Source organism: Cibotium barometz, chromosome 14 (genome assembly GCF_041138505.1).
Source record: "Cibotium barometz isolate CiBa-2024 chromosome 14, ASM4113850v1, whole genome shotgun sequence".
Taxonomy (NCBI): domain Eukaryota; kingdom Viridiplantae; phylum Streptophyta; class Polypodiopsida; order Cyatheales; family Cibotiaceae; genus Cibotium; species Cibotium barometz.
Genome location: NC_141059.1, coordinates 17212412 through 17356590, shown reverse-complemented (window position 1 = coordinate 17356590; position 144179 = coordinate 17212412). Strand labels below are relative to the sequence as shown.

The 144179-nt window shown below is 43.5% G+C and overlaps 3 protein-coding genes across 5 annotated transcripts; 1 reads left to right on the top strand and 2 right to left on the bottom strand.

Moving 5' to 3' along the window:
• Window positions 1-5565: 5565 nt before the first annotated feature.
• On the bottom strand, window positions 5566-8848 carry LOC147631720 (uncharacterized). 2 transcript variants are annotated; one of them, XM_086808232.1, is made up of 9 exons: window positions 8615-8848; window positions 8294-8463; window positions 8093-8130; window positions 7758-7866; window positions 7577-7600; window positions 7412-7480; window positions 7067-7138; window positions 6887-6971; window positions 5566-6780 (listed from the first exon to the last, which is right to left on the bottom strand). In XM_086808232.1, exons 2-9 carry the CDS (start codon window positions 8444-8446, stop codon window positions 6221-6223), a joined length of 1110 nt encoding a protein of 369 aa, XP_086664358.1. In that variant the 5' UTR covers window positions 8447-8463; window positions 8615-8848; the 3' UTR covers window positions 5566-6220. The 2 variants fall into 2 exon arrangements, with proteins under 2 accessions (XP_086664358.1, XP_086664357.1); XM_086808231.1 differs by having other exon boundaries at window positions 8294-8491; window positions 8615-8775.
• A 35867-nt stretch (window positions 8849-44715) lies between these two features.
• LOC147631718 (DDT domain-containing protein PTM-like) lies at window positions 44716-119061 on the top strand. Of its 2 annotated transcripts, XM_086808230.1 has the most exons (11): window positions 44716-45003; window positions 46055-46166; window positions 46487-47179; window positions 47725-49225; window positions 49317-49611; window positions 49696-49820; window positions 49913-50409; window positions 116326-116354; window positions 116479-117021; window positions 117288-118304; window positions 118452-119061. In XM_086808230.1, the coding sequence occupies exons 1-11, from the start codon at window positions 44979-44981 to the stop codon at window positions 118505-118507; spliced, it is 4893 nt and encodes a 1630-aa protein (XP_086664356.1). In that variant the 5' UTR covers window positions 44716-44978; the 3' UTR covers window positions 118508-119061. The 2 variants fall into 2 exon arrangements, with proteins under 2 accessions (XP_086664356.1, XP_086664355.1); XM_086808229.1 differs by having other exon boundaries at window positions 44716-46166.
• Window positions 78463-82680, bottom strand: LOC147631719 (uncharacterized). Its single transcript, XM_086808926.1, has 3 exons — window positions 81394-82680; window positions 78527-81307; window positions 78463-78480 (listed from the first exon to the last, which is right to left on the bottom strand). Exons 2-3 carry the CDS (start codon window positions 80480-80482, stop codon window positions 78463-78465), a joined length of 1974 nt encoding a protein of 657 aa, XP_086665052.1. The 5' UTR covers window positions 80483-81307; window positions 81394-82680.
• Window positions 119062-144179: the final 25118 nt, after the last annotated feature.

Here is a 144179-nt window from a genome sequence, read left to right as displayed (position 1 = left end):
CTGGCTGGCCACACTGTGTGAACATTAGTTAGGGTTATTTAGTGTGTGAACACAACACATGTAGTGTGTGGTTGTGTAGTCTTCTTCTATTATGCATTATGTGAGTGTGGATATGGCTTCCCTCTATGGTTAGGGTTACATCAATCTATTAGGGTTTGCTCTTGTGTGTGTGCTGTCTCACGATCTATCATTTATCATGGTATCAGAGCATGGTGCTCTCTATTAGGGTTTTGTGAGAGTGAGTGAAGAAGAGGAAAAAATTATGTTTTGAAGCTATCCATTGGAGCTTGGAGCTTGGAGCAAAGAGAAGCTTTGAGCACACACCTACTCAACAGATCTGAAAGCTAAGGACCACGGGTAAGCAAAGCTAAACACCCTTGAGTGGATTGCAAGTGATTTAACACAAGCAAAGCAAGAGTTGAGTTGCCCAAAGCAAGTGGAAATTCTAGTTTTTGCAAGCTTTAATGGAAAGCTTAAGTTCTTGCTCCCTTTGCTCTTTGCTGCCCCCGCAGCTCCTTGTTTACAGTCGGCACCTGTTCACACACTCCCACAAGGCTATATCACACCAGCCCGTCAACAGCAAGGCGGTCCCTTTCTAGGCAGCGCTCCACAGCTTCCTTTTGCCGGGTCCTCCCAACTCTCTCTTACTCGGCGGCTTTTTTTCGAGGCGGCCATCCCCTCCTTCCTTCACGCTCTCGCCAGCTTCTGGATAGCATGCTGGCAGCCCATAATAATCTCCACGTGGCAATTTATAGGGTGGCCACTCCACATTATATTTTATTTATAAAGCTCAATAATAATGGCTACCAATACTAAAAGGGCTCTTCCTTTTCTTGTGTTTTTTCCAGAAGAGACGGCGCCTACACATTTCCAACACAATGCTGCCCACAAGCTCATCATCATCAGCACCCACTTACTAAACCCGATAATTTCCCAGTCGGTGCTCTGCTTTTAGCAACCATTTGCACACCACATTGTTGCCATAAAACTTCCAGATCTTCCGCATCTGCTCCGAAAAAAAAAATGTGCATATACCAGCTTACTGCCAAACCACCCAGCCTGTACACTTGGCAACGCTCTCAAAAGTAAAACCTCACACACGCCATGCACACGTATGTACAAATTACCAACTCCTATTTTGTCCACACATAATTAGCAACCCCCTACTTCTGCTGAGACATTCATGTCCAGCAGCTGTACAAACAGGAATGAAATATTCAGATTTTCCTCTGTACTCTCCACAACCTCCTGACATGCATCACAAGCTTCCTGATCTTCTTCTTTCATGGCTAACATCAATCGAGCAAAATATTTCTTCAGTCGTCGTAAACCATTCACTCTCCTTTTATGCTTCTTTCCATCCAAATCAGCAAGCTGATAACTCCCATTATCAAATTTTCTCTCAACTTTATACGGACCTTCCCACTTTGTCTGGAATGCAGTATGAAAAGTACTATCCAGCTTGCTATTATACCTGGGAACAAATCATATGAAAACCCTAACTTGATTTTGGAGCAAATCTATTCATTGAACAAGAGGGAAAATCATTGTTTTGGAAGCCTCACAAAAACAGAGAGTATATGTCACAAATTGATGCCACTAGAGGTTTTATTGCACAAATCGGAAGCATTGATGTGATTGGAGCATACATGGGTCAATTTCTAAGGTGTATATGCACTCATTGCTTATTGACAAGCTTCCAAATCTCCCCTAGGAGCAAGCAGCGCTGAAACAATAGGTCATTGAAGCAGTTTTTAACCATTTTACACTTGAATAATGGCTCTTGGAGCCATATGATGTGGTTGAATGCATATGAAGTTTAGCAAATGTGTGTATGTGAACTTGGAAAACCTTTCCAAAAGTTCATTTGTGAGAAACAACAAGATTCAATCTAATTAAGAATTGCTTAACAAAGGATTAAGCCTATAATTAGCAAAATAAAGCTCACTAAATCTCTAATTACTCACTCACTACTCAAAATTAGAGTGGTTCTTCTTACACGAAGGTGGAGCAACATCATACGGAGCTAATGAATGCCTGAGCCTTGAATTTGGATCACATTTGAAGTGATTAGAGCGGGATTAGTGACTGTAAATCATTGTTTACAAGTTTACATCAAAACAGAGTACAACATTTGGTGAGTGTTTGGCATGTAATGATCATAGTTGATGTTTATGTGCAACATGGAAGATGTATGGATGTCAATGTATATGGTATACATTTGATTTGATTATTTCCTAGTGATTTGAAGGATTGGAAAGCTCGGCAAAACCTATCACAACAGGGCATAGTGGAATGTTCGTACATAGTTGAGCTCAAATGCTACTTGGACAATCTTGTATGCATGGTACGAGCTAATTGAAGTGTTTTGGAAAGCAAAGGACTATTTCAGATGCATTTCTCAGTTTTTGTGAGCAGCACCAAGTTGTTTTCAGCTTATGCAAATAGTGGTTTTGAGTCCTAGAGTTTGTCGTCGCCAATAAAAATTGTGGGATGTGTGGACAGCATTGGTGCCAAAGTATATGTATGTATGTGTGTGTCTGAATTGAGTGTTGGAAATACTCGATGAACATTGTGCTTAGCAAAATGAGTGGCAATACAAACAAGATTGTTGGTGAAAATCTTGATAGACACTTCTGCATTTTTGAAAGTACCGTATGACAAATTTCCTTAAAGACAAAAGGCTTTGGCATTTGGTGATAGGTGATAGGTGAGGAGATGGAGCCAAGGGTTCCCCCAATGACTGCAACACCTGCCCAACTTACAGCACATCAAAATTGGATAGAGAGGGCCTTCAAAGTGTTGCATTATTTCTCAATTTGTGTGTCAAATACCATGTTATGCCATATTCAGGACACACATAATCCCAAGGATGCATGGGATACTTTGGTGAAGTCGTATGATACAACTACAGCACCAAAGAAGATGCAATCGAAACAAAAGATACATGGTGTGATTGAAAACAACAAGAGCATAAATGATTATGTGCAGGAGATAAAAGAATGTGCTAAACACTAGCATCTATTGGTGCCCCGATGGATGATGATGATTTGGTAGCCATTACATTGAATGGTTTGGATAAGGATTACAAAGCATTTGAAACCTCTATCAGGGTTAGAGGTGGAGACTCCCCAGATTTTGATGAGGTGATTTTATTGCTTATTGTGGAGGAGATGAAGCTTGGTTTAGGTGCTTCATCTAGTACTAGTGAACATGCAAGGGATCAAGCATTTTATACTTATAGAGGTGCTAGAGGTAGGGAGGAATCTAGTCCGAGAGGACATACAGCTAGATGTGGTTAGCAAGATGGGTCACCACAATCTCAATAGAATTTTTAACCATCGTTTGGTGCTAGAGGTGGTCGGTGGTTATATATCTCAAAGAGGTCGAGGTAATGCTCGTAGAAGAGGTCGTTCGGCAAGGCCAACAATAATCATCTATGTAGCATATGGAGTGTCACTATTGTGGAAAGTTTGGTCACATGGCTCGTGACTGTTATCGCAACACAAACAGAATGATTTGAGAGAGGGTAGAGTACACGGTGGTAATTTTACATCTAGCAATCATGATGGTAGTGCAAATCACTTGTTTGCAATGAAGCATGTAGTGGGTTCCATGATGACACATGGAGACAGTGATGATCCATGGTATATGGATTCAGGAGCGTCAAATCACATGACTTGCCATGCTGAGTGGTTTGAGCACGTGAAACTAATGGATGAAAAAGGACTGTTACAATAAGGTGGCCTAGGCTAGTTTCCTAACCTCAACGTACATCATCGGCATTACACAAGTCATCGTCTCGTAAGCTCACTGTTTGACTATCTTTTAGCATTACATAAGTCATAATCTTGCTATTTGACTATCTTTCAGCATTACACAAGTCGTAAGCTTGGGGATTTTCCATAATCATTTTACATGAAGTGCAATGCATGGTACAAAAATATGGCTTGAAGAAGTTGCATACGTGGAGGCATGTTAGAGCCAATGTGATTATCACATGGGTTCTCTACCTAGGTGGTCCCCTAAAATTAATTGTAATAAATGTTATGTGTGTCAGTCTTTCCTTATATGTGTGTGTAATAAGGCTTGAAAAGGCTCCTTTTTGTGCATATCCCTATTTAGATCAAGGAGACTGATGTAGGCTATCATTTGTTATTAAGCTCTTACATTAGACTTGTCATGAGAGTTTGGGTGTTGTGCATATCCCTATTTAGATAATGTCATTTGTGGTTAAGCTCTTATATTAGACTTGACATGAGAGTTCAAGTATTGTGCATATCCCTATATAGATCAAGGGGATTGATATAGGTTGTCATTTGTGGTCAAGCTCTTATATTATACTTTGACATGAGAGTTCGAGTGTTGTACATATCCCTATTTAGTTCAAGGGGACTAATGTAGGTTTTCATTTGTGGTTAAGCTCTTATATTAGACTTGACATGCCATTTGTGTCTTTGTTGAGCACATAATGCAGTCTAGAGTCCAAACCATGATGACTATTGAAGGTTTTTTAGGCATCTCCACCTTTACTCTACGAAGGGGGTTTGTTATGATTTGGAGTTCAGTGTGTGAACAATCTCTTAAGGTGTGAACACCACTTATGAGAAGATAGGATAAGTGTGGAGTGGTCTAGGCAGCTAACATAACAAGGACGTGACAAGATTATATGATGGTTTCTTTGGCATGGGTTCATACGGATAATCAACTTCCTAGCATTGGAGTTGTCTAGGCAGCTAACACAAGGACATGACAAGATTATACGATGGTTTCTTTGGCATGGCTTCATATGGATCTCACATGGTTTGATCCACAACAGCTTCCCACAAAGATGGAGATTTATCAGGATTACTTTCTGTGTATGAAAGGTAATGGCTTGATTCAGCATGCCATGCAAAAAGTGAAGATCACCTGGGGAGCGCAGTGGGCCTTGTGAAGGGAGAATAGGGAATCTGTAGAGTCTGCTCTTTAAAAGTTGAGACAAAGGCCCTACATAGATGCAAGCTTGAAATACAATAATGCTACACACTAATTCAAGATTAATCACCTTGCTGCTTAAGACAGATCCTTTACTTTGGGTTCTCATTTTGAGCATGGCTTACCCAAGTTTGAATAATGCTACACATCAATGCAAGATTAATCACCTCGATGCTTAAGACGGACATCCTTTATTTCGGTTCTGATTTTGAGCATGGCTTACCTAACTTTGAACAGTCTAGACAACTTCCATTTTGCATGACTTGAGTGATCTTTAAATAACCAATTGACTAACGTTAAGGCACAAATGGCACTCAACAATGGCTTTAAGGATTCGTCCTCGTCCTTAAAGGGTCCTTATTGAATCCAATCACTTCCTGTTTGAAAACATGAAGCTGTCCATGCTAATATTGAATTCATCCTCGTCCTCGTCCTTAAAGGGTCCTTATTGAATCCAATCACTTCCTGGATGATCATAACATTTTGAAAACGGGAAGCTGTCCATGCTAATGTTTCCAAACTGTTGAGGCTAGTTTGTGCCATAATGGCTTATTTAATTGCCTTAGCACGTCTAATCATCTCATTTCAGTTTGAACCAGGTGAAGATACCAGGTAATCTTCACCAACCTCAATGGTGGGTCATCATTAGAATGGTGTCATCTCCAATCATGATGCACATTAGAAGAAGCATGCTTACACAAACCAATCATCATGGGAAAACTATTAAATAGTCCTAGAGGGCTACAGCCATGCTTGAGAACCAATGCTAATAATATGGTTTCAAACTCAAGCCATAACATGTGGAGGATAAGCAGTACAGCACATAACAATGGGTTTGAAACCAACCATACTCTACTTACTGCTCACAAAATTATTAAAAAATCAACTCATGAAGGTAAGAAACAGTACCACTTCACAGTTATGCTGTCGATCCCAAACTATCCTTCCAAATCCTGGAGAACTCAATGATCACAGTGCTTGCTGCTGCTGGAATGAGTGATGCCGTATGGACCCAGTAACGATTGTTGTCATCACGAAGATAAGCTCTCTCTCAAATCCGGAGTTGCACTAGGAGTCTCTTAAGAAGATGTGCTAGCAATCACCCAACTGCTATGCAAGGTTCATTGCAACCAAACCACCAATGCACAATTTTGGCATTGAAAAGATAAGATCTGTGAGATACGCATGGCAGCATCAGCCATCAACATCAACATCGAGGAGATGTTACATCAAGTGTTTTTGCTTATGCAGCTCTTCTCATCTTAGTGTTCAATGGAGCTTCCTTATATGAACCAATTGCACTTACAGCCCTCCTAAGGGACCTTCCACATAAATTTCTGGTTGAAACATGGACAGAGCCAGGCATGTGCATGGATTGATCTTTACCCGCATTTGAATTCTCTTCAAGTTGTCCTGAACTAGGGTGTGGAGCCATGATTTGAGCTTCATCTTTCCACGTCAATTTGGCACGAATCGCAGGTAAGGCAATGAACTTCCCATCTGCCTCTGCACCCGAACTAGAGAGTGGAGAAATCACCGCTTCCGTCATTTCAACCTCCAAGTCACAGGTTGTCAAGACAGCAGCAAAGCCAGTGTCTTGGTCTTCACTGACTTTGTGCAATCTTTGAACTGCTGCATTACCGTCATCATGTTGGGTGGTGACAGGCTCCCTTTGCCACACACTACCACCATCTGACTGCCTCATCTTCACCTTCAAGGAAGGCCCCTTGTAGACTTTACTCTCTCTCCCCCTTAAGGTAGGCCTGCAAATGATTGCTGAAGAATCCTCACGAGAAGCCTCACCTGTGCACCAACAAGAAGTGAGGAGTACACTAGTGAAGGCTTTGCTACAACGAAGACCATGAAGAAGGCAATCAATTCTTGTGCGAACATATCAAGTTGAACTTACAAGGATGACCAAGTGTTTTGTGGGCTTTTGAATTGGCTGGTTGAGTAAGTACCCTTGGAGCATTAAAACATTGATCAAACAAGGCCTGTTGTGTAAAGCGAAATGCACAAGGATCATGTGTCTTTCAAGTCCCACGTTAGCACGCATGCACACTTGAGAATTTAAAACAAAAATTACTACCTTTTCAAGTATTGATGCCTCCACTAACCCTTTGAGGCGGTCGACCTGCTCTAGAGCTTCATTGAGTTTTTGCTGCACAGTGGCAAAAATAGCACATGATTAAATCATAGCACTCAGGAGACTCCGTGGCCACCTAAAACTAGGATAAGCAAGGCCACCTAAAACTAGGATAAGTGCACCACACATTGGTTCCATTCAACACTTACAATTCAAGCATGGTCTTATGATTTATCAATGTAGCCTCAATGTGATGCCAGCTCACTTATGGCCTTGGTGGGGACATAACCGAGGGCATGAGAAGCCACTTCTTAAGCTGTATATACCGAGAGAAGTTTAGCATAGTACCTGCATTTCTGACTTGTAGAACTTGTAGAGTGCTGACATCTGGGCATTCTCGTGTTGGAGAACCTTGAGCTGCAGACAACAGCATGCAAGGGTCAGTAATCTAAAGCCAGATGTGCTGGAGAAAACATTCATTGGCAAGATTAGCCCATCAAAGCAGATGCTTACTTTATCACGTGCTTGTATCAGGTCCTGCTCAAACACGGCCAGACACACACCACAACACAGCTTTGTCACAATTGAGATGTAAATTAAAACTCTTAATACTTGATGTCAGAAATGGCCCAAGCAATGTGGGCACTGGAATCACGTGTGTGTTTGCATGCATGTAATTATGAATAGTACTGACTTTGTAGAGCTGTGCATTATGCAGAATGATTTCGTCGTTCTGCTTGGTCTTGCGGCAGTAGTTGATCCACAGCTTCTCCATGTAGCACTTATTTTCCTCAATAACTTCTCTGTTTGAATCTGAGTAAAGGGGGGGATGGTGGGTAGGATTCTGGCTATGGTAATGAATAAAAGCTTAAATAAAGCCAGCGGACTCTAGACCTAGTGGTAACACCCTGGTCCTCAGCAAGCAGGTACAGGGAACCCTGGCATCTAAATATTCTAATTAATCTTTCGAAATAAAATATGCCCATTTGGCATTGCTATACATCAAATTATTCGCAAATATAGGGATACTGTTTCTCCTCCAGCACCTTCTTCAAAGCAATGAGTTCCTGGAGTGGATGAACATAGAGATGAGGGTTAATCTAGTCTAGATCTTCATAATTTGTGTCATCAAGAGGGAAAAAAGTAATGGCCCAGCCTGGAGTGGATAAACATAAGGTTTAATTTAGGCTAATATTTGAGTCATTAAGAGGGCAAAAACGATGGCCATACCTTCTGTAGCTGAGCTGCAGACCCCTTTGAGAGCTGGCGATTTTCATCCTGAATCCTGGATTTTGTAAGAACTGGAGTGTTGGTGATGTCTGAAAGCCTCCTCCTATGCCCTGCCACTCTGGACATCTTTCGCCCCGTATTCTCATTCCCCATCGGTCTCTCTACAAACCCTAACCCGACAAAGCACTTCCACAAACTCTAAATCCAAACAGAGAAATCCTTGAGATTTCTGCGAAACCTAAATCCTGCGCAATCCAGCGAGTATCTAGACCCTAAACTGATAGGGCGGTTTCTGTAAACCGAAAACTGACTGAGAATTACCTGCGGTTTCGTGCACCCCTGAATCGACAGAGAATTCCCGTATTGTCTAGGTAGCAGAAAATGCCCTAGGGTTCCTGAAAACCCAGCCTGTAAAGCCTACATTGAGCAGAGAATGCCATCGGGTATCCTGTAGACACTAAATCGACAGTCCCTACAGCCCTAACTCGAATAAAGACGAGGAGGAGCTTAAATTGGTAGAGTGATTTCTTGTGTTGGAGGGCAGCGTATGGGGCTGCTGTGGGCGCTAGTGTAAAGATGAAACCCCTTTGTTGTAAAGTTTTAAATTTCGAACAACGGCTACGACCATATTCACAGAGTCAGAAATAAACTTTTTATTCGATGACCACCACGCTTAACCAGTTTTTATTGAAGTTAACCGATTTTATAACTAAATTCTTAAATATTTGAATCTATCTTTTATCTATATATAACAGGCGTTGCACCTACATGCCACGTGCGAGAGTTTTAGCCACCTTCGCCCTCTGCACTGTTGCATGCAGCATTTGCAGTCGCCCGCCAGCCCTAGTGCCCTCTGCACTCAAAGCTTCGAATGTTGCAGCGCCCTCTGCCCTGTAGTCGTCGCTTGCCCCAGTGCCCTCTGCACTCAGGTATCGAATGTTGCAGCACCCTCTGCCCTGTTGCATGCAGTATATGCAGTTGCTGCCGGCCCCAGTACCCTCTGCACTCAGGTATGGAATGTTGCAGAACTGCTGCCCTCTGCATGTATTGAGATTACATGCACACCCGCCATAGCCCTCCTCCTCCCTGCTCCTTTGAATTCAAGCAAACTCCTCAGAAGCGCTACAGTCTCCTCATCTTCACGTTTGCGCTTTACAGTCTCCTCTCCTTCACGTTTGCTGCTCCTGGGAGCCTCCACATTGGTAAATTTTCCTTCTCTCACTCCGTCTGGCTACTACTAATTGCAATATATGCAGTCCGCTTGCTAGTGAGCCTCCACGTTCTTCGTCCACTTCCTGGTGAGCCTCCTCCACACACACACACACCTGCCAAGATGCAAGGGGGGGAGGGTATCAGAGGAAGGCTCTCTCTATCTCTCTCTGCCCAATATCAGTCGGAGAGGGGGGGTGTGTGTGTGGGTGCGTGTGTGTGTGTGTGTGTGTGTGTGTGTGTGTGTGTGTGTGTGTGTGAGAGAGAGAGAGAGAGAGAGAGAGAGAGAGAGAGAATGAAAGTATCGTGTGTGTGTGTGTGTGTGTGTGTGTGTGTGTGTGTGTGTGTGTGTGTGAGAGAGAGAGAGAGAGAGAGAGAGTGAAAGTATCATGTGTGTGTGTGTGTGTGTGCGTGTGTGTGTGTGTGTGTGTGTGTGTGTGTGTGAGAGAGAGAGAGAGAGAGTGAGGTTTATTAAAGTTTATTAAAATGTTTTTTTTAATGCCATATTACTAAAGTTTATCAAAATATGGGAGCTTATCAAAGTATGTGTGTTTGTGATGGGGGGGGGGGTGTGTGTGTGTGTGTGTGTGAGAGAGAGAGAGAGAGAGAGAGAGAGTGAGTGAAAGTATTATGTGTGTGTGTGTGTGTGTGTGTGTGTGTGTGTGTGTGAGAGAGAGAGAGAGAGAGTGAAGTTTATTAAAGTTTATTAAAATGTTTTTTTAAATACCATATTATGGAAGTTTGTCAAAATGGGAGCTTATCAAAGTATGTGTGTTTGTGATTGGGTGTGTGTGTGTGTGTGTGTGTGTGTGTGTGTGTGTGTGTGTGAGAGAGAGAGAGAGAGAGAGAGAGAGAGTAAAAGTATTATGTGTGTGTGTGTGTGTGTGTGTGTGTGTGTGTGTGTGTGAGAGAGAGAGAGAGAGAGAGAGAGAGAGAGAGAGAGAGAGTGAAAGTATCATGTGTGTGTGTGTGTGAGAGAGAGAGAGAGAGAGTGAGTGAGAGTGTGTGTGTGTGTGAGAGAGAGAGAGAGAGTGTGTGTGTGTGTGTGTGTGTGTTTGGAAGTATCATGTGTGTGTGTGTGTGTGTGTGTGTGTGTGTGTGTGTGTGTGTGTTTGTAGTATGTTTGTGTTTGTGTTTGTGCTTGGGGTGTGTGTGTGTGTGTGTGTGAGAGAGAGAGAGAGAGAGAGAGATTTTATCTGTGTATGTATTTATATGTGTGTATGTGTATGTATGAATAATATATATGTATATATATATACATACAACACACACATTTATTTACTTACATTATTTTACACACATACACAGACAGAGAATGTCATCAAATACATACACATGTACAACCCTAAATATTATAGTCCATACTTAAATCCCTAAACAATAACATTATAAACTGGAAGTTTATTCAAATGTTATTTTTGTAAAATTCTATATTATGAAAGCTTATCAGAATATGGAAGTTTTTTAAAACAAATATGAATAGCAAGTGTGTGTTTGTGTGTGTGTGTGTGTGTGTGTTTGAGAGAGAGAGAGAGAGAGAGAGAGAGAGTTATTGCATTAATCAAGCCATGTGTGTGATTATGTTTAGGGTGTGTGTGTGTGTGTGTGTGAGCAATGTGTGTGTGTGTGCCGTGTGTGTTTGTTGAGAGAGTCCTCATATTGATGTTGAGAGTGTTTTGAATGTTTGATAATTTGAATAGCAGTAAATATTTGGAAGACGTTAATATTTTAGTTATTCAAATATGTATGTATGATTGACAGAGATGGAAGAAGTTACTTGCATATTTTTTGAGCACATGAGGAGTACTCTTTCCTTTGAGAAGAGGGTGAATTTGGCTGCTAAATTTGAGCATCGTTTTTTTCATAGTCCAACTTGGTATGGGGCCGGTTGAAGCTGTTGGATAGAACGATGTTTATTAAATTAAAATATATTTAGATTTAGACAAATTAGATGAAAATATTGCGCTTATGATTATTAAAGAAAGCTTGGACTTGATTGATCATTATGAAATAGACTCTATTGTCCATGTTGAAAGAGATCAAGTACAACAAGTATTTGATGAAGTTATTAAATGTATCCCAAAGCATAAGCTCCTCCAAAAATAAATTTGGTTGTGTTCTTCTTGAATGCATTTGATTCTAGATTGCTTTTTGTATTTGAATGGATTTTATTTTTTCATTCTTTTCTTATAATCTTCCTTTGTTAAATATAAAAAAGTTCATGATTGTTATTAATGTATAGTTTGATTATGTTTTATGCAGAGACATGTCATTAAATATCTTAAAGTTGACTTATGATAATAATAAATTGTCAGATACTGCCTTCTTTGAGGAGATGCCACGATTAGGCTTTTTTGGATCCCAACCTAGCCCAAAATGGGAAGTCCTGGGATTTGATGGGTGCGTTGATATTAATCCTCGGTATATTTATATAGTCTTGGACCCTTATAGACTAGATGACAATCTCAAGCTCCTCTTAATCAAAGAGGCATTGGGATTACTAGATGGCTTTTACATTGTGGTTAGTAGATGTAGGAGCTCCGAGGAAAAGCGTTTCATTTTTAGTGAAATTCTAAAGTGCATTCCATTAAGGAAGTTGGTAAAGATAATGTAATAAGCTTTTAGATTATTGATGGATGTCTCTTTCTCTCTCTCTCTATCTCTCTCCCTCTCTATTTGTTTGTCTTTCTCTCTCTTTGTCTCATACAATCATGTAATACACAAATAGTTATTGTTACGTTTTATTGTGTATTTGGATATGAAAAATAGAGAGATCATAAGGTTTTTTTTTTTGGGTTTTTCCGTGTGATTGTGTAGAAGGAAGCATAAGGACGATAGCATCAAAGCTGGTGATTCGAATCCAACTATCTGTTCAACTTGAGGTTGGTTTCTTTGTTGGCCTTTTTGTCTTTATTGTATCTATTTGTGTGTTTATTGTATGGTAGATAGAGGGCGAGAGCTAGAGAGAGAGAGAGAGAGAGAGAGAGAGAGAGAGAGAGAGAGAGCACATTAAAACATTCTCTATTTCTCTTTCAATCTCATTTATTGTGTTACCACATTTAACAATTTACAATATTGGTGTGCTTAGCTACATAAGCTAGAAACATTCCATTTATTAGACTATTGCCTTTGAGATTGTAGAGAGAGTTCTAGAGAGAGTAGAATGGGTCTTAGAGAATTTACAAACTATAGTAGCCTAGCAAATAGTTGTTTTAACTTCAGAACGTTCTTAAAAAAGTTTTAAAAATTTATGATTTTGCCAATACATAAAATATAGAGAGACACTTATATGTATCTCTATGATAGTTTTCTAGGAGGAATCTACATTTGTATAGGTAGGTTTCTAGGGTTGGTTATATGTTGGCAAAGATATGAAGAGATATTTGTAGAGCCTTAAGATATTAATTTTGAATTTTAGCAAATGGAGATTCAGAATGAAAACAACCACTCAAGAGATGTACTGGTTGTGAAGGATTCTTCCAATGAAGAAGTAGATTTTTCTACTCCACCGGAGTTGATGAATGTTCGAGCTACAAAACACCTTGCTAGGTCAAGGTCTCCATCCGGACAACCAAACTCTAAACATCTATAAAATATTGTGGACATATGTGAGCGGTATGAGAAAAATCGGGTTGCTTGCAAGGAGTACTTTGAAGCTCTTTAGAATGAGATCCGTGGAAGTGGAAGGCAAAGGGGATATATGCTAAGAGACGAGCTGTCTCATCATCTCCACCGCGTCTTTGACATTAATGGCCAGATGGAGGCTAACAACTAGACATGATTTCTTTCATGGAGAATATTCATGTTGAAATTGGGGAACGTCAAGGAGGATGTAATGGTGGGCAATGTAAAGAATAATGGATTCTCTAAAAGAGCAAGTACATACTTTAGGCTTGGAGGCATTGAGTCTTAAGATATCTATTAATCGACTCAATGCTATTACCTAGGGTTTTTGTGAGAGTAATGATGTTTTTACTCAAGGCACAAATTGTATTGCGACTTGCAGAATTGGCTCTCTCTTTTGGCTATATATATGAATTTCCATTTTCTCAAATTCAATACTTCTCTCTTATTTTGTTCTCTCGCACTTTTTAATTATGTCTCAACTTCTATTTCCTCTCTCTCTCTCTCTCTCTCTCTCTCTCTCTCTCTCTCTCTCTCTCTCTCTCTCTCTCTCTCTCTCTCTCTCTCTCTCTCTCTCTCTCTGTGTATCTATCTACCTCTATGATTGTATATGTTATTATCCTTTATCTTTGTAAGAGATGGATTGTATATGTTATGCTCACTTAATCATCTAGAAAAGGGTTTGTATACGTTATACTCATGTATGTATTAAAAACTTCTCTAAGAATTACATTCTTATTGAGCTTAGTCTATTTGGAGTAGGGTCACATGTGTGATAATGTCTGTTGAAGTAGAATTAATATGTTGGTGTTTGAAGTTAAGAATGTTTTAAAAGGAAGTTAGTATTCCCTATTTTGTGTTTTGAAGGAGATTTGAAGATGGTTACGAGCTGTTTATACTTGAGTTTAAACCAAGTTTGTCGGCTTCGAGTTTTGGATGCAACACGTGTGTCTCGCCGCCGTAACCGTTCAAGGACAAGGGCTTGCATTCGAAAATAAAATGTTGCTAATTTAATGAATTACATTAATGAAAATGAAGTTGGAACATTTGGAAGGATTGAAAATGGAGAGGAACATAGAGGAATCCATGGTGGAATCCACTTACTCACAAGAAACATAGCAATTGCCAATGCTATGGTACTTCAAGAACCTATCAATGAACATCGAAATGCACAGCCATAGAGAGATATAGAGCAAGGCTCTTTTTCATTTGATTTAAATGAGCTGCCTGTGATGATAATTTCCATTCTATTTGTTGTGTCATTGGTGATGTGAAAGATATTAAATCCGAATGTCACTCTATAAGGCATGCGTTTTCATTTCCTCGAAATGTTAAGCACCCAGCAACTATGGTGGTGTATTCTGGAGATTGCACTCTTCACTCATTTTAGGAGCCCTTACTTATAAGTGCCTATCTTTTTGCTACCTTTGGAAAACCCACCTCTTGCATTGGTTGAGTTGCTGCTTGGTAATGATAATACAAGTAAGGAATACAGAAAGAATATCCACTCTTACAATAATGCCTTGGCATTTGTTTCACTTGGTGCTCACTTGGATAATCAGTTCACTAGGGGAGGACGAGTATTTAATTTCTGAATCCATGGTACTACCTATCATCGTGTTGGTTCTGTAATACCTGATGAAACAGCAGCTCCTCAATTTGCCCAACTATATGTGTGATACAGAGCATGAATTAGAGAATAGACTTCATGGGATGCCTTATTTAAATCATAATGTACTTGAGAGGTTGCAAACAATGATGTATGGATATAATTTGTATGCATGTGCTCTTCATACAATGAGAGAAATGTTGCACTCAAGTCTACATGCAAATCTGAGAATGGTCATCACTGAAGCGCGATCAACTTCAAGGCAATACTTGGTTCCTATAGGAAGTGAGGTAGCAGCTATCATGCCAAGTCAAAGGGGATGATTTACATGTGGGGCATATAGATATTCAAATAGTGTCGCACACAGGTGCTATAAAAAAATTATCTAACCTGCACCATTCGTATATGCCTCTATTATATGTTCTTCTATTTCCTTGAGGTGAGGATGGTTGGCATGTTGGAATTCCACTCAATGGTAGGAATAGACAAGGTTCAATGAGGAGACAAAGATCGTTACTCAATGACAATATTATGCATATAGACTACAAATAAGGAAAGACACAAATGCCTGCCTTCTGCGCGGTGGTCGACTATTGCAACAGTACATCATTGATGCATATACTAGCATGGAAGAATGTAGATTAGTATGGATACACAATAATCAGAAAGCATTGCATGCTAAAGTATACCAAAGTCTTACAGATATGGTTAATTCAAGTGATGGGGTCAACAGAGTCTCTGGGGACATTGCTGGCTACCATCTTCATATACCGGGGGGGCTAGATATATGCATCAATTGTACCAAGATTCAATGGCAATTGTTAGGAAGATGGGTAAACCTGACCTGTTTATTGCCTTCACTTGCAATCCTAAGTGGGGGGGCTGATCTTCATATACCAGGGGGGCTAGATATATGCATCAATTGTACCAAGATTCAATGGCAATTGTTAGGAAGATGGGTAAACCTGACCTCTTTATTGCCTTCACTTGCAATCCTAAGTGGGATGAAATAACCAATGCCTTATTGCCTGGTCAGGTTTCCCAAGATCGACCTGACTTGACAGCTCGGTCTTTTATGAGAAACACAAGGGCATTATGCACTTATTGGTGAAAAAAGAAATATTTGGAAAGGTGTCGGGATTTGTTTCTATTATTGAATTTCAAAAAAGAGGCTTGCCACATGCACATATATTATTGATAGTAGAAAGTGGAAGTAAACCGGTTGAGATTGCACACTATGATATGTTGGTATGTAAGCTGAACTTCCTGATAAGGTGATGTTTCCTGGGTTGCACACCATAATTAGTCATTGTAATATCCATGGACCATGTGAGGAACTAAATATGTGCTCTCCTTACATGGTTAATGGGAGGTGCAAACATCGATACCCTCGGAATTTTTTTGAGACTACTAGCATTGATGACAATGGATATCTAACTTACATGTGGAGAGACGATGGTAGTTTCATACAAGTAAAGGATCAAAGGGTGGATAGTTGATGGGTTGTTCCATATAACCCTTTTCTGTCTATGAGGTACAAAGCCCATTTTAACATTGAAGTATACTCTACTATTACTGGTGTAAAGTATTTGTATAAGTATGTATACAAAGGACATGATAGAGCTACTATAGAGTTGCAAGACTCACACGGGGTTATTGATGAGGTTAGTCAATATTTGGATGCACGGTACCTGTCTGCGTCAGAGGCATGCTGGCGCATATACCAATATGATTTGCATGATAAAAAGCCTAGCATATAAAGGTTGCATGTCCAGCTCCCAATGCACAAAAATGTGATATTCAATGATTTGGATGATTCGCATGATGTGATTAGTTGTGATGACAAAAACCAAAGAACATATTTAACTGAATGGTTCAAAGAGCTAATCAATTGTATACGGATGCAAGTAGCCTACTATATGTTGATTTCCCTTGCAAGTGGGTGTGGAATTCAGCTTTGCACTCATGGACTAAAAGGAAAAGGAAAAATGTGATTAGATGTATGTATAATGTTACTCTGAGTGCAGTTGAGCAATATTACGGATGCAAGTAGCCTACTATATGTTGATTTCCCTTGCAAGTGGGTGTGGAATTCAGCTTTGCACTCATGGACTAAAAGGAAAAGGAAAAATGTGATTAGATGTATGTATAATGTTACTCTGAGTGCAGTTGAGCAATATTACTTATGCATGTTACTGTGTGCACTAAACATATATATAGAGAGAGAGAGGGAGAGGGAGACCTTAAAGTGTTATGTAAATTATTAGTGTTGTGAGTGTTATATTTGATATCAGGGGTATATTTCTTAAGATGATGGAGGTGGTAAGGAGATCATTTTCATTTATTTATAGTGATGGCCAAGATATTGAAGGTAATTATTTTTGAGATTGCTATAATTCAGGTATTTTTGTTTTTCATAATCTATGTAATATTCATGGTTGATTTGTAGACCCTCCATGGAAAGGACAAGCAACAGCATCTCTAATTATCGAACTATTAGAGAGCACTGGTGTTTTACGGTATATATAGAAACCTGTTTTTTATGTAGGTTTTGTATTTTTTTAATAAATTTATATTGTTGTTGATACATTCTTTTCACAACAGGGAATATCTTTATTTTTTAGAACCCAAATTATCATTGGGTTTGTATGGGCAAAACCTTTACAACGAGAGCTTTGGGCTCCTTGGAATTTACAGTTTGAGATTATAAAAGATCGCGGATCAACTTCATGTACATGTAATGTTTGTGGACTATGGAAAGCTTGATAGGTTAGATTTTTGAGTCATAGGCACTGGACAATACAAAATTTTTCGGTTTGCTGTCTACAAGCCTGTTCAAACCCCATTCGCCTCCAATATTGATCCACCAAATTAGTTCTGTAAGGTTTTGTTGTTTTCCTTCTTTTTTTCCATGAAACGTTTATCTTGCAATAGCTAATGTTTTTTTCTTTAATGTTTTTTTGCCAAATGGAGGCGAGGAGTATAGGCTTCCAAGGAGAGATAATCCATTGTCAGAGAAGATTGTTTTAAAGCTTTGTTTAGGTGTATTGAGATTGTCAACATTTTTTGGGTTGAAATGATGGTTGTTTATTTATGCCAAGTTTGGTGCTTTATTCAATGAAATTAAGTGCTTTAGGAGTATATATATGGCAATCATGGTGTGTTTATATATAGGTTGGCAAGTTAGGGAGCTTCAAATATAAGGCTTATCTCTACTTACACTTCGAAGATGAGCGTTTCTTTTTTTTTCAATTGTTTCTTTTTTTTCGAAGATGAGCGTTTCTTTTTTTTTCAATTGTTTGGAATTAGAAAGTAAGAACAAAAACACACCCGTGTGTGCCATTGCTTTCGCAAAGAGGGCTTGAACCCATGATCTTGGGACTGTAGAGCAACACCTCTCACTACTACACTGATTTGAGATCGACAAATAAGAATACTCTTGCCCGTCTCAGGGATGGGTCAAGCCACTAGTAAATTCAAGGTTACGGTAAATTACAATCTATTTTTCTCAATTTGAGCTGTGAAAATTACACTAAAGGATGGTTTTTTTCTTACACTGCCTGGGCAGGCCATACACAACCAACAAGCCCTTAAGTGGGTCTAAGGGCATGCTCTCATGCCCTCCAAAACTATCCTTTGGGGGGTGGTGTTACTTTTGTATAGTCCTCCCACCTAGTATTCGAAATATCATCTTGTATTTTCTTCATTGGCATGCATCTTCTCCATACTTATTTTGTGAAGTCTTGCATGTGCTTGTTGGAGTCTTTTTTTCTTCTTTAATTTCTTCCTTCTTCCATAAGTTGTCAACCAAAAACAGCATAAGCATCGTTAGATATCAATGCCCAACCTTGCTCTATTTTTGTAATGGATTTAGTTAACCCGTGTTTTGTAAGCCCTCCATTATGATGGTTGAGCAACTTGACACACAGGCCTTACCTTAGTGGCTGGATTCTATTAGTAGGTGTAGCACATTACCAGCTAAGTAGGTGTAAATTATTAATAACCCGAAAAATGGGCGCACTGAGGTAGGTATACTTTTCTCCTAGATACCATATCTTGACATTGCGAGACGAGGACTAAGATGAGCTTGGATGGCCATTCTTTATGGGCTGAGTCTAGACTATTAATGGTGGTATTGACTATAATCATAGTCCTACACGGTCTAGTTCATGGTGGTCATGGACCTCTATGGATATGCTATGAGTCCTATCTCTACACATTTCATCATCAATCATTGTGTGTTTCCCCCCTTACCTTAAAACCACACCTTAGCAATTCTAACACCCATCTTTGCTCCCTCCTTTGGGAGTGCATGGGTGTAGAACACAAGCATCCTTATATGTTTATTACAATATGCTATATCCCTCTTTGTCACATCATTGTCTTAAGCTGTGTTTTTGAAAAAGATCATGCATTTTGTGTAAGTGTTTCAAGTTCAAAGGTTAGCTCCCATGGTATCAAAGTTTTCAGTTGTTTATGTGCAAGCCTAGTTAATGTTAGATTATGAGAAACGATTGTTTGATAAATCCCACCCATCAACAATGGCTAAGAACACAAAGGTGGATGGCACTAACTACAACATTTGGAAGCTGAAATTGAGGTCGACTGTTGATTCTTATGACCTACTAAATATGGTTTTGGGAACTAACCTAAGGCTAACTACAACAACCAACTAGGAAGGTACTGTAATACCTCTCGACCAAGCTCTTTTAGAGACCTAGAGGCATAGGCAAGCGGATGCATTCTGCGCTCTCATTGATGGCATTTTCAGTAGCATGCTAACTATGGTGTAACATCTATCTCTTACTCTTGGAATTAGGATGATTTAAAAAACTAATATGAGACCATCACTACAACCAGACAGCTTGGAGAATGGGAGATGGCACAACAAGAGATTTTTAGAACACCAAGCGGTGTAGGACCAAGTTGAACCAAGCGAAGGAATACTAAGCGGTAGATAAAAATTACACGACTACCCAATGGGATGTGGACCACTTCCATGCTATGACAAAGATACATCTACCCAAACTTACATGTAGATAGTGGATTTGTGTTCATGAGGCCATTGGTGATCCCACATGGTTATAGTAGATATTAGATTTATGTTCATAAATAAATACATTAGTTGAAAATAAACATAGCACCATTGGTGATCACACAGGATTATAGTAGATATTAGATATTAGAACCATTGGTGATCACACAAGATTATAGTAGATATTAGATATTAGCACCATTGGTGATCCCACAGGATTATAGTAATAATAGATTTATGTTCATAAATAAATACATTAGTTGAAAATAACACATCAACATTCGTATCAAAGTTCCATAAACTTTCATATAAATAGTGGATGAGGTAAAAATATCACTTCAAACTAAACCTGTATGCAAAACTTCTCTTACAAATAAATAGATCACTTGCAAGTGAATACATCATCAATCTACATGAAAGTTTTATAAATACTTAAATATAGATAGTCCATTTTGGAAAATTTATCTCTTCAAAATAAACTTGCATGCAAAACTTCTATTGTAAATAAAGTATTGAATACACCATCATTCTCTCAAAGTTTCATGGATACACCATCATTCTTGCATGAACTACTTATGTCCAACAACCCACATAAGGGCTCCTCACAACCCACATTAATCCTCCTCACACTTACAATCCACAAAAGGACATCATGCAAGTCCTTTCCAATGACATCGTATCTTGTGTGGAATGATATCTTCAATGCCATAGCCTCCATATACAAGGAGACTATATTCCGGCATTATACAAGTCGTAAGCTCAAAAATTTCCCTAATCATTTACATGAAGTGCATCGTGCGCTATAAAAAATATGGCTCGAGAATGTTGCCACGCTTTTAGAGTAATATTAGCCAATGTGGTAAACATATCCCCTCCCTAATCAGAGTTCCGTCCTCAAAATTAGCAATGAAGCTCCATGGAGTCAATGGTAGAAACCGTTGAAGTTTCGTAGAAGTTGAAACGGGTCTTCGTGTACTGGGTGGTGTGGTGAAATACCTTTTAGGATTCCCAAAAGGCAATTTCAAACATATCTTCGAATATGTATATCCTCCAGCCTTGCATCCACTATCCTCGCTTATAGTAGTCGAGTATCTATCATAGAGTAGGGCCTTTGTTGATGTCAAAGACGATGCCCTAGAGACCTTTATCAAATGTATGCCATTCTTATCATAATATTGGATGAACTTATGCATTGTGCAAAGCATCTAGTCTTCATGGAGAAGGAGGATGGTCGAGGTGGAAGTATCTAGGGAAAGTTAAATTGCAACTTTGAATTCTTCTTAGCTCTTTTTTGAAGAGGTCCCAAGCCTATCTTCTTTCAATTAGAAAATAGATTAGGCTAACCCTGAGGTACCTAAGAGCATAGCAATACTCTTTCCAATACTTGGCGTAGAGAAGGTAAGGCTACCACCATACAAGTTGTTCAACCATGAGTTCGTGCATGATTGGGGTAGCTTTGGCTTGTGGTCTCTTGTATTCCCCTCAGTCCCTTCTACGATGAGGTCTTGATTTCTCATCTATATAAACTTTGATCATGCAAATGTCTAGTTGATTAGTGATCGTGTTGAAATTTGGTGTGGGGTCAAGCTGTTGCCTCTGTTCCAGGATTTTAATGGCTCTGTCAATGCTACCATCGAGTGGATCTCACCAGTTTAATAGGTGGTCAGGAAGGGGGGGACATCTATTCTTATTCTCTAATGGGAGGTGTTGGGATGTCGCCCTCTTCTAAGACTCCCAAAGATGAGGTCGCTACATGTGGGGTCATTAGGTCGTCTTGCAAAGCAGAGGCCTTGGTTAGTCTATTTTGGACATCCCCTAAAGAGGTAGGTGGTGGGGGTGGTTTAGGAGACAAAAGGGGGGATGACGGGAATTAAAGAGGTAGGGGGTGTAATCTTGGGTGGAATGGTAAGAGTCGAAGTGGAGGTGACATGAGGCTGATGTTGAGGGTTGGTCATGAAATTATTTGGCCTTGCCTTTGGTGAAAGCACCTAGAGTATCTAAAGAGGGGCCATATGGGGAAGGGTCTTGGGGTTCCGACTTGGGCCACTAGTGTCTGATCCTATTAGGTGGTCCTCCATTGTGATTGATCCTTGCTATTTGATGTATCATATCATCATCCTTGTCCTTGGCAGTCATTGGTGTCCTCCTCCTCTTCCTTCATAGTAGTGGTGGCCTCATTGGTCTCATGGATCGATAAAATTCATGAGCCTCCCTATGTTCATCATCAAAGATGCCCTGGGGGTAGGGGGCCACATGGATAATGTCAAATAAATGGCACTGGATCTACCTCATGAGCTACAGTTGCTTTCAGATCCTGTGATACAATACTAGCATGCTGATGGACTTGTAAACTATGATGCCCTCTGAGAGCTGAGATGCCTATAAGTATCATCCACCACTACCATCCAGCCATATTGTGCATCCACTAAGTGGCTATGCTAATAAGGTCTGTGGTGGAGGCAGGGTATGGGCAAAGATCTTGGGAACAAAGAGTTCAATGTAATCTCCCTCTTCCATGCAACCAGAGAAAGTGAGGATTATGCACCAAGACTGGAAGTTAAGGTAGAGGACATAGTGAGGAAAATAGAAGATGATGGAGGGCTCTATGAAGGAGATGTTCTAGAAGAACATCATGGGTATGGTGGGTTGGGAGGCCCATGGCACCTTGGAGAGGATGGTCAAGAAGGTGGATGTGGTCATTGATGTTGGAATTTATGGTGGATCAAACATGATGATTAAAGTCATGTGGTGAAGGAAACATTAGGCTAAGTAAGAGAGGTTAAGACTAATCACTTAAGATTAAGGTCAATGATAACATAATGACAACATAATCACAATGTGAGAGAGAATGAGAATGTAGAAAGACTTGTGTGCTATGTTGTTTGTGTTGTAAATATTCATTGGATGCCAACCTATACATAGGCTTGGTACAAAGTAATTAAAAAGGTGATTGAGGGATAATCCCATTTGCCTAATCTAAAAGTACATCAATTAAAAAGGCTTGGTACAAAGTAATTAAAAAGGTGATTGAGGGATAATCCCATTTGCCTAATCTAAAAGTACATCAAAAAGAGCACCCATTGCCTAGAATGGAGTGCAGCCTAAGACTCTTTTCCACACATGCTATGGTTGTCTTGGAGGTGTAGTTGTGCCCAGAAACCTTATGCCAAATCAGGACTTTAGACCATAGAACCATATGCCCACATACCTAATGTCACATGATGTTTTGGTGTATTATTTCAACCCCCTCCATGGCTACTATGATGTCAATGCTAGCTCTAGTTTACTGTTTACTCAAGGAGGTTTACAATGTGTAAGAAAGCATTATGGGCCCAAGGCCATGGACAACTAGTAAGTAGGTGTGAACTCTTGGGTGGAGTATAAATACCAATGTAAATGGGATTATGGCTCATTCATGATAATGTTATCTATTCCAAGAATCAATGGTGAGCTTCTCTCGTGAGATGCTAAGTGGTGACTCCTTCATGAGCCACTCCCTTGGTGAGGGACTAACCCACCCCAGTTACTTTCTTTCATTGGTATCAGAGCATGGCTTTTGATCCATGATTAGTAATTTTTCTTTTCTTCTTCTCATTTCATGAAATTTCTGCTTCATTTGATTCATGGGGGAAGGGGATATGGCTAAGGTAGAGTTTGTGGTTCAAATCTGAGCACATGGACCTATTTTTTTTGAATGAGTGGACCAAATTGGGGAAAATTTCTAATCTTGATTAGCAGTTGTTAATCAAAAACGTTTTTTTGTTTGGGAGCTTTGTTGCAAACCCTAGCCATGGAATCTCAACATGAGCAAAGGGCATTGAGTCTCTCATGTATCTAGCAATGTTTTATGAAGTATTTCACCTATTTTCCATGAGCAATGGGGCTCCCAATGTGGCTGAAAATCACTACCAAAGCTGCCCACGTTTTTCACCAAAGTGACCCTAATCTTCATCTCCTTCAACAAATTCAAGCATTAAGGCTTCCCAGGTGACATTGGTGAGTTGCTCCATCACTTCCTTACAATTTTGAAGCATTCTTTCAAGCTATGGAGTGAATTAGGGTTTTATTACACATAAAACCCTAATTTTCAGAAACTGGACTTTAATCATGGCCATTCATGCTGCTCTTTATGCATTATGAATACTTGAATGCTACACATAGCCATTCAATGCTATGCCTTGCATATTGGCATAAGTGAGCATAGCTTTTGGCACATTTGGGGAATTGAATAAAATGTTTTGGGTTGGAAGCCCACTTTTTGGTGACACCGTTTTCCATTGCCGATTGCACATTTTTGGTCATAACTCTCTCATACGAACTCCGTTTTTGGAGTTCTAGTACTCAAAACGACTGGCTCGTCGTCCTCTTCGAGACGAGCTATAGGTCTTGAGGTGCAGAATTCAGCAAGTGCTCTCTGTTTTCACTTTTGTACTGGATTTTCTAGTCCAGAGCAGGAACTCACGCCCAGAACACGACCCGAGATCACCGCTCCGTGACACTTGGATGTTGTTGATGTATGTGGAAATGTATTGACATTTCCATGAGTGGATGTGATGAAGGAAGCACTATGAACCATGTATTATGATATGAATGAGCATGAGTCATGCTATAAATCAATTGTAAGTCAACTCTACTCATTCATTCGAGGTTGTAACTCACGATTTTATTCCTAGAATCTAGAATGAAGTAAGGGTACCTTGGCATTTGGAGGAGAGGCCAAGGGGAGAATGTCTTGAATCTTCCTTGCCGTTAGTGCTGGGTAACGCGGTAAGGAAGAGGATTAGGTACTTGGTGGTAAAGAAATGGCCTCAACCTTCACCTTGGGGATGTAAACTTGGTGAAGGGGTGAGAAGTGCTTGGCCGGGAGATCGGCAAGCATCGACGCGCTTCATCGACCACTTCATTCGACTTGAACAAACAAGCAAATCCTCTACATCGACTTGAGCAAACAAGCAAATCCTCTACATCGACTTCTTATGCAAAAGGACAAAATTGATGCCATAAGGTCACATGCTCAGATGGAAAAATGATTGAGGATTGAATTGCTTACAGTGGTCAAATGCATAAGGATTTTAATACTTGATTGAGATGCTTTGATTTGATTGAGATTTGGTGCAAAAAGAGGGGAGACCATGGCAAAATTTTTGCAAAATTTGCCTACTTGCAGAGCCAGGACAAATCCTTGAATTTCTAGGGTTTTTCAAAAGCTTTTCAAATCTGTCCTAAAAGCTCTTCAATCTACCCGAAAACCTCTTTCAAACAAGCTAAAGATCACTCAAATCGGAGTAGTATTGAGCGGTCAAAGTTAAGAATTGACTTTCAGCTAGAACAGTTGATTGGTCAAAGGTTGTTGACTTTTTCAAATCTGTTCTTGGGGATCCTTACTCGTCTCGTCAAGAGCTTCGCATCGATATAAAGATCACCCAAATCGGATAAGAATTGAGCGGTTAACATCAAGAGTTGACTTTCAGACGGTACAGTTGACTGGTCAAAGGCTGTTGACTTTTTTAGATCTATTTTTGGGGATTCTTATTCGTCTCGTCAAGAGCTTCGCATCGATATAAAGATCACCCAAATCGGATACCGTTTGAATAGAGAAAAAAAATCAAGTAAGTGGTCTTTGCAAGGAGGGATCAATTACGCGCATGGAAATGACTAGAGGAGGTCAAAACAAGGGAGCCCGGAATGAAAATGATCAAAGACAACCGGAAGCAATGATGGCAACGAGTTCATCAACGAGGAATGAAGAAAGTTCAACCATAAAAGCACCATCTCCAGATGAATCTCAGCCAGTGGAAATGCCTCAATCTTTGGGAACTACTCCGCTAACAGTGGACATGATGTTAATGGCTATGGAGAGTATGTTTCAAAGGATTGTTGTTGGCAATGGCATCCCAAAAGAAGGTTTCCTTCTTCAATTTGTCCGTCATTGGGGCTGCAAGAATGAAGATAACCCCAAAAATCCCCTCAATTGAGTAGTGTTTGAAGGAACCGGCCAATTCCTAATACATTCCACTTTCTTTGGATCCACACAAATGCCATCCTTCCTCACAATGTGACCTAAATATTCCACCTCATGTGCCATGAAGGTACATTTTGTCTCCTTAACATACAACTTGTTTTGCCTCAAGACCTCCAAAACCTCTTTCACGTGCTTCAAATGCACTTCCTCATGTTTGCTATAGATAAGTATGTCGTCGAAAAAGACCAATACAAACTTGTAGAGGAAAGGTTGAAGCACTTTGTTCATCAATGCTTGAAAAGTTGCCGGTGCATTGCATAATCCAAACGGCATAACCATGAATTGGTAAAGACCCCTTTCTGTACGAAATGCTGTTTTGAACTCATCACCACTTTTCATCCTTATTTGATGGTATTCGGAACGCAAATCAATCTTTGAAAAGCATGTGGCACCCTTCAACTCATCCAAAAGATCATCCACCCTTGGTATTGGAAAACGATTTTTGATGGTGATCTTATTCAAATCACGGTAATCAATGCACATGCGGAAAGTACCATCCTTTTTCTTCACAAGTAGCACCGGAGAAGCAAAAGGAGATTGACTTGGTTCAACCCATCCCATGTCAATGAGTTCTTTGACTTGCTTTGCCACCTCTTCCTTTTCAACCTTTGACAAACGATAGGGAGGCTTGTTGATTGGTTTGGCATTTGGTTCCAAATCAATAGCGTGATCAACACTCCTCTTTGGCGGCATTGATTTTGGCATGGTAAACACATCTTCATAATCCTTGAGTAGCTTAACCATGTCCACATTTTCGATGCAATCCTTTTTGCTATTATCTTCCTCTTTGCAAAGCTGTAGTACATAAACATAGCTCTCTTTCTTGAACTCTTTCTTCATTTGAGTAGCATTGATCATGAAGAGCTTGGACCCTTGCATTCCATTCAATGTAATAACCCCTCCATGATGCACAAAACTCATGAAACTTTTCTGTAAGTTCATGGTAAAAGAGTTCAAAGTGGACAGCCAATCACATCCAAGTACTATGTCAATTGGTCCCAACTCAATCACCAAAAGATCAACTTTGCAAGAGTAGCTCTTGGACAACTCCAATTCTGTACTTTGACACTTCATATTGCAACCCATTGAATCACCATTGGCCACTTGCACCATGTGCTTGTTTGGTAAAGAAGTTGGTTGCATTTTGAGAGTGTTCAAAGACCTTTTATTGACAAAACTATGCGTGCTTCCAGTATCAATGAGTGCATATGTTGTTCTCCCATTCACCTTGATCTTCAATCTCAATGTGTTGGCACCCTTACTTCCCGCATAAGCATCATGAGAGATTGTACACAAGGTAGTATGTGCACTATTGTTTTCATTCCACACGCATAGAGGCATCCCATCATCCATTTTGTCATGAGCAAACTTTAGTTTCCCGCCCGGATCAAAAGGAAACTCGGGATTTTCTTCATCAAAACCATCATCATGAGAACCTCCACCCTCATGAGGATCTCCCCATCCTAAGGCATCATTGCATTCAAGGAATTCCTCCTCCTCATGATTAGCATTGTCCTCAGTGATAATGTAGCTTATGGAAATATCCTTGGATTTGCATACTTTGAAGTGATCCTTGTTCCATTTTTCTCCACATTTGAAACATAGACCTTTGAGCCTCATTTCATGCAAACGGTCCTCCTTGATAACCTTGCTTTTTGAACCCCCATTTGCTGGCTTGGACTCATTGTATGTAGCTTTGTTGGACATAAATGGTGGTTTAAATGGAAGTCTATTAGACCCTCTACCATACACGGTAGGAAATCTTGGAAGATTAGGTCTTGTGTTTGCATGAGAACCCATGTCAGTCCTTGTGATCACTTCCCCTTTGATATTCCCTTTGCTAGCCCACTTTGTCAAATACTTCTCTTCATTAATTTATGCAAGCATCATTGCCTTCTTCAAAGTGGCGGTTTGCTTGATTCACTCCACCGCTTTTGCTTGATTCTCTCCACCTCTCCCCCATAATATCTCCACACCTCCTAAATCTCCTCATGCTACCCTTTATTCTCTCCCAGTAGATACTTCTCACCTTTTAACAGGTTCTCTTACATTTACAGATTCTCTTTTATAGCCTCTAGCCAAGGGCTTGTTCCCGCACACACCCTATTCACTTGTATATTTCAACAAAGTGCAGGTTGGTTGCAAAAGGCAATAGAGTGGACATAATGTTTACATTGAATATAAATATGCCTGAAGTGCAATGTTTGCAAATGGTTCAGGAGTTGTTGTTTGCAAATACAAAAATTTGGCACAAGAGAATTAGGCATGTAAATGTGCAAAGAATGAAGTCTATGCAGACTAAAGAAATTGTGACAGGGCTGCCTAAGTTTAAAGTTGAAGGTATGCAGAAAGTTTGTGAAGCATGTCAATTTGGAAAGAAAACAAAACATGTATTTCCACATGACAGAAATGTGAGCAGAAATGTACTAGATGTTGTGCATTCAGATGTATGGGGTCATGCGAAGACTGTCTATGGGTGGCTGCATGTACTACGTAACATTCATTGATGACCACACGAGGAAAGTGTGGGTGTATTTCATGAAGGAGAAGAGTGAAGTGTCTTGAAGTCCATAAATAAAGTATTGCTTACTGTGAAAAGATGCAAGGGGGAAGAGAGCTTGAGCTCTTGCAAGCACACACACACACAATCACACAAACCCTAAAAAATAACACACAAGGTGAGAGGCTGAAAACTCTTCTTCTTCTTCACACAACAAAAGAGGTCTACAAAGAAGATAAAGTGACTAATACACATAATAGAGTATATACAAGCGGTCCATAATGTGAACACGCTTAGAGGAGTGGGTAGATGTGGACTAGTCTATGTAGTCCAGCTGTAGAATCTCTAACAAAGATATGTTAGTGCCAGATACCGAACCCGCCAGTGTATCTCATGAACTCCAAGCATATCTTAAAATTTGCGGAGCTTCTCAGCTCCCAAGGCCTTCGTGAGATGTCAGTGACCTGATCCTATGTGGCTGACGTAGGCCAAGTCAATGTCGCCTACCAAGACTCTCTCCCCAATGAAACTGGTAATGTACCTCAATGTGTTTCGTCTGCGCAAGAAAAACTGGGTTCCTAGCCAACTGTATACTGCTAAGATTGTCACAATATATGACAACCTTTCTCTCCACATGCAACCCCAAATTAGCAAGTAACTTGTGTAACTAAGCTACCTCACATGCTGCCCACCGACCGCAGCTCCTCTGTACTCGACGACAAGGCAACTGTGAGCTGCTTCTTGCTGCTCCATGTCACAGCAGCACTCCCTAATGAAAACATAAATCCACTGGTAGATCTCCTATTTGAGATGCTACCTGCCCAATTTGTATTTGTGTACCCATATAGCTCCAATGGTACACCTGCTACATAAAACAATGCATAATCAATAGTGGCCCTCAAATACCGAAGCATACGTCGCACACTGTCAAGATGCGGTTTACGCAGAACTTACATAAACTGGTTCTCTAAGCCAACAGTGTAACTCAAATGTGGCCTACTGATCGTGACATAGATCAAACTCCCCACAATCTTCCTGTACATAGTGGGATCCTCCAACACATAACCTGCATCCGCACTAAGCTTGTCATTTTGATCTAATGGCACCAAGATTGACTAACAATCAGCCATCCCATACTTGGACAACTTGTCCAATGCATATTGTCTCTGTGATAGCAAATGACCTCAATTCCCAGAGAGTAGCATAGATCTCCCAAATCCTTCACAAACTTCCTTTTGAGAAGACTTTTCACATGCTCAATCTTATCCAAGTTGTCACCCCCAACAATAAGATCATCTACATATATGGTGATGATCCCAATACCCTTATCACTCTTGCGCACATACAAAGAGTAATCTGCATCTGCCATTTGAAAACCAATAGTGAAAGATACTCAGCAATCTTGTCGTGCCATGCTCGTGGAGCTTGCTTTAGCCCATATAAAGCCTTACGAAGCTTACATACATACTATGGGTGACCTGTATTCTTAAAACCTCTTCTTACAAGGCACCATGCAAGAATGCATTTTTTACATCCATCAGATGTAAAAACTAGCCTTTACTTGCAGCCACCGCAATTACAACTCTCACAATTGCCATCTTTGCAATTGGGACAAATGTATCCTCATAATCAATCCCATGTGTTTGCGCATATCCTTTAGCCTTATACCTGCTTATGCTACCATCACTGTTATGTTTCACCTTATACACCCACTTACAGCCATTAGATTTCTTGCCTTCAGGCAATGGCACCAAATCCCAAGTCTCATTTCCATACAATGCATCCATCTCCTCATTCATAGCTTTCTCCCAACACACATTTCCAATAGCCTCATCAAAACATGTGGGTTCTATAACCTACACAACTTTTGCTATATATGCATAGTGATGTGCCACATAACCATCATAAGTCAACCTCTGCACAGGGTTTTTGACTCTTCCAGATCTTCATTCATGGCTTCCATAGCCTTCTTCACACTAGGTGTACTCATTGTTGCTAAAATCCCAAGCTCCTCATCACAAGACTCATCTCCGAGCCACTAGACTCTCCATCAACAAGAGAATCCCTATAAAAATATCAGGCGTACCAAGGGGCTCAACAACTTTCTCTTTGCCTTTATGTGATGTACCAACTACATTTTCAGGACTGGTATTATGACGCAGCCTGCCACTCCATGGTCTATCAATAGAACCGCTGGATGAGGACTCTCCTGGTCCACTCCATGACTGTGATTGCTGACTTGCATTCTGTGCAACCACATTTCCACTTACATCAGCCCCAACAACATCTTTTTCAACAGCATACCAGCTACTTATCTCATCAAATATAATATCCCTACTTACCCTCAATTCATATATAGCAGGATTATAACAGCTATATCCCTTTTGCTCAAGGGAATACCTAATAAACACACATTTTTCTGCTTTTGGATCCAGCTACTCATCTCATCAAATATAACATCCCTACTTACCCTTAATTCACATGTAACAGGAGTATATCTATATCCCTTTTGCTCAAGGGAATACCAAATAAACACGCATTTTTTGCTTTTGGATCCAGCTTAGTACGCAAATCATCTGGGGCATGCACATATGCAATACATCCAAAAACTTTCAAGTGAGACAAATCATGTTTCTTGCCAGTAAACTTCTCCTCTAGCATTACATCATGTATGGCTGCAGCAGTAGGAGTCATGTTCATGATATAAACTGCTCTAGACATAGCCCCAGCCCAATAGCTATGCGATATATTCTTTTCTACCATCAATGCTCATGCTATCTCGGCAATGTGCCTGTTTTTCTACTCAGTATCTCCATTTTGCTACGGAGTGTATCTACATGTAAATTGTCTCTGAATGCCATTCTTTCGCAAGAATTCAGAGAACTCATTGGAGAAGTATTCTCCCCCTCACTCTAAGCATCATTTCAAAAGCAACAACAATAATTGGCTAAAGTATTATAAGCACACAAATACTTCTCAAGTGAAGAAGGTGAGCTGTTGTGGCGATTGTATTGGTGGTTTGCTTATATATTGTGTATATGGGTGATCTAGTGTGCAACCCTATGTGGAATAAATACTTCTTTGTGACCTCCAAAACTACTTTCTTTGTGGCAACATCTATGTGATGAACACTTTGTACAATTTTGTAACATCAACAAACTAAGCAAGCCATCAACTTGAGCAGCTTTGTATGAAAAGCTCTGTGTGCACATGTGGTAGCTAGAAAAAGCATAGCTCCCTATGAAAAGTAACTAGCAGATCTCTATGGGGTTCTCTTTTGTGAAGTAAGACAGTAGTGCTATTCACTCTATGGGGTTCTCTTTTGTGAAGTAAGATAGTAGTGCTGTTCACATCTACACAGCAACAAAAGTGACACCTTCTTGTTGCTCAAAACTATAGATTATTCTTCCTTTTGTTGTTGCACTTCTAGACGGTGTATCTCTGTTTTTTACTGGAACAAAAAGAGAATCTAAGGCAATTTCCTCGAATTTCCTCCTCAAAAGAGGGATTTGACCCTAATGGGTATTTTTAAAAATATTTAAATAACTTTGAGAATCCCTTTGTGAAAGTTCTGTAACTATCTCTTTTGTAATGCCCTTGTTATATAAAGACCTTCTATTTTTCCTTTATGAGTGAAATAGCTCAACCTTTGTGGAAATAAAAATTACAAGCTTCTTTATAAGCCCCTCATTTATGGCATTTATTCTTGGTGATGTTTACCTTGTACTGGTGACCTTGTCCATTTCATGTGTAAGATGAAGTTACACTAGTCATCATCATCAAACCTTTGTGATGTTTACCTTATAAGAGTTCCAATTCCATGGTGACCTTGTCCATTTCATGTGTGAGATGGAATTACACTAGTCATTATCATCAAACCTTTGTGAAGATGTCTTGTTGATCATCAACAGTTTGTGAGACCTTAATGGCAGGTAGTCATCCTCTGTTCTAATGGGAGCACATTGTCATCGACTTATGGGCATGACACATTTCCATCCCTATTGATAACTTTACTTGGTGGCATCATCTACTCTAACTTGGTGGTTTTGTCTTTGAGAAAGCATCGATGGGCAACATGGCTTATCTCAAAGTCTATGTGTTTCTTTCCTTGACATGGCATGGGTGGCAACATGTCAATAAAGGTACTACGTGATGACTTCATCGACATGCCATGAGTGGCAGCATGCTAGTTTACATGTTATTGCCTTGGTGATCCTTGGTGGTGGTCCTCATTGTAACGTACCCATCTTCACTAATAAAGAAATGTCCATGTAATTATGAGTTTTTATGGTATAAATATCAATGATTTTATTATTTGAGTCATTTCTACTTAGAATCTTGAAATTCTGAGCCCAAATTTGGAATCTACGTGCAATTTTACCCTAATATAAGATTTTACAGCATCCAAAACGGACACCGGATCAAGCCTATACGCTAATTTCAATCATTTTAGTTAAAAAACGGCGACCTTTAAACCTTAATAAATGCACGACCGCACGTCCGATTGACGAACGGTCTGAACCCCTGCGACCAGGAGAACCTCGCGAACAAAAAAAATTTCGGCCCCGGGGCGGTTTGCCACGCAAATCGAGACGGGCGCCCCAAATTTGGGCACCCTGCTCCAAAATTTGGTCCGTACACACTTACTAGGGTGCCCGTACAATGGCCGCCCAAGAACCAAAGGACGATCGCCCACTATATGGTCCATGCGTACCCTTACGTGGACACCCATGCTCCCCCAGACCAGATAAGGTACATGCGTACCACTCCTTTCCCAGACTACCGACACCGTACCTTTCCCCTAGACCCATGCAGGCCACTGATCCATAGCCTTTGAAGGTACACCGTCCTTTCGTCCTTGCTTTGCGCAGCGCCCGTACCCTCACCCCTTAGCTATATAAACCCCCGGGGTGCTCCTCGACACGCATTTCTGCGTAGCGTATACCCTGTCCGTACCGCCATCCGTCCCTGTGTAGCGTACTTGCTGCAAGTACAGCCGCCCTTGCAGCCACCCCTCTCACACCCCCTCATTTGGCTCTTTTCAGATAAGCCAATTTTCCTCCATCCCCCTCTTGCTACTAAGAGCTAGTGTTCTTAACTCTTCTCCCCCCCCCCGGTGTGAATAGACTTACAGAGAGGCTTGCACAGCCACCCCTCCCAGCCCTCTCCATGTTTTTGCCTTTGCCCTTAAGGACATCTCACAATCCCCCCCCCCTCCACCCATTTGCGTAGACTTTAATAAGGGTTTTTTGGCTCAAGAAAGGGTTCGTGCGCCATATTCTTTTGCTCATATGGTGAGCAAACGAGCTCGAAATTCAGATCCAACTGAAGCGTTTCAATCGCAGCAGCGAGCTCTACAAGGCGACGCCTAAGATGGCCTCATCTCGGAGACGACAAAATATTGCCTCAAGAGGGACACGTAACAACGAGATGGGAGGAGATGCGCCCAATGCGGCTCCATTCCTCCCTTTTCAAGCCCCTCAAGGAAACGGTGGCCAGGTTAGCTTGGTTAATTTTCAAAAGAAGAGATTTTTTCTTAAATTAGTATTAATGAATGGTGTCTTTTCCTTTTAAAAATGACGACATAAAAATTATATGAAGTTACGACTTATGTGATGTTGTATTCGATAAATTGCGTTGAAATTGTTATCTTCACGCTATATTTAGAAAATTGCATTGAAGTTGTTATCTTTAGAATTCAAGGATTTTTTTTTGGCTTCAACGCTAACTCCGTTCCGTGCTTGTGTAGCCGGGCGGCGTCGTTAGCAAAGCCCGGGAATGGCCCAAGGTATCCCTCATACCTTTGGGAGAATAAGGATCGCCGAATTGAGGCGAGAGATTATGAGGCTGCCTAGTTCTGAGGGCCCAGGCTAGTGCGGTAAATAAGCCCACCCTAGTGTGCAGACATCCCTCTGAGGGGCGGGAGGATCGAGCGATGGAGCCTGAGAGGGCGACAGGCCGGCTTGAGTCCTCGCCAGCGACCGACGATGAGGTGTATGGTCCCGTAGGGTTTTGCCCAGCATGTAGAGGCTGGAAGGCCGAATTCTAGATCATCGGCAGAATAAGAATAAGAGAGCCGGTTTGGCTTGTATGGAAATGGAATCATGTATAAACTTTTTATATAATTACATCTTGTCTTTGGTATGATTGTATTGTGTAAGAATGCTGTTTTAACGAACCTTGTGAAGAAGGGCCCTAATTAAGGAATATGTTTATTTATGTCAAACAGTGTGGTAGTATTAATTAGAAAACAAATTGATGCGTGAGTAGGGTGGAAAGTGGGAGGATGGAATGCCCTGACGGCACCATCCTACGGACGGGTGGACCCGATTAGTCGGGTAGCTTTCCAACAGATTAAGTGAAAGCCCTACGTTAGATAGTTAGCTTCTTGGGCAACTCTATTCTAGAAGACTAGGCCAGCGGCTGTGCCTTGCATAAGATGAGGAAAAAAGCGGTCTCTAGAAATCAAGTCTAGTAGTTGCCCAATTTTTGATCAATTGCCTATGGGTGATTTGATGTTTAGAAAATCACGCTCCCCCTGCGGGATAGAGCTAGGTCATACCTATGAATCATATCCTTGAATCTCTACAGGGTCAAGGTGTCAATGAATAGGAAATTTTTCCCAAGATAAGACTTAGCGGACTATCTTAAGAGTTTATCCCATTTTTAAAGGGAGGAACCTTAGAATTGGTATCAGAGCAAGTTTAGCTCCTAGGAATTGCAGTTTAAGGACTGTTTTGTAATAAATGTTTTACCTAACATAATGCTAATTAGTAAAGACATCCTACTAAAACAAATAAGTTAAATTGATGTTTGAATGATTGTAGGAAGAGGAAGATGCCTACTCCAAATTTCTAGTTTTCCAATGCATCTTCGAGACTGCTAGTCACTCCTCGAATTTCGAGTTCCGCGACACCATGGTGCAGATATTAGAGAAGATATCCCTCCCTCATTTCTCTCGTATTCAAAGAGGATGGGGTAGAGATTTCTGGAGTCGTGGGCCGAGATACTTCTTCATCCGAGCAGATCAGATTGGGAACCTCACCACCGACCTTAAGCGGATTCGTTGGATTGAGAAGCTGAAGATGATCCGCTTATTTTGGTTCGTCGGTACCCCCAGGGCCGACACCTCAGTGACTATAGATGGGGTTCGCATACCTCAGGATTGCTGGGTGTATGACAAAGTGATGCGGGTCTTGCCTGCTGCTGATAGAGTAGCGGTGTTGGGATCTACCCCAATCCAGAGTTTACCACCCTTACCATCAGTTTTAGAGTCTATCCCAAGATGGCAACATCATTTCCCCAAGGTAACAGAGGAAATCAAGGCCGTGGAACCCCTACCCACCAAGGTGCAAGAGGCAGTAGCCGTGGGGCAGAGGCCGCGGAGGAACAGCTGCTAGAACTGCCTGTGTCATAAGTGAAGAACCGACCTTGGAAACGGCTAAAGAAGAGCATGCCACCGTCCATGCGACAGTAGAACACCAAGGTCTGAATAAACAATTTGGTGTAATACAAACCCCCGCCACTCATCACGGTAAGCCATTTCAGCTTTTGATTGATTGTGGTAGTACCCATTCATTCCTTTCTCCTAGATGCTTGCAAAAATTAAACTTGAGTCAAAAAGCAGCTAGAAAAATGATTGTAGAGTTAGCCAGTGGGAAAGAAGTAGTATCTCGCCACTCTATAGGAAACCTTGATTTTGAGCTGGGTAATGAGCAAACTCATGGTCACTTTAGAGTCTTGCCACTAGGAATTTATGATGGAATCCTTGGGATGGATTGGTTAATTGCAAACAAAGCTAGCATTCATTGTAGCCAGGGGAGTATCACTTTTGAAAATGAGCATGGCCAAGTAATATATGTTCAGGGGATCACAGGGAAACCTAAATCTAGGGTAGTCAAGGCAAAACATCTTCTCAAGGGGACATGTAAGGGTCAGCAAGTTTTCTTAGTCAAACTCAACAAAGTCATTGAGCCTAGTATGGAGACAGAACCCTCTTGGCTCCAAGAATTCTCTGACATCTTCCTTGACGAGCTTACAGGGTTACCGCCTCCTCGAGAAGTCGACCATGAAATCGAGGTGATCCCTGGAGGTCAACCCGTCTCAAAAACTCCCTATAAAATGTCCCTTCCTGAAGCCATTGAACTTAAGGAGCAACTTTCCCAACTCATTGAACAAGGATTTGTACGCCCCAGTAGCTCTCCTTGGGGAGCACCTGTTCTTTTCCAAAAAAAGAAGGACGGGACTCTCCACCTCTGCATAGATTATCGAGGGCTAAATCAAGTCACTGTCAAGAATAAGTATCCTATCCCTCGCATCGACGAACTTCTTGATAGGCTTCATGGGGCCAAAGTCTTCTCAAAAATAGATTTGAGGTCTGGATACTATTAGATCAAAGTCAAGGAAGCAGATATACCCAAAACAGCCTTCAATACCCGTTATGGCCACTATGAGTTTATTGTAATGTCATTCGGGTTAACCAATGCTCCTGCAACCTTCAACAGCCTAATGCAAGATATATTCTGCCCGTACTTGGATGAGTTTGTGCTTGTTTTCTTTGATGACATCTTAATCTACTCCAAATCAATGGAAGAGCATGAGGAGCATGTGCGTAGAGTTCTGCAATTGCTACGCATACACAAACTCTATGCCAAGAAGAGCAAATGTACCTTCTTTACTCATCAAATTGAGTATCTTGGATTCATCGTCTCCAAGGATGGCATCTCAGTAGACCCCGCCAAGGTCAAGGATATTCTAGAATGGCCACCCCCTAAATCAGTTCGTGAAGTTCGTGGGTTCTTGGGAATCACGGGTTGGTATAGGATTTTTATCAAAGATTATGCCTTGGTAGCTGCACCCTTGACAGATCTTCTTAAGAAGGATTGCAAAATAGTGTGGCTGCCAATCCATCAAAACAGCTTTGATCAGCTGAAAGTCATTATTACTTCTGCCCCAGTCTTAAAGCTTCCTGATTTCTCCAAGGAATTTGAAGTGGTTGCCGATGCTAGTAGTCTAGCACTTGGTGGTGTCTTAGGCCAAGAAGGAAGACCAGTCGCTTATACTTCCCGCAAGCTGAAGCAATATGAAGCAAACTATGCCACCCATGATTTGGAACTCTTAGCAGTTGTTCATCGCCTCAAATTATGGAGACATTATCTCTTGGGAGGCAAATCCCAGCTTGTAACTGACCACAAAAGTCTAAAGTGGATCTTCACCCAACCTAACCTCAACATGCGGCAAAGGAGATGGATTGAAATTCTACAAGAATATGATTTCGACATCAAATTCCGCCCTGGGAAAGATAATGTGGTAGCTGATGCACTTAGCCGCAAATCTTTCTTGAATGCAATTTCAATGCCAAATAATCCCATACTGGTCAAGGTGGAAGAAGCCTCATCCCATGACCTAGATTATCAGAGGATGACAAAGTTAGTAGAAGAAGGGGGACATTCAGAGAAAGAGAAGAATCTAATCAAGGGATACTCCACTCATGAAGGAAGCCTCTACTTCAATCACAGGCTATGTATCCCTAAGGATCCTGCTTTAAAGAAACTAATCCTCCATGGAGCTCATGATAGCCCTGCTCTGCAGGACACCCAGGTTATGCAAAAATATTAAATGCGGTAAGAAGGAGCTTTCATTGGGCAGGCTTGAAAAATGATGTGCTTCGGTACTTGAAGCAATGTCTCTCATGCCAAAGAATCAAAGCTGAAAGGGTCAAGATGCCTGGAAAACTTCAACCCTTAGATATTTCCCAAATGAAGTGGAAGTGCATTAGTATGGATTTTGTCACAAGTCTCCCCACTGTTCAAGGAGGATATGACTCCATTCTAGTAGTAGTGGACTTACTTACCAAAGTAGCTCACCTTATACCAGCAAAGAAGACCTTCAAAGCTTCTGATGTTGCTCGAATATTCATCAAGGAAGTCCTCAAACTTCATGGTCTCCCAAAAAGGATAGTAAGTGATCGGGATTCTGACTTCACCTCAAAATTCTGGCAGTCTTTATTTCAAGCTCTGGGAACTCAACTTTGCTTTAGCACAGCTTATCATACAGAGACTGAAGGCCAGACTGAGAGAGTCAATCAAGTGATTGAAGACATTCTCAGAGCATACTGTGGACGGGAACCCAGAAGGTGGATTCAATACCTTCCTCTGGTAGAATTTGCCTACAATGCGTCTTATCATCAAAGCATAGGAATGTCACCATTCAAAGCACTCTATGGGCAAGAATGCTTGTCTCCTCTAAATTTCTCTGATCCGACCATAAGAGTTGAGGCATCCAGGAAAATGCTCGAAGAGATGGAGGAACAAACCAAGGCTATCCAAAAGGATATTAAAGCTGCCCAAGATCGACAAAAGCATTATGCTGACAACAAGAGGTCTGAAAGGATCTTCAAGGAAGGAGACAAAGTTCTTCTATGAGTGTGACCCAAACGAAGTTCTCTGTCACTTGGGAAATATAAGAAGCTCAGCCCTAGGTATTGTGGTCCTTATACAGTTATCAAGTGTCTAGGTAAAAGTGCCTATAAACTCCAACTCCCAGCCCATATCAAAGTCCATAATATATTTCATGTAAGTTTGTTAAAACCATATGTCCCCAGTCTCGATCATATTCTTGATGATGAACAAGTTGTAATCCCTACTCAAGGAGTCCTTGAAGTACAGCCCAGTAGCATCATAGATTCTAGGGAAAGGAAACTCCGAAATAGAACTCTTGTAGAACATCTAGTTCAGTGGAAAGATTACCCTGAAGAGGATGCAACTTGGGAAGATGAAGCTACACTCTTAAAGGATTATCCCCAATTTATGACGAGATGAGGACATCTCAATTTCTCTAAGGGGGGAAGGATGTAACGTACCCATCTTCACTAATAAAGAAATGTCCATGTAATTATGAGTTTTTATGGTATAAATATCAATGATTTTATTATTTGAGTCATTTCTACTTAGAATCTTCAAATTTTGAGCCCAAATTTGGAATCTGCGCGCAATTTTACCCTAATATAGGATTTTACAGCATCCAAAACGGACACCGGATCAAGCCTATACGCTAATTTCAATCATTTTAGTTAAAAAACGGCGACCTTTAAACCTTAATAAATGCACGACCGCACGTCCGATTGACGAACGGTCTGAACCCCTGCGCGACCAGGAGAACCTCGCGAACAAAAAAAAAATTCGCCCTCGGGGTGGTTTGGCACACAAATCGAGGAGGCGGCGCCCCAAAATTTGGGTATCCCGCCCAAAATTTGGTCCGTACACACTTACTAGGGTGCCCGTACAATGGCCGCCCAAGAAAAAAAGGACGACCGCCCACTATATGGTCCACGCGTACCCTTACGTGGACACCCATGCTGCCCCAGACCAGATAAGGTACATGCGTACCACTCCTTTCCCAGACAACCGACACTATACCTTTCCCCTAGACCCATGCAGGCCACTGATCCATAGCCTTTGAAGGTACACCGTCCTTTCGTCCTTGCTTTGTGCAGCGCCCGTACTCTCACCCCTCAGCTATATAAACCCCCGGGGTGCTCCTCGACACGCATTTCTGCGTAGCGTATACCCTGTCTGTACCGCCATCCGTCCCTGTGTAGGGTACTTGCTGCAAGTACAGCCGCCCTCTGCAGCCACCCCTCTCATACCCCCTCATTTGGCTCTTTTCAGATAAGCCAATTTTCCTCCATCCCCCTCTTGCTACTAAGAGCCAGTGTCCTTAACTCTTCTCCCCCCCCGTGTGAATAGACTTACAGAGAGGCTTGTAGCCACCCCTCCCAGCCCTCTCCACGTTTTTGCCTTTGCCCTTAAGGACATCTCACAATTCCCCCCCCCCTCCACTCATTTGCGTAGACTTTAATAAGGGTTTTTTGGCTCAAGAAAGGGTTCGTGCGCCATATTCTTTTGCTCATACGGTGAGCAAACGAGCTCGGAATTCAGATCCGACTGAAGCGTTTCAATCGCAGCAGCGAGCTCTACAAGGCGACGCCTAAGATGGCCTCATCTCGGAGACGACAAAATATTGCCTCAAGAGGGACACGTAACAACGAGATGGGAAGAGATGCGCCCAATGCGGCTCCAGTCCTCCCTTTTCAAGCCCCTCAAGGAAACGGTGGCTAGGTTAGCTTGGTTAATTTTCAAAAGAAGAGATTTTTCCTTAAATTGGTATTAATGAATGGTGTCTTTTCCTTTTAAAAATGACGACATAAAAATTATATGAAGTTACGACTTATGTGATGTTGTATTCGACAAATTGCGTTGAAATTGTTATCTTCATGAATTGTGAATGCTATATTTAGAAAATTGCATTGAAGTTGTTATCTTTAGAATTCAAGATTTTTTTTTGGCTTCAACGCTAACTCCGTTCCGTGCTTGTGTAGCCGGGCGGCGTCGTTAGCAAAGCCCGGGAATGGCCCAAGGTATCCCTCATACCTTTGGGAGAATAAGGATCGCCGAATTGAGGCGAGAGATTATAAGGCTGCCTAGTTCTGAGGGCCCAGGCTAGTGCGGTAAATAAGCCCACCCTAGTGTGCAGACATCCCTCTGAGGGGCGGGAGGATCGAGCGATGGAGCCTAAGAGGGCGACAAGCCGGCTTGAGTCCTCGCCAGCGGCCGACGATGAGGTGTATGGTCCCGTAGGGTTTTGCCTAGCATATAGAGGCTGGAAGGCCGAATTCTAGATCATCGGCAGAATAAGAATAAGAGAGCCGGTTTGGCTTGTATGGAAATGGAATCATGTATAAACTTTTTATATAATTACATCTTGTCTTTGGTATGATTGTATTTTGTAAGAAGGCTGTTTTAACGAACCTTGTGAAGAAGGACCCTAATTAAGGAATATGTTTATTTATGTCAAACAGTGTGGTAGTATTAATTAGAAAACAAATTGATGTGTGAGTAGGGTGGAAAGTGGGAGGATGGAATGCCCTGACGGCACCATCCTACGTACGGGTGGACCCGATTAGTCGGGTAGCTTTCCAATAGATTAAGTGAAAGCCCTACATTAGATAGTTAGGTTCTTGGGCAACTCTATTCTAGAAGACTAGGCCAGCGGCTGTGCCTTGTATAACATGAGGAAAAAAGCGTTGTCTCTAGAAATCAAGTCTAGTAGTTGCCCAATTTTTGATCAATTGCCTATGGGTGATTTGATGTTTAGAAAATCACGCTCCCCCTACGGGATAGAGCTAGGTCATACCTATGAATCGTATCCTTGAATCTCTACAGGGTCAAGGTGTCAATGAATAGGAAATTTTTCCCAAGATAAGACTTAGCGGACTATCTTAAGAGTTTCTCCCATTTTTAAAGGGAGGAACCTTAGACTCATTGACTTGGTGACTCCTAGTGGTGGTCTTCATCGGCATGGTGTATATGATCTACTAGGAAAAGTATCGATTTCAATTATAGCGGGATCTTATCACTTGGTAATCTTTGTGGTACCTCATTTGGTAATGGTTGTATCTTTGTGTTGTACTCCTTACCTTTCACATCCCTACTATATGTGAAGGAAGGGCTATGGTGTTGTTCTAGACTATACAACACTTTTGTAATGTAATCATTCATAGCTTATGGGCATTTTGTTCTATACGAGTCCTTGATTAAGCACACCCTATGAGGTATGGATGCATTTTTTTGTTTTGTTTTTTGAGTTGGGATTAACTTGGCACATATGGGCCTTGTTAAGTAGTGTTTAAAGATCCATATGATCTAATATCCATGTGTTAGTGTGCATCCATGTGTGGGGACACATTAGTCCTTGTTGTTGTGAACCTTAGTCTAGGTGAGTCTAAGGTTAAAACCCTTTGTAATAGGTAAAGGTATCTTGGTGAAAGTGTAGGTGCAACTCCTAGAATCAAGCCACACATCCTTTAATACATGGAGGTGGAGTGAATCATGGAGAGTAGGCGTGTACTTTTGGAGGCCTATTTAAGTGCTCACGCTCCCACCTTTGTATTATGCATCTTTGTGCTTATAAAGCTATGTGGATATCTTGTGTCAAGCTCCATTATGCTTGTTCTCAAGTATGTTTAACTCTATGATTAGTGTTTCATTAATCTTGCTCAAGGTGCATCATCATGTGTAGCTTAGTGCTAATCATCCTAACTATGTGTTAATTCCTTTGTGTGGGTGTTACATTATGTAAACCCTAATTTCAAGTCTTCACACAATTGTTATCTCAAAGAATATGTATTAATACCAATAATAAGGATTGGAACCAAAGTCGGTCGACGAGATTGATGAGGGTACCAAGGAAGTTTGCACTCGTCATGGAAAGTGGTGAGTCTAGGGCTTAACCAACCCCTCACTTAAGTCCTTCATTAGGTGAGGTTAGGATAAGCAACCTGGTGGGGTGAACATGCTTGTTGGTGAAAGGCCCTTAGGCAAAGCGATCCCTCAGTGATGATGTTTCTTAGCTCGGTCGACCCCATAGTGTCCAAGCATTGTGGAGTAAAATAAGAGTAAGGGCAGTGTGGTGGTTGTATGGTTGGGTGGTTGGGTGGACTAGATGATTTCAGTGCTTTCCTTTTAAAGATTATATGAAGATTAAACGTTATTGTAACAACCTTGCATCATGCACATGTTGTACAAAATATAGCATACTTGCATTGTTGGTTTTATTTTCCCTACATGTTGGATTCTCTTGTGCGATGGAGAAGGAATTGAATCAATGCTATTTAAGTTTTTGAAATTGTGTCCATGCAGGTCTTTATGCTATGGATTACCATCTTGGGCTTGATAATGGAATTTTAGGACCCAAGTGGAGGCAACACATGCATACCAAGCAGTTGTGAACCCAAGGGCAAGTGGGTTCAGGCCTCACTAAATTGAAGACTTAGCACAAGATATAGCTTTAGGCTATGATTGTGAGAGCTTGCATAGAGCATCTTAAGTGAAAGCTATGGGAGTGGGAACACAAGGGAGAGTGAAGCTTGTAAGCTATGCGAGTTGAACCTTGAGTGGGATGTGAAGCAGTGTGAGGGAGTAGTGGGGTGGGAGTTGAAAGTCGTGTGAGATCCAATGTGAAAGAGACCCCTTTGGTGAGAGGGAGAGATCCAAGCATTAAGAGACACTAACATTACAAGGAGGACAAAGAGGGAAGAAACTCATAATATTCAAAGAAGTGTGAACGCCACATGTCATTCACTTATGTGAACACCGCGTAATTAATACTATGGGGAACATATTTGGCAGTAGATGTATCTCCTATCTCACAAAAGGAACAAATAGACTATGTGGGACATAATTGGTAGTACATGTGCCTCCTATCACACAAAAAGAACAAGCAGACAAATGCAAAGGCAATTTTGTCAGATCTTTTTGATATGACCAAATAAATCGGTTCCATGAGGGCAATTGCAATCCATGATTTGGATTGAAGGAGAAAGGAAAATCATAACACAACTCTTCTCGTTCGTTAATTGTGCATCGGCATGAACCCACAATCCCATACAAGCTAGCAATAAGCCATAATTAGGCTCTTGTTGGTCATACCAAGAGGAATGGGGTAGATCGAGTGGACTTTATTAGCCTTGCCTATGCCACTATAACAATGCAATTGCTCTCGCAAATAATGACGCTTAACTTTGTAATAAAAAAGAACACTTTAAAGTATTTTTAGTTTGTGGACATTTGTGTAACACGTACAATTCCAATTACCACAAGACCTAAGAGAGTCCCACGTTCAGATAAGAGTCTTATTGATGGGTTTGTTGTGTAGTATATTGCAATGTTTGAGACAAATAGATGTATGCTTGAAATGTAAGACCAAGTATACTCACGTTGGGTGCTCTCGGGTGCTCTCCCAGTTTGCATGTAAGTTGGCAATTTTGCTAAAGTTGGCAATCATAGTTTAAGGAAGCACACACATGCATCAAGGACGTGTTATTTTGAATTCTCTCTAAAGAATGAGCACAGAGGATGCAAGGGTGGCATGCAAAGAAGTTTTTGTTTACACTTTAGAAGTTGCAAATTGGAGCAATTAGAGGGTGCTTGCCATATTTATGTCCATCTGGCATCGGCATCGCAAGTTGGATGAGTTGGAATTTCCACTTGTTGAACATTTGTTCTTATGGATAACCATAAAGAAGAACTGGATAGTTGATCCCTCAGTGGGTGTGTGCTTGCCTAGGGAGACACAAGGAGTGTTATATGAAGGCAAAGGACGCGGATAGTTGAACATTTGTTCTTATTGATAACCATAAAGAAGAACTGGATAGTTGATCCCTCAGTGGGTGTGTGCTTGCCTAGGGAGACACAAGGAGTGTTATATGAAGGCAAAGGACGCGGATTTCACAAGTACACAAAGCATGGAACGGGAGGAGCATAAAAGGGATGTTGGGGATTCGGGAGTCATTGCCCAATGCCCCCCCCCTTGAAGCTCCGAGAGGGAGGGAAGAGAGAGAGGCACCCTCTCTCTTCCCTCTACAATAGGGAAAGCTACTTTTGTTAAGAGAACTAGGAACTAGAAAAGCAAAACCGCGATCATCGTCGTCCCTCTCCTTCTCCCGCTCCCTCCTGCAAACCCTAGTCACCCCCTTCCCGCTCTTTTTGTTTTCCATCTTTTCCCATCCCCCGTCTGCGATCTGCTGTCTAAAGAGCGGCCCACTTCTCAGAATCGAAGGCATATACTGCAGGCCCATGTTTCTGACGGCTTTTCCTCTGCATCGACTGTCAGGTTTCTCAGAATTGCATGCGGCAGGCTAGGGTTTCTACAGGTGAGTTTGTAATCGTTCGCCTCTGCGTTCGCTTTCAGCAGGATCCCTTGTTTGTGTCGCCCGTTGCCCTAGCACCTTCGGTTCTGGCAGCAGTAGCAGCGTGTTATGGGAAGGAAAAAGAAACAGGACGACGATGACAACGTTTCTCTGATTGGCCGACGGGTGGAGAAGCAGTTTAAAGGGTTTGGAAAGTTTGCCGGAACGGTGGCCGCCTACAATGCTGCCCGTGGCTTCTACAAAGTTGTCTATGACGATGGGGACAGAGAGGAGTTAGAGCTTCATGAAGTCAATCAAATACTTGTAGATGCGGTGGAAGAGGTGGCCCTTCCAAGGAGGAAGAGAAAGAGATTGGCGGATAAAGTGAAAGAGTCTTGTGTCCATGGGTGGCCAAGGAAAGGAACTGTCTCTAAAAAGAGGGTGCAGGATACTTCCAGCAGCAGATCAAATGATATTGAAGAGTTAGACCGCAGAAGCCAGAGTAGGCCCTCTGCCCAGAGGGTAAGGAATGATAATGGGAAAGAGGACGCTTCTTCTGCAGAAGAAGGTAAGGAGGGTGATGCTGAAGGGCAGCTGGAGGTTAATGTGCAGCAGTCTTCTCGTCGCAGCTCCAAAAGGAAAAGGCATGAAGAAGCGGAAGAATCCAGGGGGAGGCTCTCTCCTGCTAAGTCCAATCACCTGAGCAATCCTCAGAACAGAGGTAGGGGTACCAGAAGTCAAAAACTTCTGCAAAATTCCGACGATGAAGAATCCACCTTGGATGGTGATGAATCTAGTGATTATGAGGCTGGAAGCTCTGCAGAAGAAGCAGAAGAGGATTTGCTCTCATCCTCAAGCTCAGATGAGGACAGTCCCTTAATGGTCCATTCAAGAATCTCCAAAGAGTTGAAACTTCCTGCACTAGTACCATTGCCGCCTTCATCTAGAGACATTGCCTTGTCAGAAGATCTGGTGGCAGATGCGTTTGCAATCTATAGCTTCTTGAGGTCTTTTAGTCGTGTACTGTTTTTAAGTCCGTTCTGCCTAGATGACTTTGTGAGTGCATTAATTGCAGAGGCTCCTAATAGTCTGGTAGACTCCATACATCTCATCCTTTTGCAAGCATTGAGGAGACATCTTCAGCGCCTTTCAAAAGACGGCTCTAGAGGTGCCAAGGAATCTCTAAGGTATGTCTCTTTTGAAGGTATTTATTTTAACAATGCACTAAGATTGTGAAGAAATGCATATTTCAAGTTTTCACAATCCACCAACAACGTGAAGCAAGTATTTCTTGCATTTTTATAGTGCACTAACAGCATGAACCAATTATGTAATGATTAGAGGATTAAACAAGCATGTTTGGTTTTTGATGACACATATGGTTCATAACAAGCAAGCCACATTAAATGCACAGAGGTCCATGCCTTTATTTCAGACCATTAAAACCTCTTCATGTAATATTGTGATTTAGATTTGACCAAAATAATGTGTATGTGTCATGCCTCAGGCAGCGAGATTGGAACTTGCTGGATTCCATTACTTGGCCCTCTTTTCTGATGGTCTTCTTAGCTACTCATGGCTTTGGTAAGTTTTATGGGCAGCAAATAGCTTCACTAGGGCTGCTGGATGTTGAGTACTACAAAGCCTCTGTAAAGACCAAGCTGGCAGTCCTGGGCTTCCTTTGTGATCAAGTCATGGAAACAGAAGAGATCAGGGCAGTATTGGATAGCCGGGAATTGGAATTTACAAGCCAGGTTAGACAGAAGGATAATAAAAACCTTGCTTGTAAGACAACAGATACTCTCAAGACTTCACAATTTCTTGCGACGAAGGAACACCAGGAGATGGCTAAAGATGATGCTTTGCAGAGGAGCGTGCGATTTTCAACAAGTTTCTCAGTCGAAGAAACTAGAATTATTCAGGAGCAAAATTCCATGGATTGGAATAGCGATGAGTGTGTGCTTTGTGGAATGAACGGCAATTTGATCTGCTGTGATGGGTGTCCTGCTGCGTATCACAGTAGATGTGTCGGGATTTCGAGAGCTTCCCTGCCTCCGGGTGATTGGTTTTGTCCCGAGTGTATTGTGGAAAAAGTTGGGGGAGAACAATCCAAGTGCATGGATGGTTTGAGAGGAGGTCAATCACTGGGTATAGATCCATATGGAAGGATGTTTATTGCTACATGTGGACACCTTTTAGTGTAAGCAGTTTGACATTTTTATTTGATTTCTTTGTTAATGGCAAATCAGTCCTTCAAATTTTGTCTGATGTTTTCAAGCATAATTCTGGTGAAAAAGTTGGTATTTAGTCACACTTATTTGTGTGGATGTTCTTCTGGCAAAGGATTTGACATGATATTATATCAATCGATTAAAACTTGCTCTCTCAGCCCCCATGTCCTTTTTCTGAAGAAAACAGTTACTTGAAACTTTCACCCTCCATGCATCTTTTATATGAGTTCCAGGTTGAAGTGACATGAGTTTCTCACTGAGAGTGACAGCAATGTTAAAATAAGCTTCCATAAAGCAACCAAGACCCCCACCCTCCCCCGCCCCCAGTCCCTGACCTAGGGGAGAAAAGAGAGAAAGGACTCGGTTGAGCCTCATGAAGGAGGAAGCCGTACCTGATTTAGAGAAACTGTGTTGCTCCTCCATTTACTGTTTGGTTAAAAACATAATCAACACTCTGCTGGGAAAGCCAGTAAGGGGGGTGCTAACATTGACGTTTGTTTATCTAACTATGCAGGTTAGAGTCATCTGATTTCACACAAAGTAGCTACAAATATTACAGCAAAGATGATATTTTAGGGGTTCTGCAAAGTTTGGAGATGTTGAAGCCTTTTTGTGACAAGGTTGCAAATGCCATACGTCAACATTGGGACATGCCTGCTAAAAGTTCATCCGTTTGCAATAGTTCACAATTACCCCTTGAAGCTTGGGGTTCCCTTCTGATTCCTAGTGAAAGGGAGCTAGGCAGTGAGGGACGTAATCACGAGGATGCTGAAGATAGTTTGGTGCCACAAATAACATCTAAGACCATTGGTGGAGAGCAGAAAAAAGCAGAATCTGATACTTTACTTCCTCAAATAATTATGTCCAAGTCTGATAAGAAGCCCTTGGAAAGAGCAAACTTGGAAGGGGCTCCAGTATTAATGCCTGATGATGTGGATGTCAAAGACAGTTTGGTGCTTCCTGTAATAATATCAGAATCCTTTGTCAGGCAATTGAAGGAAACAGAGGGTGCTATACTATGCACACCTCCTCAAATTGTTGCATCTAAATCTGACACTAAGACCTTGGAAGGAACTCCAGGAAATACTCCCAATGTTGTGGTGTGTGAACTTGACACCAAGCCCTTGGAAGGTGCTCCAGGAAATACTTCCAATGTTGTAGTGTCTGATCCTAACACAAAGCCCTTGGAAGGAACACCAGGAACTGCTCCCAAGCCTTTGGAAGGAGCACCAGGAACTACCCCCGAGCCCTTGGAAGGAGCTCCTGGAACTACCCCCAAGTCCTTGGAAGGACTACCAGGAATTACTCTCAAGGCCTTAGAAGGAGCACCAACAATTACTCCCAAGCCCGTGGAAGCAGCACCAGTATTTATTTCCAAGCAATTGAATAGTCGAACCATTGAACATGATCCATATCTTGCTCAAAGAGTCGTTGATAGGGATACCAAGGGCAGGTTTTTGACTGCTATATTACGAGAGCATTTACATTCTGACCAATTTCAAAAATCAGGTTCCTATAACAATCATTATGTTTTAGGTGACACAGCAGCTTCGGCAGCAGCTAATCTGGCGTTGATGACTGCTGAGCAGTCGGCTCCTTCAGAGAAGGGGTTAAAAAAGAAAACTGGTGCAACAACAATTGCTGAACAGCTAAATGCCTTTTATAAGACACCTAGACGCTTTTTCTGGCCAAGTATTAAGAAAAAGCTAATGGAAATTCCTAAAGAACGGTGTGGTTGGTGCTTTTCCTGCGGTTCAAGTTTGAAAAGAGGATGCCTGATGAATCAGGTTGCTTCACATCTTGCAGCTGGTGCTGCTTGTGTAGCTGGTGGCATCCGGCCAACCAAGTCTGGTTCAGGCCATCTGCCCGCTGTTGCTGGGTATCTACTTTACATCGAAGACAGTGTGCATAGCTTATTGCTGGGGCCTTGGGAAAACTTATATTTTAGAAAGCTGTGGCGCAAGAAAGTTGATCAGGCAGTTTCCATTTGTGAAGTGAAGGCTGCTTTGCTAGATGTAAGAATGCGGGTTATTTTTATGATGGACTGATCTTTGCTTTTTCAATTATAAGTGCTTTAATTCTAACATGGATTTGTTTTGCTGGCAGCTGGAGGCAAACTTACGCTCAGTAGTTCTTTTAGAGGATTGGTCAAAATGTTTGGAAGACGCACCATCCTTGGTTTTAGGGGGCTCTACTGCTTCTTTGTCCAGTGAATCACTTTTAAGAAAGGCATCTAGCAAGAAATCTACTCAGAGATCTGGTATGTCCAGAAGAGGGCTCTTCAAAAGCCATGGGGGTGCCTTGGGAACTGTCCAATGGGGGCGGCGAGGGAAGGTCGCATGCAAGGTATGGGGCTGGGCGATTTTACCTAGCAAGGTGGCAAGGAAAGCAGGGCGACAAGGTATTCTTTTAGACTGTTAAAAAAAAATCATTATTCTTTTGACATCTGCTGATTAGGGAAATCTTTATCTTGTGTATATTGTAGGTGGGCTAAAGAGGATCATGGGAGTCACTTATGCGGAAGGAGAGGAAGTTTCGAAACGAAGTAAACAATCTGCTTGGCGTGCAAGAGTTCAAGCAGCTTGCACTGTTGCCGAGCTTGCTGTCCAGGTTGAGACCAGTTAGCTAGGCTTCTTAATTCTTATGTGTCTTTTGTCCTTCTTGTGCACCTGCTCACACTTATGTAGCACCTGATCTTTCAGGTCCGATGTTTAGATGCACAACTTCGATGGAATGATCTAGTTTCAAAGATTGAGGTGCATTCAGCTACAGACAAATCTGAGGACAATGGCATGACAGAGATGGAAAAGTTTGGCATTCATGCCAAATCCATTGAAGAGGAGGCGCCTTTATATTTGATAGATTCTACCCTGATTTCAACTCGAGGCTTACGTCAAAATATTTCTCCAGCAAATCAGGTTATGAAAGATTTGACGCAAAATACTAAAGATCAACAAGTGTGGGTAGATGAGCGCCAAATGCCGCTTTCTCTTTTGAGAGAATTTGAAGAGAAAGAGCGGCTATCCAGGCAGAGCAATGCACCGAAGCTGGCTGTGCTGCAGAAACGTCACATTGATGTGAAAGGGATCACGAAGAAAGACGTCTTCAAGTTTCTTTGGGAAAGGGCTGGCTTCTCCACAGCAACAAAGCTGGTCATATCACTAACATGTAAATTTTGCAGCTTGAAAGTGCTGGCGAGGTGGGCTTATCTTCTCTGTACTAACTTGTCATCTGTGATGAACTAAGTTTATGCAAAAGAATCATAAAGTGTTCTCATATATTAGACCCTAGTGTGCCTGGTGACTCGGATGCCCTCCACCTTGAATGTAGAACACTCGTGTCTATGTGATAGGTTTTGAGAGACCAGTAATCCACCTTGAATGTAGAATACACGTGTCTATGTGCTAGGTTTTGAGAGACGAGTGCCATGCTCATTGGCAAACAGGGCTGCATCCCCAATGTCAAGTTCCTCAACTACATTTGAATTCAGTTTGATTCAGCCCCCTTTGCATATATAGTGCACATGCAGTTAGCTCAATTGTTTACCTCCCTAGTCAGCTTTCTAGTGACCATTTGTTTTCCTGGATCCCCCAAAGAATACCATCATGAGCGTGTCCCACTGATTAGGGGATCACTTAAGATAAGTTTTAAGAGTCCAATTCACTAGCCTCCCTAGTGGGCTTTCCGGTGACCATTTGTTATCCTGGAGCTCCCAAAGAATACCATGAGCATGTCTTGGCGATTCGGGATCACTTAGGACAGGTGTTAGGAGTCCCCTTGAACAACAGCCTCCACCTTGGCTAGCGGAATCAACACACATTACACACAAGTCATAAAACTAATGTTCTGTATTATGTACAAGAAGAAAGAGCTTAGAGTCATAACTGAATCTCCAGTACATAAGATGGCTGAGAAACGAAGACGTCAAATCAAAGCCCAAGCATTGCTGAAGATCTCCTGGCCAGCCCATGTGTCTATGTGCAAGAGAAATAGAGAAGAGTGGAGCGGATTCACACAACACACACAAGCGTCCTAAAATTCATATCCGGAGTAAACAACTCTGATAATAACCAGACATAGGCACAAGAGCCAAGTGTGTCCCAAATATTCTTAACTCCATAAGTAGCTTTAAGTACTTGCAAAAGAAAATTAGGCAGCAGACATAGCCATAAAATATCTTGCCATGCTATTGGACTGCATAAGAGCACCACTCCTATGATCCATACGCATGCCCAAGCCAACCATGCTTCACATGTCCATGTGGTTCACCGGGGCAACGACTGTTCCATGAAACCGTAAATGCTCGCTAGGGTTTTCCTTTTCCTAGAGATTTCGCTCACTAGGGTCACCAACCCTTCCATGAGTTCATGAAATACTCACGAGTCACTGGACATAGTCACTAACTCTTCCATGATCCCATGACATATAGATAGTGAGAAATCAGAGTCAACAACTCCTCTCACTAAATGGAGTCACCGACTCCTCTCACTGGATAGAGTCACCAACTCCTCCATGAGTTCAGATTCTCACACCAACTCTTTCATGAGTGCATCCATCCATAGTTGGCGTAGACATATGTCACGTGCATCCCGCACTTGGATGCCACGTAGACATTTCTGTACAGAAGGTGCAGGACCTGGGATGGTGAACTGGTCCCATGTGAGCCCAGTCCGGGACGAGTCAACCAGGGATCCATCTCAGTCGTCCGAGGTCAGGTGTGCATTGTCGTGCACATGAGTCCGAGGTCAGGTGTGCACTGTCTTGCACATGAAATAGTGCCAATCCGCGCTGCGAGTCCCCCTCTAGAATGATGTTAGTGGTTCTGTGTATTTGGTATGGTACCGGATGCCAGATCACTGAGTAGATTATGTTTAGGACAAGGGGCCAGCCCATAGGGCTACCCCGGAGCTTAGTATGGGCATGGGAATGGTGTGAAACCATCCCCATGAGGGCCAGGAAGGCCCAGGCTGGATCCACCAGCCATGGAAGGGCTGTGGGACAGCCCTAGGGCAAAGATAAGGCTATTTTCAGGAGTATACAGCCTTTAAGTGGCTGTAGGGCATGTATGGGGCAGCCCATACAGGCTGCCCAGCTTTGGGATTGTGGGCAAAAGATGTGCCCAGCCCTTAAGAAGCAGGCGCCTGATGACCAGCCAGCCAGGAAGTGATGCGCAGGATTTATGGGGATTTTTCCAGCATTTAATGAGATTTTTCAGCATTAAAAACTGAATATCCAGTCGTGGGACATATCTGATGCTGGCCGCCTGCCCTTATGTTGGCCGACTGCCCCTGAAGGGTAGTATAAATAGAAGAGAGCCATAATCCCATCATTCATCTCAGTTTTCACCAAGTGCTCAAGCCAATCAAGGGCTAGTCAAGCCAAGGAGATTGCCAAGCACAGGGGTGGACTTCTGAAGGTCAAGGGCAGGATTTTCCAGCCAAGAAAAGGTCAAGTTTTTTGTATTTGTTTTCAGATTTACATCATTCTAACAAAGCTACACCATCCGTGGTGGGGGCCCTACAGAGGGTAATTGGGAACCAATATTGTGTCCTCTCCATCTCCCCCTTCTCTGTCTATTTTCTGCACATCTCCTTTCAGTTTGTGCGTTAATTTCCGTCGCAAAAAGAGTGCTGATTTTTGAGTTTTGAAGTACCGATCCTTCTCCGAAGCTTCCGCATATTACAGTGGTATCAGAGCCTACTTCAAGTACAAAGATTCAGCAAAGAAAACCAGAAAATTTTTTCGCTCGTGTGGTTGGTTTTTAGACGCCGGTGGACTACCCCTTTCGGAGTGAGTCCTGTCCCTCGAAGGACGGTTGGTTTTTAGCCTCCGGAAGCCTCCGGAAGTCTCCCACACAGATAGTGGATGGTCAGATTGCGTTCCGGAAAGGAATTGCATTTTCCCGCTATGGTGAGCTTCGGCGATGAGAGAGAACCAGAACCATGGGACCAGAGTGCACCAGGCAGCCCAGCTAGGGCACCAGGCTTGAGTGTCACAGACATGTTCCAGCAGATGATGCGAGCAATCGTAGACCAGACAGCCAAGTTGGATGAGTAGAAGGCGCGGATCTTGGCTCTGGAGGAGCGCTCTCGCTCTCCAGCGTCGCGTTTTCCATCTCCTCCTCCCTCTCCTTCCGTATCCCAGATACCAGATCCTCGTCACAGGGACCCTCTCGTGGGGTCACAGCTCGCAGCCAAGCTTCTTGCTTGAGTTGCAGCTGCGTGCATTGGAGATTCGATAACGAGAAGATGACGCCATGCGACGCGTGGAACACGAGTGTTACCTTAGAGCTTTGGACGCCAAATTGACATCGGCGGCGCCCTCGAATCATTTTCCCGAGAAAATGAATTTCAGTAAGTATAATGGTAAACTCGATCCCACAACTCTTTATTCATGGTTACATCAATTTGAAGCTTACTTTGCCGCAGTTAGGAAAACATATACTGACAAAGTGATCTTAGCTAGTTGGTACTTGGAAGGTGAGGCCATTCCTTGGTGGACTCAGTGGACTCATGCCCACACCAGAGCAGGTATGGCAACTTATGGGTGGGACGAATTTGTCCGCGACCTTAAGCAGCGGTTTCTACCGCCCCACTACCTTGAGCGACTCGAAGACGAGTTCAGGGGAGCGCGTCAGAACACGCAACCAGTCCTTCAGTTTGCCAATAAAATTTCGACCTTGTGTCTGCAATTAGGCTTATTTGATACGGACAAGAAAGGGCAGTTTTTGTATGGCCTGGACACGCAAATCCAATGGGAGGTGCGTATGTTTAGGCCAGCCACCTTTGAGGACGCACTCGCTTGCGCAGAGTGCAGAAATGAAACACATTGGTGGCAAGCCCAAGACTTCCCAGCCGGCTTCTCCCAGGGCTAACACCTCGGGGGGCAAAAGCCAGAACCAGACGGGGTCTTCCCCAGGAGCCCAGGAGCCTCTGGCTCCAAGAACTCGAACAATGCGTCTAAGCTTACTCCCGACCAGAAAGCGGAGGTAGGCAAGACAGGTGGCAAGTTGAGTGCTGAGGAGCTTTCTCAGTACAAGAAGGAGGGTAGATGTTTCTTTTGTCACACAAAAGGACATACTTCTCGGGATTGTCCGAAGAAGCCTTCAAAGGCTGCCGCCGCCTCCACAGCTTCCGTGGGGTGAGCACAGCTCCCACACAGACCCTAGCGGCTACCCCTAGTTCTTCAACCCCCGGTGCTTTAGTTGGAGCAATTATTAGTCGGCAGCTCGAAGATAAGCAGAAGGGCGCCCATGACCAGGAGTATGAGCGCAACAAATTGCTCAAGTCCTTTGGCTACATAGGTGGCCAGAGAGTCGTCGTCTTGTTTGACAGTGGCAACATGGAGGATGTGGTCACGGAACAGGCCGCTAGGCGTGCCCGTTTCGAGTTGATTCCGGTGGACAAACAGGTGGAGGGTTTTAGCACAGGTATGACAACGAGCGTCAAGTATGAAGCTCTAGGTGCTAAGTTAGTGATTCAGGGCATCGAGTTTGTGCGTGACTTTATGGGGAGCAGACATAATTTTGGGTATCCAGTGGTTTCACAAGTTTCTTCCTGATGTCAAGTGGGACAAGCACACGTTTCAAATCAATCGGAATGTGTCGAATACCCCGGTGACCATTAAGTGTGAGCCAGGTATTCCAAACTTTCCGCTCATAAGCCACTTGCAGGCTAAGCGAGCAGTTAGAAAAGGCGCACAGTGTGCGATGATTTACATCCAGACAGCCCAGACGGTGGCTAGTGCTTCCGAGAAGTACTCGGTTCTCCATGAAAAGTTCCAGAAGATTTTTCTTCGGGACAGTCTCCCTCCCCAGCTCTCCTCGTCCAGACCGGAGGATCACAGGATTGACCTCCTCCCAGGCTTGGAACCCCCGAGCAAGTTTCCGTATCGCCTTTCTAAGGCAATGGAATCGGAGTTGGACCGCCAACTCCAAGAATTGTTGCAAGCTGGCTTCATCCGCCCCAGCGTGTCGCCATTTGCAGCACTGATCTTGTTTGTCAAGAAGAAAGATGGGTCTTCTTGGTTGTGTGTCGATTATCGTGCACTCAACAAGCTGACTATCAAGAGCAGATTCCCGATGTCTCGAATTGACTATATTCTTGAGAGGCTGAATGGAGCTAAGGTGTTCTCCAAACTGGATTTAAAGAGTGGGTACCACCAGGTACGGATTGTAGATGGGGACATCCCCAAAATAGCCTTCCGTACAGAACGGGCCCACTATGAATTTGTGGTCATGCCATTTGGTTTGACGAATGCCTCAGCTACATTTAACCGCATGATGATGCGTGTTTTCTGGGAGTTGATTGGAGAGTGTGTGTTCATATTTTTGGACAACATACTCATATTTTCAGCTACAGTTGAGCAGCATGACATTGATGTGGAGAAAGTCCTTAAGTCGCTGGAAAGCAACGAGCTCTACGTCAATGAAAAGAAGTCAGAATTTTATCAGTTCCAAGTACATTACTTGGGATATATAATTAGTGCCGAAGGCATTTGACTTGATCCGGCTAAAGTGGCCGAGATTGTTAACTGGGACGTACCTCAGACCGCTTACGACATTAGATCATTTGTGGGTATATGCCAGGCATATTCCACCCACATTGATGACAAGTTTTCTGATCTCTCGGCAGACCTCACCGATCTGCTAAAGGGAGTGAAAACAAGAAGGCAAAAGATTCGAATGACTCCACGAGCGTTGGAGGCATTCCAGAACCTCAAGGTGGCTTTGTCAGAAGCGCCTTGTTTAGCCCTTGCATTGTGGGACGAACCATTTCAAGTGATCACCGATGCGAGTAACATCGCAATTGGAGGTGTATTGCAACATAATGGTCATCCGGTAGCTTACATGTCTCGTAAGTTACTGTCCGCCGAAAAGAACTACTCAGTCTATGATCGTGAACTCCTAGCAGTTATACAGGCCTTGAAACATTGGAAACATTTCCTGTATGGCCGTGACTTCGAGGTTCGCACTGACCATCAGGCATTGCGTTGGATTCAGACGATGCCAAGTACACAGTGGAGTGATCGACAACACCGCTGGAGTCAGATATTCCAGCAGTTCGGTGGTATGATTGAGTACCTTCCAAGAAAGGCCAATCTAGTGGCCGATGCTTTGAGCAGGAAGGGACAAGTATCTGCGATTCAGACCACTAGACTTGACCTTGTTGGTACAGGACTAGAAGACATGAAGCACACGTACGCGGATTCTGTGGAATTCGGTACTCAGTGGGAACAGGCATTGGATGCCACAGGATCATGCCATTTTCTGATACGCGATGGTTGGCTTTTCTACAAAGGCCGACTATGTGTCATGAAGTCAATCGGGCAGCTCTTCTCCATGATGCCCATGACGCCATTACAGGTGGTCATAGGGGCATGAATTCGACTTTGGAGAAACTAGAACGGCAATACTATTGGCCAAAGATGAGGCGTGATGTGTTTACATATGTACAACGCTGTGATATTTGTCAAAAGGTGAAAGCTCCTCGTGGAAAGAAGATAGGGTTGTTACAGCCTTTGTCAATTCCTGAGGGTCCTTTCCAGGACATTTCGATGGACTTTGTCACAAATCTGTCTCCCAGTCCGAGTAAGCGTAATACGCAGTGCTTAACTATTGTTGATAGGTTTAGCAAATTTGTTATGCTTAAGTCGTCGTTAACCAGGACTTCGTCTTCAGTATCGAAGGCGAACAGAGTAACGGAGTCTTACCCGGAGATCCTAGAGTCAGTAAAAGACAGATTGGCTAAAGCGCAAGAGGCCTACACTCGACAGGCCAATAAAGACCGAAGGGATATGAAGTTTTCGGAAGGGGATTGGGTGTATCTTCGGATTATGAAGCAAAGATTGAAGTAGATGGGCAAGCGATGCCGAAAGTTGTCTTTCAGGAGCTTCGGACCATTTCCCATTCAGAAAAAGATTAATGAGGTGTCTGTGCAGTTAAAGCTACCTCCGAGTTGGACTATGCACGATGTATTTCATGTCAGTTGGCTAAAGCCATATGCAGGTCCACCCCCTTCAGAGGTCAAAGACGAAGCGGAACCAGACATTGTTGATGAAGCAGAAGTAATGGTTCCAGAACAGATCCTTCTGCACCGTTTCAAGCATGGCTCAGGCCGAAGACTACGATAGTTTCTCACGCAGTTTCAGGACCGAGGAACTCATGAAGCGGTATGGCTCGACAAAGAATTTTTCGAAGACTATCCGGCATTATTGACGGATTATTTGGAGGCTATGCAGCTTTCGTCAAGTTAAGTAGAAGGGGATGTCATGTGCATCCCGCACTTGGATGCCACGTAGACATTTCTGTACAGAAGGTGCAGGACCTGGGATGGTGAACTGGTCCCATGTGAGCCCAGTCCGGGACGAGTCAGTCAGGGATCCATCTCAGTCGTCCGAGGTCAGGTGTGCATTGTCCTGCACATGAGTCCGAGGTCACTGTACATGAAACAGTGCCAGTCCGCGCTGTGAGTTCCCCTCTAGAATGATGTCAGTGGTTTTGTGTATTTGGTATGGTACCGGATGCGAGATCACTGAGTAGATTATGTTTAGGACAAGGGGCCAGCCCATGATGGGAGAATTAGGGTTAGGTCATGTGGGAAACATACATAGAGAAACAAGGGAGAGAGAGAGAGAGAGTTGTGGGGATAAGTCAACTCACCAAGTGAGTGTGTGACTCCCCTATCACACATGTATATTGCACTAGTACACATAGTGCACTTAGTACATTAAAAGTACTAAGTGTACTATGTACTATAACTTATGGGCTTGTACACACTATAAGGGTGGGCATAACGCCTTTACCCCAACAACCTCCCACTTAAAGGCAAAGTGCCCTTAAATGAAGGAAAAGAAAAAATCAGCATGTACATGATAATATACAAGGCCATATCAAGGCTGAAAATGGCCTCATCCAATGCCCATCAAGTGTCTGCAATGAGCAAACCGCTCCGGGGGCAAACTCTTTGTCAACAGATCAGCCGGGTTGTCATCCGTGTGAATCTTAACAAGCTGAATTTGCTTGTTCTCTATCACCTCTCTGATGAAGTGATACTTCACATCCACATGCTTCGTCTTTGCATGAAAGACAGGGTTCTTTGCCAACTGGATGGCACTCTGACTGTCACAATGCAACAATGGAATATCCCCTGTATAACCCAAATCAACCACTAACCGAGATAGCCATAATGCCTCCTTGCAAGCCTCTGTGGCTGCAATATACTCGGCCTCTGTAGTAGATAAGGCAGTGCACTTCTGCATCCTGGATATCCATGACACAGCACCTCCTGTGAATGTAAATACATAACCGGTAGTAGACTTCCGGTTATCTGGATGACCGGCATAATCCGAATCCGTGTAACCATGCACTAATGCATCCTGTTTGCCAAAGCAAATGCACATATCCTGTGTGCCCTTCAGGTATCTCATGACACCTTTCACTGCTTCCCAATGCTTCTTGCCAGGGTTGGCCATGTATCTAGAAACCACTCCCACTGCAAATGCAATGTCCGGCCTAGTAGCAACCATGGCATACATGAGACTGCCACAAGCTGAAGCATACGGAATCTTGGCCATATCAGCCCTGTCTCTATCTGACTGTGGGCTGTCCATAGCACTGAGTTTCACATATGGAGGCAAAGGAGTACTAGTCTTCTTCCCCCCGTCCATATTGAACCTCTGCAAGACTTTGCCAATGTATTCCTTCTGAGACAAATACAACACATGCTGATTTCTGTCCCGAAGTATCCGCATACCCAAGATGTGATTTGCATCACCCAAATCCTTCATATCAAAGGTTTGATGCAGCCTCTGCTTCAAGGTATCCATCTCCTTACGAGATTTCCCGGCAATCAACATATCATCAACATACAAGATGAGGATCAATAGACTGCCATCCAAAGCTTTCTTGGTGTACAAGCAGTGATCTATGTCACTTCTCCTGAATTTCTGGGATTTCATGAATGTATCAAATTTATGATACCATTCCCTTGGTGCCTGTTTGAGCCCATAAAGACTCTTTTTCAGCTTGCATACAAGCTTCTCCTTTCCACTTACTGCATAACCCTCTGGCTGCTGCATATATATCTCCTCATGGAGATCACCGTGAAGAAAAGCAGTCTTCACATCCATCTGAATCAAGTCCAGATCATCATGTGCAACCAAAGCTAACACAGCTCTAAGTGTGGTCATTTTGACCACTGGAGAGAAGATCTCATCAAAGTCCACACCATATTCCTGCTTAAAGCCCTTGGCCACTAACCTGGCTTTGTATCTTGGCTTTGCATCTGATGCAACTTTTAGCCTGTATACCCACTTGCATGGCAAAACCTTCTTGCCTGCAGGCAAATGCACCAACTTCCAAGTTCCATTTTTGTACAGAGAATCCATCTCTGACTTCATGGCACGCTCCCAAAGAGCCTTGTCTACCCTCTGTAAAACCTCCTTATAACATGAGGGCTCCCCACAGTCAGTGAGCATCAAGTAGTCAACCCCTGGAACAAACCTGTCAGGGGCTCTGGAGGGTCTAGTGGACCTCCGTACCCAATGACCATCATTTGCAGGTTGCTGTCCAGCCTGCATATCACCCATTGGTGGCTCCTGTTCCATGCCATAAGGCTGAAATATCATGCCCGGTATTTCTTCTAACTGTGGTATATCCATAGGGATATCTTGTGCCATCTCTGGCTGTCCATTTGGACCATTTTCAGCACCATTTAAGGGCTGGTTTTCCTGCTGTAATGGCTGATTTACAGTCCTTTGTTGTTGTCCATGATGTCCATCATCATCAAAGATGACTCTGCCAGGCTCCTGTTGCCTTGCAGGCTCCTTATACATGCATGTTTCATCAAAAATGACATCATTGCTGCGTATGATCTTTCTATTCATGGGATCCCAAAGTCTATACCCCATTTCACCTCTGTCACCATATCCTAGGAATATGCATTTGTGAGACTTACGATCAAGTTTGGTGCGCATTTCCCTGCGTATGTGCACGTACGCAACGCAACCAAACACTCTCAAGTGCTTGTATGACGGAGGCTTCCCTGTCCATACTTCTTCTAGCACTTTCCCACCAAGTCTCGTGTTAGGTGACCTGTTTATAAGGTGAACGGCTGTCATAACAGCTTCAGCCCAAAAACCATGAGGTAATGCAGCATGTGACAACATAGAACGGACCTTCTCCTGAATGGTCCTGTTCATCCTCTCTGCTGTCCCGTTTTGTGGAGGATCATAAGGAGTAGAGAGCTCCCTCTTGATGCCTTTAGCATCACAAAAGTCCTGAAACTGTTTGGACATATACTCTCCACCATTGTCGGAACGCAAAGCCTTCAGTGTTTTGCCAGTTTGATTCTCAACAAGAGCAACAAACTTCTGAAACACTGAGAATGTATCACTCTTCAAACGAAGAGGATAAACCCACACCTTGCGTGTGGCATCATCAATAAAAGACACAAAATATTTTGCCCCTCCTAAAGAAAGCTGAGGCATCTCACATACATCTGTATGCACAAGCTCTAACTGAGCATCTTTCTGTCCAAGAGCTTTCTTGTGGGGGCACTGTAGTTGCCTACCATATATACAATGCTCACAAAACTGAAAACTTGAAAACTTTAGAGAAGGCAAGTAACCCAAACGAGACAATTGCTCCATTCCCTTGACACTCATGTGTCCCAACCGGCTATGCCACATAGAAATTTCCGGCAGCTCGGTTGCATTTACATTAGCATGGTGACAAACACCTGCATGCATAAAGTAAAGAGTGTCCACCTTAGAGCCTCTGGCAACAACCAGTGAGCCCTTACAAATCTTCCACTTTCCACTACCAAATGTGGTAACATAACCAGCATCATCAAGCTGTCCAGTAGAAAGCAGATTCTTCTTGATCTCAGGCACATGCCTGACATCATGGAGCATAAGCTGTGAGCCATCTGAAAACACAAGCCTCACATCACCTCTGCCAAGAATCTTGCATGCATGGTTATCACCCAAATAAACCACTCCTTCATTGCCAGCAGTATACCTGACAAACAAGTCTCTGCAACCTGTGACATGAAAGGAGGCACCTGAATCAATGATCCATGAGTGCATACCATGACCACCTATAAGAAGTGAATGGGCATCAAGTGAAGAAGTAAATAGGACCTCATCCTCACTGCCACCTGCATGTGACACATTGATTTCTTCAATCTTGACTCCACTTTTGCCCTTTGGCTTTACATCTTTGGCTTCATCTTTCTCTTTGTCTTTGCCTTTTCCCTTTTCCTTTTGATCATTTTTCCATTTGTAGCATTGCTTTTTAATGTGTCCTTTCTTGCCACAATAATGGCATTCCAAATCCTTTTTGGAGCGAGACTTGCTCCTTCCCCTTTCTTGGCTTTTCCCCCTTTGCTGGGATCTCCCACGTGCATTCATTGCATTGGACTTTCCAACAGAGTTGTTCTTCCTGTTCATCTCTTCTTGAAGAAGAGCACCCTCAACATCTGCATATGACAGCATAGCATGCGAATTGCTAGTGGCTGTCCTGAATGTGTCCCAACTCTCTGGCAAAGTGCATAACAGAAAAGTGGCTTTGAACTCATCGTCCATTGCCAACTTTTGATTTATAACTTGGCTGACAATACCATTAAACTCATTGAGATGGGCTGTCATAGATGCCCCTTCCTTCATCTGAAGACCTATGAGTTTCTTCAACCAATACACTTTGCTTGAGGCACTTTGCTGGGCATACAAGTCCTGCAATCTCTGCCACATTCCCCAAGCTGTCTTCTCTTCACGAATGCTGAAAAGTAATGAGTCTGACACAGACAACATGATAGTAGATCTTGCCAGCTCATCCATATCTTCCCACTCTTCAGCAGTAAGAGAAGCGGGCATTACACCCCTTTCTTTGATAGGCTTGTGCTGCTTTTTCTGGAGCAACACATTGTAGCACTGGGTTTGCCAAATATCATAATTATGCGAGCCTTCAAGCTTCTTGATGTGAAGCAATGAAGAGCTCTCACCTGTGGTTGCCATAGCAATATGCAACCTGGCAATGCCTGACTCCCTGCAAAAATGTGCAAACACTGCACCAAAAGCACACAAAGTGCTCACAGTTTTTCTCCCAAGCTTTATCTCCCACTGCGGAAGCAAGAATGCAACTTTTCTCCCACTTTATGTGATGAAAACACCGAAATCTGGTTGCTGCAGATTTTGGACAGCACCTTAAATGTGCTCTTTTGCCCTTCCAAAGTACTGTACAGCAGTACTAAGTGCTCACCTGTAATGTACCAAACCTGTCCCGGCAAGTTCAGTAGCTGAAATTGAACCTTTTGGTCACTCAAAACAGTGTACAGCCATGCCAAAACATGCACAAAGCTGTGCCAAATCTGTACCAGCAGGTACAGTAGCAATAAATGCTCTCCTGGCTGTCCAAATGAGTAAAAATCAGACTTTTACAGTCCCGAACACTGCATAAAACAGTCCCGAACAGAAATTGGGCAAAAGCCCCTTGACTGCAAGCTGATTTTTGAGGATTCAAGGCATAAAAGTCTCGCCTGCTGCTTTGCCAAGCTCAACAAGCATACAAACTTGAAAAGCCCCTTGATTTAAGATCAATTGCTGATCATACATGGTACATTGAGACACATGAAGGCATTCAAAGTGTTCACGATGCTTCCCCCTGGCCACATATACATCAAATACATGAAAGCCCCTTGATTTACAGGCACATTGAGTGCTTGTAAGGCATCAACACATTATCCACAGCATCAAATGCGATTTCCTGCATGCAAATCAACCAAAACGGCACAAAAGCCCCTTGATTTGCACTGCAATTTGTTGCAATTTTGCCCAAATGTGCGATTTTTCACATCATACAGCATGTATGAGTGCTTAATTGCACAATTACATCAAAAGCCCCAAATTTCGACATCCAATTCCCTGCAATTGATCCTGATTGTGACCAATTTCCTGCAAATTTATTCTGATTGTGACCAATGTCACCCAATTTTGCCAATTTTGCTCAAAAACTGAGCAATTCGACACCTGTATCTTCTCAATTGTTGATTGTACTTGCTCAATTGCAAATCCCAAAAAAAAATTGAGAAAAATACCTTGTAATTTTCTGATTTTTCTCTGATTTGCAGGCAGGGGGGGCGTTTCTTGCTGATGTTGATGCTGACCGACTACACTGCTACAGCTTGAGGATCCCTGCTCGAAGGTGTTGCAGGCAAGATCGCGCAGCTGAAGGCTTTCATTCAGCTCTGCGACTCCAGCCCAGCGGTCTTGAAGGACCCTTCTCTGCGTTTCTTTTGGAATTACCGGTCACGGCAGAGTTCAACGAGCGAACACGTACGGTGGTGCACGTCAGTGGTGGCAACGGATGGCTGAAGCGAGGGCGGCTTTGGGCCACGCGCTGATGATTAACACGCCTTCGTCAATGCTTAACGCCCGCCAGTGCTCCACGCTCGACGCCTGGCTTTTACGCTCAGTCGGCTGCAACGCCTCAAGGTGGCGAACACACGCGAAGTTGCCCCTCTTCCAGCCACGTAGGCGTGTCGCCTTCGCACAGTTACGCGGACCAGTTCGCCTGAGTTCGCCTTCTACGCCATTAGCCAGTTGACTTCGCCTGTGTTGCTTTCGCCTAGCGCTTGTAGTCGACAGCTCTGGTGGCTACACGTCGCCAGTTTACGCTCATCCGCCCAACACTTCGCCTATCGCTTACTGATGACGCTTCTCACCAGCGATGGCCCTCCCTCTAGCGCCAAGCTTGGCCAGACCTCGTGGCTGTTGGGCAGCCCACGCTGGTTGGCTGGGCAGAGAAAGGCGACCAAAAAAAAAAGAAGAAGGCAACCCTCAGATCAGAATTCAGCACGACCAGTACGACTGCTCCAGGGCTCTGATACCAGTTGATGGGAGAATTAGGGTTAGGTCATGTGGGAAACATACACAGAGAAACAAGGGAGAGAGAGAGAGAGAGTTGTGGGGATAAGTCAACTCACCAAGTGAGTGTGTGACTCCCCTATCACACATGTATATTGCACTAGTACACATAGTGCACTTAGTACATTAAAAGTACTAAGTGTACTATGTACTATAACTTATGGGCTTGTACACACTATAAGGGTGGGCATAACGCCTTTACCCCAACAGCCCATAGGGCTACCCCGGAGCTTAGTATGGGCATGGGAATGGTGTGAAACCATCCCCATGAGGGCCAGGAAGGCCCAGGCTTGATCCACCAGCCATGGAAGGGCTGTGGGACAGCCCTAGGGCAAAGATAAGGCTATTTTCAGGAGCATACAGCCTTTAAGTGGCTGTAGGGCATGTATGGGGCAGCCCATACAGGGTGCCCAGCTTTGGGATTGTGGGCAAAAGATGTGCCTAGCCCTTAAGAAGCAGGCGCCTGATGACCAGCCAGCCAGGAAGTGATGCGCAGGATTTATGGGGATTTTTCCAGCATTTAATGAGATTTTTCAGCATTAAAAACTGAATATCCAGTCGTGGGACATATCTGATGCTGGCCGCCTGCCCTTATGTTGGCCGACTGCCCCTGAAGGGTAGTATAAATAGAAGAGAGCCATAATCCCATCATTCATCTCAGTTTTCACCAAGTGCTCAAGCCAATCAAGGGCTAGTCAAGCCAAGGAGATTGCCAAGCACAGGGGTGGACTTCTGAAGGTCAAGGGCAGGATTTTCCAGCCAAGAAAAGGTCAAGTTTTTTGTATTTGTTTTCAGATTTACATCATTCTAACAAAGCTACACCATCCGTGGTGGGGGCCCTACAGAGGGTAATTGGGAACCAATATTGTGTCCTCTCCATCTCCCCCTTCTCTGTCTATTTTCTGCACATCTCCTTTCAGTTTGTGCGTTAATTTCCGTCGCAAAAAGAGTGCTGATTTTTGAGTTTTGAAGTACCGATCCTTCTCCGAAGCTTCCGCATATTACAACATAGTCCCCTACTGTCACTTAGCCTGGAATGGCATGTGTGAGTCGCCTGTAGTGGTAACAGAGCTTGACTGGACATGGAGTCCACACGCCGGAGCGCATGTGTCACATGCACACCTTAATCCGGTGCCACGTAGACATGATTATTCCTTACAGTCGCCTTAAAGGCAAAGTTAAGAGGTCGTATATGGGCAGTTTCGAGCCAATTTGGTGGCCCTACAGGTTCCTGGAGGTATCCAAGGCATGCACCAATGGTCAGGACATATTATGGGCACGATATGAACACATTTTGATGACATTTTGATGACTTTTTATGGCCTGAAAAGTGAAAACCGACTTGATTACGACTTGCTATCACTTTCCTACATAAAGGTAGGTCATGGGTCATTCATAATCATTCAAAGATAGAGATTGCAGAGTCAAGACCAAGGACATGCAGTCTAACAGTTTGGATCAACCAAGTACATCTCCAAATTAGCATTTTCCATTAAGGCATAGTGGAGGACAGTAAGCATAAGTTCATTCATTCATAGCATTCATAATCTAGATCTACATTGGATCTATGACAATCATTGTAATTACTTATTCATTCAGAAATATATAGTAGGAGTAGATTAGGCAAACTCTCTACTTCTCTATGTCATGAGCATGTGATTAGCGTTAATCATCATTAAGCACGCTTCCGCATAGTAATCATGCTACATTGGTATCAGTTGAGAATGCTATAAAACCTTTAGTGAGCAAGAAGACTAGTATAGTTGGATGGTTGTGATATGTGGGCACATCGTACAACATTCAAGGAGTGTAATCTCACGTATATCGTGTCAGAATATGCAGCGGAAATGATATCCAAACTTGGGTAGACAAGAGCAAGTAGACTGCAGAAAATAATCAGCACAAGAAACACAGAGAGATGTGTGTAAACTCTTCTCTATACACAAGATCCCGGAAATACTGAATGAGAAAGTGGAGGAGGATGAGGGGCAATATATACAATCCCACATGAGCAGTCGGCCAGCCTCAGATGGTGCCCACGACTGAGATAAATGTCCACGACTGCTGTAAATAGCAGTCGGCCAGCAACAGATGTCCCACGCCTGGACAGAACAAGTCGGCCAGCACTCCTACAGCCCACGACTGATACAGATGCAGTCGGCCAGCTTCAGAGTGCTCCTGGCATCAACTGGCAGCCCTCCAGCCACTAGAAAAAAAAATGGAAAAAATAGAGAAAAAATACGGGGAGTGTGGAAAAATGATATACGGGCGGGCACACCCACAACAGAGGCCCTGGTGTATACAAATAGACAGGATATGACTTCTAACACCCCCTCTCAGCTCCTGGCTGTGTAACCAACCCCAGGGAGCTGGAGTGCCGCCTGAGCGTAGCCTGAGGTAGAGACTTCGTGAAGAGGTCCGCCGCATTGTAATAAAGTAGCAAGATGTCACCCGCCAAAATCTTCTCACGAACAAAGTGATACTGTATCTCTATATGCTTGGTCCGGGCATGGAAAACCGGGTTCCGAGAAATAGCTATACAACTCTGGTTATCACACTGGATGACTGTGGGCTCCCTCTGTGGAAACCCCATCTCGCCTAGCAGCCTCCGCAGCCATAAAACCTCACAAGCAACACCACAAGCAGCCCGATACTCTGCCTCTGTCGAAGAAAGGGCAATAGTTGGCTGCTTCTTGCTGCTCCAAGAAACCGCTCCTGAGCCGAGGGTAAAAGTGTATCCTGAAGTAGATCTCCTCGTGTCTGGATCTCCTCCCCAATCTGAGTCACTTCAACCTTGGAGCTTGACTCCATTCCCTCCTGTGTAAAAGAGTCCCAGATCCTTCGAACTCTGCAGATATCGCAAGATCCGCAATTTTGCGTCCCAATGAGTCTTCAATGGCGTCTGCATAAAAGAGCTCAATAGCCCCACGGAGAAGCTCAAGTCCAATCTGGTGTTCAGCAACCAGATCAATGAACCAACCAACTTCCGGTACTGCGAGGCATCAACTGGCTCACAAGGATCTGTAACGGTTAACTTTGTGTTCGGGTCCATCGGCGAAGTAATAGGCTTGCAGTTCTCCATCCCAAAGGCCTCAAGCAACTCATGAACATACCGCTGCTGAGAGACGAAAAACCCCCTCTGGGTCTGTCAGATCTCCAACCCCAAGAAGAAGTGGAGTAAGCCTAAGTCGGTCATCTCAAACTCCTTTGACAAGGCAGCCTTCGTCACTCCAATGTGCTCCACATGACCGCCGGTGAGAATGAGATCATCCACATAAAGGATGATGAGTGTGACCATGCCGCGTTCCTGAAAGAGATATAGGTTCGGATCTGCAACCGATCTCTGGAATCCAGTCCGAATAAGGAATCAATCTTCTGATTCCAAGCCCTCGGAGCCTGCTTAAGACCATACAAGGCCTTACGTAACCTGTAAACCATCCCTTCCGATCCTGGAACAATAAAGCCTGGAGGCTGCTCAACGTACACCTCCTCCTGCAGGTCACCATTAAGGAACGCCGATTTTACATCCATTTGGTACACGGGCCACCTCTGAGAAGAAGCAAGGGCAAGAACGGTCCGAATCGTGGTCATCCGCGCTGTCGGTGCAAAGGTATCCTCGTAGTCGATGCCTGGCCGCTGAGCATAACCCTTAGCCACGAGCCTGGCTTTGTGTATGTCCACCGACCCATCAGCCGCGTACTTGGTCTTAAAGACCCATTTGACACCAATGACTGACCGCTTCGACGGCCTCGGTACCAACTCCCAAGTGTTGTTCTTCTCGATGGCGTCAAGTTCCGCCTGCATGGCTTCCCTCCAAGTATCCTGTGAAAGGGCTTCCTTTACGGAAGTGGGCTCTTTATCCCGCATGATACGAGACATAAGAGCATAGTTCACCTGAAGAAGCTCCGCCGTGTTGCTTTTATCTCGAACTCGATGTGATCTTCGAGGGCCGTCCTCTGTGGTCCACTCGGAGGGTAGCTTCGTGACACCTGACTCCCGAAGGGTGTCTAACAACCACCTAGGTACTCGAACAGATCGTGGAGCCTCCTGTGATCGTGGGGGCTCAACTCCAGCTGCGGGCTCAACCTCCTGTGATGACTGAGGTGGATCAACTGGAGTGGTAGACTGGGAATCATCATCAGACTCTGGATCTCCAAGAAGTGGCGGCTCCTCGAAAGTGGATGCTGGAACATGCTCGTCAAAGACCACATCCCGGCTGACAACAATCTCGTTCCTCTCTGGATCATACAACCTGTATCCCTTGGAAAGAGAGTTATACCCCACAAATACCAGCTTGCGGGACTTGGAGTCAAGCTTCCCCCTCTGCTTCTTCGGAATATGTACATACGCGTCACTCCCAAAGACACGGAAGTGCGAGACATCGGGTTTCCTGCCAAAATATGCCTCAAATGGAGTCATATGGGGTACAGAAGTCGTCGGAGAGCGGTTAATGGTATGGACAGCTGTTGCCACAGCCTCACCCCAAAGTGGACGAGGAAGATCACGATGCTCCAGCATAGTCCTCGCCATCTCCACCACAGTCCTGTTCTTACGTTCAACAACTCCATTCTCCGAAGGCGATCCGGTATTGGCCAATTCCCTCTTGATGCCATGATCTGCACAAAACCGAAAGAATATAATCGAGGAGAATTCCCCTCCTTTGTATAATATGCGGAAGCTTCGGAGAAGGAAGTGGCATGGTCCTGTGGCATCCAATGCTTGTTCCCACTGAGTACCGAATTCCTCGGAATCCGCGTACGTGTGCTTCATGTTTTCTAGTCCAGCACCAACGAGGTCAAGTCTAGTGGTCTGAATCGCAGATACTTGTCCCTTCCTGCTCAAAGCATCGGCCACTGGATTGGCCTTTCCTGGAAGGTACTCAATCATTCCACCGAACTGCTGGAATATCTGACTCCAGCGGTGTTGTCGATCACTCCACTGTGCACTGGGCATCGTCTGAATCCAGCGCAATGCCTGATGGTCAGTGCGAACCTCGAAGTCACGGCCATACAGGAAATGTTTCCAATGTTTCAGGGCCTGAATGACTGCTAGGAGTTCACGATCGTAGACTGAGTAATTCTTTTCGGCGGGCAGTAACTTACGAGACATGTAAGCTACTGGATGACCATTCTGTTGCAACACACCTCCAATTGCGATGTTACTCGCATCGGTGATCACCTGAAATGGTTCGTCCCACGAGGCAAGGGCTAGACAAGGCGCTTCTGACAAAGCCACCTTGAGGTTCTGGAATGCCTCCAATGCTCGTGGAGTCATTCGAATCTTTTGCCTCCTTGTTTTCACTCCCTTTAGCAGATCGGTGAGGTCTGCCGAGAGATCAGAAAACTTGTCAATGTGGGTAGAATATGCCTGGCATATACCCACAAATGATCTAATGTCATAAGCAGTCTGAGGTACTTCCCAGTTAACAATCTCGGCCACTTTAGCCGGATCAAGTCGAATGCCTTCGGCACTGATTATATATCCCAAGTAATGTACCTGGAACAGATAAAATTCTGACTTCTTTTCATTGACATAGAGCTCGTTGCTTTCCAGCAACCTAAGGACTTTCTCCACATCAATGTCATGCTGCTCAACTGTAGCTGAAAATATGAGTATGTCGTCCAAAAATATGAACACACACACTCCAATCAACTCCCGAAAAATACGCATCATCATGCGGTTAAATGTAGCTGGGGCGTTCGTCAAACCAAATGGCATGACCACAAATTCATAGTGGGCCCGTTCTGTACGGAAAGCTGTCTTGGGGATGTCCCCCTCAACAATCCGAACCTGGTGGTACCCACTCTTTAAATCCAATTTAGAGAACACCTTAGCTCCATTCAGCCTCTCGAGAATATAGTCAATTCGAGGCATCGGGAATCTGCTCTTGATAGTCAGCTTGTTGAGTGCACGATAATCGACACACAACCGAGAAGACCCATCTTTCTTCTTGACAAATAAGATCGGTGCTGCAAACGGCGACACGCTGGGACGGATGAAGCCAGCTTGCAACAATTCTTGGAGTTGGCGGTCCAACTCTGATTCCATTGCCTTAGAAAGGCGATACGGAAACTTGCTCGGGGGTTCCGAGCCTGGGAGGAGGTCAATCTTGTGATCCTCCGGTCTGGACGGGGGAAGCTGGGGAGGGAGACTGTCCCGAAGAAAAATCTTCTGGAACTTTTCATGGAGAACCGAGTACTTCTCGGAAGCACTGGCCACCGTCTGGGCTGTCTGGACGTAAATCATCGCACACTGTGCGCCTTTCCTGACTGCTCGCTTAGCCTGCAAGTGGCTTATGAGCGGAAAGTTTGGAATACCTGGCTCACACTTAATGGTCACAGGGGTGTTTGACACATTCCGATCGATCTGGAACGTGTGCTTGTCCCACTTGACATCAGGAAGGAACTTGTGAAACCACTGGATACCCAAAATTATGTCTGCTCCTACAAGAGGGGCAACCATAAAGTCACGCACAAACTCTATGCCCTGAATGACTAACTTAGCACCTAGAGCTTCATACTTGACGCTCGTTGTCATACCTGTGCTAAATCCCTCAACTTGTTTGTCCACCGGAGTCAGCTCGAAACGGGCACGCCTAGCGGCCTCTTCCGTGATCACATCCTCCGTGCTGCCGCTGTCAAACAAGACAACGACTCTCTGGCCACCTATGTAGCCAAAGGACTTGAGCAATTCGTTGCGCTCATACTCCTGGTCATGGGCGCCCTTCTGCTTATCTTCGAGCTCCCGGCTAATAATTGCTCCAACTAAAGCACCGGGGGTTGAAGAACTAGGGTTAGCCGCTGGGATCTGTGGCGGAGCTGTGCTCACCACGGAAGCTGTGGAGGCGGCGGCGGCCTTTGGAGGCTTCTTCGGACAATCCCGAGAAGTATGTCCTTTTGTGTGACAAAAGTAACATCTACCCTCCTTCCTGTACTGAGAAAGCTCCTCAGCACTCAACTTGCCACCTGTCTTGCCTGCCTCCGCTTTTTGGTCTGGAGTAAGCTTAGACGCATTGTTCGAGTTCTTGGAGCCAGAGGCTCCCGGGCTCTGTCCTGGGGAAGACCCCGTCTGGTTCTGGCTTTTGTCCCCCGAGGCGTTAGCCTTGGGAGAAGCCGGCTGGGAAGTCTTGGGCTTGCCACCATTGTGTTTCATTTCTGCACTTTGCGCAAGCGAGAGTGCGTCCTCAAAGGTGGCTGGTCTAAACATACGCACCTCCCATTGGATGTGCGTGTCCAGGCCATACAAAAACTGCCCTTTCTTGTCCGCATCAGATAAGCCTAATTGTAGACACAAGGTCGAAATTCTATTGGCAAACTGAAGGACTGGTTGCGCATTCTGACGCGCACCCCTGAACTCGTCTTCGAGTCGCTCAAGGTAGTGGGGCGGTAAAAACCGCTGCTTAAGGTCACGGACGAACTCGTCCCACCCATAAGCTGCCATACCTGATCTGGTGTGGGCATGAGCCCACTGAGTCCACCAAGGAATGGCCTCACCTTCCAAATACCAACTGGCTAAGATCACTTTGTCAATATCTGATTTCCTAACTGCGGCAAAGTAAGCTTCAAATTGATGTAACCATGAATACAGAGTAGTGGGATCGAGTTTACCATTATACTTACTGAAGTTCATTTTCTCGGGAAAATGATTCGAGGGCGCCGCTGGTGTCAATCTGGCGTCCAAGGCTCGGAGGTAACGCTCGTGTTCCACTCGTCGCATGGCTTCGTCTTCTCGTTGTCGAATCTCCAATGCCCGTATCTGCATCTCAAGCAAGGAGCTTGACTGCGGCTGTGACCCCTCGAGAGGGTCCCTGTGACGAGGATCTGGTATCTGGGGTACGGAAGGAGAGGGAGGAGGAGATGGAAAACGCGACGCTGGAGAGCGAGAACGCTCCTCCAGAGCCAAAATCCGCGCCTTCTGCTCGTCCAACTTGGTTGTCTGGTCTGCGATTGCTCGCATCATCTGCTGGAACATGTCTTGTACACTCAAGCCGGGTGCCCGAGCTGGGCTGCCTGGTGCACTCTGGTCCCATGGTTCTGGTTCTCTCTCGTCGCCAAAGCTCGCCATAGCGGGAATGTGCAGTTCCTTTCCGGAACGCAATCTGACCATCCACTATCTGTGTGGGAGACTTCCGGAGGCTTCCGGAGGCTAAAAACCAACCGTCCTTCGAGGGACAGGAGTCACTCGGAAAGGGGTAGTCCACCGGCGTCTAAAAACCAACCACACGAGCGAAAAATTTTCTGGTTTTCTTTGCTGAATCTTTGTCCTTGAAGTAGGCTCTGATACCACTATAATATGCGGAAGCTTCGGAGAAGGATCGGTACTTCAAAACTCAGAAAACAGCACTCTTTTCGCGACGGAATTAACGCACAAAACTGAAAGACGATGTGCAGAAAATAGAGAGAGAAGGGGGGGATGGAGAAGGACACAGTATTGGGTCCCAATTACCCTCTGTAGGGCCCCCACCACGGATGGTGTATTTGCTTTATTAGAATGATGTAAATCTGAAACAAATACAAAGTACTTGACCTTTTCTTGGCTGGAAAACCTGCCCTTGACCTTCAGTCCTTCACCCCTTAGCTTTAGCAAACCCTTGGCTGTCCTGGCCCTTGAATGCTTGAGGCTCTTGGTGAATTATGAGATGAATAATGGGATTATGGGCTGGGGTATTTATACCCCTCCCTTCATGCAGTCGGCTGGCTTCAGGACAGCCCACGACTGAGTCTTGTTAATAAATTGTGTTCACACTTTAATAAAGTGTTTTCACACTTGTTTAGACCCTGTCCAGCCTGCGCATGACTCTGGGCAGCACCCTGGCTGCTGGACATGCTGCGCAGAGGTGTGGGACTGCCCCCCACACCTGGCCGCCTGCTGTTCTAGGGTTTTACACTCTGTCGGCTGCCTGTCCAGAGGCTCTGGAGCTGGCCGACTGCCCCTCCAGCCCTTGCCTTGGCTGGTGGGCAATATCTTGGGCCCTCCTGGCCCCTTGGGGATGGTTCTATACCTCCCCCATGCCCATTCTACAAGTGCAATTGCAAATACCTACATTGGGGTAGCCCTATGGGCTGGCCCCATCTCTACATGCAAACTACATGCCTACAGAGGCCTGGCATCCAGTTGCAAACCAGATACACAGCACATCTGACATCATTCCAGAGGGAGACTCACAGCGCGGACTGGCACTGCTTCATGTGCAGGTGAAACCGATCCCGTCAAGTGGGAAAGACTCAGTTGGACACCTACACGTTTAATAGCACAACTTTAAAACCACAAATATGAAATGGACAACTTAAAACAACTTGAAATTTGAATGAACAGAAATGGAAAGATGGACACCAGCACTGGGGCCGGAACGGGCCGACCCCCCCCTCAATATATGATATATTTATTGGGAGTATTTAAAGAATACAATGCTCCATGGGTTCTGAGAACCAGATAATGTCCATGTACATATGAAAACAGTACTAAACAAATAGCTCGAATTTCGATGTAGAAGCTCGAAGCAGATTGACCACTAGTGTGGTCCAATCGCTACGGTCCTGTGCTTTCACTGGACTCCGCGGAGAGCACCACACTGGTGTTCCGAGACCACGCACAGACAGGCGCTCTCGTACTAACGCCTGGCTCTCCCGATCTCAGCACCTTTGGACCGAGGTTCGCCCATATAGCTTGGACAACCCGGCACCGAACGGGTGTAGGCCGAGCGGGACGAATCTTTTACCAGTTTTAAACATTAAATGATTTACTCAAATCTGAAATTCACTTACTTGTAGTTGGTTGATAGAAGACCAAGACTTGTGGTGTTTAAAGCCACCCAGGAGATGCAAAGTCCTCTTGTAGAACGCAAATGGAGATGATGTACCACCACCGCAAGAGTCCACAGCCGCCTGCTGTGAAAGGAGGAGTACCCACTTGCAAGGAAGGAGAGGCCTGGCTACAGCATGAAGGAACCGGTTGATTTGAAGAGGTAGCCGCCTGTTGAGAGTGGGCAGTCCACTTATAGATGGTGCGAAGCCTTACCACAGCATGTGAGCACACAGGCGCCTACAAGGGCAGCACCATATGGAGGCAGCCTCCTGGGGATGTAACGCAGCCTGTGTGGAAGGGAAGCGATCAGCTGTAGAGGTGCACACAGCCGCCTGTGAGAAAAGGAACGCCTGTAGCAGCACATACGTAGCAATGCCCTGTGAAGATGGCTGGCCCACGTCTGAGAGCAATAGCAGCCGCCTGAAGGAGTGGTAAGCGCAGCCTGTTCTGCAGATTTCAACAGTCGCCTGGGGAAGTAGGCGCAGCAGCAACAGGGTCAGCCGCCTGTAGAGAGTCCACGCCTCAGAGCAGCCAGCAATGATATTCAGCCGCCTGTAGAGAGGCAGGCAGCGTAGCCTGAGAGGAGCCGGAGTGCTGGTCGCCGGTAGTCTACGTGAGAAGGAGGCGAAGGGTGATGGACCAACCAAGAAGCGATGCCTCCCACGCTTGAAGAGAGACCTTCTTTTTTAATAAAATCATGTGGAGATAACCTTAGCTTGCATGTGGGGAATTAGTGGGGGTTGGTGACGCCCACCCCCACACTCACTTAAAAGTGAGGCTCCCCACCTTGGCCCCAAAGTGGGTGCCCAAAGGGGGTGCCCACTTTTAAATAAGTGTGAACCCCTAACCTTATAAATCAAAGGGTTAGAATTTAAATCATTAAAACAACATGTACCATATACTTACCACCTGTTCACATGCACTGAAACTCGTCAGAATACAGGGCAGACTTCACGACTCACTGGCAGGCGTCCCCGCTCAGTAAGTAACACGTCAGGCAGGCAAACACACGAATACATGTCATGCGAAAACAGTTTCAAACATGCAAAATATGTGTGCATGTGCAAATAGTAACATGGACATATCTCCCGTTCATGGAACATGTACAAAATATCTGTCGGCACAAAACTGGCACGACATTTATTACATAAAAACCTGGTCTTCCTATGGAGTGACAGTCCCATAGGTAAGACACAGTTCCAGGCACGAGTTTCCCTAGGTGTGACAGTCCCATAGGTAAAACACGGCACGAATACTGGCTCTTCCATGGCGTGACAGTCCCATGGATCGAACACAGTCCAGGTCATACACGGGTGGCACTGATCTGGCTCCCGTCCATACGACACCATCCTGCTAACACACGGGTGGCACCAGTCTGGCTCCCGTCCATGTCAGCAAAATACTGGCCTCTTCACATGAGACACCGGCCTGGCCTCAAGTGAACGAGACGCAAAAAGTAGGAATGGACCAAATGGTCGGCCAATTGGTGACATCCCCCCGGGCTTCTAAAGAGTTGACCTCAACTTAAAAGCCTCAAGATATGCCTGCAACAGTTGCGGATAATCTGCAAAATAATCCTCATTTACCCATTTGGCATCAATAGGCAAATAATTTTTAAACTTCACAAGGTATCTCCTGGAAAGCTTTCCTGCAGGTAGCTTTCGCTCCTTGTGAAAAACAATCTGTTCTGGCTGGAGGATCTCCTCAAGCTCTTCAATTTCTGGCGGATCTTCTGTGACAGGCTCATCAGGATCTGGCCCCACATATTTCCGAAATAGACTCACATGAAAAGCATTGTGAATCTTCCAATGACTAGGTAAAGCAAGCCTGTAGGACACTTCATTGATCTTGTGAATCACCTTGAAGGGTCCATAATAGCGAGGAGAAAGCTTAGGATATGATCCTTCTCGTCCTGGCCTCTTCCGAAGCCTAGCCTTCTCAAATTTCAGCAATACCCAATCACCTTCTTTGACTTCCATGTCCCTTCTATGCTTGTCAGCAGCCTTTTTATGCTTATCCTGAGATCTTGCAATGGCTGTTCGCACTTGACCAAAGGCAACATCCAAGTCACGAACATATTCATCAGCAGCAAAAATCTCATCCTTGGTACGAAGGAAGGGTGGCAAGACCACTCTGCCATAAATAATCTCAAACGGAGCCTTTCCTGTAGAAGCATGGATTGTATTGTTGTAGGCAAACTCAACAAGTGGAAGATACTTCTCCCATGCACTCTTCTGATCTGCCACATAACACTTCAATAAATCCAACACAGCTGAATTCGCAGCTTCACTTTGGCCATCCGTTTGGGGATGATAAGCTGATGAAAACTCAAGCTTAGTACCCATATTATCAAACAAAGCCCTCCAAAATAGGCTTGTAGTCCTGGGATCTCTATCCCCAACAATGGATTTAGGCATACCATGATGCTTGAAAATATTAGCAAGAAAAAGCTTTACCATATGATCAGCTTTAATGGTTTTCTTGACGGGCAAGAAGTGAGCTTGCTTGCTAAACCTGTCCACAATAGTCCAAATAGCATCATTCCCATGCTGGGATCTAGGCAAATCCATAATAAAATCCATCGTGATACTTTCCCAAGGTTGCGAGGGAATAGGCAATGGCTGAAGCAAACCTGGAGGCTTTTGCCTGTCAAATTTCACCTTTTGGCAAGTGATACATGCACGCACATAAGCCTCAATGTCTTTACGCATGCTTGGCCAAAAGAAATACCTCTGAATCATGCGAGTAGTAGGCATAATACCTCTATGACCAGCATAAGGTGGAGCGTGACATTCGTCCATAACCTTTGGACGCAAATCCTTCACCACACATAGGCAATTATCCTTCATGAGATAACCCTCATTGATAACATAAGAGGCATGTGAGTGACCAGCCATCAAATCAGTCCATATATGGCAAAAATCAGCATCCAAATGATACAAATCTCTCATAGCAGATAGATCTCCATGAGAGGCCACTGAGACTGCAGCAATATAAGGCCTCCTAGATAGTGCATCGGCCACGACATTTTTCTTTCCTGGAGTATGCACAATCTGAAAATGAAACATGGAAAGAAAATTCGCCATTCTCATTTGCTTCTCTGAAAGCTTGGTTTGAGATAGAAAGTATCTCAAGCTTTGATGATCTGTCTTGACTACAAATTCAGCCCCAAGAAGGTAGTGTTTCCAAATCTTTAAGGCGTGAATTACAGCCAAGAGCTCTTTCTCATAGATATCCATATGAAGCTCAGCATCATGCAAACGACGGCTCTCGTATGCAACTGCATGCCCTTCTTGATTTAGGACAGCTCCTATGCAATCACCACAAGCATCACATTCAACCACGAATGACTTGTGCAAGTCAGGAACAATCAATACTGGACCACATATGATCGCATGCTTGAGCTGCAAGAAAGCATCCTGTTCCTTTGAAGTCCATTTGAAAACAGTTTTCTTCTTCGTGAGATCATGTAGAGGAGTGGCAATCATAGCAAAATGCCTTATGAAACGCCTGTAATATGAACATAATCCCAGAAAACTACGTACTTGATGTACGTTTTGCAATTCGGGCCAATTCCGAATAGTCTCGATCTTTGCAGGATCCATTGTAACTCCATCCTTGGATACAATATGTCCCAGATAATGAATCTCTGAAAGGAAAAACTCACTTTTCTTGGCATTGACGAAAAGTTTATGCTTCCGCAACTCTTCGAACACTGTGACCAAATGAGTTCTGTGTTCCTGCTCATTCTTGGAGAAAACCAAGATATCATCAAAGAAGACTCCTGTAAACTTGCGATGGGGTCGGAATATCCTATCCATCATACGATTAAAAGTAGCAGGAGCATTGGTGAGACCAAAAGGCATTACCAAGAATTCATATAATCCGAAGGCTGTCCTGAATGCAGTCTTATGGACATCTTGTGGCACCACTCGGATCTGGTGATAACCACTCTTCAAATCAAGTCTGCTAAAGCAAGCTGAGCCATCAAGCTTATCCAAGATATCATCAATACGTGGAATTGGAAATCTATTCTTGATGGTAAGCTTGTTCAAAGCTCTATAGTCCACACACATACGGAATGATCCGTCCTTCTTTTGAACAAGAAGTACAGGAGAGCAGTAAGGTGAGGAACTGGGCTGAACCAAACCTTTCTCTAAAAGCTCGTTAACCTGCTTCATAATTTCTTCTTGTTGTGCAGCACTCACTCGGTATGCGGGTTTGTTAGGAGGAGAACTACCTGGCACAAGATCTATACGGTGATCTTCGGGCCTTTGGGGAGGTAATTCACCTGGCAACGAGTCAGCAAAACAGTCTTTGAATGCATTAAGAAAATTCAGCCTATCATTAGACATAGCATCTATATTTTGATGATTTGGCACAAGACTATCACGCACAAAAACCAAGTACGCTGAAAGACTCTTTTTCATTGCTTTATTAATTTGGATGTGTGATACAACTGGGATAGAATCCCCTTCTTTGCCAGCATCAATAAAGTGCATGCGGCCTTTATGCATAAAAGAAATCATATTAGACTTATAGTCTTTGCGGGACTCAAGCCTATGGTGCCACGGCTTGCCCAACAATACATCACATCCATTCAGTGGAGCAACTAGGAAATGCTCATTATCAAGATAGCCCTGTATATGGATACGCAACTTCCCAATCAAAGGGGTAACCTGCACCTCTTTACCAATAAATGCAGCTTCGGCTTCAATTTGAGGTCCCATGTTTTCAACCTCAATACCCAATGCAGCTGCCATTTGCATAGAGATGAAATTGTCAGTTGCACAGTCATCAAACATGAATAATGCGGGCTGATCCTTGATTTGCCCCCAAGCCTTGCAAACCATTCTCTCTTTAGCATCATGACCTGTATTACCTTGCACATCAGGAACTGCATGAACATTTGCTTTGGTGTGCTTGTCCTCGTGCTTTGGTTTGCGATCTGGGCATTGCCGAAACATGTGGTCTTTGCTACCACAAGAAAAGCATTTTCCATCCTTAGCATATTGCTCTCTTTGCTCCGGGGTTAATCCAAATTTGTTCTTTCTTGGGCCCTGTTCTTTATTTTCAGCTTTACCACCCTTGTAAGGCTCCCGGAAGTTCTTTTTAGGTGGCTGTCCACCCTTTTGCTGATTTGGGACAGCCTTGTCCTTTGCCTTGGAACCTCCTTGATCCTGCTTGATCTTGAGCACCAATTGCTCTGTAGCAAGGGCAGAAGCTGGGAGTTGTTGCAACGTATGCTTTGGGTGCAATTCAATACCCGATCTATATGCAGGTTGCAATCCAGAACGAAACTTCCTCTTTCTTTCCTCCTCAGAGATTAGCATGAAGGGAGTCACTTCCAGCAACACTTTCCAAAATTTGTTAACATACTGTTGCACACTCTCATTATCTTTTTGTTCCAGCCTGTCCCACTTTTGAGTGAGAGTTTGCTCTGCATTGGGTGGCAAGAACTGAGCATAAAATCTATCTTTGAATTCCTTCCAAGTAGAGATGGGATCCTTGGTGATCTTTTCGGTGATCCACCAATGGGCAGCAGTGCCTTTCAGAAACATGCTAGCATGGCGCACCTTCGACTTTTCTGTAAAGTCCTCATCGCTAAAAGCAATGTCGAACTGTGCCACAAACGCTAACACCTTAGAAGCATCGTGTTCACCATGAAAGACATCAAATTTGACAGATTTATCACCTGCTTTGAACTCCTTGAGCTTCCTGGCATGAGGCTCATGGTCCTCTCTTTTTCTTTTCCCCTTATCCAACGGGGTAGCCCTATCTGCATGGGCTCCATGGGCCGTCAAAGAAGCTTCATGGGGCACGGTGGCATGTGCTCCACGAACTCGAAGCTCAGATGCATGTGACTTACCTGCATATGGCATAGTCTCTCCATGAGACAACTCAGAAGGCAAAATTTTTCTGGAAGCAGACCTGTCACCATGAGATACATATCTTGCATGCATGTGACTTTCGTGCCCTCCATGAGCACTGGCATACGTAAATCTGTCAGGCTTAGTGCCTTGGGGAGAGGATGCATGACGAGAGGTGACAGTCACCTCTTCCTTTTGCATAAAAGATTTCAGCCTCTGGGATGCAGGATCTCCATGCTTTAAACGAGGTGGATTTCTGAATTTTAGCTCTCCGTCATCCCCCTCTTTGATATCACCTTTGCGAAGGAGATAGGCAAGTGCCAACTCCCTTGGTTTCTTGCCCACTTCACGAGCCATTGATTCAAAGGTTACATCAACCATAGCGTCAGCCTTCCTGGCTTCAATAGCACTTAGCAGATGAGGATCTTCATGCAAAAACTTCAATTCTTGCTCTTGAGCCTGCAAAAGTTTTCTCATATGTTCCATTTCAGCCCTCATAGCATCAGGGTCTTGTTCAAGCATAACTGTCTTTCCTGGAGACAGTTGACCTTTGGATTCACTATCCATAACCCTTTCAAGGGGCTTGTGTCTACCTCGCAGGGCATCAGACCCACGAGAAGCACTAGATGGACCCCTCGAATTTGGTACTTCCAAAGGGTTGTCTTGGCTGTCCATTGTGTTCAAAGTTTGCTAAAAGCGGGATGTCCAGTACACAGGTTCGTTTCCCCACTAGGAAGAGGGAAACAACCGTGCTCTGATACCAATGAAACCGATCCCGTCAAGTGGGAAAGACTCAGTTGGACACCTACACGTTTAATAGCACAACTTTAAAACCACAAATATGAAATGGACAACTTAAAACAACTTGAAATTTGAATGAACAGAAATGGAAAGATGGACACCAGCACTGGGGCCGGAACGGGCCGACCCCCCCCTCAATATATGATATATTTATTGGGAGTATTTAAAGAATACAATGCTCCATGGGTTCTGAGAACCAGATAATGTCCATGTACATATGAAAACAGTACTAAACAAATAGCTCGAATTTCGATGTAGAAGCTCGAAGCAGATTGACCACTAGTGTGGTCCAATCGCTACGGTCCTGTGCTTTCACTGGACTCCGCGGAGAGCACCACACTGGTGTTCCGAGACCACGCACAGACAGGCGCTCTCGTACTAACGCCTGGCTCTCCCGATCTCAGCACCTTTGGACCGAGGTTCGCCCATATAGCTTGGACAACCCGGCACCGAACGGGTGTAGGCCGAGCGGGACGAATCTTTTACCAGTTTTAAACATTAAATGATTTACTCAAATCTGAAATTCACTTACTTGTAGTTGGTTGATAGAAGACCAAGACTTGTGGTGTTTAAAGCCACCCAGGAGATGCAAAGTCCTCTTGTAGAACGCAAATGGAGATGATGTACCACCACCGCAAGAGTCCACAGCCGCCTGCTGTGAAAGGAGGAGTACCCACTTGCAAGGAAGGAGAGGCCTGGCTACAGCATGAAGGAACCGGTTGATTTGAAGAGGTAGCCGCCTGTTGAGAGTGGGCAGTCCACTTATAGATGGTGCGAAGCCTTACCACAGCATGTGAGCACACAGGCGCCTACAAGGGCAGCACCATATGGAGGCAGCCTCCTGGGGATGTAACGCAGCCTGTGTGGAAGGGAAGCGATCAGCTGTAGAGGTGCACACAGCCGCCTGTGAGAAAAGGAACGCCTGTAGCAGCACATACGTAGCAATGCCCTGTGAAGATGGCTGGCCCACGTCTGAGAGCAATAGCAGCCGCCTGAAGGAGTGGTAAGCGCAGCCTGTTCTGCAGATTTCAACAGTCGCCTGGGGAAGTAGGCGCAGCAGCAACAGGGTCAGCCGCCTGTAGAGAGTCCACGCCTCAGAGCAGCCAGCAATGATATTCAGCCGCCTGTAGAGAGGCAGGCAGCGTAGCCTGAGAGGAGCCGGAGTGCTGGTCGCCGGTAGTCTACGTGAGAAGGAGGCGAAGGGTGATGGACCAACCAAGAAGCGATGCCTCCCACGCTTGAAGAGAGACCTTCTTTTTTAATAAAATCATGTGGAGATAACCTTAGCTTGCATGTGGGGAATTAGTGGGGGTTGGTGACGCCCACCCCCACACTCACTTAAAAGTGAGGCTCCCCACCTTGGCCCCAAAGTGGGTGCCCAAAGGGGGTGCCCACTTTTAAATAAGTGTGAACCCCTAACCTTATAAATCAAAGGGTTAGAATTTAAATCATTAAAACAACATGTACCATATACTTACCACCTGTTCACATGCACTGAAACTCGTCAGAATACAGGGCAGACTTCACGACTCACTGGCAGGCGTCCCCGCTCAGTAAGTAACACGTCAGGCAGGCAAACACACGAATACATGTCATGCGAAAACAGTTTCAAACATGCAAAATATGTGTGCATGTGCAAATAGTAACATGGACATATCTCCCGTTCATGGAACATGTACAAAATATCTGTCGGCACAAAACTGGCACGACATTTATTACATAAAAACCTGGTCTTCCTATGGAGTGACAGTCCCATAGGTAAGACACAGTTCCAGGCACGAGTTTCCCTAGGTGTGACAGTCCCATAGGTAAAACACGGCACGAATACTGGCTCTTCCATGGCGTGACAGTCCCATGGATCGAACACAGTCCAGGTCATACACGGGTGGCACTGATCTGGCTCCCGTCCATACGACACCATCCTGCTAACACACGGGTGGCACCAGTCTGGCTCCCGTCCATGTCAGCAAAATACTGGCCTCTTCACATGAGACACCGGCCTGGCCTCAAGTGAACGAGACGCAAAAAGTAGGAATGGACCAAATGGTCGGCCAATTGGTGACAGCAGGACAATGCACACCTGACCTTGGACTCATGTGCAGGACAATGCACACCTGACCTCGGACGACTGAGATGGATCCCTGGCTGACTCGTCCCGGACTGGGCTCACATGGGACCAGTTCACCATCCCAGGTCCTGCACCTTCTGTACAGAATGTCTACGTGGCATCCAAGTGCGGGATGCACGTGACATCTTGTCAGCCCTGAGAGTCTTGACCTGAAATCCAGACTCTTTCTCCACCATCACGTGCCAACTCTGAACCGAGCAAAAGCCTGGTCCTTCTGTGAAAGAAAGTAGACCCACGTGAATCTGGTACAATTATCAACAAGCAGCATGAAGTAGAGAGTTCCTCCCAAGGATGGTATCTGCTGTGGTCCACACAAGTCAGTGTGAATCAACTCCAAAGGTTTCGAAGCCCGCCTGGAAGCCTGCTTCGGAAAGGATTCCCTGTGCTGCTTACCACGTATGCAAGAACTGCAGCGTCCTTGCCTACTACCAACATCTGGTCCCGGAAGGCGCGCCGCAAAGCATCCACATTTAAGTGGCCAAAACGAAAGTGCCACAAATCTCCGACCTGAGAGCCTGTCAGTGAGGAGAGTGCAGAGAGCTTGTAGATGCCGTTCTCCACACCGCCTTCCCAAACAACTTTGCCTGTCTCACGGTCCCTTAGAGCAACTGAATGCTCCTCAAATTCCACCCGAAAGCCAGTCTTGCATACCTCATGCACTGACAAAAGATGAAAGCCCAGAGCAGGGACATAAAGAACACGGGAAGCATGCTTGCCCCCCTTGCCGTCGGGAATGATCTCCATCCGGCCCTCACGATGAATCGGAATAGTGGAGTTATCGCCAATAAAGATACGACCTGACTGCCGTTTCAGATCCAGGAAGAAGTCACGGGATGGAGTCATGTGCCTGGAAGCACCACTGTCGAGAATCCATTCCCGAGTATCCTTTGCGGTGAAGCCAATTGCCTCCTCGCTCGAAGACGATGAATCATCGGAGTCCACCATCTCCAAGTGCACAAATGCCGGAGTCTTCGCAGCTGAGGCCGAGGAATCAGCACTCTTCCCTGTCCGCTTGGGGCACTTCCTCCAGTAGTGGCCTTTCTCGCCACAATCATTACACGATCTTTCGGCCTTCAGCTTCTCTCGTTCTGGATCAGGCTTCTTCTCGGAAGACTTATCTGGAGAAGCCTTCCCTTTGCCCTTGTTGGTATTACGGCCTTTCGACCGTTGGCCAGTTAAGGCCTCCGAACCTCCGGCGTGAGGAGGGTTCGTGAAACGTTCCTCCTGGTCCAGGACCATTGGCACAAGCTCCTCCCAAGTAATGGTTTTGAGCCTGCCACTCGTGATCAACGAGGAATAGAAAGCGGAATACTGACCAGGCAAGTGGGAAAGTAACGTGATGGCCATATCTTCGGACGATATCTCTTTCCCAGCTTGAAGGACTTCCTGCTGAAGGGCATGCAGCTTGTTAATGTGTTCCCGCATCGTCGAAGACTTTGCAGGGTTCATAACCCGCATCTGCACTTCCAAGGATATCCGCTTCATGGGTGACACCCTGTTGTACAAAGAAGCCAAGTGCTCCCATATGCCTCTCGCCAGCGTCATGTGCTTCACATGGTTGATCACCTGTGGTGTGCAATTGAGGAATATAAACGACCGGACCCTGGCGTTGACACGGTCCCACATTTGTGCCTGTGCCTCTCGGTCCTTCCTCGTCGATAATAACTCCCCTTCCTCAGCTTCCGGCCTTGGCACCCCTTTGATAATAAAATCAGCAAGATCATATGACTCCAGAACTGACTCCATCATGACCTTCCAGATGCCATAATTGGACCCGTCCAACTGCCGATCCACTGGGAACGTGGGGAGAGTTGGAATCTTCACGTGCTTCTCAGCCATCTCGAGTAAATCCGCCATCTCGGAGAGTAACCTGAAAGGGTGGGTGGGTGGGAAAAATCAGAAAATCAGAAAATATGCAAGTGGCTGTCCAGCCCCTTTGCCCGCCTTCCTCTTGCACCTTCACTTCCCGTTCAGCCCGAAACAGTCCACCGATCAGCAACCTGTTGCTCCCCCTCTTGCTCAGAAAAACGCCCAAGATCTCCTAGAGCCTAGGGCTCTGATACCATGTCAGAATATGCAGCGGAAATGATATCCAAACTTGGGTAGACAAGAGCAAGTAGACTGCAGAAAATAATCAGCACAAGAAACACAGAGAGATGTGTGTAAACTCTTCTCTATACACAAGATCCCGGAAATACTGAATGAGAAAGTGGAGGAGGATGAGGGGCAATATATACAATCCCACATGAGCAGTCGGCCAGCCTCAGATGGTGCCCACGACTGAGATAAATGTCCACGACTGCTGTAAATAGCAGTCGGCCAGCAACAGATGCCCCACGCCTGGACAGAACAAGTCGGCCAGCACTCCTACAGCCCACGATTGATACAGATGCAGTCGGCCAGCTTCAGAGTGCTCCTGGCATCAACTGGCAGCCCTCCAGCCACTAGAAAAAAAATGGGAAAAATAGGGAAAAAATACGGGGAGTGTGGAAAAATGATATACGGGCGGGCACACCCACAACAGAGGCCCTGGTGTATACAAATAGACAGGAGATGACTTCTAACATATCCAACACTAGTGTTCATTTTTGAGTACATGTTTGGCTACTATTGTACAAATTATGGAAGTATGGAATGACTTTCATAAATTAAAAAAGTGATTTCTTAGTTTGCTTGGGCTATTTAGTGTTGCAAAGTTCATGTCCTTGTAGAACCTACCAGTTGCAAGGTATTGGGAAATGAGTGGTTCATTACCAGCAGCTTAGCATGTGTGTGAACGCAAAGCACAAGTTAGTGGTCGTACTATCTTAAGATTGGCATTCACATCCGTAGTGGTGTTTTTGGTCTCGAGGAGAACTTTGAGTGTATTCATCTTTTTGCAAGTATTCCGTAGATGCATACAAGCATTCTAATATGCATTAAGAAATCGTTAATGAATTGACAATGCATTTGAAAAACTAATGACATGGTCTTGTGTGTTGACCATGAGTATACGAGGGAGCCTAATTTGACATTCTTGGCTTTAAGTGTGCGTAGTTACACATGGCATTATCTATGAGAAGGGTTCTTGTGTAGCCGAGAAAAGAATTTTGATTCATGCTCACAGTTGCCATAAAATTGGTGCCATTGTCGTACGAAGCTATGACCAAACAAATGTGTACGTTTATGAAATGACTGAGCGAGAATGCACATGAGTCATTTGCTTTCTTGTACAATCCGGGTGGGTGTTGTAGAGATAAGCTATTCTTTCGTTCGACGTGCTATTCTTTCCTCAAACTCAAGAGGTGCTCGGTGAGGAACTTCAAGCTTCAGCTGTTCGTTAGGAGATGTCAAGCGAGGCCTCTTCTTCTCATAGCATGAATGCTCATCCAAATCATTAGATGTGCGTTTCTTGTATTGCTGAGGAGGTTTTGGGATGAGGAATTCTCCCTTAGGCCGTACCTCAATGTTGTCGCTCTTCTAGAGATATTCGAAAGATAAGTTTGTGGGATTTTCGGTGTACATCTAGGCTAGATCTCCAAAAATATCCATAACTGATCGAACAAGCTACCTTTCCAAATAATAATCTTTCCATGTACGGGTAGCGTTGGTATTTGCTCAATAATGATTCTTGACTGGCTAACTACCCCTTCAGCTTGTCCAACCGCTCTGAATAAAACTCCCTTTGGGCATCGAGAGTCTTCTGGAACTCTGCAGCCATGTTCTTGAACAATGTTTTGACCTTATCCCAACAGTGTTGTCCTATCCATAGTATCGAAGTGAGGAGAAAAATCTTCCGAGTTTTTCCTAAAATCTTTGCTCTTTTCCAAGCAATCTGGAAAAGCTGAGCTTTGATACCACTGTAACCGAAATCGGGGACCCAGAGCGATGGATAGACACTTCAAGTATCAGACAGAGCATGAAAACATAGCGGAAGAAGCACAAATAAAATAATGACACTGCACTGAGCCGGAACAGCTGGCCCCCCCTAGGAACTTCTTTATTCATATAGAAGCTTTTACAAGAACACAAGGTGCGGATGCAGACTTGCACCGTCAGCAACTTTTCATAGAGCGCATACAATACTCAAGCTTGTTCCTCTTTGCAAAAGATGGGCCACAAAACTGCCCAAAGCTGTCACAATACAGTTCCAAAAACTGTCTCAAAACAGTCCATAAATCAGCCCTTGAACACGGCCCCCCAAGCTCAGAGCTTGTCTTGCGCGAGAGATCCTAGAGGACAACTGTCTTTGGCGGCGAGTTTCTGCAGCAACCGGCTGAGAAAGGAAGAGAGGAAGCGCCGTAGGTGCTATATAACCTGCAGCTCTGCACCCTCTAGGCGGTGAAGATGAGGCAACCTCTGTACAGTTAGCTTGTGGGCGACCAGCAGAGATAGAACACAGCTGTCAATTGGTTCAAAGGTTGTCACATGCACACTGCACTCAGTGCATGGTGACAAACTGGCTCATCATCAGCAGTGCAACATTTGTATATTATTAGAACCCAGTAGGATGATATTTGTCGTACGCTGTGACCCCATTGTATATCCTCAGTTCAGGATAAGTCAGGCACGAGCTACGTTGGTCATTCCTCAGCCTTAGCGGGTTAGTCAGTCAATCAAGTGCCTTCACCCACTTGCAGAGAATCATTCATGCATGTAGAGTCAGTAGAAGCCTTAGGGTTTGCATCAGAAAGCACTCTGCATCGTGCATAATATGCATTCATATGCCTGTGCATCATTTAGAACATCCCAGAAGCCTTAGGGAATTTACTAGGATTTATCTAATATTTTTTCCATATTTTATGGTATTTATTTAGCATTTATTGTCATTTATAAACATAAACTTTATTAAATAAATGACCAGCTAACTTGACCAGCCCCTAGTTAGTATAAATAGGCTTGCATAGGGCTTAGACATGCATTCAGTCTTCAGTGAGCTAGGCGCCTTCCTCTTCAGCACTAGGAGCATTCCCCGCCTTAAGCCTAGATTGGTTCTTGCCCTTCTGGAGTTTGTGTTGTGCTTCAGCCTTCTTGCAGTCCCTTTAAGCAGCCCACAGCTCCACAGTCATCGGGCGCAACCCTTCTTGCAGTCCATGCAGCCTACAACAGCTCCACAGTTTAGGCGCAGCCATCTTTGCCTAACGCACAGTTCATGAATGGGAGATTTAATTAGGGTTAGAGTTCATGTGGGAGACATACACAGAGAAACAAGGGGGAGAGAGAGAGAGAGAGAGAGAGAGAGAGTTGTGGGGATAAGTCAACTCACCAAGATGAGTGTGTGACTCCCTATCACACATGTATATTGCACTAGTACACATAGTGCACTTAGTACATTAAAAGCACTAAGTGTACTATGTACTATAACTTATGGGCTTGTACACACTATAAGGGTGGGCATTATGCCTTTACCCCAACAACCTCCCACTTAATTAGGGTTAGAGTTCATGTGGGAGACATACACAGAGAAACAAGGGAGAGAGAGAGAGAGAGAGAGAGAGAGAGAGAGAGAGAGAGTTGTGGGGATAAGTCAACTCACCAAGATGAGTGTGTGACTTTCCTATCACACATGTATATTGCACTAGTACACATAGTGCACTTAGTACATTAAAAGTACGAAGTGTACTATCTACTATAACTTATGGGCTTGTACACACTATAAGGGTGGGCATTATGCCTTTACCCCAACAACCTCCCACTTAAAGACAAAGTGCCCTTAAGTGAAGGAAAAGAAAAATCAGCATGTACATGATAATATACAAGGCCATATAAAGGCTGAAACTGGCCTCATCCAATGCCCATCAAGTGTTTGCAATGAGCAAATCGCTCCGGAGGCAAACTCTTTGTCAACAGATCAGCCGGGTTGTCATCCGTATGAATCTTAACAAGCTGAATTTGCTTGTTCTCTATCACCTCTCTGATGAAGTGATACGTCACATCCACGTGCTTCGTCTTTGCATGAAAGACAGGGTTCTTTGCCAACTGGATGGCACTCTGACTGTCACAATGCAACAATGGAATATCCCCTGTATAACCCAAATCAACCACTAACCGAGATAGCCATAATGCCTCCTTGCAAGCCTCTGTGGCTGCAATATACTCGGCCTCTGTAGTAGATAAGGCAGTGCACTTCTGCATCCTGGATATCCATGACACAGCACCTCCTGTGAATGTAAACACATAACCGGTAGTAGACTTCCGGTTATCTGGATGACCGGCATAATCCGAATCCGTGTAACCATGCACTAATGCATCCTGTTTGCCAAAACAAATGCACATATCCTGTGTGTCCTTCAGGTATCTCATGACACCTTTCACTGCTTCCCAATGCTTCTTGCTAGGGTTGGCCATGTATCTAGAAACCACTCCCACTGCAAATGCAATGTCCGGCCTAGTAGCAACCATGGCATACATGAGACTGCCACAAGCTGAAGCATACGGAATCTTGGCCATATCAGCCCTGTCACTATCCGACTGTGGGTTGTCCATAGCACTGAGTTTCACATATGGAGGCAAAGGAGTACTAGTCTTCTTCCCCCCGTCCATATTGAACCTCTGCAAAACTTTGCCAATGTATTCCTTCTGAGACAAATACAACACATGCTGATTTCTGTCCCGAAGTATCCGCATACCCAAAATGTGATTTGCATCACCCAAATCCTTCATATCAAAAGTTTGATGCAGCCTCTGCTTCAAGGCATCCATCTCCTTACAAGATTTCCCGGCAATCAACATATCATCAACATACAAGATGAGGATCAATAGACTGCCATCCAAAGCTTTCTTGGTGTATAAGCAGTGATCTATGTCACTTCTCCTGAATTTCTGGGATTTCATGAATGTATCAAATTTATGATACCATTCCCTTGGTGCCTGTTTGAGCCCATAAAGACTCTTTTTCAGCTTGCATACAAGCTTCTCCTTTCCACTCACTGCATAACCCTCTGGTTGTTGCATATATATCTCCTCATGGAGATCACCGTGAAGAAAAGCAGTCTTCACATCCATCTGAATCAAGTCCAGATCATCATGTGCAACCAAAGCTAACACAGCTCTAAGTGTGGTCATTTTGACCACTGGAGAGAAGATCTCCTCAAAGTCCACACCATATTCCTGCTTGAAGCCCTTAGCCACTAACCTGGCTTTGTATCTTGGCTTTGCATCTGGTGCAACTTTGAGCCTGTAAACCCACTTGCATGGCAAAACCTTTTTGCCTGCAGGCAAATGCACCAACTTCCATGTTCCATTTTTGTGCAGAGAATCCATCTCCGACTTCATGGCACGCTCCCAAAGAGCCTTGTCTGCCCTCTGTAAAACCTCCTTATAACATGAGGGCTCCCCACAGTCAGTGAGCATCAAGTAGTCAACCCCTGGAACAAACCTGTCAGGGGCTCTGGAGGGTCTAGTGGACCTCCGTACCCAATGACTATCATTTGCAGGTTGCTGTCCAGCCTGCATATCACCTATTGGTGGCTCCTGTTCCATGCCATAAGGCTGAAAAATCATGCCCGGTATCTCTTCTAACTGTGGCATATCCATAGGGATATTTTCTGCCATCTCTGGCTGTCCATTTGGACCATTTTCAGCACCATTTAAGGGCTGGTTTTGCTACTGTAATGGCTGATTTACAGCCCTTGGTTGTTGTCCATGATGTCCATCATTATCAAAGATGACTCTGCTAGGCTCCTGTTGCCTTGCAGGCTCCTTATACATGCATGTTTCATAAAAAATGACATCATTGCTGCGTATAATCTTTCTATTCACGGGATCCCAAAGTCTATACCCCATTTCACCTCTGTCACCAAATCCTAGGAATATGCAAAAGCTCCGTTGTATTGCTTTTGTCGCGGACTCTGTGCGATCTTCAAGGGCCGTCCTCTGTGGTCCACTCGGAGGGTAACTCGGTGACACCTGACTCCCGAAGGGTGTCCAACAACCACCTGGTACTCAAACAGATCGTGGAGCCTCCTGCTGTTGCGGGGGCTCTACTCCAGCTGCGGGCTCAACCTCCTGTACTGACTGAGGTGGATCAACTGGAACAATAGTCTGGGAATCATCATCAGACTCTTCTGGATCTCCAAGAAGTGGCGGCTCCTCGACAGTGGATACTGGAACGTGCTCATCAAAAACCACATCCCGGCTGACAACAATCTCATTCCTATCTGGATCATACAATTTGTATCCCTTGGAAAGAGAATTATACCCCACAAATATAAGCTTACGGGATTTGGAATCAAGCTTCCCCCTTGCTTCTTCGGAATATGTACATACGCATCAGGACTGTGGTGGAGATGGCGAGGACCATGCTGGAGCATCGTGATCTTCCTCGTCCACTTTGGGGAGAGGTTGTGGCAACGGCTGTCCATACCCTCAACCGGTCTCCAACGTCTTCAGAACCTAATATGACTCCGTTTGAGGCATATTTTGGCAGGAAACCTGACGTCTCACACTTCCGTGTTTTTGGGAGTGTTTTTGCGTTCTACAACTCCATTCTCTGAAGGCGATCTTGTATTGACCAGTTCCCTCTTGATGCCATGATCTGCACAAAATCGAAGAAATACATTCGAGGAGAATTCACCCCCTTTGTCAGCCCTGAGAGTCTTTACCTGCAATCCAGACTCTTTTTCCACCATCACGTGCCAATCCTTGAACCGTGCAAAAGCTTGGTCCTTCTGTGAAAGAAATTAGACCCACGTGAATCTGGTACAATCATCAATAAGCAGCATAAAATAGAGAGATCCTCTCATTGATGGTGTCTGCTGAGGTCCACACAAGTCAGTGTGAATCAACCAAGTTTTGAAGCCCGCCTTGAAGCCTGCTTCGGAAAGGATTCCTTGTGCTGCTTACCACGTATGCAAGAACTGCAACGTCCTTGCCTGCTACCAACATCTGGCAAGCCAACCACCATCTGGTTGCGGAAAGCTCGCCGTAGTGCATCCGCATTTAAGTGGCCAAAACGAAAGTGCCACAGATCTCCGGCCTGAGAACCTGTCACTGAGGAGAGTGTAGAGAGCTTGTAGATACCATTCTCCACACCGCCTTCCCAAACAACCTGGCCAGTCTCACGGTCTCGTAGAGCAACTGAATGTTCCTCAAATTCCACCTGAAAGCCAGTCTTGCATACTTCATGCACTGACAGAAGATGAAAACCAAGAGCAGGGACAAAGAACACGGGAGGCATGCTTGCCCCCCTTGCCGTCGGGAATAATCTCCATCCGGCCCTCACTGTGAATCGGAATGGAGTTGTTGCCAATGATAATGCGACTTGACTGCCGTTTCAGATCTAGAAAGAAGTCACGGGATGGAGTCATGTGCCTGGAAGCACCACTGTCAAGAATCCATTCTCGGGTATCCTTTGCGGTGAAGCCAATTGCCTCCTCGCTTGAAGACGATGAAGCATCGGAGTCCATCATCTCAGTGTGCACAAATGCAGGAGTCTTTGGAGCTGAGGCTGAAGAATCAGCACTCTTCCCAGTCCGCTTAGGACACTTACTCCACTAGTGGCCCTTCTCGCCACAACCATTGCAGGACCGCTCGGCCTTCAGTTTCTCTCGTTCTGTTTCAGGCTTCTTCTGAGAAGACTTCTCCGGTGAAGCCTTCCCTTTGCCCTTGTTGTTATTCTGGCCTTTCGGCCGTTGGCCAATTAAGGCCTCTGAACCTCCACTGTGAGGAGGGTTCGTGAAACGTTCCTCCATGGTCGAGGACCATGGGCACAAGCTCCTCCCAGGTAATGGTGCTGAGCCTGCCACTAGTAATCAAAGAAGAGTAGAAAGCGGAATACTGAGCAGGCAAGTGGGACAGCAAAGTAATGGCCATATCTTCTGATGATATCTCCTTCCCAGCCTGGAGGACTTCTTGCTGAAGGGCCTGCAGCTTGTTAATGTGCTCCCGCATCGTCGACGACTTTGCAGGGTTCATAACCCGCATCTGCACTTCCAAGGAAATCCTCTTCATGGGCGATACCCTGTTATAAAGAGAAGCCAAGTGCTGCCATATACCTTTGGCCAGCGTCATATGCTTTACGTGATTGATTACTTGTGGTGTGCAGTTGAGGAAGATAAATGACCAGACCTTGGCATTGACAGATCCCACATCTGTGCCCATGCCTTGCGGTCCTTCTTCATTGACAGCAACTCCCCTTCCTCTGCTTCCGGCCGTGGAACCCCGATAACAATGAAATTAGCAAGGTCATATGACTCCAGCACAGACTCCATCATCACCTTCCAGATGCCGTAATTGTTCTTGTCCAACTGACAGTCCACTGGGAACGTGGGGAGAGTTGGGATCTTCACATGCTTCTCAGCCATCTCTAACAAATCTGCCATCGCGGGGATGTAACTGAAAAGGGTGGGTGGGTGGGAAAAAAAAACTCTAAACTTGCAAGTGGCTGTCCAGCTACTTAGCCCGCCTTCCTCTTGCTACTTCTCTTCCTGAACAGTCCAAAACAGTCCACCAATCAGCAACGCAACAATCCCCCTCTTGCTCAGAAAACTCCCAAGATCTTTCAAGAGCCTAGGGCTTTGATACCATGTCAAAATACGCAGCGGAGATGATAACAAAATCTGAGATCACAAGAGCAAGTAGAGTGTAGAAAATAGACAGCACAAGAGAAGGAGAGAGATAGGCGTGTAACTCTTCTCTATACACAAGATCCCGCAATGAAAACTGAATACAATAGGTGGGGGGGCCATGGGGCCATTTTATATGGCCCCATGAGTGCAGTCGGCCAGTAGATGGACAGCCGACTGGACCTGAAATGCCCATGACCAGAAAATACAGCCGTCGGCCAGCATATCAAAGTCGGCCATCACACGTGTGCAGTCGGCCAGCAGCAGAGAGCAACTAGGGACTGCCTGTGACCAGTCGGCCAGCATGTGGTACAGCCGACAGGTCCTACACTGCCTCCCACACCTTGGAAAAATAGGGAAAAATAGGAAAAAAATACGGGGAGCGAGGAAAAATGATAAAACACCTATACAGGGCGGGCACACCCACAACAGAGGCCGTGGTGTCTCAGTGTGGGGATCTCCCCTCATGAAGGAGGCGCCTAAGGAGTTTTAAACTCATAAATAGAGAGATTGGCATACATGTATAGTTTATGAAATCTTATGTTTATAGCTCCAATCCAAACAAATCTTTCATGAAGAGGAAAATGACTTCTAACATACTCTCCTCTGTAGACATGATGCTGAAGTCGGTGGTTGTGCCGGAACGCAATCTGACCATCCAAGGATGCCCTCACGCTAGGATACGGTGTGTGTGTGTACAAGCTGAATATGATACCAATGTAATATGCAACAGAAGTCTTCGTATTGGAGGATCTTGTCACACAAATGCTCACATCGTCTTTTGTATCTTGAGTTTCGCGAGTTTAGCAATCCACTTTAATACTTCAAACTTTAGAGAGATATGAGAGAGAGATGAGAACTGTACACCGTATGGGGTCCCGAATTACCCACTGAAGGGCCCCCTATCCCGTTATCGAGATAGTATTTGCTTTATTATCTTTAAAGAGACTGATGGTGTGATTGACGATAAGCCAAACGCAAGACCTCTGCACTGCTGTAGAAGTACCAAAGATGTCCAATCTTGAGCCTATGCACTCTTCCCAATGGTATGAGGGAGGGATGCAAAGCTAGGGCTGAGAGAGGGGCTGTTCTAGACTGTATATGAATGCTGTAAATGAATGAGAATGCTGCGTTTTACCTTCACCAAGTGGCTGGAGCAAAACGATGAATGAATGAATGCTAAAAACTGCATGGATGCAGAAAACACAAGATGGACTGAAGGCTGCATGCTGAACTGCTGCGTTTTACTGATGTAGATGGCTGAATGCTCATGCGTTTGAGGCGCCTAGGGCTGTAGGAGACAAACGCTGAAGAGAGATGGCTAAAACTGCAATCGCCTATGCTCCTGGGGCTGAGGATGGTAAGCGCTTGGTGGCTATCTTGCTGAATATGACGAATGACTAAATGATTATGCAAAGCCTCTATTTATATGGACAAGATGTGCCAGTTGGCTGGCTACAGTGTTGGTCAACTGTACATGTCCAAATAAAAATGTCTAAATGATGTATAAAATGCTAAAAATGCTGGGAAAATTACCAAAAAAATCCTAGATAAATCTTGGATGCTATCTGAGGTTCCTGCAATGGTCTAGATGCTATGCATGAATGATGTGCAATATGCAGGATGCTTTTTGATGCAAACCCTAAGGTTTATACTGACCGTATATGCATGAATGCGTCTCTTTAAGTGGGTTAAGAGACTTAGATTGACTGACTGATTGATTATGGTTGAGAATGACCTACGTAGCTTGTGCCTGACTTATCCTGGACTGAGGATATACAATGGAGTCACGGCGTACGACAAATATAATCTTGAATGGCACTAATATTGTACAAATGTTGCACTGCTGATGATGAGCCAGCTTGTCACCATGCACTACAGTGCAGAGTGCATGTGACAGAAAACTGTTCCTTATGGACACATTTTCACAGTCACCACAGACCACCAAGCACTTAAGTGGCTCCCGACGATGCCAAGTGCCCAGTGGAGTGATCAGCACACTAGACATGATCAGCTCTTCCACCAAGTTGGAGGAATGATCAAGTACATCCCTGGTCAGTATAACCCAATAGCAGATGTTCTTACTAGAAAGACCAACATCCAGATCAATTAGGAGTCTACCTTCTCAATATCCTTGGAAAAGAGTTAAATAGCATAAAAGATCAGTATGTCGATTCCGCAGAGTTTGGTACTCAACCCAGTTTGGCCCTCAATTTTGAGCTTGGCCATTATTAAGTTCACAAACAAGCAAGTAAGTTTAGACGAGATATCCACTTCCAGGAAGGGGATTGGGTCTATCAGCGCATCATGACACAGATATTGAAACAAGTGGGCCAACGTTGTCCCAAGCTTTCATTCCGTAGTTTTGGACCTTTCCCAATAGTTAAGAAGTTAAGTGATGTCTCCATGAAGTTAAAGTTGCCTACCAGTTAGACAATGCATGATGTTTTCCATGTTTCTTGGCTAAAACCATATGTTGGTCTAGAAGTGTTTGATGTTTCAGATGATCAGCAGCCAGACGTGGTAGACGAAGCAGAAGTCATTGAGCCCGAGCAGATCCTTCTTTATCGTTGGAAGCATGGTTCCGATCGACGGATACATCAGTTCTATACGAAATTCCGAGATCGAGGTACCCACGAAGCCGTATGGCTAGACGAGGAGTTCTTTCAAGAGTACCCCCAGTTGTTGGCGGACCACTTGGAAGCCATGAACCTGCCGCCAAGCTAAGCAGGAGGGAATGTCACATGCACTCTGCACTCAGTGCATGGTGACAAACTGGCTCATCATCAGCAGTGCAACATTTGTATATTATTAGAACCCAGTAGGATGATATTTGTCGTACGCCGTGACCCCATTGTATATCCTCAGTTCAGGATAAGTCAGGCACGAGCTACGTAGGTCATTCCTCAGCCTTAGCGGGTCAGTCAATCCATCAAGTCCCTTAACCTGCTTGGAGAGAATCATTCATGCATGTAGAGTCAGTAGAAGCCTTAGGGTTGCATCAGAAAGCACTCTGCATCCTGCATAATATGCATTCATATGCCTGTGCATCATTTAGAACATCCCAGAAGCCTTAGGGAATTTACTAGGATTTATTTGATATTTTTTCCATATTTTCTGGTATTTATTTAGCATTTATTGTCATTTATAAACAAACTTTATTAAATAAATGACCAGCCAACTTGACCAGCCCCTAGTTAGTATAAATAGGCTTGCATAGGGCTTAGACATGCATTCAGTCTTCAGTGAGCTAGGCGCCTTCCTCTTCAGCACTAGGAGCATTCCCCGCCTTAAGCCTAGATTGGTTCTTGCCCTTTTGGAGTTTGTGTTGTGCTTCAGCCTTCTTGCAGTCCCTTTTAGCAGCCCACAGCTCCACAGTCATCAAGCGCAGCCCTTCTTGCAGTCCATTCAGCCTACAGCAGCTCCATAGTTTAGGCGCAGCCATCTTTGCCTAACGCACAGTTCAGACCTTCAGCCATCTGCTCAGCCCTTAGGCGCCTGCATACAGCACACAGCCAGCCCCAGGACAGCAGATTACAGTCTGCGTTTGAGCACATAACATCACCAGCAGCCATTCAGTCCCCTCCAAGCCTGCGTTTGCAGATCTACAACAGTATTACAGTGCGTTTCAGTCTACAGTCTGCGTTTTCAGTCCAGCATTAGTTCTACAACAGTATTCTGCCTTTTGTGCATCATCCATACATGCAACAGTCATCTGGGGAAGGTAACATATCATTCATAAGCATTTACAACATAGTTACATAGCTTAGAACAGTCCACCGCAGTCCTCTCTCAGCCTCAGGTGTGCAGCCCTTCCTCATGCCCTTGGGAAGAGTGCATAGGCTCGAGATCAGTTCATTGTGGTGTTTCTACAGCCGTGTACAGTCAGCCAGGCTTCCGATCCTCCGAGATCTTGCGTTTGGCTTATCTACAGTCCACAATCATTCTCTCTAAAGTAATAAAGCAAATACTATCTCGGTAACGGGATAGGGGGCCCTTCAGTGGGTAATTTGGGACCCAATCTGGTGTACAGTTCTCATATATCTCTCTCTCATCTCTTTAAAGTTTGAAGTATCAAAGTGGATTGCTAAACTCACGAAACTCAGGATATAGAAGACGGTGTGAGCATTTGTGTGATAGTATCTTCCAATACAAAGACTTCCGCTGCATATTACAAAGGTGTGGCAAATCGATAGAGTGAATCAGCTCCTGTATGGCCAGCGTAGAACTGAGAGAATCAGCTCCTATACGGCCAGCACAGAAGAGAGAGAGAGAGAGAGAGAGAGAGAGAGAGAGAGAGATTTTATTAACGTCTTCCAAAAGACCGAACTCGGCCTATGAGACAAATCGGAGTACCTGTATGGGGTATCCTCTGTCATCCCAACAAAATGAAAAAGTACTGAATAAAAAAAGCTGAATCTGGGTGTGCAGGGGATGGAGCTCTATTACTAGGAGAATGCAAAGCTATATGCATGGAGTATACAATCATGATATGCAACCTAGCTAGCTCCATCTTGTACCATACTGGGGGTATAAAATGGTATACATCAGTGAAGGGGGTGTCCACAGCTCCCTGAAGAACATGCTTGGGTGTGCTCTAAAGCGAGCCAGTCGCTCCGCACCCTCTCTGTGAAACTGAGCTCTGATCTCTGTCATCTCTCTCTGGTATAGGCGTGGTGTCCGAAAGCCAGGTGTCCTCTGTCTCCTGCGGGCTCTAAGTGTCTCTGCTCTCTGGAGAGTAATTCCCTGCCGTGTAGGGGCTGGGAGGAGTATGGATCTCTGAAAAAATGTAGTAATCTGTCTGTCGCCCCCCCCCTCTAGAGCTGTCTGAGCCTGTAATAATGTCTCTCTGTGGCGCTGTATGTCTAGAATGTATCTCCCCAGTATGCGCTGGTCTGCTGTCTCAAAGATCTGGCATAGGGAATGTGGCTCTCTGAATAAAATGAGAGAGAGAAGTATTCATTGCTACAGGCTGTGCACATCCCCATAAGCGAGCAACCTCTTTTAATGATTCAGCCTTGTCTCTTGAGATGGACCTGACCAACCTAATATAGGCCACATGCTTTTACTTTTTGCCAAAAATAACTGAGCTTGCCCAAAAGATCAATTTTTGTGCTTGTAGGCATATGCTCACTTCTAGTAGTGCTATCTGTGAACAGGGTTAACCAAGGGCACTTTTTCCCATGTGGTTTTTCCCCTTGGATATCAAGTGTGAAAGGACAGTCTATCCATATAACTTTTGTACTTGGATATTATATGGATGTGACTCACATGCAAGAGTTGACTTGCATTTGTGATCAACCACACACTTTGTGTCTTGCTCTCTCTCTCTCTCTCTCTCTCTCTCTCTCTCTCTCTCTCTCTCTCTCTCTGTGTCCGCAACTAACCCTAATATGCAGGAAACCCTACTGTGTGTGTGTGTGTGTGAGTCCCAACAATTGGTATTAGAGCTTGCTTTTGGCAATCCGTTCGTCCGTGGACCACTATGTATTGACATGCAGTTCCATCCGTTGCTGCGCGATTGTTCCGGTGCTCTGCTTTGGTCCGTTGTCTCCCTACCTTCTATGTGCCACCCATCGACCAGGATCCGTCCCTTTCCGCCTCCACAAGCAGAGCTCTGCCTCCACCCGGGCAACCGGCGGTGCTGTCACCATAGCAGGCGTGGCATGGCGGCGCTCAGCCGCACTTGTGGCTTAGGTGGCATCCGTCGGAATTCTGTGTTTTTTTGGGCTACATATGTCTTGCAATGATTCCGTCTGTTGCCGGTGCCAACAGTCGATGCAAGTCGCCATTTGACTGCAACTCGACTTTGTCGTCTGTTCGTCTACAGCTCGCCATCTTCATCTCTAGCAAGACTGTTGCTCGCCAACGTCGTTGGCTTTTGCTTCTTCTGGCAATACGCTTCTTTCGACAGCCCCAACATTCGGTGGGCCTTTGTCGACAGTCCAAACTTGCTGCTCTTGCCTACTGCTCGACATTTGCCATGTCGTGACCCGCTTGTTCGCATGCAGCCCCTCGGCGTCGCCGCCATCACCCGCCCGTCTGTCGTCCGACCAAACCGTTTGTAGTCCCATCAGTGGTCCCCGACAATACCCTGCTACCCTAAACAATAACAGATTCGATTTCGCGTGCTTCACTCTCAAATGTGAAGCTGGCTCCCTCACCTGTTTTGTGTACTCCTTGCACTTGGCGGCTCCCACTCCCTCTCAATGAGAGTGAAATGCAGATATAAAGTACTATAATATACAAGTTACAGTTTACTCAATGTGCAGGTACATAAATTTGGGGCTTTTTTGATATTTTAGAGCAATTCGATGCACATTAAGGGAAATGTTGTGTGAAGAATTTGGGAGTTTTTAATTTTGATGCAAAATTGGACATGTTGCTTTCCTAGGAATTCAGGGGTTTTTCAAATTGAGGTCAAAATCAGTAAATTGAGTGTCTTTCAGCTGCAGAATTTTGGGGCTTTTGTGAAAATTGGGCAATTGACTGCACATTGAAGCAATTGCAGCACATAAAAATTGGGGCTTTTGTGAAAATTGGGCGATTGAGTGCACTTTGGAGCAATTGCAGTGCATAAAAATTGGGGCTTTTCAGTTTGGAGCATGTAACAGGGCCTTATAGCAATGATTTGTCACATATGTATACACATTGAGTGTACTTGGACAATTTGGTGCAGGTTTATACTTGCTTGAGGTTGCAGGCAAAACTTTGCACATGACATCTGGTTGCTTGGCAGGGCACATTGGTGCTTGGTTTGCTTGTAGGTGTATTTTGTCTACATGGCTCAAAATGCTACAGATGTATTTGGTGTGCTCACCTAGGAGGACAAGTTGGATGGATCAATGTCACAAATCACTATATTCTAGGGACATGCGGATGCGTGTCAGGCCTAGAAACATGCGGATGCATGTATGTATTATACCTGGGCATGTGTATGGATCATATGAGTGGATGCATATGAGTCCAAGGACATGGCAGGATATTTGTGGACTTTCGGGCGGTGCCCGTGTGGATTCCGGCCATGCACACTTAGTGTGTTATGATGGCAGGCGGAATATTTTCAAGTACAAGAATGATGATAGGTGGTTCTCCAAGTTTACATGTGCACAATGCATAAATGATGCATGTCATAACTTTATTTTACTTTGTGTGACATTGTCTTGCTGCCTGGACAATGCTTGTTATTTTGGCTTGTGAAGCCCGAGGGACCGGGGACGCCCGGGCACCTTGTGGACGCGTGTGTGCACACCTGTTTGGGCCAAAAACTGTGGGCTTATGGGTTTTGCAGGTGGTAAGTGCGTCCACACTCAATTTACAGCTTATTTCATTTACTACTAAAGTTTATTGGTTTGCAGGTCCACACTCATTAATAAGTGGCCGGACAACTTATAATGCGTTCGCATTTGGTTGGACCAAAATTAATGAAGTCCGGACAGCTTATGGCCATTTCCCATTTGGTTGGACCTAAACTTATACAAACAGGACAAATGGAGCACTATGGGCTGGACACCTACCTGGACACCTTATGGGGACACTTGTCAGCCTGTATGTGTACCCACCAAGCACCATAGGTGGCACTGGAGAAAGGCGCCTCCTTCAAGAGGCCATTTGGGCTGTTTTATTCATATTCAACACATTGGAGAGCTGATTGAAGCTTTGGGAGTTGCTACAGGGCTGGTTGCTTGCTTCCCGGACTCACACAAGCTTGGATAATGATCCCCACACTCTTCTAAAGGGCTGGTTGGTAAATTTCAGACCTGTATTTTCTGGTTATTGCGAGTTTTGGGCTGGTTACAGGTGTCCAAAGTCAACTTGGACAATACAGGACAGCTCTAGGGACCTCCACAGGGCTGTAGGACCCTTTACAGGTGGATTTCTCGCGATGGAAAGTTGCTGTTTTGGACTGGTTATTGCATAAAACAGGCCGGACAGCAATGGAATATGTGAGCATGGATGTGTCTCAAGGATTCCTGGTGTAACAGGTGTTTAGGGCAAGCATTGGGAACACTTGCTCGCGGAGAACACAGGTTTCCGGATCAGTTTCTCGCGTGGAAACAGGGCCTAAAGATCCATTTACATCCTGTGCAGGGCGGAGTACCTGTGAGGATTGTGATACTCTTGTGCAGGGCGGATGTACCTGTGAAGAGGCTTGTGCAGGGCGGATGTACCTGTGTGTAGGGCGGATGTACCTACAGATTCTCTTGTTTGAGATGTATTCATACATGATGTATTTGGAAGAATCAGGTGCAGGCTGGTGGTGAATCCCCAGGCACCCATAATCTTGTACTTTGCAGACTCTTTTGGTAATATAACCTAAAGGGGGGGGGTCAGCCTATCATCGGCCCCTTTATGTGGTGTACTGTCATTTTCAGCTTTGTGGTTGTAATGCTCAATTGTTTAGTTCTCAGAATCTTGTTCACATTTATACGATTTCAATACACGCGTCCGCCTCCTGTTACATTGGTATCAGAGCTCAGTTTTTCCCCTCATTGGAAAACGGTCTGAGGCTTGGAATCATAAGTGGTGACCTGATTTGAGTGTCATGGACAGCCACATTTCTGACAGTGTGGAGAACACACAGGACCGTGAATTTCATGGTACAAAGGATGCAAGAGATGCTGCAGGCAATGATGTCTATGGAGATGCAGGTACTCATGACACTATGCATTCTGATTTGGAATCTTTGAGGCGTCAAGTGCGACGCTATAGGGCTGAAACCGAAGAGCTTAGGTCATTGAAAAATGACCCGGATGTACAAAGGGTGTTGGCTGCGAAGGCAAAGGCTTCGGTCCATGAAGTCACTTTTGAAGCAATTGCAAAGGAAATGGATGTTGAGAAACCCCGAGAGCTTGCACTTGCATACCTAATGGTTAAGGGTGATGTATACACTGAAGCAGATGGTAGTTTGGCTTTCAAGAAGCCACCCCTCATGGCTGCCCGTGGTGATGCACATGATGCACATGATGCACAACAAGCAGAAAGAGCACAGCAAGTGCCAAATGCTGAAAGGACAAGAGTCCCTGGTGCTAGGCTTGATGCAGGTCAAGAGAAGAGTAAGGATGAGGGATCCTCTACTCATTCCCGCTTTGCTCCAAGAAGACATGTCCGTTCTCGTGTTGAGCTTTCCACTCATCTGGAGAGTGTGACTCAAGCCTCGAGAGTTCAAGTCCGGTGACAAGGATGTAAAGTTTGAAAACTTTCAGGGACGGATGGACTCTACCAAAGCACTTGCTTTCATCAGACAGTTTGAGATAGCTTTTTGCAATGAAGACTTTTCGGAAAAGTCTATGCTCAGGCATGTGGGAATGCATCTCAAGGATACGGCAAGTGATTGGTGGCTTGCAAAAATACTTGATGGAAGTGCTGCCCCAATTTGGTCTTCTTTCAAAATTCAGTTTTATGATCAATTCTTACCACCAAACTTTGCAAAGGATGTACGCAAGGAGTGGGATTGGCTGTCCCAAGATGAGGGAGAGTCCGTTGCTTCATACATAGCAAAGTTTTGGAAAGTCCTTCTCAAGGTTACTCCCTTCATGAAGATTGGAGAGGACGAGAAGAAGAGAAAGTTTGAATCGGGGCTCCATCACATCATCCAACAAAGCTTGGGAGTGTACCCAAATAAGACCATACAAGAGCTTATACACTCAGCCATGATTGCGGAGAACTTGCACATAAAAGCACCCACAAATAAGCCATTTGCAGGTCAAAACAAGAGCAAATTCAGGGCTGGTTATGACCAGAAAAAGGGTGGACAGCCACCTAAGAATGCTCCCAAAGATGGCCGAGATGCAAAGGATGACTCCGAAAAGAAGCCGGGGGGTAAACGCCACAATTTTGGGCTCTCAAAACAGCAATTGGAAGAGTACAGGAAGGCTGGAAAATGCTTTAAGTGTGGCAGTAAAGATCATATATATCCTAAATGCCCACAGAATCCTAAGAATGCTGAGCCTAATGTGCAAAAGCCTCTTGTGAATGTTGTACCCGATGTGCAGGGTAATACAGGGCATGAGCCCAAGAGTAGAGTCATATGCAAGGCTTGGGGCAAATTGAAGGATCAGCCCGCTTTGTTTCTTTTTGATGATGCTTCCACAGATAACTTTATATCCGTACAGATGGCTGCCGCCATAGGTCTTAATGTGGAAGACATGGGAATGCAAATGAATGCAGATGCCGCCTTTGAGGGCAAACAGGTTGATGTAACTCCGGTCATTGGTAAGCTCCGTGTACATATACAGGACTACCTCGACTATGAGAGCTTTCTAGTGGCTCCTCTTACAGGTTGTGATGTTTTGTTGGGGATGCCCTGGCATCACCGTTTAGAGCCTGTTAAGGCTTACAAAGAGAAGAAAATCAGCTTTGTACATAGAGGCCGTGAGCACTCTATAGATGCTGGTACTACTGGAAGTACCATACCTCTTGTAAGCCATGTACAAATTAATAAGGCAATAAAGAAATCAGCTTGTTCTTACTTGGTTTTTGTACGTGATACCATTGAACATTCTAATGTTGATGTTAGTGCATTAGATCAAGACAAGCTTAACTTTTTGAATGAGTTCAAAGATTGTTTTGCAAATGCTTTACCAGCAAGGTTGCCACCAGAGAGGCCGGAAGATCATTGCATAGATCTAATTCCCGGTAGCTCTCCACCTAATAGGCCACCATACAGGGTGAGTGCTAGTCAACAAGAAGAGATTATGGCACAGGTGAATGAACTTTTGGAAAAGGGTTTGATTCGACCTAGTTCCTCGCCATATTGCTCGCCGGTACTTCTTGTTCAAAAGAAGGATGGTACTTACAGGATGTGTGTTGATTACCGTGCCCTCAATAAGATAACCATCAAGAATCGGTTTCCCATTCCGCGCATTGATGACATCTTGGACAAGCTTGAAGGTTCGGCATGTTTCAGCCGAATAGACCTCAAGAGTGGATATCATCAAGTGAGAGTGGCACCTCAAGATGTACACAAGACTGCATTCAGGACAGCCTTTGGTCTTTATGAGTTTTTGGTGGTGCCTTTTGGCCTTACAAATGCACCCGCTACCTTCAACAGGATGATGGACAGGGTGTTCAGAAAGCATAGAAAGTTCACAGGTATATTCTTTGACGACATTATTGTATTCTCAAAGAATGAAGCCCAACATCGTGAGCACCTGGCTATTGTGTTTAAAGAGCTTAAGGAAAATCAGCTCTACATAAATGCAAAAAAGAGTGAATTCTTCCTCCCAGAGATTCACTATCTTGGTCACATTGTATCAAAGGATGGTGTGCGCATGGATCCCGCAAAGATACAAACCATGCAAGAATGGCCCGAGCTAAAATCAGTCCATGAAGTGAGGAGCTTCCTTGGTTTATGTGCTTACTACAGGAGGTTCGTCAAGCATTTTGCTTTCATTGCCGCTCCGTTACATGATTTAACGAAGAAGAAAGCAATCTTTAAATGGACACAAGAACAGAGAGATGCCTTTCAAAAGTTGAAGAGTGCAATCATCTCGGGACCGGTGCTCATTATTCCGGATTTGCACAAACCTTTTGTGGTGGAATGTGATGCATGTGGGGACTGCATAGGGGCTGTTTTGAACCAAGAAGGACATGCCATTGCCTATGAGAGCAGATGCTTGCAACATGCAGAGCTTCACTTACAGGTTTATGAGAAGGAGTTGTTGGCTGTAATTCATGCCCTTACTATTTGGAAACACTATCTTTTAGGGGCTGATTTTATGGTCAAAACTGATCATCAAAGTTTGAGATACTTTTTGACTCAAAGTAAGCTCTCAGAGAAGCATATGAGATGGGCAAATTTCCTCTCAATGTTTCATTTTCAGATTTTACACACTCCAGGGAAAAAGAATGTGGTGGCAGATGCCTTATCTAGACGACCACAGGTTCATGCTATTACAGTTGCATACCATGAGGACTTATCGGATATGCGTAATACTTATCATTTGGATGAGGATTTTGCACATGTATGGGCTGATTTGCAAGAGGGTATTGCTGTCCCATCTTATGTCATAAGAGATGGATATCTCATGATGCAAAATCGTATGTGTGTGGTAAAGAACCTTCGCCATAAGGTTATGGATGAGTGCCATGCTCCTCCATATGCAGGTCATAGAGGCATTTTGGCCACAGCACAAGCTTTGGAGAGGTATTTCTTTTGGCCACATATTCGCAAGGATATTGAAGCATATGTACGTGAATGTATGGTATGTCAAAAGGTCAAATTTGATAGACATAAAGCACCTGGATTGCTTCAACCTTTGCCTATACCAAATGAACCATGGGAAAGCATTGCTATGGATTTCATTATGGATTTGCCAAGGACGCCACAGGGAAATGATGCTATTTGGACCATTATTGACAGGTTTAGCAAGCAAGCACATTTCATTCCCGTGCGCAAGACAATAAAGCCAGATCATATGGCTAGGATGTTTTTGGCACAGATATTCAAACACCATGGCATGCCTAAATCTATTGTGGGGGATAGAGATCCTAGAACCACAAGTTTATTTTGGCGCGCATTGTTTGACAATATGGGTACAAAGCTGAACTTCTCATCAGCTTACCATCCACAGACAGATGGGCAAAGTGAAATAGCAAATTCAGCCGTCCTCGACTTGCTGAAATCTTATGTATCCGACCGCAAGTCGGATTGGGAGAAGTATTTGCCACTTGTGGAGTTTGCCTACAACAATATGGTACATACTTCTACGGGTAAGGCGCCCTTTGAGATTATCTATGGCAAGGTGGTACTACCACCCATCCTTCGTACAAAGGATGAGATTTTTGCAGCAGATGAGTATGTCAGAGACTTGGATACTGCATTTGCACAGGTACGGACAGCCATAGAGAGGTCTCAAACCAAGAATAAAAAGGCAGCTGATAAGCATAGAAGGGATGTACAATTCAAACAAGGTGATTGGGTCTTGCTGAAATTTGAAAAGGCACGCCTTCGGAAGAGGCCAGGAAAAGAGGGAAAGTATCCTAAACTTTCCAACAGGTACTATGGACCTTTTCAGATCTTGGAGAAGATCAATGATGTTGCATTTCGGCTTGTACTCCCAGATCATTGGAACATGCATAATGCTTTTCATGTGAGCCTATTGAGACCTTATGTGGGACCGACACCGTTTGAGCCGGTTTTGGAAGACCCACCCGAGGTGGATGAGCTGGAAGAGAGTCTTCAACCTGAACAAATTGTTTTTCACAAGGAACGAAAGCTTGCGGGAGGCAAACTTGTTCGTAGGTACCTTGTGAAGTTCAAGAATTATTCAGCTTTGGATGCGAAATGGATGGATGAGGCCTACTTCGAGGATTACCCAGATCTTTTGAAGGCCTATCTGGAGGCTTTTCAGTTGCGGTCAACTGATTAGAAGCCGGGGGGATGTCACAAATCCCTATATTCTAGGGACATGCGGATGCGTGTCAGGCCTAGAAACATGCGGATGCATGTATGTATTATACCTGGGCATGTGTATGGATCATATGAGTGGATGCATAAGAGTCCAAGGACATGGCAGGATATTTGTGGACTTTCGGGCGGTGCCCGTGTGGATTCCGGCCATGCACACTTAGTGTGTTATGATGGCAGGCGGAATATTTTCAAGTACAAGAATGATGATAGGTGGTTCTCCAAGTTTACATGTGCACAATGCATAAATGATGCATGTCATAACTTTATTTTACTTTGTGTGACATTGTCTTGCTGCCTGGACAATGCTTGTTATTTTGGCTTGTGAAGCCCGAGGGACCGGGGACGCCCGGGCACCTTGTGGACGCGTGTGTGCACACCTGTTTGGGCCAAAAACTGTGGGCTTATGGGTTTTGCAGGTGGTAAGTGCGTCCACACTCAATTTACAGCTTATTTCATTTACTACTAAAGTTTATTGGTTTGCAGGTCCACACTCATTAATAAGTGGCCGGACAACTTATAATGCGTTCGCATTTGGTTGGACCAAAATTAATGAAGTCCGGACAGCTTATGGCCATTTCCCATTTGGTTGGACCTAAACTTATACAAACAGGACAAATGGAGCACTATGGGCTGGACACCTACCTGGACACCTTATGGGGACACTTGTCAGCCTGTATGTGTACCCACCAAGCACCATAGGTGGCACTGGAGAAAGGCGCCTCCTTCAAGAGGCCATTTGGGCTGTTTTATTCATATTCAACACATTGGAGAGCTGATTGAAGCTTTGGGAGTTGCTACAGGGCTGGTTGCTTGCTTCCCGGACTCACACAAGCTTGGATAATGATCCCCACACTCTTCTAAAGGGCTGGTTGGTAAATTTCAGACCTGTATTTTTTGGTTATTGCGAGTTTTGGGCTGGTTACAGGTGTCCAAAGTCAACTTGGACAATACAGGACAGCTCTAGGGACCTCCACAGGGCTGTAGGACCCTTTACAGGTGGATTTCTCGCGATGGAAAGTTGCTGTTTTGGACTGGTTATTGCATAAAACAGGCCGGACAGCAATGGAATATGTGAGCATGGATGTGTCTCAAGGATTCCTGGTGTAACAGGTGTTTAGGGCAAGCATTGGGAACACTTGCTCGCGGAGAACACAGGTTTCCGGATCAGTTTCTCGCGTGGAAACAGGGCCTAAAGATCCATTTACATCCTGTGCAGGGCGGAGTACCTGTGAGGATTGTGATACTCTTGTGCAGGGCGGATGTACCTGTGAAGAGGCTTGTGCAGGGCGGATGTACCTGTGTGTAGGGCGGATGTACCTACAGATTCTCTTGTTTGAGATGTATTCATACATGATGTATTTGGAAGAATCAGGTGCAGGCTGGTGGTGAATCCCCAGGCACCCATAATCTTGTACTTTGCAGACTCTTTTGGTAATATAACCTAAAGGGGGGGGGTCAGCCTATCATCGGCCCCTTTATGTGGTGTACTGTCATTTTCAGCTTTGTGGTTGTAATGCTCAATTGTTTAGTTCTCAGAATCTTGTTCACATTTATACGATTCCAATACACGCGTCCGCCTCCCGTTACAATCAAACTACTACTTGTGGAGTTTCATGATCTGTAACTTGCTGGTAGCCAAAGGGCTTTGGGGCATCGTGTGTGGTGACGACACACATCCACTTACCATACAGCCAAGAGCTCCTGAAGTAGAACTTGCTCCCACACCAGAGCAGAAGAGATGGGACTCCAGGGATGCACAGGCCGTGTCCTTGATAGTCCTTTTAGTAAAAAGGTCTATTATTCCACACATTCGGTCTTGCAAGACATCGAAGCTTGCATGGGACACTTCGGAAGCAATGTATCAGGTACGCAACGAGGCAAGAGTTGCCTACTTGAAGAGGCAATTGGATCTTCTTTCTATGGATGAGGATGACTCCATGTCAGATCACCTCACCAAAGTGAAAGATTTGCAGGAACAATTTCTCAACATTGATGAGGTTATCCCAGACAGACAGTTGGTCTTCAACACTCTTAATTCTTTACCACCCTCCTATTTGGACTCACACACCTCTCTCAACCTCTCTGCTAATCCCATCACTTTTGAAGAGCTGGTGGGTTTACTCTTGCAAGAAGAGCAAACAAGAGCAAACCTATCTAGCAATCGTGGTGGAGACAAAGCATTTACATTCAAGGATAAGGATAAAGCAAAGAGCTTTAGGGACAGGGGACACCAATCTTGTAAGGTTGGTCATGGACAACCCTCTTCCGGTGGTGAAAAGTTTGACAAAGGGGATGCAAACAAGTCTAAAAAGAAAGGCAAATGTCACTACTGTCATAAGCCTGGCCACTACATCAATGAATGTAGAAAGCGGATTGCAAAAGAGAAGAAGAAAGATGCAGGCAATGCAGAAGCAGACTCTTTTGTTGACAAAGCAAAGCAATCGGCTAATGTAAGTGAGGAAGAGAGCACTTTTTTGGTCACATGTACACTAGTGACACACAAAGTGCTTTAGGGAATGATATGTCTTGCATTGCACCTGACAGACATGATGTATCATGGTATTTTGATAGTGGTGCATCGAGCCACATCACTTCATGCAAAAATGTATTTCAGCACATTCAGCACTTGGTTTATGCTTCTAATGGCCGCACTGTATCATGTGCAGATCATACCACTTATCTAGTAAAGGGAATTGGCAATGTCATACTTGTTGCAACCAATGGTGCAAATATATGTATGACAAAAGTGTTGTATGTTCTAGGGATAAAGAAAAATCTGCTCTTCGTCTCAGCCATAAATGACCAAGGTTTAAAGATTGAATTTTAAGATGGTAAGTGTTTGGTGAAAGACCCATCAAAGGGTTATGAAATAGTCACTTCTGGAACATGATACAATGGCTTGTATAAGATGGACAACTATGACAAGCGTACTTATGATGCACATACAGTGGCTGCCCGCTCTGCATGATGTAGAGCTTTGGCATGCTCGTTTTGGGCATGTAAATTTTCAGAGTTTGATGCTTTTGTAGAAGCATCATATGGTTGATAATATGCTGCCACTTGAGTCTCCAACAAGACATGTATGTGAGGGGTGTATTTTGGAAAAGATGCATCGAAAACCATTCCCCAAGGATGGAGCTGTTAGAGCTAAAAATATTTTACAGCTCATACACAGTGATGTATGTGGTCCAATGCGGACACCATCCATAGGGGGGCATCTTTATTTTGTCACATTCATTGATGACTACTCCAGGTTTGCTTGGCTTTACCCCTTCAAAGCGAAAGTAGAGGTGTTTACATGCTTTCTAGTAATGACTGAAAATATGTGTGGATGTAAAGTCCAAACACTCCGCTCAGATAGAGGTGGAGAATACATGTCAATGCATTCAAGGATTATATGCTTCAAAAGGGCATCAAACACCAATGTACTGTGCCTTACACTCCACGGTAGAATGGTGTAGCTGAGAGGAAAAACAGATCTCTCATGGAGATGGCAAGACGCATGGTGAAAGCAAAGAAGTTGCCTCACAATTTTTGGATGGAAGCTATAATGTGTGCAACTCATGTGTTGAACATGTGTCCGCCGACGAAAGCTTTGAAGACCATAACACCATTTGAGGCTTGGTATAGCCGAAAGCCAAAAGTGGATTATATGCGTATATTTGGGTGTTTTGGCATATGCACATGTGTTAGAACAACTCAGAACAAAGCTAGATGACAAAGCAATAAAATGCATTTTTGTGGGCTACAACAATGAGAGCAAAGGATACTGCCTTTATAATCGAGCAACACGTTAGATTTTTGTCAGTAGAGATGTGATATTCGGTGAAAATTCAGTTCAGCCCATGTACAGCTTGTATAGAAGTCATGATATAGCAGAGTCACTCCATACATCAAAAGAAAAGCTTGGCTGATGTCCTTTCATAGGACTACATGGCATATAGGACATGTTTGATGGGCTATTACCCATTGCAATTAGGAGGGAATTCAGATCAGCTAGTCCTTGCATAGGAAAATCCTCATGTAGAACACGTGGAACAGCCAACAATTCAGCCCCCTTGTATGGAAGAAGTTGAAGATCTTGTCAGGGAAGAGCAAACAGCCATAGACATAGCCAAGTCGGTGCCAAGATAGTTACTGAAAACTTTGCAAGATAGCAAACTTACAGCTCCATTGACAGGTAGAACAAGGGCTAGTTCCAGCCATGCATTGAATATGCATCATGGGGAGTCTGCATTAGCCATGGGTGGTCTCTTTGACTCAGAAGAGCCTTCTTCTTATGAAGAAGCAGAGGAGAATGAGCACTGGGTATCTCTTCTATCATGAAGAACAATACATGGGATCTTGTGGACTTGCCGAAAGGCAAGAATGTCATTGGAACAGAGTGGGTGTACAAAGTCAAAAGGAAGCTTGATGGTACTGTTGACAGGTACAAAGCAAGACTTGTGGCTAAAAGCTATTCTTAGAAAAAAGGAATAGATTATGAGGAGACTTTTGCTTCTACTTTGAGGATGACTACAATCTGATTAGTGAATGCATTGGTTGCACATAAAGGATGGAAAGTGCATTAGTTGGACATCAAAATTGCATTCTTAAATGGGGATTTACAGGAGGAAGTGTATGTAAATCAGCCCATTTGTTTTGAGTTCTTGGCGAGGAACATAAAGTATGTAGGTTACACAATGCATTGTATGGGTTAAAGCAAGCTCCAAGAGCTTGGTATGGAAAAATACATGCTCATCTAACCAGCCAGGGTTATGTGAATAGTCCAGTTGAAAGCACATTGTATGCGAAGAAAATTGGTGCCGATATTCTCATTGTCATCTTGTATGTAGATGACATTCTCATAACAGGGACTAAAAAAGAACAAATTTAAGATTTCAAGCTTGATTTGAAAGCTGAATTTGATATGTTAGATTTGGGGCCTTTACACTACTATTTGGGCATACGGTTTATGCATAGGGATGATGGCATTGTTATGCAGCAAACTAAGTACATAAAAAGTTTGCTAAAAAGGTTTCACATGGAAGAATGTAAGCCAATTTCTACTCTAGTAGAACCAAGTGTATGGCTTACTATGCATGATATTGGTGAGTCTTTTGAGGTTGGTATTTACAGCCAGGCAGTGGGATGCCTCATTTACTTGTGTAATAGGAGGCCTGACATATCTTTTGGGGTGTCTCTGTTGAGCAAATTCATGCACAATCCAGGCACAAAGCATTGGCAAGTAGTTAAACGCATTTTCCGTTATCTTTAAGGTACCTTGGATCTTGGTTTGTTCTATCCTAGGGGAAAAAGTGCCCTTGGTTGAGCCCTGTTTACATGTAGCACTACTATAAGTGAGCATATGCTCACAAATCCCCCCTGTAGTGTAAGTGTGAACTTGTATAAGGTAGCAGATCACTCTCTGTATGAGAGTAAGGCCAAAGTTTTGCGGAAAGCTTCAAACTTCTCTCGAGGTAAAGCCTTCGTGAACATATATGCAACATTATCCTGTGTAGGGCAGTAAGATAAATTGATCTCCCTTGCATGTAATCTCTCTCACATAGTGATAATGAATCTCAATGTGCTTGGTAAGTGTATGAAATACGGGATTTCGTGCCACGGCCATATCACTCTGGCTATCGGTGAGATGGGTGGTGGGTGTCTGTTGACACTCATGAAGATTAGCCAGTAATCTCCTCAACCATACACAATCTACTGTAGCTGTGAAGACTGCTCTGTACTCAACCTCACAAGTAGATGTGGCAACAATGGGTTGCTTTTTGCTGAACCAAGATATGCATGAACTGCCAAGGAAAAAGCAATTCCCATTGGTGGATTGCCTGGTATCATAATCACCAGTCCAATCCGAATCATTGTATGCATAAAGCTGCAAGCATGTGGTTTTTCCCCTTGGATATCAAGTGTGAAAGGACACTCTATTCATATAACTTTTGTACTTGGATATTATATGGATGTGATTCACATGCAAGAGTTGACTTGCATTTGTAATCAACCACACACTTTGTGTGTCTCTCTCTCTCTCTCTGAGCTTCCTGTTTTTGTAGCTAACTCTAATCTGTAGGAAACCCTACTCTGTGTGAGAGTCCCAACAACGCTTTTCCCAGACTTGTAGCCCAAGTTTTTCCTAGGCGTCTCCTATTGTCCACTTGTTCATGCCCAAAATAATAATATGTCTAGCTAGATTTTAAATGCAATGGAGCAACAATGGTGGCAAAGTTTCTAATGAACCTTCTGTAATATGTCCAAAGTAATGTATTTCTTCCAATTCCATTGATGAACAACTTGTGCTTTTGCAACTCTTGAAATGCCTTAGGTGAATGCTCACTGTGTTCCACTTCGGTCTTGGAAAACACAATGATGTCATCAAAGAAAGTGTTTGTATACTTCTGATATGGTCTAAAGATGTGATCCATCATGCGGTTGAAGGTAGTAGGAGCATTTATGAGTCCAAAAGGCATTACCAAATACTCAAAGTGGTATGGAAGACAGTCTTGTGAATATCCTGTGGCTCGATCCGAATTTGATGATAGCCACTCTTCAAGCCAATCCAACTAATGAATGCCGCGCCTTCCAGCCGATCCAATATATCATTAACCCTTGGTATAGGAAAGCGATTCTTGATTGTAATCTTGTTCAAGGCTCTGTAGTCCACGCACATTTTGAATGAGCCATCCTTCTGTTTTAGAAACAATGGAGAACAAAAGGGTGAAGAACTAGGCTGTATCAACCCCTTTGATAGCAAGTCTTGTACTTGTGTCATAATCTCTTCTTGTTGTACTGCACTCATACGGTAAGGAGGTCGATTCGGGGGTGAACTCCCTGGAATCAACTCTATCACATGATCCTTTGGTGGCTCAGGAGGCAACTCTCTTGGAATAACATCCGTGTAATCCTTGTATCCCTCTAGAAACTGTAGTCTCTCCCTCTCAAGAGAGTTCAAATCTTTCACTGAGCCTTCACTCTTATCTTTTACAAACATCATATACGTGAAGATGGAAGACTTCATTGCTTTGGAAATAGATACATGGGATACAATAGGGATGGTATCTCTCGTCTTCTTTGCTACAATAGTGATATCCTTATTCTTATTCTTAAAAGAAAGTCCTTTTCGGGAATCTGGATAATAGCTCTCTTCCTGTGGAACCATGGCATCTCCAAGATAACATCTGAGTGCTTTACAGGTGGAATATAGAAATCCATCATTTGCATGGGTTCCATTGTGTACATCTTCGACAACCTGTTCCCCACGGGCTTACCTTCTTGAGTATACATTCACTCCACTACCTGTATGACTTGCCATAATGTTTAAAAGCACTAACAGTTAGTGTATGCAAGATAGGATCGTCTTCCACACAAAAAGGAGGAAGATCCTGGGCTCTGATATCAATGTAATTGCCCCAAAAGGGGTTGAGCACAATCATGTCACACACTTAAACTATTAATACTAATAAACAAGATGAAATGGCACAAAACCAAATGAGATAGCAATGCTGAAATTTAAATGAGACTACAATAGGAGCCGGAAAGGGCCGACACCCTGTGTAAGATATTTGTATCAACAAGGATTTCTCAAGATACAAGCTTCATCACATGGAAGTTTTCGAATGACATCCATGCAATGAAAACATTTGCAAACATGTTTTGTTGAAGTAGAGGTTGATTCCACAGCTTTTGTCATGAAGAACCTTACTCCCCAATCCGTAGTGTCTTGCCACAAGCAGCTAAGCTCCACTGGCATCCATACACAAGCATGTGTGTGCCAAGCCGAGTCATAGAAGACCTTAATGGTCAAGCATGCGGATGTAGAGTAGGTAAAGAGAATTTGTGAAAGCTCTTACAGTTGAATTTTCTGATTTTGTGAGATGAAATCAACTTTTGATTAAATTGTCGGCAATAGAAATGCTCCAAAGCATTTTCAGCATGTACATATCCAAGAGAGCAGCTGAAAGGGACTCCCAAGGGCTGGATAGTAGTGTAGCACTCATTTCCCGGATGTTCCAAGAAGTGGAGAAGCAAGAAACCATGCCAGTGTGTGGACTGGTTATGCTGAAAATTGCTCCCTTTTTCCTCCTCATGAAGCAGGGGCCTGTTTCGCTTGGAGGGAGAGGATAAGCCTTTCCATAAGTATGGTGGGTGGCCATTGGGCCATTTGTAACTATTTGGCCCTCCTAGCTCATTTCACATGATGGAACCTTTGTCGGACACTAGACAGGTGGAAGAAGGGATGGAGATAGGGACCGTAAGGAAAAGCACTAGTCTTGGTCAAAAAGCACAGAAAAGCCAAAAGTCAAATTGGGTTGACCGCAAGCAAGGGGCACCTCTGGCAAGGGGAGATTGAGCTGGACGGAAAAGCAAAAAGCCGCTTTCTCAAAAAGCAGCTCTAGGGCCAAAAAGCAAGGCCCTGGAGCCAGAAAAAGCAAAGCACAAGAACTTTGGAAAAGTTTGTCTTATTTGAGTGATATTTTATTGAATAAAGTTAAAAGAGGAAAGCAAAGCAAAAAGTGGGATCCTCTCAAGTATAAAAGAAGCAGCATGTATCTCTCCAAGTGAACCACTATGGTTGAAGGCTACCGACTCTCATGAAAGCTTCCCCTTGGGTTTGCCTAACACCAACCAGTTTTTGGGGGCTTGACACATGCTGAGTTACTCTCCTTGGACGGACCTGTGCACTTCTTTTGGGACACCAACAGCACTTGGCATAGCTGAGCCTGATGCTCTGATACCATTGTAACAAGAGGAAGCTTTGGGTATTGCATAGGAACTCTTGATGCAAGAACAATCAACATAGATAGAGAGAGGAGAGAGAGATGGCTGTGTATCCAATATATTCATATGGTCCAAAAAGGGCACTATGTTCTGTAGCCTTTGGCCTTCCAAAAGAGATAAACTAAAGCTTATCTATGACCTGCCCCATCTGGGGGGAGATGATCTACGAATGAGCTCTACTTGGCCTTACATAGACCTTGGAACACTAAATCACCTGGCCGACTGCTGCTCAGCCAGGTCATTTCGACAAAAATCTGTCAATCACCAGTACAAGGCTCTCCACACCTGGCCGACTTGATACATGTCCACTTGGATCTGTTCCGGTGCCTGACAAGACCCTAATCATGTCCTAAATCTGCGTTTATCTGCTGCCCAAATCAGGGATTAGCTTGGATCAGCCATGCCCATTTGTGTGCCCATGACACTGGCTATCCTGCCCTCTTGGCTGACCAATCAATTGCCATTCTTAGTCTTGATCATTCTACAGGTATTTGAGATGTAACCTGTATTCATTAACTTAATTTGTCTTTTTAAAAAAAAACAACAAATAGGTTTAGGCTGTGCGCTTAAGATGATAGTTAATGCAGCGTTTCACACTTCGGAGCTTTGATATCCTGCATGTGCTTTGGCAAGTTGGCTTGGAGGAACTAAAAGAGTGGGTTTAGGGGGTTTTGGAGGGAGGGTGTGTCTTTGCAGTTAGTTTTGATTGTTTGGGTTGTAAAAAGGTATATTGTAGGGAGGAACACATTGTTTTTTCTTCTTCTATGCATTGTATGTGTACGCTATGTCGATTACTTTTAATAAGCTGAGGAAATAAAAAACTTCCAAGTAGCTAACAGTTCACTGTTTTGTGTGGCAGCATGGCAGTGCAGTGTCATTTATGCAAAGGTAAGGTTTTATTCTTCATGCATTTTCATCATGTAATCTTAGAAGTTGACACTTTGTTGAAGCTTTTTTGATTTCAAATGTTGACCGTGAGCTACTCGCCTAACTGATGCCCGTACAACTGCAGAGCCCTTTCACAAGGATTGTACTGTCCCATCAAATTTGGTGGGGAGGCAAGAGTTGAAATATATGTGTCGTAGCTGTTTGAAGCTAGTAGCTGGACACAAATCCATTGGCTTCAATGTGGTAAAACAACAATTGAGTGCCTGTTCTGAGGTGCTGAAGAACGGGAAAGCTCAATTAGCCTTGAATATGGTCCCTAGTCTTGATTTGGAACAGCAGAAGAGTGCCTCTTCTCAGCCAAAATCACATCTCACTCAATCTCTTATAAGCCAGTCTCAAGTGAAGGATGTCAGTGTTTCATTAAACCAACAACATTCTCAGGTTTGGGCTAGATCCTCAAACTCAGTGCTTAAGAACCTTGAAAAGAACAACATTTCTGATGGAGTTTGTTGGAGAAGAAATGGCATGGAGACCAGAATGCGCTTTGAAAATAAGATGCTATTTCCTGTTCAAGGAAATGAACAATTTCCAGGAATTCCAAAATGCTTTATTTGCCAACAGCAGTACAGAATGGATCTGCTCTACATCAAATGTGAATATTGTCCCTGTATGACTTCATTATCCCTTCCTTTTTCAAAGCAAAGTGGTGGCTAGGTGCTCTTATTGTGTGGAGAGTGTAGGGACTTGCAAATCATATTGTTAAGTAAAGCGTAACTGCTGGAGGTTAATGTTAGTGGATGCACTTGCTGCCTCCATTATTGGGGGTTTTTATCTAGTCATTATTGTCCTCCTTTTCTGAACAAGAACAGTGATTAACATGTAGAGACAGTTACCTATCTTTGATGTATTGACGTGAGCTTGATGCTTTTGCAGTGTGGTTTCATGGAGTTGCAGTTGGAGTAACTGAAAGTAATGTTAGTGAAGTTGTGGGATTCAAATGTCATAGGTGTAGGAAAAAAGCTGTTCCATCTTGCCCCTATGGCACAAAGCATAAGATGACCAAGAAAAGTACACAGGTCTTGATGTCTCCATGTAGTGCTGCAACGTTTGAAGTAGAGGGAAGGAGTCCCAGGGTTGAAGAGCTTTATAAAACCAAGAGAACTCCTTTACCATTGTTGGAAGCAGTTGAGAACCAGCCACAGCACGTGGCTTCTCCTGCTCCATGCTTTCTTACAACAGTCACTTCAGAATGTGCTACAGTGAAGCCTTTGATGGAAACTCAGTTGCTTGCCGAAGGTCCAGCAAAGGTGGCCATAGATGGGCTCCAACAGTGTGTCCAAGATTCCAAATGCGATACAGGTTTCAGGGAGCACCATGAGCAGAGTGAAGTTGATTGTATCATACACGAAGGTCCTGAAAAAGTTCAGGAGTTTTCTGGTGACAGCAGAACAACACCAGTTAAAGAGATCGTACCAGGAGACTGTTTTAGAAATGGGGAAACTCTATCTAAACCAATTCTTTCTTTTATGGAACTTTTATCTTCGGAGGACAATAGGGTTGAGGAGCTTGCAGAGTTTGCCATGGACTTGGGTGTTGATGGGCTTGAATTCTTTGATGGCTATGAAATCTTTGATGTGGATCCTTTGACGGGTTTGTTTGCATCCTGTGGAACATCTGCTCTGGGCCCTAAAGAAGAAAAAGCTTCTGAAGGAGATGCGTGCCAAATTTTGGATGAAGAAAGTTTGTTCCAAAACATAAATGCTATTTCAGAAGAAAAAGCATTACCATGTACAGTTTGTTTTGATGGCTCAGTGTCACCTGATCTGCAGTGCATTGGGTGCGGAATTTCTGTTCATCAGCAATGCCTTGCTGCTCAGTCACCTGCAGGACAATGGACTAGTTATGGTTGGGCATGCGATGCTTGCAAGGCAGGATTTTGGCTAAGTCAAGGTGAGCTTTTGTTGAGAGTCGATGGGCGCTAATCACTTTACTTAAACTAAGTTCATCACCTCAGTTGAGCCCTGCAAATCTTATGCTTTTTCAAGCTTAACTTTTCAATGGTGAAGTGAAACTGATGTGGAATGGTTGACTCTGCAGATATTTCAACTGACCACATGCAGCTAATTGATTCACGCATATTGCTGCAATCCTGATCTGGTTTTGTTCGAATATCCACAAAGGGCTGCATTTTGAGGAGCAGACCAAGATGTGTACAATAATTTGTTTGCATTTGGACCTCGTAAGGTTGCGACTTCCCAACTTCCTTCAAACACAGGAATGATGAGTGTTTGCAGTACTTAGATTTGCTTCATTTACAGAAGCCAACCATCACTGACAGCTTTTGAAGAGGCTATGCGCATTCCTGCCTGATAGCCATGCTAGTATGAAAAATGACTTTTTCATTGGCCATATTCTGTACAATACTTTCCCCCCACCCTGCCAACAGGGATCTATGTGTAATTGGAGAACACTCAAATATCTGAATGGTGCCAGATATTCTTGGTTTTATGCACTCATTTATAGATCTGAAGTTCGGATGCATAGCCACCTGAGTGAGATTGCAGTGAAAGCAACGTTGCATAATTTTTTGAAGTGCAGAGGTCCAGCAGAAAACAAGCTTGTTTTCTGCTGATATCAAAGCAAAGCACAAGGCCATACCTTTTGTAAACATTGTCTTCCTTAAAATTTAGTGGCGGCTTTGAGCTTATGGCAAATTGATAATAATGTGCCGGTACTAAGGTTCACACAATCTTACGAGTGTCTTCTTATGTTTGTGCCCCGGATCTACAATAGTACACTTGCAGTCATGTTCTCAGTACATCGAGAGTTTTGTAACGACTCATCCTGCACATGCACATTTCCAGGCACTCACTTTGTTGTGGTGATGAGTCAATAGTGGTGACCTTGGAGGTTTCGCGAGTTGGGTAGCTATATTCTTGTGAGTCAATGTAGAGACTTTTTGTTGATGTACAAACAATATGCTGATTAGCTTGCTGATTATTTGCATTGCTTAGGAAAGGAGATGAACCACACATATGTGGATCCATGATTGACTTGCTGAGAACTTTTTTTCCTTATAAAACCACCTCTTTGATGGTAGGGGAATTGTCTCTTTAACTTACCTTTCTTTTCAAATGCATTGTAGCCACCTTGTCCAAGTGTGTAAGCAAGACGTCCACCGTATAGAGTCTCTAGATCACCATCAAATCTCCTTACCCGGAGCACATAGGCAGGCGGACAACTGTTAGTTTGTAATTGAAGGTTACAAGCAGTAATCTATATCTATTTTTCATTTTTAGTACTCCCATGTCTTACGTGTGGCAGGTTTGGGAGAGAAAGAAAGAGCTTTGGCATAGGTTTGGTGAGGGAACTTTCAAAAAGTGAGCAGAGCTGCGTGTCATTTACTAGTATTGTTTACTCTCTTCTTTTTGCAATTCATTGCTTGTATTGTGAACATCTTGCTTCCAGTATTGTTCACACATGGGGAATGGCTGAAGCTTAAAGAGGATGCCATTGTTCTATAACAACAGCTCTACAACATATTGAGCCACAAACCACAACAAACAATTGGACAAACTCATTGAGAGGGCCTCCATGTTGGCTACTCTGTTGGTAACTCCAAGGGTCTCTTGGGTTCTGGCAAATTTATCAATGCTTGAACCTTGATAGGGTCTGCAAATATTCCATTCTTGGATACCACGACACTATGCAAGTATATTGTCATTTCCTTGCAATTACTTGTGAGCTCTCCTTCCCTCTTCTTGCTTGTTGCATGCTAGTTTGATGGATGCATGCTTGAGTAGGTTTGATTGTAGGCTTTCCTTTTCGTTAAGCTTCTTCCCCTGCTTCGTGTAAGAGAGAACCACCATGAAGATTGATCTCTTGTTGCTTCCATCAAGGCATAGAGATCTCTCTCTGCACCCCCTTTGGCAAGGAGCATTCTAGTGATAACGGAGTGAGGACACGACATACGAGCTAGCACACCCACATCAGACATTAAACATACCTCATCAAGTCTTAAAAAAAATATATATCCAAAAACCACGTTTAACCAACTCTCGGGTAGGGGATGTGAGTCTCCAATCCCACAAAAAAAGATGTAATCTTGGACACGTCAGTCATGAGCCTTGAGCTTGGAGACATAAGACGTGAGTTTGGACACGTGAACGGTGAGTTTGGAGACGTGAATTGTGAGCCTGGACACGTGAACCGTGAGTCTTGAGGTAGGTATACCTAATAAAGTATAAACTAATAATTACAACCATAAAAATCCATACGGACACACCTACCCATGTCCTTGGAAGATATTATGGTCATACAATCTGTACCAGCTACAATTTTCAAGGAAAATTCTTGTCCTTCGTAATTATTAGAGAATTAAGTATACTTATTATCCAATAAGTACACACACCAACCCTATCATAGGTCATGTTTCTAGATTTTTGTGTCCCAAATAGGCCTATTTCATTCTAAAGAAGTACAAAAAAGGCGCGAGCCTAGAGACGTGAAGTTGGACACATAAGCCTAGAGATGTGGGTCTAGAGGCATGCACTTAGATCCATGAACTGTGAGCCTAGACACGTGAGCTGTAAGTCATGGGGCACGTGAGCTTGGAGATGAGTCGTGTTGAGTTGTGGGATGCGTAAGCTTGGAGATGTGTCACGGGACACGTGAGCTTGGCTCATGTGTCCCGCGACTCAAGTGAGCCTGGAGACGTGAGCTTGAAGATGTGAGTCTAGAGGCATGAATCTAGACACATGAGCCTAGCAACAACAAAAACAAAACCTTGTCTGAAACCATTCGAAGAACTGAACCATAATCACTAAGAACCTTTGATGGGAAACTCAATTAGGACTAATTGTTGTAAACGACAATATAGTCAATTACAACGTATCAAACTAGACCTCCTAAAACTCACCAAGCCTTTAGTCCGAGTAAACGACCAACACCCGGTAGAGTGCTCCCCAGTTAAGAAGGCTAGACTCCTTTGGATCCACCTTAATGAGGAGCTTTGGGAAGAAATGAGCCAACAAAACACATATGTGAGTGGAAGAATAGTGGAACACTTGGAAATAGGAGCTACCATCATGGTCCTCCGAGCTTCGGATTCGCCATGTCTCTGTAAACGCCTTAAATTTTATGAAAAGGTGTTCAATCATCTTATTTTTGGGTACAATTCTAGTGATGATGAACAAGTGGGAGCAGGACCTGGAACCTCAAGGTTCGGTTCCAGAGGAAGTGATCAAACCATGTCAGATGCCATAATTTTTCAAACATTTGGTGTTGATCCTGAGCTAGGTTTATCCCAAGCCACACCCATGACCATTAAACAGCCCAACAACCATAGTTACGAGAAAATGAGACATGTCTCTTTTAGTGTACCACTAGGGACAAGTGTTCCACAATACACCCAATGGCAAGCACACAGTGCAAGAGGCAGGAATCCCACACTTCACAAGAGCCCGCTAGTGTCTTTACCATGGATGGCATGTTCCAGTTCTTCTCCGTTTGGATGAGGAACATGGGACCCATAGGGCAAGAGATCCCATATGTTGAAACAGAGGGTTTCATGCAACCACCTCCTTAAAACAGTTTAGTACATTTTCTGCCAACTTGTCCATGCTCATGTCCTTAACTAGGACTCTAGCCTGGGCACCCTTGTGGCCGACGATGAGACTTTGGATGACGCGTCCCGTATCTCTTGGTTCAAGTGGATGACTTCTACATCCTTGTCTTACAAGTTGTCTACTAGGTCTATTGCCTAGCCGGCAACATAGCAAAGCTGTAATGCCTAGAGGTGGTTGTGTAGCCTCTTGCTCTTATGTTTGATCATGAATCAATCGGTGCGATAAGTTTGATCATAAATCGTGTAACCTCTAGCTCTTAAGTTCGATCATCCACTTTTTTGTGGTGTTGCATCTCATGTGGAGATACTTGGTTCTAGCAATATAATCCCGCATTATTTCTCCCTCCTCCTGCTTGAGGTTATAAATCAGTGTGATAGAAGGCGAGAATCCAACAATGAATGTGTGTCTCAAGACCTCCTAGCAAGCCTTTTCAAGTGGGTTTAGTGACTTAAACCACTCGCTTGCTTTGCCTTCAAGGCAAAGTCCAAATAAGCATACTTAGTGGGATCATCGATCCCTCCCATGGCCTCACAAATTTGATCCATTTTCTCTAGGTACTGAATGGGACCTCCAGTTCCATCAAATTTGGTCATCATCCTTGAGATGTGGATTAGCTTGGCTTTGCCCAACTTTGAGCCTCTAGGTGTCATATTGGTTACAAGCCCCTTTCCCGTTTCGAAAGCTATCCTTAGCATGTCTTTCGCTTATCATGGTGGAATTACTCGCAAACTATTGACTTCTTCTCCAAAATAGAAATGATGCCTTCTATCTTTCTCCTGTCCCAACCATTGTCCAAAAAGTCCAATGCCTTACTTGACTTGCAAATAAATATTGTTGAAGTATTTCTTATTTCTTCATCAAAGAAAAAGTCAACAAACACTTCGATAGGCATAAAAATAGTAAGCTTGACATTCTTTGTTGCAAAGATGCCTTAAGAGACTTCTGTATGTCGTGATACAACCTGATCCTATAACTTTCACTAGTTTGTGAAGTTGGCAATGGCCAATCTTTGCTTCCGAATAATGGGAGGGGTAATGGAGTCAAACGACCCCATCCAGAAGACGTGTTTGGTTCAATGTACCACATATCGTAGAAAAATATGCCGTGGTCTATAAGATCTCTATGAGTTATTCCTTTGTAAATTTGTTCTCCTACATATGCATGAAAGTGTCAAAAATCTCACTTATACTCTCCACTGGTTGCCAGTCTATTCTATTGGATGGATAAATATCTGCATTCACCCTCAAGTCTATATGCTGGAAAACATGTTGTATTAGTACCTATGTCACATGCTTGCTAGATTCACATACCTTGAACTCTTTAACTTGTCCCTTGAATAGCTCCACAAATTCATTAGCATTTCTCCTCTTCCTCTTCCTTCTCTGTAAAAGTACCCAGCTTCCGATTATAATTGTAGATGGTATCCATGTCCTGTCGTCCGTATTATAACTATTGAATATAGTAATTGTTGAAATGCTAGTACGAGGCTTTCTACAGGTTGCCATTTTGTGTAGCAAAAGACACACGAAAGAAGAAGATGAGAGCTTAATTTGGAGGAGACTTAGAAAAAGAAAGAACGACTATGTTGGAGACAAAGAAGATCAGAGCTAGTTTTGGGGGGAAACATTTACTCAACTTAAAATAATAATAAAATAATACTACCGAATCTTTGCACGTAAGCTAAAAGATCATTACCACTATCTTTTAGCTTACGTGCAAAGATTCGGTAGTATTATTTTATTATTATTTTAAGTTGAGTAAATGTTATTTTAAGATGCATTTTGAGCATAATTTTACTCTATTTACTTGAATTATTGCTTTAAAATGCCGAATTTCTCCGTTACAAAAGCCTCTTCCTCATTGGTTGAGTGCCACTCTCTCTCTAAAACTACAAGGCCCAAAAATGAGCCCACATTTCTCCTAATGGGCATGGGTTTATTTGATCTTAGCACCCAGATGTGGGGGTTTCCTTTGTAGAATCCTTATGCATCAAGTAATTTTATTGGGATCCAACAAAGCATAGACTTGGAGGGTGGTACTAGATACTTAGGCTGTTGCTTGGATCTTTTTGGCTTCCGGGGTCGTCTAGATGGCGAGGTTTTTGGAACCTAGATGGACTAGTTTCCCTTTAAAAAACCATGGGCTTCTAACAACTTGACACAAGACTCGGGGTTGGGGTAAAACTTAATTTCTTGGGGTGCTTCCACACTCACGGTTGGTCTTGGGGCCAAATGGTGGGCAAGTTTGTGCATGGGCGTCATACTTCCCTTGGGGCTAGCCAAGATACTCTTAGGAACTATCCATACTTTTGGGGACCTCCTTGAAGGGTTGCTAAGATTGAGGTTTGGGAGGTAATCTTCATCATCTACAAGGTTTTGGATCTCGATAATGGTTTGAGGGGGTAGCCGATGAGGCGAGGCGAGAGTGTTGTTTAGTATTAGTGGTTACATGAGGTGGTGGTTTTTATAAGTGGAGGAAAAGGCTTGGGATGTTGATAGGTTCGGGGTGCCCTCAGCCACCAAGGACACGATAACCATTCCGAAGGGGAGATCGAGCATCATGGTCTTTCTTTGCTAACAATGCAATCCGTGGCCACTTGATCTAATAAGGATGATGTTCTCTTTCAATGTACCTACGAGTGTGTCACGTAAAACTTGCACAATGCAGGTTTGGATCCAATTTGAAACTCCATTTCAAAATAATCGATGGTCATAGATTGGGAATTATTTATTACGATAATGCTTGTTGTGGATGGTGCGAAAGGTGGGTGGCCTGATGAGGTCCACGTCTCCCTTGTTGTGGCTAGCCCCAGTGTCAACCAAGGCCTGCCATTTTTGGGGAAACTCTAACTCAAGGCAAGCCAGTTCCACTGTTGGTTCTATCTCAAAAGCGTCAAGCACGAACAGGGACGTGATTTCAGCACCATCCAATTGTGCAAAACTTGTTCCAAGCTTTATGGAAGAGTGTCCATGGTTGCAAGAATGTGAATCCATTCCTTAAGGTCAGAAAGCTCTGGAAGGGGCTCATATTCTTGGTCCTCATTTTCACCATCAAATATCTTATTACAAGCTCTACAGATCTACAGATGGCCATCGACATGGTGTGAGCTCCTATGTTGCATACTCTGCAAAAATTGATTGAAGCAATCCGACTGGTTGTGTCTAACTCATTGGCGAGAATGCCTGACCCCATGGGATGAGTCTTCCCTATTTTTAGGTTTATCTTTAAGGACTAGTTACCCTTGCGTATGTAAATATTATTGTTTCTTTCCAATTGGGAACCAGCTTTTCGAGGATTATGATGTATGACCCTCTTATCAAAAAATCCATTACCATGAATGTGTGGTGGAAGCTTAGCCTGAAGGTCTTAATCTTTGCATCTTGAAGGATGCCCAAAAGTTTAGTTGTGTTTACATCAGCAAGCTTAACCACAAGGCTTGTGCCCACGAGTGGTGGGCTTCCCCAAGTCTCCCACCAATCTTTGTTTATTATACTAACACCAACACCACCATCCAAGATTGCGGAGACCACATGTCCTTTATAAAACAACAAATAACACGGCATTCATTTCATCGCTTTCCAAGTAGTATCCCAGCTTGTTCATGTGCACTTTTGGCTTTCCTTTTATCTTCGGTATGGAAGGAGAGAACACACTATGGCACGGCTTATCCTCCTCTTCTTTAGGTTCAGGTTCAGCTATGTGGGCTCTTAAATTCCCATTCATCCAGCCTAAAAAGTCTCTCCAAAGTTGAGAATTTCCTTGTAAAAGAGAAATTGCCGAGACACACTTCTGAGGATAAGAAGGTTGTGAGGTATGGTATCTCCCTCGTGTGATATTCATTGATGTGTAGGGGATGTCCATTGATGCTTCCGTAGAAGGTGGTGCCTTGGATATGGTTTAAATGAAATTGTCACCTATCACATCGAAGAAAATATTATGATGACTGTGATCCCACTGATTCCCCCTGCGTTGCATCTAGCAATGTGAAATTTGGTTGGATTGGTTCCAAAGGCAGACGCTTCAAAATTGGCTCTTTTTGTGACCTCTTAAGAATGGTTACAATTTTGGTTAACGCCTTTGGCACACTCTAAGGTTCCCTTGTTGGTTCTATAATTGGGGATTAATGGTTCGCACTTGACCACTTGCTCTAACACTAGCTCTAATACAACCTATACCTTCCTCACACAAGCTCTTGGGCTTGTTTCGTTTTCTGTTTCTCCAACACGAGGTTGGGGTACTCTTTGAGTTTCTTTGAAAGGTGTTCATAGTCTATAGATTTCTATTCTTTGGAAAGAGTAGGTTGGCAATTTTGGAGCTATCCTCCAAACCACATTCAATCATCATGATGTTGTTTGCCAAATAATCATGCATTGTGTTTCCACAATGTCTTCTTCTTTTGGACCTCTGAGTCTCATTCATTAGCCTTTCTAGGGGCTGATGCAACCTTTACAACGGCTTTCACCTCTGGCTCTTAGGTTGTTGGTTTCAAGATCAAAGCTTGAGCTTTCTTCTTCTTCGTCACTTTGGATGTTTCCTTAGCAACTGTCCTTGACTTGGCCGAGAGCCTTGTGATAGCATGAATAATCCCTCCTTGTACACTTAATAAGTTAAGGCTCATCGAAGTGACTGATGCTCCTACCGCTGGGGTGATTGTCACTGTGTTGGGACAATCCTTGAAAGCATGTTTGAATCCACACTTGTAACATATGCCTCTGTATGGAATGACATTAGGGTTTGGCACATAATTTGGGGATGGAGTTAGGGCACTAGGTGCGATGGTTCTATGAGAGCTCTCAGCAACACGGTGCAGGCCCTTGCTATGGAAACATTAAAGAGGTGGCCTGCATAACCATCTTATTGAGGTCCCTTGCTCTTTGTTGCACCATGGTCTCGAACAGAGAGGTATAGTTAATCTGGATATCCATACAAATCATATTGCTCATAGCTCTCATGTTGTGGACTCTCGGAGTCCATTGGCAAAGTCATGGAGTGTATTATTGTACTGGTGCAGTTCCATCAATTCCACATATTTTTCATGGGAAACTATTAATAAAGATAATGGGAAATGGGTAGGCGTAGATTAGAGGAAATGAGTTATGTCATGGTTCCCATGGCGCTGGCAATGAGCACAGTATTATTGTTATATAGGCCTTAGCGTTGGACACTCTGTACATGCATAATTTTGATAGTAAATTTTGCACAATATTGTTGTTGTATAGGCCTTAGCATTGGACACTATGTACTTGTATGATTTTGGCGAATTGTGCACCAAACCATATCTCTTCGTGGGAATAGGTGTTGGTGTCCTCCTTCAGTTTTGTGGGCTAGGACTGGCCGCCTTGGCCCTACCATTATGCTGTTATTGGCTCTCAAAACTTCATTGTAACTTTTCACTACACCAGATATCGTTATGTTAATGGCAACCTTGTTCCATTAGATCAAGATTTGGAGTCAGATCCCGAGAATACGCCTCTAGTAATGGAGATATATTTGGAAGGGCAATTGCTTACAATGCTGAACACACTATCTAAAACATCTCTTTCTCAAATTAGAGAAGACCTTACATATGGGGAGATTGAACAATTGCCAAAAGATTATACATTTACAATGGATACTAAAAAGGTAAACGATTTATATTTACATTTACCATGGCTTCGAATTGCTTGGTATTGACCCCATGAAAAACATTCTGACGATGGGGTCAGAACCAAGCGATATGAAACAAACAAGAGTCCCGTGCTATCATGTGGTTAGATATTGATTGCCTCACCCTGGGTAGGACATGTGGAGGCTTCTTGATGATGTTACTCCTTCGAATCGCTTGGTACTGACCCATGACCAACCTTATCACAGTGGGGTCGGTACCAACAAGCGATATAAAGCAAACAAGATTCTGGAGGCCTTTGAATGGCTTGGTAACTGACACCATGAAAAACATTATGACAATGGGGTTGCCACCAAACAGGACTCCAAAGGGCTTCGAATTGCTTGGTACTGACCCCACAAAAAACATTATGACAATGGGGTCGGAACCAAGTGATATGAAACAAACAAGAGTCCATAGGGCTTAGAATCGCTTGGTACTGACCCCATTACCATCGTTATCATAGTGGGGTCGGTACCAAGTGATATAAAGCAGACAGGATTTCGGAGGCCTTTGAATCGCTTGGTATTGACCCCATGAAAAATATTATGACAATGGGGTCGCCACCAAGCGATATAAAACAAACAGGACTCCAGAGGGCTTCGAATCGCTTGGTACTGACCCCACGAAAGACATTATGACAATGGGGTCGGTACCAAGCGATATAAAGCAGACAGGATTCCGTAGGCCTTTGAATTGCTTGGTACTGACCCCATGAAAAACATTATGACAATGGGGTTGCCACCAAGTGATATATAACAAATAGGACTCCAGAGGGTTTCGAATTGCTTGGTACTGACCCCACGAAAAACATTATGACAATGGGGTCGGAACCAAGCGATATGAAACAAGCAAGAGTCCAGAGCTCTTAGAATCGCTTGGTACTGACCCCATGATCAACGTTATCACAGTGGGGTCGGTACCAAGAGATATAAAACAAGTATAAGGACGTTGCTTGGAAGGCTTTGCATCCTCTCGCAATGGAATTGTATGCTGACATATGCTTGGATCAACTCCTTTGAGGTCTTGCTCGTGAACTATTAAGACATAACCACTTATAATAAATGCCTAATCTATTTTTGCACAACTCAAGGCCAGACATCCAATATAGTGTGCCAAAACTCAATGTTTATGTATTGCCTAAGCACTAAGCATTGGCGAGTAGGCAGTTAAATGTAACGTTAGATACTTGCAAGGTACTCAAGATCTTGGATTGTTCTAGGCCAAGGGGAGTGATTTGGAATTGTAGGCCCACAGTGATTTTGATTGGGTAGGTGATTATGATACACGATCATGTGAGAGGATGATCTATTTAGCTTAACCTTTTGGCTGTCAAGCAACCAAGAGACTAGGCCATCCCTTATGTCTTCACAAGACTTTGAGTCTTCACATCTTTTGAGTTGTTTTTAAAATAACTATCTTCCTTTCTTATTTTAGAACATGTGGCTTTCAAAACCATATATATATATTATCAGTGGGCCACATCAAAATATTTGAGAAGATAAGTCTCCATCGCCTCACTTGTTAAAGTGCTCACCACTAAAAGATAATAATAATTTGAGTATAAGTACCATGTAGTTTTGGCAAAATAATTTAAGTATAAGTAACATATAATATTAAAGAAAATATACACTAAGTAGTAATTGAAGATAATAATAACTTAAGTATAACTAACATATAGTAATAAAGAAACTATACACTAAGTACTAATTAAAGAGTTTACTCATACTTACATTCTTATCTTTAGCCAATATAAGAGCATCATTTCCACTTGACTTGTTAACTGACTTGTCATTTGATCCATACACTAATTGGGTCTTCAATGAATTAAAATAAGCATCTCATCAATATAGATATAACCTACAAAATCATAAATATTATTTTTTCTCTTTTTTAATAACACTTATCTTTGTGTTCATGTGTTTCCTTATCTTGCCACACTAATTTTTTCAAATAAACATGAATTATTAAAAATAATCAAAAATAAAATTGTTACTTTATAGTTTTCTAATCTTAGAGTACATATCTAGCATTCTTTATAGCTCTTTCTCATTGAGTTATTTTTACTTTCTAATTCACCAAGAATTGTGACAAGATATCTTTGCATATAAAAACATGATTAGTACCTATCATGATAGCATATTTATGTCAGCTCATAATGGAGGTGAGCTCACACACACACATTACTCAATGAGAAGAACACAAGGGTGTAGAGTGTGAGAGATAATGGCTGGCTCAAAGGGTAGAGGGATGAAGCTCTCTCTAAGTATAAAGGAGAAAGTACAAATGAGAAGTAACCCTATGCAATGGATGTGATTGCTTATATATACTAGCTAACCCTAAGCTATGTCCATTTACACTTGGATGGCCATAGTGAAAAACTCAGCGGGACAAAAGTGCCCATGGCAGTAGTACTACATGGCCTCCTTGTAGTACTAGCCTAAATATAAAACAAACCCCCCTATAGTATAAATGTAAGGTTTATAAAGATTACAGATTAGTCTCTGAAAGAGATGAGGCCTGAAGCTTTGAGAAGGCCTCAAACGTTTCATGTGATAAGGCTTTAGTGAAAGATCTACCATTATCATGTGTACTATAATATATTATCATATTGATCTCACCTGTATGGAGTCTCTCTCTGACATAGTGGTAGTGTGGTTCAATGTGCTTAGTCTTGGCAAATGAAAAGATAAGATTCTTGGCTACTGCCATTACACATTGACTATTAGTGAGAATTGGAGCAAGGATGTTTGTTGAGACACAAATGATCCTTCATTAATCTTCTCAACCATACACATTCAACTGTCAACCATAGAGTGAATGCTACTCTATATTCATCTTCATAGGATAAGGTTATCATAGTTGGTTTCTTCTTGCTTCTTGCTTTAGCCAGGAGATATAAGTGTCCAAGGATGGCATTAGGACATTTTGGAGGTCATTCGTAGGGCCTTTTAGTAGAGAGAGAAAAAGGAGTGCATCCAATCAGGAAGAAGGCAACTTTACGTTGAAAAATAGGTTATTTCTTTTTTCTAAATCCAAAAACTCTTCTTTTTCACCTCAAAATATACTCTACTTACACTTGATAGTCACTTTTCACACCCGAATGCATTAAACACACCTACACTTTTGTAGGGAGGGAAACTTCTGTTCGAATCCATACACATCTTTGCAAAGGAGGAAAAATTCCCACCCTCTCAAACTTCCTCTTGGGCTTAAACAATATCTCACGCTCTTTTCATTTCCTCTACCTTTTCTGTTGCACCTCATTTTTTGAAGCTTCAGGCTTTTGTACTCCATTTCTTCTTGAAAAGATGGGTAGCAAATCTCGTTTTATATCATCCCGATTTTGCCCCACTAATGCCATCATAGATAATTCAATTCCTAGGGCAAGGAGACCAAGATCATGAGTGTTTGCTATACTTGTATCCAACTCTCTCAATGCACAAAATCAGTGGATTGAAGTGCTAATCACCAAGGGCACATGGGTCCTTATGCAGTCAAGGAAGAGAAGAAGACAAGCAACAAGAATACATTTAGGGCATCATGGAAAGGAAGAGAAAAAGACTTCAAGATAGAGGCTAGAAGGATAACCATCAAGGAAGTCCTAGTGCAGCATATATATATGCATAATGAGCTTGTGTTTGAGAATCCAGATGACATAAAATTGCCCTCGCATAGACCAAACTGTAAGTTAATCTATTGCTTGTCAATCTTTCATTTTCTCATGATGGTCTAATGAGCTGTGTAAACTGTCCACGTCTATGGTTCAGATGTGTACCCCTCATCATATGAGGAGTGGGAGCCAGTTCAGTGGATCATTGGAATTATGAATGTGGTTCACACACACATTGGTCGGCTATAGTATGAGGGAAGGAGCAACAAAAGCCTTGTAGATGCAGGAATCTTTTTCTATGATCATTTCTACCATATGCTAAACAAGAAACACAATCGTGGCCACTTGGAAGAGCTACCTTTGCAAGCTGAGTGGAACTACATGGATTGGCCTATTCCAGACCCCTTAGTAATGGAGTTAGCAAAGAGCAAGCTCTTCAAGGATGTGTAACGCTCTCTACGAGGGAGCATTCCAACTCGTGTAGTAAAAATTATTGTTTACCTACCATTTACTATGTTCGTGGAACTTTTTATCTTATTTCAGGTGAAGATAGCGAGACCCATGCTTGTGTTGAAATTTGAGCTTAATGATGAGCTATGGTGGATCAAACACTAGAATCAACACAATTAACAAAGTGATTAGCAAGTGATTAAGACATAATTAGTGAATAATTAGCACATAGATTAATGTAGGCATGGATACTCAAAAACCAGCAACTTCTCATTAGGGCTATGCCTCAATTTATAGAGTTTACATCAAGCATCAAATCCCCTTGATTTCTCCATGATTCACTCCCTGAATATCTCCACCTCTTGCCTGATTCTCTCCACCTCTTCTCTTTTCCCTGATTATCTCCCAGAATAACTCCACACTCCTAAATTCCCTCATGCTACCCATTATTCTCTCCCAGTAGATTCTTCTAACCTTTTCACAGGTTCTTTCACAATTACATCTCCTCTTTTACAGCCTCTATCCTGTATCAAGTTTCCCTCTTACTTGATAGCCCGTGACCAGTGCCTCAAGTCCCTAAACTCCATAGTCCTTGACACTCTGTCTCTCAATGTGTCCAAGGCTACTATAAGTGCCCGTGACCTTGACTAAAGTGCTCACACATACAACTACCACTTGGCCTACATCATCGGGTGGCTCAGAGGTGGTTTTACTTTATTGGGGCAGGTTACATTGGGTTGTGGGTTCTCTCTCTCTCTCTCTCTCTCAGAAAAGATGATCCGACTCCACTTCTCTTGGAGCCTCCATGAAGTTTGCCGATGTCGTTCCTTCTTCACTGGGTTTGCTGTAGCAGTCTCTCGCCATGTGTCCTGGCTTTCCACATTTGTGGCAAGTGAAGGTCCTCCCTCCTACTCTGCCTCTTCCTCGTCCTCGTCCTCGAGAGAATCCTCCTCGGGTGAAGAATGCTTTTTCCTCTCCTGCTGTTGAGTCGAGCTCTTTCTTCTCTTTGCCTCTGCTCTCTTGCTCTAGTAGAGCTGCTTCTATCTCATGTATCTTCAGTTCAGGTACATTCTTTAGTGTTGCTACAATGTTTTCATAATCTCCTTTGTCCACACTCTTCAAAAGTACAGCTAATGCTTCATCATCTTCTACATTTTTGCCAATAGCTGTCAGCTGTTGCTTAATGCTTTTATATTTGTCCAAGTGTGTGATTAAAGGTTCACTTTCCTTCATGTCCAATTTGTAAAATTGCATTAATAGATTTATCTTGGAATTTTTTGCTTGTGTACCAAATAATTTATTGAGTTCATCCCATGCATCTTTTGCCCACTGTATCCCTGTGATATGATGAATGATCTCATCATTTAAACTGAGTGCAATAAGCCCCAATGCTTTTTCATTCCTACTCTTCCACTCATTTTCCCCTCTCTCTGGGCATTCATCTCTCCCTTCAACTAATCCCCACAGATTTTTCCTCATCAGCAAATACATGGTTTTTGTTTGCCATGTATAAAACTGTTCTCCATTAAATTTGGCTATTTCCTGTGCTGAATTCATGGTGATGTGAAGGGGGTCTTACCTCTTGATCCAAATTCAAGATTCAAGGGCAGTGTCTACCCTTTTACAACTGAATCTGGTGTTTAATAGATGATTACAACAATTTTATCAGCATAAAATCACCAGAAATTACATTAAATTGAGAGTAACCAATTTGTACGGGATGGTTGGAGTATCAAACCAACTCCGATTTGCAATCTGAAGCTTTAGGGATCTGTATCAGATACCTAATGGTTAATTTGAACCCTCAATTGTACCAAAGTACAGTGATTAGCACTGATTAATCACTGATTAGCAAATTAATACTCTGGTTTGTGTGCAGAAAACAGAGTATGCGAGGAGCTCAGATCTGGTGCCTTCCACTTCAAATGAGCTCAAATGCTTTCAAAGGCATCAATAGCAATGAGTCTAGTAGAGGATTAAGCCAAGAAACACAAGATTTGACCAAATAATGAAAGCTTAATCTCTGTTTTACCAAAGTCACCTGCAGATTTGATGAAGAGCTTGGATCTCTCTGTAGACTTGATGAAATTGATTTCTGTCTTCACCAGCTTGTAGAGCATGCTTGAGAACCCCCGGGGCTAAGAGGAATTAGCTCAATTTGATTTGATGAGCTCAAGATCTGTAGAATACTCAGAAAAATCAGCGCTGAAGAAACGGCGATTTCTCCTCAACGCTTTCGCGTTTTGCTGCACCGTTTGATGAGCTTGTAGCTAGGGCTGTTCACTAGCTTGTGTTAGAAGGGCATAGCCTAATGTTGATTGTGCATGGAGAATGGAGTCCTCCACTGGCTGGGGGTGAAGGGGAAGAGTGAAAACTCACTAAAAACTGATTTTTTTTGCTAATTACTTACTAATCCTAATTAATTCACTAATGGGCTCATAAATCTGGTTGATTCTAGGCATGGCTCTGATACCATGTTGAAATTTGAGCTTAATGATGAGCTATGGTGGATCAAACACTAGAATCAACATAATTAACAAAGTGATTAGCAAGTGATTAAGATGTAATTAGTGAATAATTAGCACATAGATTAATGTAGGCATGGATACTCAAAAACCAGCAACTTCTCATTAGGGCTATGCCTCAATTTATAGAGTTTACATCAAGCATCAAATCCCCTTGATTTCTCCATGATTCGCTCCCTGAATATCTCCACCTCTTGCCTGATTCTCTCCACCTCTTCTCTTTTCCCTGATTATCTCCCAGAATAACTCCACACTCCTAAATTCCCTCATGCTACCCATTATTCTCTCCCAGTAGATTCTTCTAACCTTTTCACAGGTTCTTTCACAATTACATCTCCTCTTTTACAGCCTCTATCCAAGAGCTTGTTCCCACACACACCCTATTCACTTGTATTTTCAACAGCTTGTCTGCAAAGATTTGGACACATTCCTCTTAGCAGCAAGACTTCTTGATGAGGGATGGCCGAGTAAAGTTTTTGACGATATCCATTGTAACATTGCACTTGAGACAGTCGAAGTAAATTATTGCAACTCAAACTTTTATCTTGTCCTTCTGGTATAGCAGGTCCCATTACATCAATGGAGAGATGGTACCAATGGATCAGGAAGCCGCAAGTGCAATGGACGACAAAGTCATAGACATTGAAGTGATTGATGAAGCTTCAACACAAGAGAAATACAATTTACAATAGCTAAGGAAGGATATTGTCGACAAGCAAGACACGCCGACACACTTTAATTTCATTCACAATGGAAGAAAGGTCCTCCTTAGAAGGGAGCGACTAATACCATGTAAAGAATTGGGTAACACAGTCAAGATCATTCCTACTTGACAATACTCACTCCAATGTACTCTTCTGACATAATTAATCAAGTCTATCTTGTTAATGACACTCCTACTTGACATTACAAATTTGAATGTACTCTTTTAACATAATTAATCAAGAGCCTTTTGTTCGATGTAGTACTTTCAAAAAACAAGACAATGTATACTATTTTCCAAGACACATTACTTGAGTGAGAATAGAACAGTTGAAGACATTACATTACAAAAAAGGATTTCTCATTACATAATCTTATACTACAAAGTCTTTTGATTTGTACAATTCCATCTAAGTATGGAATCAATTGTTCTTCCAAATAAACATCATCTGCATTACCTTTGAAAGGAAGGGGTGATATCCATGTTCCAATGGGATTGTACATAGCCTTCTCAGGGGTATCATCAATTAATAATGTATTTGTGGGATTATACGGGTGTTGGATATCCACATAGATAGTGCTTCATAAGTAAGGGCACCCCAGGTTTATTGGGATGAAAAACACCTGGGTGAATGTAATAGTGCCATTGGTTATATATACAAAATACAATTCTGTTTCCTCAATCTTAGATTCTCTCAAAACTAGCGTGACAAGAGGCCTCAAATTATGCATCATCATTGAGGACCAGATAGCCAATCTAAAGTGCTTAGTTACAAAGTTGATAAATTGATATAGTTTGGGCCTTAGCATGACATGCATTTCCCGACTTTGTAATTCCCTGTAGCACTTGGTCCAAAGCTTTTGGGCTATCTTTTGAGTAGCAATCCATTAACATCCAAGATGATAAGCCTCCTCAGCATCCGGAACCATTATTGACATGATTCTAATCAGTCTAAATATGATTGAAACTTATGATCATTGTTAAGGGACAAAAACAGCTAATAGAAACAATTCTTAAAATTGAGTTGGTTACATTACATCAGGTAAATTAGGCTTGGGATCTTCATCAAGCTTGGGATCCTCACTAGCCTTGGCATCCTCATTAGACTTAGGTTCTTCATTGTTTGCCTTTCTACTAGGTCCCGATACATATTTCTTAAGCAAACTGACATGGAATACATCATGTACCTTGAGATGGGGAGGCAGAAGAATTTTGTAGGCTAGATCGCTCACTTTCTTTATGACAGCATATTGCCCATAGTATCTAGGAGAGAGCTTCTTGTACTTCCCTAAGGATAAGGAACTTCTTTTTGGTTGTACCCGAATGAAGACCATATCTGATTCATCAAACTCTCTCTCTGACCTCTTTTTATCTACATACTGCTTTTACCTATCTTGGGCTGCCTTTATATCCTTACGGATTGATTGCATCTGCTGGTCCATGTCATCAAGCATTTGTCTAGACATTTTGACTCTGATCAATGGGTCAGACCAGGTCAACGGTGTAAGGAAATCTTGTCCATACAAAGCTTTGAAAGGACTCATCCTAATGCTTCGATGATAAGAAGCATTGTAAGCGAATTCGACCAAATGCAAATGACTTAACCACTTCTTGGGTTCCCTGCCACAGCACGAACGAAGGATATCTTCTATTACCTGATTCACCCTTTCAGTCTGGCCATCTGTTTTGGGGGGGGGGGGGTGATAGGCTGTGCTGAGATCCAAGAAAGTTCCTACTGCTTCAAAGAACGTAGTCCAGAATTTTGATGTGAATTTGGGATCTCTGTCACTTACTATCCTCCTGGGTAAACCATGCAATCTGAAGATCTCCTTAAGAAAAACATTGACAACATTCACTGTAGAGTAAGTTTCTTTTACTGGAATCAGATGGGTAACTTTGGTTAGTCTGTCAACTACCACAAAAATGGAGTTGTAACCTGATTGCACTGAAGGTAATCCACTGAGTCCATACTGATACATTCCCACTTCATCTGAGGAATGTCGAGGTTGCAGTTTCGCTGGCATCTTGACTCTCTCTGCCTTGACTCTGTGACACATTAAGCATTTTTGCACATGATCAAGTACATCCTTTTTGAGTCCTGGCCAGAAGAAGCTTTTCTTCACAGACATATAGGGGATTCTTCCCTTTATTCCCTTTATTCATGCATCCTTCATCCAATTTGTATCCAAGAACTCGACTCATTTCCTGAGGAGTCTTGCTTTCTTGCATCAGAAGGGTAGCAATAGGGGCAAAGAATTTGTCCTGCATGATTTTCTCCTTTGCTTCACTGATCAATGGATTTGACACCACTGTAATTGCAAGCAAGGAGGCTTTTCTGCTGAGCGCATCTGCAACCACAATTTCTTTCCCTAGTTGATACTTAATTTCAAAATTGAATTCCTGCAAGGTTTGCATCCATCTCCTTTGATGCATGTTGAGATCCCTTTGGGTGAAGATCCACTTCAGACTTTGATGATCTGTCATATCATGGTGAACCTTTGTCCCAAAAGATAATGTCTCCATAACTTCAGAGTACACACTACTGAAAGCAACTCCAAGTCATGGACGAAATAATTTCTCTCATGTGTTCTGAGTTTTCTGGACTCATAGGCCATTGCATGACCTTCCTGCATAAGAGCACCGCCTAATGCAAACCCACTGGCATCAATAACTACCTCAAAGGGTTTGGTAAAATCTTGCAATTTAAGGACACGGTTGGTTACTAAGGCTGATTTTAGCTTATCAAAGGCACTCTGACACATCGCAGTCCACTGAAAAAGTGTACTCTTCTTGAGAAGGTTAGTTAAAGGGGATGCTATCTGAGAATACCTAGGTATAAAGATCCTATAACATTCGGTTAATCCTAGGAATCCTCTGACTTCCTTTATTGTCTTGGGTTCTGACCATTCTACGACTACTTGGATCTTTGCGGGGCCCTGTCCCCTCCACACAACAGATTTGGGGGTGCTAGTAGCGGAAGTAGCACTCCTTGCGCGGGGCAAGATCCCTCACTCAGGGCCTCGCCCACCACGGATATCCGGACAAGAGAAATCCAGACAAGAGACTAATCCCTCGGTTCTTCAAAAACCGAACGCGAAAAACTTCCCTCGCCCAGAAAGCACGAGCGAGTCCTCCAAGATATTTGTACTCTAATGTAGTCAGGGTCATTACTACTGACCAAACTGATCCGACCAAACCTATGAGTCACTTGGTCAGATCAAGGAAGATACTTGCACTTGGATCATAGAAACCAACGCTTTTTTCCCCATCGAGAGGCAAAGCCGTTGATTCTTTTTCCATAGAACAATTACTATCCGGGATTTACTTCATCTATCGTACTATAACAGAATTGAGTCTCATTTTACGGATTCATCAGTCCCAACCTACAGTCCCATGGGTTAGCCAACCTACAGAAACCAACGCTTTTTTCCCCATCGAGAGGCAAAGCCGTTGATTCTTTTTCCATAGAACAATTCCTATCCGGGATTTACTTCATCTATCGTACTATAACAGAATTGAGTCTCATTTTACGGATTCATCAGTCCCAACCTACAGTCCCATGGGTTAGCCAACCGCCCAACTAACCACTCTAGTGCTGGGATCGAATTAGGAATTTGGTTAGGTTTTGTCCAGGGTACTAGGAAAAAGAGTTCTCAGGCCCCCTAGTTAGATATTCATGCAAATTTAATGCCAGTCACACCACTTACATACCCAATATGAAATTGCCTTTTTCATAGATTCAGCTATCTTTAAAACAATCATTTAATGAAACCATAGTGTCACTGATCATAATCCTCCAAAATATCCGGTTTAATCCGAATTTCCCATCATTCCTTCATTAGTGTACCTATGGCATCATTGGCAGAACGCTCACCACCTGTTCCTTAGGGGCCTTTTCGATAGTTCCTAGCTCATAGTACCTGACAATATATTCACTTAAAAAAAATCAAGATGGAATCTCCGTTGAAGATCAGCAAGATCAACCAACAGCTCCATATAAAAGAGCCATGGACTCATCCGTTGAGGACCAGCCGTTGAGGACCAGCAAGGTCAATCAACCACATCCATGGACAATTTCAGAAAACAACTCTTACTCCTTGTTCCAATATCTTTCCCAATGCACGTGTGGGTATCTTCGGTGACCCAAAGCCCGAGCATCGTATGGTCAGCACCCTCTAGGATCCTTCGGAGGTGACCTAGTGCTTCACTCATAGGCCGCTTCCTTGGTCCCTCATCCACCGTACCGGAAGCTCACCATTTAAATCGAACTGAGGCTCTGGTCAAGACCTCGGCCGACCTTGCTACGCGCGAGACGTCCTCCATTGAATCTTTGTCAGCGCTGTTGCAACTTTATCACCCACGACCTCATTCACAAGATGGTCAAAAGTGCTTCCCCAGCATTTTTGACATAAAACAGTCATTTAAAAATAGGTCATAAATACAGTTCCTATAATGAACTCTCGTCTTTCACATTGTTCCACATCCGTCCACATTACTTAATCCATATCCAATTCATATGTATACCCATTCTCATCCAATCACACCAGTTTCCATCTCATCACATCTTTCCTCATTTGTTCTGATCACATCTCATCCATCAACCCATATTCACATCTCATCCACTTGCATCAACCCATATTCACATTCCATCAGTTTCCATCTCATCATATCTTTCCTCATTTGTTCTGATCACATCTCATCCACTCGCATCAACCCATATTCACATCCCATCACACCTCATTAATTTCACATCTGTCTCAATTCACATCACATCACATCTCATTCATTCACTCACATCAAAATCACATCCTTTCACATACACATCCACATCCATTCTTCTACATACACATCCACATTCAGTCTTCCACATACACATCCGCATTCATTCTTCCACATACACATCCGCATTCATTCTTCCACATACACATCCGCATTCATTCTTCCACATACACATCCACATTCATTCTTTCCCATACACATCCACATACATTCTTCCCCATACACATCCACATTCATTCTTCCCCATACACATCCACATTCATTATTTCCCATACGCATCCACATACATTCTTCCCCATACACATCCACATTCATTCTTCCCCATACACATCCACATACATTCGTTGGAATCACCTTCTGGAGCTAAAAACCTTTTGAAAGGTGATGGTGCTTGCTTTGGCGGGACCTTGACATCAAAGGCCTTGGCGAAATCCTTCGCCATCCACACTGCTTCAGCCATGGAAACCGGCTTGGCATTCTTCACTAGGATATTCAAAGGTTCGTTCAGTCCTCCCCAAATGAACCTGGCCCCATCAGCTGTTCTTCATCCAGGTATACTTCAATAGTTTTTCTCCCCTCCTAGGTTAACTCTAAGAATTCGTTCATCTTTGTTTCCAAAAAGACGCGAGGACAGAATCTCTTCCTTAGGTAAATTTTGAGATCATTCCATGTCTGAGTGTTTTGATCCACACGATTTGTCTCGCACTGGTTTCTCCATACTACTCTCGCTGTTTCTACTATCTTTAGCCTTGCAAGAGCCATTTTGCTCTTCTAATTGTACCCGGTGACATCAAAGTACTCCTCCATTGCTTCGATCCACTTCTCCACAGTCTCACCCAAGTTTTCCCCTTCACCCTTGAAAGGTCCAGGCTACGATCTATGAAGAGTTCTACAAACATCCAAGTCGAGCTCTTCCTCATTGAGTTGGGGGTTATCATTACTTCCACGACGACCTTGATCCATGATCCTATCAATACGAAAATTCTTGTTAAGTCCTTTAATTTATAATTCGAATCCGACTTTAGATCCAACTGATTCTGGGGTTCTTTAGATTGGTCAGCTCTCCACAGAATCATGGGATAAAGATCCCTTAAATAGAACTCATTATTAGATAACAATTCATTCAAAACACATCATTCATATTCTTAACATAAGAATGGTCCATCAGACCAAAAATTCCATCTGAACATTCCTCCATGGAAGTTTCAGTTATGCAGGTTTTTAATTTGTTATTCCTTAACTGGATCCACTAGGTCAAGTGTTAACAGTAGCAATTTGTTCAGCACAATCCACTAATCTCGTAGTGATTTGCTGAAGTCCTTATTGTCATTCTAGTTACGAATATCATCACATGGACTCGTCCCATTCATCCTCATTGTGGCTTTGTTCAACCGATCACTTTTCAACCAAAATTCAGGAATCACTTTTTTTTCAATCAGAATCCAATTTAACTCATCAATTCTCAACCAGAATTTTAAAATCATATCAACCACATTCAAATTCATCATCTGGATAGCATTTTTACTTATAATTTCAAGGTCTTAGATTTACTCGTATATACTGCCAGTAAAGAGCTGCAGCAGTTATACCCTCGGTATATACGGGTAATCACGGTCCTTGGAATCATAAGGTAAATACCATCATGACTAGGCCTCAAGCAAGTCAAGGATTTCCATACAATTGTGGTACTTCATCTGAAGACCCACTTTCAATTTTATGAATCTTCATTCTGAATATCAATTGGTATGAATTTTATCACACAATTACAACCCTTTACTATTACTTCACAAATTTTTGACATTTTTGGCTTCTCAGTTGATCCACTTTAGTCAATTCGCTCTGATATATACCAGTTGAAAGATCCCTGCCCCCTCCACACAACGGATGTGGGGGTGCTAGTAGCGGAAGTAGCACTCCTTGTACGGGGCAGGATCCCTCACTCGGGGCCTCGCCCCGACAGATATCCGGACAAGAGACTAATCCCTCGGTTCTTCAAAAATCGAACCCGGATAAACTTTCCTCGCCAAGAAAGCATGAGCGAGTCCTCCAGGATATTTGTACTCTAATGTAGTTAGGGTTGTTATGACCAAACTGATCCGACCAAACCTGTGAGTCACTTGGTCAGATCAAAGATAATACTTGCACTTGGATCATAGAAACCAACGCTTTTTCCCCCATTGAGAGGCACAGCCATTGATTCTTTTTCCATAGAACAATACTATCTGGGATTTACTTCATCTATCGTACTATAATAGAATTGAGTCTCATTTTATGGATCCATCACTCCAGCCTAACCCCATCCAATCCCATGGGTTAGCCAACTGCCCAACCACTGTAGAAATGGGATACATGTAGGAATTTGGTTAGGTTTTGTCCCGGGTACTAGGGAAAAGAGTTCCTAGGTCCCCTAGCTGGATATTCATGGAAATTTAATGTCAGTCACACCACTTACATACCCAATATGAAATTGCCTTTTTCAAAGATTCAGCTATCTTTAAAATAATCATTTAATGAAACCATAGTGTCACTGATCATAATCCTCCAAAATATCCGGTTGAATCCTAATTTCCAATCATTCCTTCATCGGTGTACCTATGGCATCATTGGCAACTAGAACGCTCAACCACCTGTTCCTCAGAGGGGCCTTTTCGATAGTTCCTAGCTCATAGTACCTGACAATATATTCACTTAAAAAAAATCAAGATGGAATCTCCGTTGAAGATCAGCAAGATCAACCAATAGCTCCATATAAAAGAGCCATGGACTCATGCGTTGAGGACCAGCAAGGTCAATCAACCAGATCCATGCCCGGTTTCAGAAAACAACTCTTACTCCTTGTTCCAATATCTTCCCCGATGCACGTGTGGGCATCTTCGATGACCCAGAGCCCGAGCACCATATGGTCAGCACCCTCTAGGATCCTTCGCAAGTGACCTAGCGCTTCACTCATAGGCCGCTTCCTTGGTCCCTCATCCACCGTACTGGAAGCTCACCATTTAAATCGAACAGAGGCTGGTCAAAAGATCTCGGTCGACCTTGCTACGCAAGACGTCCTCCATTGACTCTGCGTCACCTCTTGCAACTTTATCAGTTAGGTCACCACCACGACCTCATTCACAAGATGGTCAAAAATGCTTCCCCAGCATTTTTGACATAAAACAGTCATTTAAAAACAGGTCATAAATACAGTTCCTATGATGAACTCTCGTCTTTCACATTGTTCCACATCCGTCCACATTACTTAATCCATATCCAATTCATATGTATACCTATTCTCATCCAATCATATTAGTTTCCATCTCATCACATCTTTCCTCATTTATTTCGATCACATCTCATCCATTCGCATCAACCCATATTCACATCCCATCACACCTCATTCATTTCACATCTATCTCAATTCACAGTATGAATGAAGATGTGAAAATGGATGTATGAATGTGAATGTGGATGTGGATGTATGAATGTGAAATGTGGATATGGATGTATGAATGTGGATGTGGATGTTTAATTCCTTTACACTAGGAATTACACTTTCCTCATTTAAATATTTGATGAATTCCAATATGGTGGGAATTCCTCTTTCATCATTAAAAAATTAATTACTAGAAATTTCTCTTTGCTAATTACTATTTATGCAAACATAAAAATTAAAAATTTTCCATGATTATAATGAGAATCATTCAATTAATCTATGATGATTAATCCTAGAATATGCTAGGAAGTCCTCTTTTCATATTATGAATGAAAATGATTTATGTGTTTATTTTTAAAAAATTTTACCATAGCTCCGCACTGCTATTACTGATAATTCTCAAATAAGTTTGAAAGAATAAATTTTAGTATTATTTATGTGATTAGAATAACCACTAATGGGATCATTATCCAATTATGGAATGATTATTAATTTTACCATAAATTAAATAGCATAAAAGTATTAAAAAGCTATTATTTTGGCCTCCAATTAGACAAGCATAGAAATTAATTTTAGATTAGAGAAATGCTTCATGAGAAGCTTCATTCGAATTGAGAATAGGTCATAGGAATGACCATTCTTTGGGGGAGAGAGAGAAATGCTTAAAAACCATTATAATTTAAGCATAAATGAAAATTTATGTGTTTTTTCATTACAATACATTAAAGAACTTCAATAGTATTCCAAAGCCATTCAAATTAATGCTTCTCAAGCTTGAGAGGGGTTGAGAAGAGAAACATTTGGAGATTTAAGAAACAGAAGACAATAATCCATACTTTACCTCCTAAATTACTTGATTCTTTCACAGAGTAGAGACCCCCAACCAATCAATTGGTTTGGTATGTTGTTGGAGTCTCCAAGGAAAATTGAAGAGAGAGAGAGAAGCTCCAATCTCTCCAATTTGTAGAGGATAATAGAAAATATCATTATTTCAGTATAATACTGGCATGGTATAGTTCTCATATTTTTTTAGAAAGGGCTAAGGATCTATTCATAGGTGAGGGAGGCC

What these genes read in the sequence shown, in the direction of transcription:
- LOC147631720 (XM_086808232.1), bottom strand. Translation starts at nt 8,446, where the DNA reads ATGGGGAATGAGAATACGGGGCGAAAGATGTCCAGAGTGGCAGGGCAT. An exon ending in TGATACAAGCACGTGATAAA is followed by an intron (nt 7,481 to 7,576) that starts GTAAGCATCTGC and finishes TGTTGTCTGCAG; the next exon opens with CTCAAGGTTCTCCAACACGA. An exon ending in AGGCATCAATACTTGAAAAG is followed by an intron (nt 6,972 to 7,066) that starts GTAGTAATTTTT and finishes TTTACACAACAG; the next exon opens with GCCTTGTTTGATCAATGTTT.
- LOC147631718 (XM_086808229.1), top strand. Translation starts at nt 45,109, where the DNA reads ATGGGAAGGAAAAAGAAACAGGACGACGATGACAACGTTTCTCTGATT. An exon ending in AGCTTGAAAGTGCTGGCGAG is followed by an intron (nt 50,410 to 116,325) that starts GTGGGCTTATCT and finishes TTTGTGTGGCAG; the next exon opens with CATGGCAGTGCAGTGTCATT. An exon ending in CAAATGTGAATATTGTCCCT is followed by an intron (nt 117,022 to 117,287) that starts GTATGACTTCAT and finishes ATGCTTTTGCAG; the next exon opens with TGTGGTTTCATGGAGTTGCA.
- LOC147631719 (XM_086808926.1), bottom strand. Translation starts at nt 80,482, where the DNA reads ATGGACAGCCAAGACAACCCTTTGGAAGTACCAAATTCGAGGGGTCCA.